At 35.7% G+C, this 104,125-nt stretch overlaps 7 protein-coding genes and 1 long non-coding RNA gene across 34 annotated transcripts; 2 read left to right on the forward strand and 6 right to left on the reverse strand.

Annotated features, from left to right (window-relative positions):
- Positions 1 to 24,180: 24,180 nt before the first annotated feature.
- Positions 24,181 to 41,741, forward strand: LOC114313379 (DNA mismatch repair protein MLH3). 12 transcript variants are annotated; one of them, XM_082867103.1, is made up of 25 exons: positions 24,181 to 24,397; positions 24,507 to 24,677; positions 28,244 to 28,295; positions 28,390 to 28,437; positions 29,719 to 29,873; positions 29,987 to 30,044; positions 31,105 to 31,162; positions 31,303 to 31,395; positions 31,478 to 31,643; positions 31,742 to 31,757; positions 31,900 to 32,120; positions 33,307 to 33,376; positions 33,476 to 33,559; positions 35,799 to 35,892; positions 35,981 to 36,078; positions 37,479 to 37,552; positions 37,684 to 37,881; positions 39,430 to 39,474; positions 39,549 to 39,602; positions 39,730 to 39,836; positions 40,168 to 40,216; positions 40,554 to 40,613; positions 40,748 to 40,820; positions 41,131 to 41,216; positions 41,343 to 41,741. In XM_082867103.1, the coding sequence occupies exons 2-25, from the start codon at positions 24,552 to 24,554 to the stop codon at positions 41,520 to 41,522; spliced, it is 2,265 nt and encodes a 754-aa protein (XP_082723229.1). In that variant the 5' UTR covers positions 24,181 to 24,397; positions 24,507 to 24,551; the 3' UTR covers positions 41,523 to 41,741. The 12 variants fall into 12 exon arrangements, 2 of the variants coding, with proteins under 2 accessions (XP_082723229.1, XP_082723230.1); XM_082867104.1 differs by lacking the exon at positions 39,549 to 39,602; XR_014328047.1 differs by lacking the exons at positions 35,981 to 36,078; positions 37,479 to 37,552; positions 37,684 to 37,881; ... (6 more) ...; positions 41,131 to 41,216; positions 41,343 to 41,741 and adding exons at positions 34,209 to 34,380; positions 34,515 to 35,714 and having other exon boundaries at positions 24,185 to 24,397; positions 33,489 to 33,559; positions 35,799 to 35,893.
- Positions 41,742 to 42,354: 613 nt separating this feature from the next.
- Positions 42,355 to 46,399, reverse strand: LOC145789386 (uncharacterized). 11 transcript variants are annotated; one of them, XR_014328067.1, is made up of 8 exons: positions 46,016 to 46,382; positions 45,506 to 45,590; positions 44,983 to 45,059; positions 44,710 to 44,809; positions 44,148 to 44,202; positions 44,030 to 44,064; positions 43,023 to 43,161; positions 42,355 to 42,699 (listed from the first exon to the last, which is right to left on the reverse strand). XR_014328067.1 is itself a non-coding variant. In XM_082867110.1 (5 exons), the coding sequence occupies exons 1-5, from the start codon at positions 46,109 to 46,111 to the stop codon at positions 42,607 to 42,609; spliced, it is 468 nt and encodes a 155-aa protein (XP_082723236.1). In that variant the 5' UTR covers positions 46,112 to 46,366; the 3' UTR covers positions 42,355 to 42,606. The 11 variants fall into 11 exon arrangements, 2 of the variants coding, with proteins under 2 accessions (XP_082723236.1, XP_082723235.1); XR_014328065.1 differs by having other exon boundaries at positions 44,148 to 44,809; positions 46,016 to 46,389; XR_014328063.1 differs by having other exon boundaries at positions 44,710 to 45,059.
- Positions 46,400 to 49,997: 3,598 nt separating this feature from the next.
- Positions 49,998 to 54,276, reverse strand: LOC145789757 (WUSCHEL-related homeobox 8-like). 2 transcript variants are annotated; one of them, XM_082867106.1, is made up of 3 exons: positions 52,439 to 54,276; positions 50,459 to 50,530; positions 49,998 to 50,228 (listed from the first exon to the last, which is right to left on the reverse strand). In XM_082867106.1, the coding sequence occupies exons 1-3, from the start codon at positions 52,932 to 52,934 to the stop codon at positions 50,143 to 50,145; spliced, it is 654 nt and encodes a 217-aa protein (XP_082723232.1). In that variant the 5' UTR covers positions 52,935 to 54,276; the 3' UTR covers positions 49,998 to 50,142. The 2 variants fall into 2 exon arrangements, with proteins under 2 accessions (XP_082723232.1, XP_082723233.1); XM_082867107.1 differs by lacking the exon at positions 50,459 to 50,530 and having other exon boundaries at positions 52,439 to 54,258.
- Positions 54,277 to 54,599: 323 nt separating this feature from the next.
- LOC114296756 (uncharacterized) lies at positions 54,600 to 59,885 on the reverse strand. Its single transcript, XM_028241082.2, has 4 exons — positions 59,006 to 59,885; positions 58,077 to 58,512; positions 57,352 to 57,431; positions 54,600 to 56,320 (listed from the first exon to the last, which is right to left on the reverse strand). The coding sequence occupies exons 1-4, from the start codon at positions 59,372 to 59,374 to the stop codon at positions 54,929 to 54,931; spliced, it is 2,277 nt and encodes a 758-aa protein (XP_028096883.2). The 5' UTR covers positions 59,375 to 59,885; the 3' UTR covers positions 54,600 to 54,928.
- A 2,688-nt stretch (positions 59,886 to 62,573) lies between these two features.
- LOC145789760 (uncharacterized) lies at positions 62,574 to 67,754 on the reverse strand. The gene is made up of 3 exons (XR_014328069.1): positions 67,240 to 67,754; positions 66,580 to 66,643; positions 62,574 to 63,159 (listed from the first exon to the last, which is right to left on the reverse strand). It is a non-coding gene; the product is annotated as an uncharacterized LOC145789760 (long non-coding RNA).
- A 12-nt stretch (positions 67,755 to 67,766) lies between these two features.
- LOC145789758 (DNA mismatch repair protein MLH3-like) lies at positions 67,767 to 73,684 on the forward strand. The gene is made up of 11 exons (XM_082867108.1): positions 67,767 to 67,832; positions 67,921 to 68,018; positions 69,442 to 69,515; positions 69,647 to 69,844; positions 71,376 to 71,420; positions 71,495 to 71,548; positions 71,676 to 72,162; positions 72,502 to 72,561; positions 72,695 to 72,767; positions 73,075 to 73,160; positions 73,286 to 73,684. Exons 7-11 carry the CDS (start codon positions 72,025 to 72,027, stop codon positions 73,463 to 73,465), a joined length of 537 nt encoding a protein of 178 aa, XP_082723234.1. The 5' UTR covers positions 67,767 to 67,832; positions 67,921 to 68,018; positions 69,442 to 69,515; positions 69,647 to 69,844; positions 71,376 to 71,420; positions 71,495 to 71,548; positions 71,676 to 72,024; the 3' UTR covers positions 73,466 to 73,684.
- Positions 73,685 to 74,165: 481 nt separating this feature from the next.
- On the reverse strand, positions 74,166 to 78,079 carry LOC114312611 (uncharacterized). Of its 4 annotated transcripts, none has more exons than XR_014328059.1 (6): positions 77,826 to 78,079; positions 76,520 to 77,400; positions 75,958 to 76,012; positions 75,840 to 75,874; positions 74,833 to 74,971; positions 74,166 to 74,510 (listed from the first exon to the last, which is right to left on the reverse strand). XR_014328059.1 is itself a non-coding variant. In XM_028258868.2 (5 exons), exons 1-5 carry the CDS (start codon positions 78,006 to 78,008, stop codon positions 74,418 to 74,420), a joined length of 555 nt encoding a protein of 184 aa, XP_028114669.1. In that variant the 5' UTR covers positions 78,009 to 78,056; the 3' UTR covers positions 74,166 to 74,417. The 4 variants fall into 4 exon arrangements, 1 of the variants encoding a protein (XP_028114669.1); XR_014328057.1 differs by having other exon boundaries at positions 77,316 to 77,400; positions 77,826 to 78,068; XR_014328058.1 differs by lacking the exon at positions 75,840 to 75,874 and having other exon boundaries at positions 77,826 to 78,077.
- A 2,079-nt stretch (positions 78,080 to 80,158) lies between these two features.
- On the reverse strand, positions 80,159 to 85,690 carry LOC114312612 (WUSCHEL-related homeobox 8). Of its 2 annotated transcripts, XM_028258870.2 has the most exons (4): positions 85,292 to 85,680; positions 82,589 to 83,119; positions 80,610 to 80,681; positions 80,159 to 80,379 (listed from the first exon to the last, which is right to left on the reverse strand). In XM_028258870.2, exons 1-4 carry the CDS (start codon positions 85,500 to 85,502, stop codon positions 80,294 to 80,296), a joined length of 900 nt encoding a protein of 299 aa, XP_028114671.2. In that variant the 5' UTR covers positions 85,503 to 85,680; the 3' UTR covers positions 80,159 to 80,293. The 2 variants fall into 2 exon arrangements, with proteins under 2 accessions (XP_028114671.2, XP_028114672.2); XM_028258871.2 differs by lacking the exon at positions 80,610 to 80,681 and having other exon boundaries at positions 85,292 to 85,690.
- Positions 85,691 to 104,125: the final 18,435 nt, after the last annotated feature.

A 104,125-nucleotide genomic window follows, 5' to 3' on the forward strand; every position in this document is an offset into this window, starting at 1 on the left:
GCTTTGTATAGCTATGGCATAGTTGGCTTTGGTAGTCTTGTGTTTTGAGACCCCTAGCATGCCTTATTTGTGATGTTTGCATGATTTGGCATCATTTAATATGTAATTTCAAAGCTTATATCTTTGCCATACTTCCACTTAAATCACTCTTTCAATGCTTTTGAGAAGTTGAGCATTATGCCTTGTTTATGAGCCAATACTTGAGCATATTGTTCTTGCCATCCATCTATGCTACAAGTCCAGCATGTTTTTGTTGCTATTTTGACCTGCCTTAGGTCTGTTTTGAATGGTTAAGGTCATTTGAGTATTGCTTAGTATGGTTGTAGTGTAAAGGGCCTTGACTAGCTTTGAGTTTTGGGGCCTTTAACATGTTGTGCAAGCAATGTTTGCATGTTTTGGCATCATTTTATACATGATTTCAGAGCATATAGTGTAGTTACACTCTCACATATTCTACTCATTTATGGCTTTGAGAGTTGTGCCTTTGTGCCTTGCTTATGAGCCAATACGTATGCCTGCTAGTCTAAGCTTTTGGGCTACCGTTTCAGCATGTTTTAGCCTTTGTCTTGGCATGCATGGGGTCTTTTTGGTGTTGGTTTAGTCCATCGAGCATTGCTTTGCATGATTCTAGTGTTGTGTCTTTCACTAGCTTTTAATGCTTAAGTGTTCTAGTATGTTGTGCATGAGTGTTTGCATGTTAGAGTCTTGCATTTCATGCCAAGATTAGCATGTTGTTTGCATGTCATGTTGCTTGATTTGCATTGTGTTCAATCGGATGTTTTGTTGAACACAAGGTGGATTAGTTCATTTCATACTTGAAGTGATGAAGTGAGCCAATCTCCCTTGGTCTCCATTGCCTTTGATCTCTCATAATAAGGAGATGGTCTAAATGTCTTGTTTGTCATGCATTTATTGAATTTGTACATGTTGGACCCTTGGCCATCATGCAATTATGCCTCCCCCTTAATGTTTTGAGATGATATGGAGGGGCATAGTACATACATATTCTTGGGAGACCCTCAATTTCCTCTGTTTTGTGCTCTATTGCAGTTTGGTGTCACAGCACACCAGTGGCCGACACCCTCTCATTGTTGGCCGGCACCCCTTCATCCTTGGCCGGCAGAATGCATCCTTGGTCGGCAGGGGGGTCGGCAGAAGCTTCTCATGGCCGGCAGGCCACTGGTGCACTCCCTAGCACTGTTTTGGTAAGTTTCAGCAGCAAGCTCTAGAAGACACCCTGCAAACAGACCCTCTAAAGAGCAAACCGGAGAGCTTTTCGAAGCGGCAACCGAGAGCATGCATCCTTCATTGATCAAGGCAGAGCTGAGGCAGCCTAACTTAGATATTTTGTATGCTTAGTTGGTTTTGTAAATTAATTTGTTAACTAGTTAAAGTGTTATAATAATTAGCGTAGTGTTTGCTAGTTATTCAATTTGGTTGTGTAATAATTAGTCTAATTAGATTATTAGATTAGTTAAGTAGCTTAGCTTAGAATAGGTTAGCTTTTATTTGGACCCTCTTGCGAGAGGGCGCAATGTTGTAATAAGGGTGCATGTGCGTGTGCATGTGCATGTCTTCCAACCCCCACTTCTTTCTCCCTTTTACTTAACCTCTTTTGATGGTTAGTTTTAGGGCATTTTCAATTAGTATACTTTATGCTCTGCATGTGTGCATCATTCATTTGTCTTGCATGCACCGGGCTCGGCGCATTATTTAAACTGTATTGTATTTCAATATTTACTTGAATACGTGTTTAACAGCATGTTATCAAGTGTTGCATTCATTTGCCATCTTAGATAGCCAAGCCTACTTAGTTGCATTTTGCATGTGTTGCATTAGGTATTGTTGACATAGCTAGGATCATGTATTGATTACTAACTAGCTTCTGTTTTGGCTCGGAGTACACTGTAAGTGTTTACACTTTAGCATCCTTGCATGAGTGTAAGTGTTGCCATGATAGCATGCTTGCCATGAGGCTATTTGCTTAAGTGCTTAACTGTTTGAATGCCTATGGGTAAAGGCTTGATTGCCTGGATTGGAACAACTCGATGATTGTGAGTTTTGAGTCCACTTTGCGAAGTGGCAAAAATCATGTTTTAAAGCCCACTTGAGGGTGGCAAATCTGCACTTTAGCCTACTTGCGAGTAGTACTTTCAAACTATTTTCGAAAAACAAGCATGAGTTATTTTGTTCCAATTCTTGTGATTGAGTCTATACTTGTATGATATGCGCATCACATAGTAAGTTAGCTTAATAACCAAATAAGAACACATGTATTTACAAAAACAACATATCATGTTAGTAGAGGCCGATCTTTGATCGGGCGAGTGGGGGTGCTCATTTCAAGACCTTCCCCTCTCGTACCCAAGTTCCCAAGCCGAAGCAACTTTGGTGATGACGGACACGTGGCCTTAGGCACGAGTCAGGGTTTCTTAAATTTCCCAAAAACAAAATATTTAGGTGGCGACTCTGAAATCTGGCAAAACAGTCCATGTTTGGCGCTTTTTAATTCAAAATCGATTTTCCAAAACGATTTGCCGAATTTGGATTCTTTGGTGATATATCAGTCTTATATTGCACTTTGTGAGATTAGATTCAGAACCATGACAAGAGTTCGAACTATAATAGCTAGAACTACAATTCGCGCCCTCTCCGAAAAGGGGGCACGCGGAGCGAGTTCGAGCGGTCTACAACCACTTGAAAAAGTGGGCTTAAAATGGAATATTAATTAAACTACCCTAACTCAAGCAAATAGCCTTCATCTACAGGCATTCAAACAATTATATCATTTAAGCACTTAGCCTCATGGAATTCATGCTTTGGACATGGCAACACAAACACTCAATGCAAGATGCTAAAACCTGAAATTACTCACCTAGTACTCCAAGCCAAAACAAAGCAAAATAATTAGAAAATATGCATGTTCCTAACTTTATGCAATTATGGCTAATGCAACACATGCGATATGCAACTAATAGGCTTTGCTACTAATTTATGACATGTGAATTAATTTGCTAACATGTGGTCTAAGCACGTATTCAAAGAATTATTTAAATGACAATGCAAGTTTGAATAATTAACCGAGCCTTGGTGCATGCAATACAAGTGGATGCAAGGCATGAGAATGCTAATGAAATGTGATGCTCTATACTAACCATCGTAAGCAAAAAAATAAAAGGAAGAAATACGTGGGGTTGGAAGACATACACATTATTACAACATTTGATCCCTCACGCAGGAGGGTGCGAATCAATGTCCGAAAGTTCAAATTAACTAACTATTACAAAACTTAGCGAATGAATAATAATTAACTTAACTAAGCTAATTAACTACTTTATTACAACAATTTAACTGGCCATACCAATAGCTAATTAACTACTTATTTATAACAATTTAACTAGCTATACCAGCTATCAATAAGCAATGGCTACAACCATACTAATTCCAATGAGATTAATTTACAGCTATGATAATTATGATAATTATAACACTAATGAAACAATTAATCGCATTTGACAAAGGCGTAAGTGCAGATGGATGAGGGTTGCATGCACAGTGCCTGAGAGCTACTATGTCTGTCCAAGCCAACTTTGTTTCACCTTCAGCCACTGCCTCTGTTTTCTGCAAAACTACACTGCTGGCCACACACTGAGGGCTGGCCGTGGATCAGTGATGGCTGGCCGGGTCTACAGATGGCCGGTCATGCCTCAATTTGGTGCAAAACTCTATTTTTGAGTTCTGAGGTGCTCTAGTGCGGATAGAGTGTTCTCAAGTTCTGTTTGTCCCATCTTTCCTTCTCTGTCATGGAGAGGGTCGAGAGAATAATGAAGTTGGTCCCAAAACCATCAACGAGCAAGTTGATTGCTTGATGATTCCGGATACAAGTTTGGACAAAAAGTCAATGAATGCAATAAATAAGACCACCACTCCCTTTTGTCATAGAGTGAGCCCAAAGAGGGAGGTTGCAACGCTTCAAGAATCATCAAAATGCCATGAATTAGCATGTGACGACTCTTGACACAAGGAACTTAGCATAACGTCCAGCCAAGTTCAAGCGATTCTAACCATTTTCTTTATATGGGTTGTTCCAAGTTTTAAGCCAATTTTATGAAGCCTTGCCATTCTTTAGTCCATTTGTCCATAGTGATGTTAAAGTCCTCTAAACAAGAAGTAATGTCAAACAAGAGGTTCTTCTAAAGCATGAGAGAGAGAGACTATACCATTGACAATGAATCTCCGAAAAGATTAAGCCATTAGGTAGAAGTCTCTCTTACATGTTTTGAGCAACCTCAATTGGTTGAAATCATTCTCAAGAATGAAAGATGGTAGATGGTTAGATGATTTGTTAGAGTGAGACTCTTAGACATGGAAAGTAAGTAAAGGAAAGCTTAGAGCAACATGCAACAAGTTATGTATGTCAATTCATGAGACAACAAAGGAACTATCCAAAGCTCAAACTAATTAAACAAGTTAGAATAACCCCAAAACAGCCATGAATAAATGAAAAACAGAGGCTAAAAAAATGCATGAAAAGAGCCTAAAAAGCTAAACAATGAGGAGAAGAATCAAGGCTAGCAAACCCACCCCTCCACTTTTGAAACCTTAAAGAATGGTTTTTAGCCTTTTTAAAACTCTGAAAATTAGTGTAGATATCAAAGAAAAAGAGTGTAAAAGAAAGGTTTGAGCTATAGGTAAAGATATAGAAAGAGTGTGAACTCTCTCTACTCTTTTGGTAGCTCTTCAAACCCAAACTTAAACACTTAGAATAAACTCAAAGCAACACAAAACAATAATAATTAGGTAGGAAATGGAAGATATGAAAGCAAGAAAGAAGATAAAAATAGCTTATACCTTGCAAATAAGTTAGCTTTTGATTATGATTCAAGCTTAGTCTCAACCCACTCTCAAGCTTGAATTATGCTTCTCAAAGATCAACCAAGGCTCTAAGATAGTGAGACAAGGTTGTATATGGTGTATGGAGATGACACAAGGGAGCTAGGTCAACTCAAAGGTTGCTTGCAATGGAAGAAGGAGGAAGAAGAAGCTCTCAAGGTGTATATAGGCTTTCTAAATTTTGTTCAACCCCCAAAACGGAGGCTTGACCTCATTTTTATAGAATTCGAACTCAAAAGGTGATAAATATCTTCAAAAATGGACAGCTGGCGGCCTCCCACCCAAAACAGTGTTTCTCGCCACCAAGGCCCGGCCGACCATTCATAGCCACGGTCGGCCATCACTGATGCACGGCTGGGCCTTGATGCCCTTCCCTATTTTTTTTGGTTCAAACTCAGCTCAAGGTGGCAAAAGGTCCAAAAATGAGACTCAAAAATTCAAACAAGGTAAATGTTGATGATTTGAGGTTATTTCGAGAGCCTGACTGAATCCGAATCACTGTGAATTCAAAGCACACAATTCAACTTTCATCATTGAGTGTATCGAACCAAGCACCTAAGTCTTGTGGGCAGTCAAAATGGGGTGTCTACAATCACCTTGGAGAGCGCCAGTTCTCTTTGTGAAGAAGAATGATGGATCGTTGCGGTTATGTATTGATTACCGCAAATTGAATTGAGTTACTGTTAAGAATAAGTATCCTCTACCCAAAATAGATTATTTATTTAACCAACTTAGAGGGTCTCGCTGCTTCTCGAAGATAGATTTAAGGTCGGGATACCATCAGTTGAGAGTCCAGGAGGAGGACATCCAGAAAATGACCTTTCGTATGTGTTATGGCCACTATGAATTTCTTGCAATGCCTTTTGGTTTGACCAACGCACCTGTTTCCTTTATGGATTTGATGAACCGAATTTTTTGAGAATTCTTGGATCGTTTCGTGGTCGTCTTTGTGGATGACATCTTAATTTATTCAGTCTCCGATGAGGAACACGAGAACCACTTGCGGTTAGTGCTTGATTTGTTGAGAGAGCACCAATTGTATGCCAAGTTTGGGAAATGTGAGTTTTGGTTAACCGAGGTGAAGTTTTTGGGACATATAATGTCGAGCGAAGGAGTAACTGTAGACTCTTCAAAGATAGATGCCATGCAGGATTAGGAACAGCCTAAAAATATTTTTGAGATCTGGAGTTTCTTGGGATTAGTCGGATATTATCGTCATTTTGTAAGGAAATTCTCTAGATTAGCTACACCTTTGACTAGGTTGACAAGGAAGAGTGTCAAATTTATGTAGAGTAAAGCTTATGAAAAGTCATTTCAAGAACTTAAGACTAGATTGACCACCGCACCGGTTTTGATAATTCCGGAAAGAGGTTTGGGTTACACCGTCTATTGTGATGCGTCCCGAGATGGTCTTGGTTGTGTCTTGATGCAAGAAAGGAAGGTTGTGGCCTACGGCTCACGACAATTAAAAACTCATGAGAAAAACTACCCCACTCATGATATAGAATTAGCGGCGGTAATTTTTGCCTTGAAAATTTGGAGACATTTCCTGTATGGTGAGAAGTTTGAGGTTTTCTCCGATCATAAGAGCCTAAAGTATTTGCTTTCCCAAAAAGACATGAATCTACGCCAACAGAGATGGATGGAATTTATGTAGGATTACAACTTCGAGTTGTACTATCATTCACTGGCTCCTTCTCATCCGTAATCAACCCCTGTTTCATGGCATCTTCGATTTGCATCCCTATCTCATGGAGCTCGGTGAATGTGAACAAGGGTAGGATGATCATCTTCTGTAACAACTTCCCATGCAGATTGCTATAGACACCCCATTTTTAACCGTCCTCAAGAATTAGACGTCATCACTCATGCACTTGATGATTGTGTGTTTGTGTTCATTTTGAGTGCTCGAAGTCCTCGACGGAATGCCCTATCTTTGAGTCTTTAAACCTTATTCTTTCTATGCCTTGTTTTGGACCAAAACTTGGTGTTTGGACCTCTTGGTGACCTATCGGCCGCCACCCAAGGCTGTCGGCCATGGGTGTGGCTGGTCGGCCACCAGTGGTGGTCGGTCGGCTATCATTGGTGGCCGACGGCCACCATTGCCTTTTTCCAGATATTTATTGACAGTTGTACCAGCTGTTGCATATTGAGCTGGATCTCCATATACGTGTATGGTGAGATGTTTCTAAGCTCAATGGGTGTTTTTCTATATATAAGGGGGTTCCTCCCCCATTTTGGAGGGTTATAAAAATGAGAGCAAAAATATCTCTCTCTAGCTTTCTCTTTCTCTCTTGATATTTTGTACACATTTGCTCACAAGTCCTTAGCTTTTGCATACCAACCCTTAACCAAATACTCTCACCTCTGGGCTAAGATTATTTGGAGTCTTGTTTGAGCTCTAGAAGGCAGTTTGAGCTTGGATTATTGGCTATTTTGTGTTTGGCTTCAAAGGTATAGGACTTACCTCATTTATACTTGTTTTGTATCTTTGTTTTGCCATCTATTTCAACTATTTTTGGGCTGATTTTGAACTGTCAAAAACTCTATTTTTGTGACTTAAAAATGGTGGTTTGAGGTCTCTTTGAGTTAGGGGGTGGTCCACCCTTCTTGCTCCTTTGTTTGTTAAGTTTTTGTACCATTTTTCATCACTTTCAAATCAACTTTTTTGGGCCTTTTAACCACTAAATTTCAGAGGTTTTTCAGTGGTAAAAACCTTATTTTGAAGTCCAAAATTGGAGGGGTTAGTCTCTTCTCCTTGTGTCTTGTTTGCATGCTTAGATAGCTTCACATGTTAGCATGTTTCTCTAGCTTAATTTAGCTTAAGTCCAACATGTTTTTGTCTCTGAAATAACCTGTTTTGGCTTTGTTTTGGGCTGGTTAGTTCATTTGAGGCTTGTTTTGCATAGTTATAGTGTTAATTCTTTCACTAGTTTAGTGTTTTAAGGCTTTAACTATCATTGTTTTGAGTTAATAGCATGTCTTAGTGTTGTTTTGCACTTCATTTCAGTACTTAAAATCTCTGCAATCTCCCTCTATTCTTCACTCTTTTGTTTGCTTTGAAAGTGGTTTCAACCCACTTGTTTGCCTAAGTGTGAAATGGGGGTGCTACTCCTAATGGTTTAATCCCTTAGGGGGTTCATTACCAACAGTGTAATGCCTCTTTCATGCTCAAAGCACCATGTGGTTTGAGCCATTTTTTCCATTAGAGGACACTCACTGATGGACAAATCCTTAAAGAATGGTTTTGGTAATTAAAATGAGTAAACAAAATTGGACAAGTAAAAGAGGCAAGATAAACATCTTTTGTGTTGCATTGCATGTGTTTAAATCGGACGTTAGTTTGAACACAAAGAAAATGAGACATTTCATTCTCAAAAGTGATGAAATGTGCCATTTTCCTTAGTCACCATTGCCCTTGATCATGCATGATAGGGTGATGGTCCTTTGGTCTCATTTTGTATTTATTGAACTTGCACAATTGGTTTCACAAGCCATCATGCAACAAAATTGCTGATTGATGGTTTGTAAATCCAAATTTTGTCCCTCCTTTGATTTCTCCATGAAAAGGAGAGGCAAAGTGTGCAAACAATCTGTGAGAATATACTATTTTGCTCTATCTGCTCTCTGTTGCAGCAAAAGAAGAGTTCATGTCATCAGTGGCCGACCGGCCACCACTAGCAGCCGACCGGCCACCATTGGTAGCCGACAAGCCCCCTGTCGGCCACCAATGAAATTTGCACAGTGTGTTCCTGAGGTGGAGCAAAGGTGTTCTGGAAGTGGACGAATTCTTTGGTGTTTAGATGTGCAAACAGAGGCTCACAGCAGCAAAACGATGGCTTTTCGGGTGGAGAAACCGAGCATGCATGCATCCCTCGTTTCCCAAGGTTGTTTAGTTAACTTGCCTAGTTAATTAGTTGTAGCTGATGCTTACAAATGTTTAAGTAGATTAGTTGATTAATTTATGTCGTAATTAATTAATTTAATTGCTTTGTAATTAGTTAGTTAAGTGTTGTTATATTTAATTAGCTTAGAGTAGTTAGTTAAATATTGTGTTATAATAGTTAGCTTAGCTTAGTGTAGCTTAGCTTATTCATTCGGACCCTCCTTTTTGAGGGCGTAATGTTGTAATAAGTGCGCGTGCGTGTGTGTATGTCTTCTAACCCCAAGTCTTTCTCCCTTTTATTTAATCGCTTTTGATGGTTAGATTAGAGTCATGTTTTGATTAGCATACCTCATGCTTATATCCATTCATTTGTCTTGCATGCACCAAGGCTCGGTGCATTATACAAATTGCATTACAATTTCAATACTTCTTTGAACACGTGTTTAAACGCATGTTGTTCAAATCGATTCATATGCCACATTAGTAGCCGAGCCTATTAACTGCATATTGCATGTGTTGCTGTGACTACCCCCACCTCTGATTAGTGCTAATCTATGATTAAGCATGATAAGTAACTAATTAGGATGAAATCCTAAATTGATTACATTTGTGCCATTGAAGTGGGCCACTTTGTTAAACCTTGTTTGGAGCTTATTGCCATACCATTTGCTCATCTTCTTGAGACCAAACCGTGAGCAAGAGAGGGAGAGTAGGAGAGCTTTGGTTCAACAAGAATTAGCTTGGAAAATTAGAAGACTTGAAGGGGAATTGCATAATTAGGCTTCTACATTGGGAATTCAAGACTTAAGGTAGGAAACTCACCCACATAATTGTGAATTTAAGTTGTATCTTGCATGGTTCATGGAAATGTTGGAGATTAGAGTTAAGTTTTAGCTCAAGGTGTTGAATTATGAGGCATTGTGTGCATGCATGTACATGTTCTTGCATTTTGAGGTTGTTTTCATGAAAATTCTTACATGCATGTCCACATTTTAGCTGTGGTCCATGGATTCATTATGTTTTTGTAGGTATTGACTCATTTGATCATGTGTTAGAAGCTTTGAATTCAAATGAACACATGTATGATATATTTACATCATATTCTTGACGTTTTAATTGAAATTGTGTTCAATTGTCTCACATTTGGGCTTGATTTTACAAAATTGATCTTCAAAATATGTTGTAATATGAGTTTACAAGTGTTTTCCAGAAAATGGGCCCAAAAGGTTGAGTTTTGATGTGTTGAATGCTTGGTTTGAGCTTTGAAGGCAAATTTGGAAAACCCAGAATTTGGCTTCCTCGCTCGAGCGAAGGATTCCACGCTCGAGCAACCGTCTTTTGTTCAGGGCTCTGCTCGAGCGAAGGAATTCTGGCTTGAGCGTAGATTGCAAGCTCTCAGGTTTTTGGTGCACGCAGACGCACGCTTGAGTGAAGAGCTGTGTCTCACGCTTGAGCGAGCATCGAGCGAAGATTTTCAACATCCAGCACTTTTTGCATTTTTATAGACCGCTCGAGCGAGGAAGTCCACACTCGAGCGACCCCTCTGTTTTGGTAAGCTCGCTCGAGCATAGAAAGCCACGCTCGAGCGAGACCCTTGTTTTCAGCAAATTTTGAAAAGTGTTTTTAAGCGCATCTTTGCATCCTCATTTCATCCTAGGCATTCTTAGGCCTATTTTAAGGCATCTTAAAGAGGATATTGTTGTAGAACCACACCGAGTCAAGATAGAGACTAAGTTGTTGTTTCCCAAGCGTGTAACTTAGTGTGTGTTCATTCTGTAACTGTGTAGGGTTGGCACCCGAGGACGCTAACTAGCCTATCCGTAGCCCAGTACTCTGTGAGTAACAATGTCGTAAAGATATGTTCAATTACAACTAGTTTTGAACGACTGATTAGACTGCTTTCTGAAATGACACTACTTACTGAATGAATGTTTGTCCTATTTGTAAACTGTAGTCGTGGTATCCATAGTAATTTACTGTTACTGTACTGTTACTGCTACTGTCACAGAGATCTCTGTTAGTTCCCATGCTCGGAACTACCACTGTTTACTGTTATGATGGCCATCATCTGACTGTTCGGTCTATTAAGACCTACTGCACTGTTTTGCTATTGGATGTACCACTTATGACTATTATGTTCTCTAAATGACTGTTATGGCATGAAATATGAGCCACTAATTGAATAACTGATTTACTGATATAATGGACTGTTTTGATTACTGAAAGGACATTCATTCTTAACCCCTTTACTCATATGTTAATCACTGGGCTTTAGCTCACTATTTATATTTATATATAGGTGTCCAAGCACCAGATCGATGCTAGGAGCGTTAAGTTAAGCTCCTGTTTTGTCAAGCCAACCTTTATGCCTCGCCTCGAGGTTCCAAGTCCGTTCAAGCCACGGCTGTTTTGGGGTGTCCTGATTCACCCTTTCATTTATGTCTTGTAATGAATGTTAAGACTTAACCGTACAGTTTTAGTTAGGGATTTGGTCCCTGGCATGGATGTTTGTATATGATGCATGTACATATGTTTTGGTTATCAATGTGGCATGTTTATAAAAAGTCTTTTTGCATCCAAATCGTCACAGCTTATTGGACATCTTTTATTTATTGTTTTGGCTTCCGCCAGCCCCTTTACTCTGTATTACTGTCATTACTGTTAAGCAGGCTTTCAGTAATCACGGATTACTAGTCAGTTGCGATGCTAAACCCATAGGGGCGGGTTTGGGTCGTGACAGTTGCATTAGACATCTTACATAGTTAAGATCATGCATCTTTGTAACAGCCCGATCCGTAATTAAGGATGTTAATTAAGTGGTTAAAATAAATTATGTGTTTATCATGTATTTTGTATGTTATTTGGCTTTCTATCTGTTACTTGTAGTAATATTTGTTGTGAATTCTGTTTTGATCTAAAAATTGAAAGCTTTACCGTCATTCGAAACTGGAATTGATTACATGGATGTGTTATTTGGGATTTTTAGAATCATTTGGAAACTTTTATGAAAAATTAATTCAGTTTGGTAAATTAAGTTGTGTTTGGATGGACCAATGTCCTAATTATTGTATAATGGCATCACAACTATATTTATGAGCTCTTAAGCTCATTCTTGAGCTCAATTTGCTCCAAGTGAGTGGAAAAATCTGAGAATTTATTTTAGAGAGAGAGAGAGTGTAATTCTAGAGAGAGAAAAGAAGAGATTGAAGAAGAATTGAAGATCATGGCTAGGATCCATCAAAATTAAGCTAGAACAAGAGTGATTCAAGACTCTAGGTAAGCCTTTGACTATTAATTCATGAAGATTATGTATTGTAGAGATGAATTCATGGAGTTATTATGATCATTTGCATGTATTTCATATATGTTTGTTAAGAAGATGAAGAATTTGATTATAATTCTAACATGCATGTATATATAAGTGTTAAATCATCACTTTGATCATGAGTTTTATCATTTGTGTTGAGTTTGGAGTGTGAGATGTACATGCATGCATATGTCAACAAGTTTTGTAAGTAAATTTCCATGTTTGAGGAGTCTTAGGAGAGAACTAAGAAGAAAATTCTACATGCATGCCAAAACATGTTGGGTTTTGCTATATCAAGTTTGATTTTGATCATTCATGTAGAAATTTTGGATCATTGACACATGCATGTTTGAACCTTGGTTTCATGTTTTGGAAAATAATTCCTTACATGCATGGAGTTTATGAACTCAAATTTTGTTAACTTCATGAGTTTTGGAGAAAAGAGCTTGAAGGTTTACATACATGAAAGTTGAACTCAATTTTGGCTAAAATCATGAGTTTTGAGCTAAAGGGTTTATAAAGGATCATGTGTTCATGTATTAGAAAAGTTTTCAAGCTTTAAAGACAAGCCTTGCACGAGTTTACCATTGAAATTGCATTTGGAAGCTCAAAACTCTGTTTTTGAAAACTCATAATTCCGCAATCAATGCGAGCTCTCAGCACTTTTGCAAACATAATCACTCTGCTCAAGCGACCAAAGTTGCGCTCGAGCGAACCTTTTGGATCTTGTTGAACCGCTCAAGCGTGGGAGTTATGGCTCGAGCGTAGATTGAGACCAACCAGTACTTTTTCAAACAAGCCGGTCCGCTCGAGCGACCAATGTTGCGCTTGAGCGACCAAGCCATTTTTAGTGCATTTTGACAAGTTGTTCTGCATTTCATTTCCATCCATTTCTGAGCATATGTAGACATGAATTATGAATTATTAAAGAGTCATGAGCTAAGAATCGATGTATGTAAAGTGAATTAGAAAATATGTGTCGAATCCAAGTATATGGGCAATATAAACAAGTTATGTGGCATGGAATGAATAAGAAGTTAAGTAAGAGAGCTAAGCCATAATGGCCACGTGAACACGTGTAATGATAAGATATGTTTGTGTTATGTACTTTTGTGTTTGTAGGTCAACGTTCGACGATCAATTGACCGTTTCTGGAAGTCCACTGTGAGTAACATTTCTGTAAAGATATGTTGATATAAATTATGTTTTAATTGTTATCGATAAGCTATGGCTTCTTGAAATGCTATCTTGATTATGTGAACGAATGTCCTATTTGTGAATCTATTATGGCATCTATAGATAGTCCCAAGTCATGGAGGACGACATATAAATGCGAGTCCATGACATATATATGATACGAGGTCTCGTTAGCCACTTCATTGTGGTGATATGTGTTTAATCGGTATCTGGAACCGATTACTTTAGTCAGAAGACGATGTATGATGTGTTCTATGGGATGTACCATTAGTATGTTCAGATATGAGAATGATTATGTTATGATTTGTCTTATGATTATGAAATGTTCAGAATTCGTTCACTAACTCCTTTACCTTAATGTTATTCACTAGGCTTTAGCTCACTGTGTGTATATATATGTATAAGTGGGCATTCTGGAGATCAAGCCTGAAGGCTTTTGTCTGGATCTGTGTTCTGTTGTCAGCCAACCACCATGCCTCACATGGAGGTTCCTGAAGTGTCACGTATTATGAGTTTGGGTTGTTTATGCATATAAGACTTTCTTTGTTTTTGTTGGCTGTACTTAAGATGCTATTATGTGTGTGGGTATAATGCAATACTGACTTTTGGATATGTATATAAAGTTTTAAATATTCTATTTTATATGAGTCTACACAGCTCATTGGACAACTATATTTATGTATTTGCTTTCGCTAGCCCCTTAATTCTGTTAATCAGTTCAGAGGCCTTCGGTAATCCAAGGATTACTGGTCGGTTATGATGCTAAACCTATAGGGGTAGGTTTGGGTCGTGACAATCTTTCTAATTAGTTTCTGTTTTGGCTTAGAGTACTCGGTGAGTTTTACGTTTTAGCATACTTGTATAAGTGTGATTGCCATGTTGCCATGATTAACACGCTTGTTATGAGGCTATGTGCTTAAATGCTAAACTGCATGAATGCCTGTGGATGAGGGCTTGTTGTTTGGATGGAACGATTCAACGAATGTATGTTTTAAGCCCACTTTGTTGAGTGGCAAATCAACAATCTTTAAGCCCACTTGAGGTGGCAAATTCAAATCATTTTCGCAAACAAACATGAGTTGAATTGTTTCAAGTCTTGCAAACTAGTCTATACTTGCTTGTGCGCATCACATAGTAAAGCTAGTTTAATAATCAAAATAAGAACACATAATGTTTATAAAACTCATATCATGATTAGTAGAGGTCGATCTTTGATCGGGCGAGCGGGGGTGCTTAATTCATGACCTTCCCCCCTCGTACCCAAGTTCCCAAGCCGAGGCAACTTTGGTGATAAAGGACACGTGGCCTTCGACACGAGTCAAGGTTTCTTAAATTTTCCAAAAATAAAATATTTAAGTGGCGACTCTGTATCTGGCAAAGCAGTCCAATTTTGGCATTATTTGATTTAAAATCGATTTTCCAAAAAGATTTGCCAGATTTGGACTATTTATCAGTTTCACATTACACTTGTGCGACTAGATTCAGAACCGCGGGAGTCCGAACTGTGAGGCCTTTCATTTCAAACCTTTCCGAAAGGCGGGGCGCGGAAAAAGGCGAGTCTACAATTGTGGACTACCATCCTTATCTAATCCTTCTCAGAAGGCCTTGTGGTCATCATAAGGCCTTAGCTCTCTACCTCGTCATAGATTCCGAAAAGTCCTCCTTTGACTCTTGGCGTGTTGCCTCGAGATCACGAATTGTGACCTCGATTTGTGTATTGTACAAATATTGTGCGATGAAGGCCTCGACCATCTCCTCTCAATTTTGCTTAACAAAATCCTCCAACTTCGCATACCAAATAATCACTATACCAGACATGGTACGGCCAAATAGAGACAGCTTTTGTAATCTAGTCAGGCTCATCGGCTGCAAGATGTCTGAAAACAACCGTAGATGAACCATAGGATCTCTGGAGCCGTCGAACCGATTAATGTACGACATTTTGAACCGATCTAGCAATGTCACTGCAGAGTTGGTATACTTATCCTCTATATCGAGAATGGAGTTAACACCCTGTGCTCTCTTGAATAGTTTCTCCAGTTTATTAACCTTAAGCATAGTCGGGTCCACCTCAAACTCAAATTGAGCCTCAGTTTGATACACAGGTGCTTTGGAGGCTTGTGCTGGGATCGGCTCTGCTGGATTGCCCTGATTTTCTTGGACATTAGCAGTATGGGCAGTGGCTCCGGGTGCAGGGATACTCGTGGGAGGTGCATGGGATGCAGAGGCCGTTACCGGCTATGGTTGTTATTGTTGTAACCTGTTTATTACCTCAGCCTGACAGGCTATGACCTCAGCCTAACAGGCAACATCTTGATGTAGGGTTTCAACTGTTTGCTGAAGATGATGTATCAATTCCTCCATACTGACTGGGGGATACTGTGTCATCGGAATAGGCGAGTAATCTTATATTGGACTAGAGGTAAAAGATTGTCCTTGAACCTGACTGGATACAGGTGAATTGAGGGGTCATTGTTGTAAAAACTAGACTAGTGAACTCTGCATGACTTTCCTTTGTCTTGTAACCAATGGGAGTGAAGTAAACACCAGTTGTCCCCGAACAAGATCTCCAGCTTTGCAAAGCCTTCTGACTCGGGTCCAGAGTACTCAGGGGATATCCTAACTTTTTGAAGCTATGGTGTTAAACTACCTAGTAAAAAGAAATAAAGCAAAAAAAATAGTAATCAGAAATTGCACAGCACCTCAGCTAATGATGTTACCAACACAGATGTAATCAAAGTTGTAGAACTGCACTCAACACTGAATTCTACCCCAAAAATAGATACCAAACTCGCAACTGATGTGCACATTTCTGTACAATTTCACTGTAAAGCACATACCAGTTAAGTGAGAACCAAAACATCCCTATGAGAGGGTAGGGTTACCCTATAGGGTTCACTATTCAAACAAAGCAGCTTCACGCAATTCTATATTCGGGTAAGCATCCTGTCCTAGTTTGGAACAGTCTCTATGACTTTTCGATATGTAACTAGGCTGAATGGTCAAAGAGTACCTCAGCAAGACTACCTAATATACCTCTCACACCTAACACCGAGAAGTGAAAGGAGGATCAAACGGTACAGCGGTAATCCAGATCCAAGGGTTGTGTTCCCATCATGGCAGAGCCCATGACTGGTCAGCCTTTTGGCAAGCTTTTAAGCAAGCCTCCGGCAAACCGTTCAGGAATAGCAGATGGCAAGCAAAGTGACTTAAGCGCACCAATGCAAATGCAATGCAAAGAAACATATAAGTGCAGATAAAATTTCACATCATGAATTTCTAGTCAAGTTCTCTAATTTCCCCAGCAGAGTTGCCAGAAACTGTAACTCGACTTTTCGTGCCCCCTTTCGGAAGATGAATAAGCCCTATAGTATCAGACTCCCGCGGTTCTGAATCTGATCTCACAAGTGCAATGTGAAATAGATAAATACCAAAGAGTCCAAATCCGACAAATCTTTTAGAAAATTGATTTTGAATCAAATTACCAAAAATTGACTGTTTTGCCAGATACAGAGTCGCCACCTAAATATTTTTAAGAAAGTTAGGAAACTCATGACTTGTGCCAAAGGCCATGTGTCCGTCATCACCAAGATTGTCTCGGCTCGAGAACTTAGGTACGAGAGGGGAAGGTCATGAATTGAGCACCCCCGCTTGCCTGATCAAAAGATCAGCCTCTACTAATCATGATGTGAATCTTATTTATATTATAAGCTCTTGTTCCGATTATTAGGCTAGCATTACTATGTGATACGCACACATACAAGTATAGACTAATTTGCAAAAATTGAAACACTTGATTTCATGTTTGTTTTGAAATATGTACCACTTGAAAAAGTGATCGCATATGAACATTTACTGAAATTATTCTAATTCAAGCAATTAGCCTTTATCCACAGGTATTCAAACGGTTTATCACTTAAGCAATTAGCCTCATGGCAAGCATGATAGACATGGCAACAATTACACTCATGCGATATGCTAAAGTACAAAAATACTCACCTAGTACTCCGAAGTGAGCCAAAACAAGCAAAAGAGTTAGAAAATATGCATGATCCTAACTAATGCAACATGACTAATGCAACACATGCGATATGCAATTACTAGGCTCAGCTTGCTAATATAGCATATGAATCAATTTGATAGCATACGGTCTAAGCACGTATCCAAAGAAGTATTTAAACGACAATGCAAGTTAGACTGATGCGCCGAGCTCAATGCATGCAATACAAGTGGATGCAAACATGGATTATGCTAAACAAAGCATGATGCTCTAATCTAACCATTGTAAATAGTTAAATAAAAGGGAGAAGGACGTAGGGTTGGAAGACATACACATTATTACAACATTTGTGCCTTCACACAGGAGGGTTCGAATGAACTAACTAGCTAACTAATTGAAGCTAAACTAATTAAGTAGTTATTACAAACCCAAATGAATAATTTAGCTAAACTACTTAATTAATTATTATAATAAATTAATTAACTATTCTAGCTAACTAACTATTACAACAAATCAAAATGAACAAATTATTTACATGAAAACAACATAAAAAAGGTGCTAAGCTAGTTATTCTAATTACTCCGCCTCGGGAAACGAGGAATCCTCATGCATGCACGAACTTTCCATCCAAAAAAGCCATTGTTTCTGCTATCAAATGCCTCTGTTGCATAGTAGAACACTTGCACTAATTTCCACCTCAGAACCAACTATGTTATTCTTCAAAAGTACACTGCTAGATTTTGCACTAGTGGCTGGCATGCTAGTAGTGATGGCCTGCCGGCCACAGAAGGTGGCCAGCAAGTGGCTTGCCAGCCACTGATGACTGGACTTTCCTGCTGCAACAGAGAGCAAACAGAGTAGAAACAGGGTATTCTCAAGGGTTTGTTTGCATAACTCACCCCTCGTTATCATCAAATAGCTCAAAAGAATAGTAAGTTTGATTCACAAACCACCAATAGATACAATTTCATTGCATGATGGCTTATGAACCAAGTGTGTAAGTTCAATGAATGCAACAAAATAAGACTCTCAAAACCACCTCCCTATCATAAAAGATCAAGGGAAGTAGTTGACAATGAATCTTGAACCGTTTTCATCACTAATGAGTATAAAATGACTCAAGACTCAAGGGTTCAATTAACGTCCGATTGAACCCTAACCAAATTACTATCTTGCACATTTTTATTCACCAATTTTATTACTCCATTTTAGTTACCTTTCAATTCTTTAATCAATTAAGTCCAAAAGTGAGTTTAAGTCCTCTAATGGAAAGAGGGCTCAAACCAAGTGTTGCTTTGGGCATAAAAGAGACATCATACCATTGGTAATGAACCTCCAAAGGGATTAAACCATTAAGCATGACACCTCAATCTCATGCTTTAAACAAGCAACTAGTTTAAACTAACTTTCAAAGCAAAGCAAAGCAAAAGCCAAGAAATGAGGGAGGTTGCAAAAGTGATTAGGGGTGAAACAAGTATGGAAAACCATAAACAAATGCTATTAACTCAAATAGGTTGGTGGCTAAAGCCTGAACCACCAAGCCTGTGAGGATAATCACACTATAAGCATGCAATACAAGGCTCAAATGCAATGAATCACTAAAAACAGTCCTAAAATAGTACTAAATAGTCCTAAAACATGCTGGAATTAACTAGAATAATAAGCTAAAACATAGATCATGCTAGGCTAGTAAGCAAAACACAAGGAGGGGTGGCTAGCCCCTCTAATTTTGGACTTCAAAACAACATTTTAACCACTGAAATAACTCTAAAAATTAGTGTTTAAAAGCTCAAAAAAGATAGTGTAAAGATGGAAAATACAAGGGTAAAGGCCTTGAGAGCAAGGTGTAAAGAAAGGTGAACCACCCCTCAACCCTTATTGGGCTTAAAACCCAAGTTTCAGCCCAAAAATACAGAGTTTATACAGCCCAAAAACAGTAGGAAAAATAGTGATTAAAGCAAGTAGAGAAGTAAGGCTTTATACATCTTGAAGAGAAGACCAATTCTAGGCAACAAATCAAAGCAAACACACCCTCGAGAGCTCAAACAAGGCTCAAAGGTACCTCAGCTTAAAGATGGAGAGGTTTGATTAAGAGTGTATAGGCAAAAGCTTGCAAAAAGATAAGAAATTGTAAGAGAGAGAGAGAGAATTTTTGCTCTAAAAATTCCAACCTTGAAAATGAAAGGGGAGGCCTCCTATTTATAGAAAATCATGCAACTCTCTCAGAAATATCAATACATACACGTGTAAGAAAGTACATACATCTGTGCCAACTGCTGGCACAGTTGACAGAAAAATATCTACAAAAACACACTTGTGGCCGGCAACCAGAAGTAGTGGCCGGCAGGCCACAAAAGGTTGCAGGTTTGAAAATCTATGGTGTTGGTCCAAAAATAAGGCAACAGGTGTGTAGGGTTTAAAAGGCTCAAAACTGTGACATTCCGCTGAGGACTTCGAGCACTTAAACGAGCATATATATTCATCATTGGGTGTACAAGCGCTGACGTCCAAGTCGCAAGGGCGGTCAAAAATTGGGTGTCTACAATTAGCAACTGCATTTTGAAGTTCAAGAAAGAAAATAAATATGAGTCATAGGAGGTGTTTGGCATAGATTATTTTGGCCAAATTATAGATTTTAGCTTTAAAAAAATTATTTTGGACTGTTTGGATAAATTTATTTCAAATAATTTCTGATTTAGCTACTTATTTTAACTCAAAAAATCTAACTCTAAGAAACTGGTCACCCCCTACTTTTGATTGTCAGTTTCTGTCGTGGACATGTTAATTTATAATTATACCTTTAGTTTTTTTTTTTTTTTTAATATAAAAGACCCAAAATGGACCATAGATTATTATTTTTTTAAATGGGAAATGTGTAATATGAGTAAATAACAAAAAATAAAAATTAATTCAATTTATAACTAATAAATGTTAATTCAATTTATAATTAACAATGGGTAAAAATGCATTTACACATCAAAAAATTATTTTACAACTTATTTACCAAACACTATTCAACAATTTAAATCTATAATTAAGCAGCTTCACCAAATAGAACAATAACTTATGACTAAAGCTATAATTTTATAGTCCGTTAAGTTATAATTTATAATTTGTTTTAACAACTATACCAAATACCCCTATAATTTAATAAGATTTACTGTAATTTATCCTAAAATAAATTATAAGCAACTGATTTAAGTTACACCAAACAGCTTCCATGATAAGAGAATTTGGGACTTACATGGTAAATTCGGAGAAACATTTTAGGAGTCTTAATTTTTTTTTTTTTTTTTTTTTGTTATTTGGGTAATTAAAATTTGGAAAAGAAAAATCAACAAATTTTAAGCAACCTTAACAACTTAGGTCACGTTGGTTTGGTTTTATAAGATGGAGGAGATTAAAAATATGGTGGAATTAACTGCGAAAATTATTAATATGGTGGTATTAGGTTAGAGATATAGGATAAAAAATGTTTATTTGTACACCACTAGATTAGTAATACTATATATAATATTAATATATAAAATTAATATTTTTTTAAGTTTTAGTATTTTTTCCCTCACTCAATTTATAATCTCAAGGCTTCCATGGCTTTGTTAGTCGTACTACATGGGGGGTTATTAGTACAAGGGAATAGTTAATCATCTCACTCATGTTCTCAACAAAACACTCTTTAAGTGAATTTCACATACTATTAATTCAATCATCTTTCTCAAATAGTCAAACAAACCTAACCTTAGGATAATTTCGTAATTGCACATTCCATTTCAATTTTTTTCAAGTGATTCTACTTATATCACTACTTTACCTCTTTACACCCTCCATATGAGATTTTTCCCCCCCTCCAATTTTACCTATGTGTGAAATTACCTTTAAGGACAAAATACTAAAATTAAATATATTTTATTATCTCTTTGCACCTCTTAGTCTTCAATGCCTACTCCTCTTCTTCCTTTCTTATTTTTTTTTTTTCTCTCTTACACATCTATTTTCAAAAAGTGAGAATCATAGTATTTTGATCATAAAAGAAAGCAATGAATGAAAAAATTGTGGTGAAGAACCATGAAAAAAGTGAAATATTGAGTTTTTTTTTATTATTTATTTGGTAGGTTTTTGTTTCATTTTTCTAGACTGTTCTTCGACTTTTGTTCGGTATTTCGAAATCGAACAAATTAAAATAGTCCAACATTACATTGCCGAACAAAAAATATATGTCTAGTAACCAATTGCCGAATAAAAGACACATTTTCAATAATCCAAGGCCGAATGTTTTTAATTTGTCCAGCTATTCATTACCATGTATTTCTAGTTTTATTTTTTATATTATTTATTTTTTTGATTGAAAGGATTATGATTATGCTTATACTCATTGTAATAATATAAGTATTGTATTATTAGTGGACTCCAGTCATAAATTCATAACAGACAAGATTTGTTAAGTTTTTTTATGAATACGATTTTTTTTCTTATTTTTAATTTGTATTGAGTTTTATTAATAATTTGACATATAAATGTATTTATTATTTTTAGATTTTTAGTAGTAGTCAAGTATTAATTAAATGGGTTTCTGATGTTGGGAATAATACTAGATTTGACATTGTTATAAAGACATCAGATGTCAAACAACTGGATTTGTTTTCATCACCCACATGCTAGTGGATGGGACAAAACTTATACTACTTGTATTCATCAATTCCGTATGCTTGTCGATCCTGATGTAGTAACTACCGAAACCATCGATATAGACGAATTGTGATAACATGTTTGATTGATAGATGCAAACAATGACAGATTTTATGGATGTTTGTACACTTGATATTTTTATGAATATTTTTATAGATACTTTTTATATATGATTTTATGGATGCGTATTTGATTTATGGATTTTTTTTATATGCTTGAGGGAAAAAGTAAACATTTCAACATATAGCGATAAGTGGTTAAACAAATCTATTATAATTTGACAATATGACACTAGAGTAATCTAATTTATATAGCAACGTATCACCGAATAGACACTTCACAAGTGATCTCGAATTAATTTATTGTTATCATCCAATCGAACGGCAACATATTGCTTGGAAAAAAAGTTTGTTTGGTAACATGACATTGGATTAATTCAAATTTATTAGCATTGTATTAGCGAACAGGCCTGACACAAATTAAAAATCATTTTTTGGAGAAAAAAAAATGGCTCTGTAAATGTATAGCAACAAAACGTTGGAGAAATCTATTTTTTCCGGCAACATAACACCTGAGGAATGTAAATTGTTTAGCACTGTGTGACCGAACAGGCACTTTGTTGTGGGCTCCACTCAGTATCTTCCCTGCATCTTTCTCTTTCCCTTTGTTGCGTCTTTCTCTGTTCTCTTATTTTCCCTTAAAAAACTATTAGTGTAAAGAGATGAAAGAGTTTTGAAGAGTCTTACTTTAGGGTTAATTTTGGTAATATAATAAGGCCTCATTTGGAATAGGTTATTTTAGTAACTTTTTTATTTTTTTTAGCTAAAATATGAGGTATAAAATTAGTATGTTCGGAATGAATTTTTGTACAGAGAAAAAAGAATCATTAACTTTTTTATATATATTGCTGATTTTTTAATTTTTTAATTTTTTGAGTGACTTTTAAATTTTTAACTTAAAATATTAAGTTGTCAAACGAAATCTAAAGTGTAATAAAAATCATATTTTGCTTTCGCCAATCACAAAACAGCAACAGAAGTGTATGTAACGTACTTGCTGAATAATACTTCGTTGCTCGAAAATGGTGGCTCGAAATTGGCTTGAATATACAAAACGACGTCGTTTTGTATTTTTATTTTTTTTTCTTTTCTTTTTCCTGGTTTCAAATACAAACAGACAGAGGGAAGAGAAGAGAAGAGAAGAGAAGAGAAGAGAAGAGGCGAGAGAGAGAAAGAAGAGATGAGGAAGAGAGAAGAGGCGATGGCGGTGATGGCGGAGGAGGAAGAGAAGGAAGATTGACGGTGATGCCGATGGGTATCGCCGATCACCTCCTCTATTTTCTCTACTTTCTTTTTTCTTTTTCTTTTTTCCCCTTTCTAGTAGATCTGAATCTGGATCTTGATCTTATTGTTGATGATGATGATGTGTTGATGAAGATGTTGTTGATGATGATGATAATGTTGATGAAGATGTTGATTCTCTCTCTCTGTATTGATGTTTGTTGAAGATGATGATGAGTTGATTATTTCCCTTTCTTGTCTCCTTTTCTTATTCTTATTCTTCTTCTCTGCTGCTGCTTCTTTCTTCACCTTCATCTTCTTCATCTTCAGTAAAACGAGAAAGAAAAGTGAAAAAATAAAAAATCACAACAATCAGTGTGTTTGGTTTGAGTTTTTTGAATTAAGTTTTTCAAAAATTGAATTTTTTGGTTTTCGTATTTTTTTATTTTTAGTGAATATTTTTAAAATTTTAAACATTTTTTTTTACTTTTTTAGATGCAACTTACTTAGATGTATCAAAAAAGTAAAAAATTAATAAATATATAAAAATATAAAAAAATGTACTGAATTTTCGTATTTATTTTTATATTTTTGGTATTTAGTGAATTTTTTAAAAAAAAATTTCAATTTTTTTTTACTTTTTAAGTATATTTATGTTAGGTATGTCTAAAAATTAAAAAAATTGCTCAAAATATTAAAAAATTCAGTAAAAACAAAAAAATACGAAAAATAATAAAGTAAAATTTTTTAAAAAGCATTTTTAAAAAGTGATAACCAAGCAATATGAATGTCATTTTGAACTCGGGGCATTCGAGCAACCCGTTTTTCGAGCTACCAACCGGAGTAGGTACTTGCTGGCCAATCAGAATCCACGTGTGACTTCAACTTTTAACTCGGTGACGTAATCATCGGTCACCCACACAAACAGTACCCCGCGTGTATCTTTAATGTTTCCCCGCAAGTTACACTACACTGTAAGCGCAACTTAGAACAGTCCGGCGCACACAATCCCGCGAGCTCTAAACCGCCTTTTTTCTTCAGGTTTCGAAATCCATGCCCACCAAAATCGAACCTCTCATTCCTCTCTGTTTTGTCTTCGAAGATCGATCAAAACCCTAACCCTAGGCGAAAATTATCGTCGTCTTCAGGTTAGCAACTAGCTATTACGAATTTCAAATTTTCGTTTTGGGTCTGTAATTGCAGGTAGTTTTTGTTTGTGGGGTTTGCCTGTAAATGTATGAATTATGGGTTTTGTAGTTCAGATATGAAATGATTGAAGAATTATTATGATTTGGGGTCAGTATGAGGGACATCAAGCATTTGCCTGAGGCTGTTCGCAGCTCGGTTCGTTCTGGCATTGTCTTGTTCAACTTGACCAGAGTCGTGGAAGAGCTGATTTTCAACAGTCTTGATGCTCGTGCAACCAAGGTAAAATTTTGAAATGTATTTTTATAAGATTGTAAAATGTATGAATTTAAAATCTGAAAACTGAAATGAATTTGGAAAAATCAGAAGTTCCAAAAAAAAAAAAAACTGAATTTAGGGTATAAATGGCCATGTAACTGCTGTAGGGATATTTTGGGAAAACCCAAAAAATGAGACATCAATACCAACGCACGCCTTCCCTTTATGATAGTATAGATAGATGTAGGTAGATAGACATAGAAGATAGAAGATAGAAGATAGATAGATATACATAGCAGAAGAAGATAGATTATATCTGTGTGCATATGTAAATAATGATTTAGCTACAATTTTGTTTGATAACTCAAACGTCTTGATCTTTTATCCCTTTTAGAGGAATAAGATTTCTGCGGCGGACGTTTATTTTATTAATGGCAAAATATTCAACACCTACCTGGACAATTGGTAGACTCTTTGATGACAAAATATGCCTAGAATAAGCAGTTTATGTTAACTTGTGTACCGATCAAGTTGGTTTTTACCCTGTGCTAGGATTGCCCATCCTTAGAGCTAATAGGTTGAATTCAGGAGAGTTATACTTATTAAGGAAAGATAGGAGTGGGGTACCTCTTTGGAACATGGATCAATGTGAAACCGAAATAATTTCCACTTCGTACTTTTTAATACTTTTGATGCCATGTGTTGCTTTAATGTCTATTCACTTTGAAACCTTTTCAATAGAATTTCTTTTTTCAAAGGGTCTGGTTTTATACTGTTATAAATAAGGACAACCGATGTAATCAAAGGATGTAGGCTATATAAAAGAATCATGTGACCTGTGAACCTAACCAACCCAATGTCTGGTTCCAACCATGGGGTTGTGTTGGGTTCATTTGATCATGGGAGAGGCTCGGCTTGGTTCTGGGTTCATTCCTTGAGTAACCTGAACAAAACCAAGATCCGCCCCTGTATGTATTTTGTTAAAAGACTTGTATGATGTACAAATGTACATGTGATATTTTCAAGTTATTAGTAAAAAATGTTATCATCACATATAAGAGAATTATTGTAAAAATAGAATTTACAAATTACAATGGACATCTATCAAGCCTTATAAAATATTTACTTATAGCTTGAATTGTGGGTTACCCCAAACGACACCAAGGTTTCTTGGTTTGGTTTAATTAAGTTCCATTTGTTTTTTGACATCCATTTGTTGTTTGGTTTAATTAAACAACTGTATAGATGAAAAAAGGGGTAATTACATTTCACTCTCATGTGGTTATGCCAAAAAACATAGCGCCCCTTGAAGTTTTAATTTGTGATATTAATTCCCCCTAGGTCAATATCAAAATGAAAAAAATGACTATTTCCATCTAAATTAACAGTACCAAGGCGTGACGTGTCAAATATTGTTTTAATTTTAAATTGAATTATTCAAATTTTGAAATGACATTTATGCCTTCTTTCCCCCAATTATTCCTTTGTTTAACCTTAAACATGCCATTCTTTAAGCTTCAATTCTGCCATTCTAAAGGGTTCAAAGCTGCATATTGGCTAGGGGTGAGGAGGGAGAACATGGTTGGGGGGAATAGGGCAATGATTGGCTTGGGGTGGGGGGGAGGGGAAGGGGTTAACGACTAGCTTAAGGTGTAGGAGGGAGTAAGGGGGCAATAATTGGTTTATGGTAGGATGAGGAAAGAAGGTGGTGGATAGAGATAAAGCATGCAGTGGATTAGGTTGGCTTAGGGAGGAGGGTGGTAGGGGACATGGCTAGCTGATTGGCCCTAGTGCAAAAGGATGATGATGGCGGGGGAGAGGATAGTTGACTATGTTGTCATGCGAGGAAGGAGGACAATGGTGGAGGAATGGTAACTGACTAAGTTGGGGTGGGAGGAGGGAGGACAGTGGTGGGTGAGGGGGAAGCCAACTGGTTGGGGTTGTAAAGAGGGAGAACAGGTGGAGAAGTTGGGAAAGGAGGCAATTGATTGGTTGGGAATAGGAAGGAGGTAGATCAAAGGTTGGGGAAAAGGGGAAGGGGCAAACAACTTACTTTGGTGGGGAGCAGGGAGATTGGGGGTGGGTGGAAAGGGAAGAGGTCAAGCGATGTGGTGGTGGTGGTGATGGGTGTAAACTACAAACTGAGTTGGCTAGTTTATAGAGCTGCTGTCAATGTTGTTAGTGGCAATGTCAAAGGTTCACTAGTAGATGACGATGGGACACCTTTGATGCTAGAATGATAGATGATGAAGTCGTTGTAAGAAGAATCAAAGGATAAGGTAAGGTGGAGGAGGGAGAATGGGGGTTAGGAGAATGGGGAAGGGGGAATGAGGTAGCCTATGTGGTTGTGGTGATTTTGGGTGGTGGTGATGAGTGGTGATAGTGGTTTTGGGTGGAGGCGATTGGTAGTGGTGGATGGTAATTGTGATTTTGGTGGTCGTGGAGGGTGTTAGTGATGCCAATGGATGGTGATGGTGGTGAGATGAGGCAAAGAAAGATAAAGAGAGGATATAAGCAAAAGAGAGGATATAAGCAAAAGAGAAGAAATAAGAGGGTTATTTTTGTCTTTTTTACTATTCTATCAACCATTCATTTTTTCAATATGGTATTGAACCTAGGAGGGTTGTGTCACAAATTAAACTTGGAGGGGGTACCCTGTTTTTTGACCATTATCCAAACATAAAATAAATTGATTTTGGTATATGTTATACAATAGTTCTTATATAAGGACGTGATTACATTGTCTAATTGTAAGCGATATAAGTACAAATCCCATCAACCATAAAAGTATTTAAAAATCATAATATATTATCCTTTGATATTCAAAAATGGACCTAAAAACCCTAAATAGCATAGAATAAGAAGAAAAAATAAGTTGAAACCTTTTATTTTAAAACTTAAAACCTTTTAAAATTGTTTATACTTATTGTTAAAAGAAAGTTAAAAAAAAAAAAAAAAAAAAGTTGTGGAATCGTTGTGTCCAATTGGCTTGTCTCATACCATATTAAACCATGTTTATTTTACCAAATTAGCAATAGATAATTCATGGGTGCAAGTTACTTTAGCTTTAATCATCTAGATGTATGTTGACATTTTTCATATTGGATCCTATTAAACCCTGTGATCACTAAAATAACTACAAATCATGATTAGATATTGATTATTTTTGTACTAAACACTTTGAGAAGTTGTATTATGACATATTTACAAAAAAAAAAAAAAAAAAAAAAAAAAGAAAAAGAAAAAAAAAAGAGGAAAATGAGGTTGCCATTTGTTGGGCCTGATAGTTTCAAGAGTCACATGAATTGAATTGTGAATGGTCATATTTTGATAAAAAAGGTTTTCGGTTTGGTTTTGGGTCCTAAAAATGATAATTGAATAGGTTGGTTCAGTTTTGGATTTGGCACTAACTCGGACCAAATCAACCCATGCACACCCCTAACAAGAATTGTGTATCCCTTTAGTTGAAATTAGACCGTTGCTAAACCACTACGTAAGTTTTACCATTATATAGTTGTTCTATGCATGATTTTTACATTTGGTTTTTTTTTTTTTTTTTTTTTCCACTAAGGACTGATTTGTTCTTTCAGGTATCTGTTGCAGTTGGTGTTGGGACCCACTACATTAAAGTAGTGGACAATGGTTAGTTGTATTTTCCCCCTTTTCAATAGTTAACTCACATTGCACCCTGAGCTCTCTAGTTTATTTTTTGCATTTTATGTCTGTTTACTTGCAGGATGTGGTATTACTTGGGATGGGTTGGTATTGTTGGGAGAAAGATATGGTAACTGAATATCTTTCTTCTTCTGAAAAACTTTTATTTTGGCTGTTGAGATTCTTGACACGATGCAAACAAGTAGATCCATACAAGCTTGTTGGATGCATGCCCAACTATACATGTCAGGCCTTTGTTCCATACCCTTACCCATGTGTTGAGTGTCCGGCATTGGTATTTTGCACATTTAGAATAGTCCATGTAACATAGGAAATAATAGTGAGGGATAAGAATTTATACTTTGTTGATCATAGGACGTGTCATAAATCTTAGAGGGAACCAATCTCGCAATTTCAGATGTAAAAATTCTCAATATGAATTGGGATTTTTAGCAAAAACCTGTTTTAAGTCATCATGGAACACCTAATAGTGCTCATTCCAATAGGGACACTTACCTTAAATTTTGAGTTTCACATACTCTTTTGTTGTCCTTGTTTATTTATTTTTTCTAGATGGAATGCGTGTGAAAATCAACTAATAAGCCAACGAGTGTGTTTTTTTTTTGGTTGTGTGTGTGTGTGTGTGTGTTTGCTTGTTGGATATGGACATGGAGGGGATACGGCAATTTTTTGTTTATTTATTTATTATATATATGAATATAAATTTAGAATGTATAGATACGAGAAGCATCGATATATATTTGGGTGTATTTTTATTTTTTATATTTTTATTTTCCATTATTTTACTTTGACCCCAAATCATCTTTCTAAAATTATAAATAAATAAATAAATCTACAAAGGTGTCTTGAGACATGTCCAAACACTGGACACATGTGTTCATGAAGAATCCCCACATGCCCTACAAAAAAAATAATAAAAAAAAAATTGACATGCCACGTGGTGCGTCGGACACAAGGACACACATCCCCGTCGTGGCACATATGAACACAGCACCAATCTTGGAGTATCTGTGCTTCTTAGCTGCCTATATATGGCTGTCTCGTATATGAATGCCAGTTGGAATAAAATTCTCTCTTCTTTTAAGAAAACTGGTCAATCCCATGTGTTGGTGAAAAGAAAGAGTATATCTATTGCACGACCCATAGCATTTCTTCTGTTGAATATGCTATTATAGAACATTGAATAAGCACAGGGAAATCTTAGACATTGGAAAGTGTGGCATTATTTTACTTTTGAAAGTATTGATGACTGATAGCCTGCTTCTTAGTTTTTGGAATGTAGGTGCTTAGTTGGACTGTTTAACCATTGCTATCATGTGGGGATAACTACAAATACAATTTATTTATTGACCATGTTATCTAATGATTTGTGTGTTTACTATGAGACCAGCAACGTCAAAAGTTGATCAGCTAGCTAATACTAATGCTATTAGTGGAAGCTTTGGCTATCGAGGAGAAGCATTGAGCTCCATTTCTGATGTTTCATTGTTAGAAGTCATTACAAAAGCTCATGGGAGGCCAAATGGATATCGTAAAGTCATGAAGGCATGGATTGTTCTTCAATGTTTCGAATTTAATTTTTCATTTGTCAATTTTGAGCGTCTTTACTGCCATTTTTCCAAGTATCCTGGTGGTTGACTTACCATCATTCTTTTCAGGGATGCAAATGGTTGTATCTTGGAATTGATGATGGTAGGCAAGATGTAGGCACAACAGGTAAAAATTGTTGTGTAGTCACTATTGGCAAGCAAGTCACTATTATTTCTCCCATTTGGAAGATCTGTTTGTGCTCTTTTTGCCTGTTGTTTTCTTCTCTTTCTTGACACTGTTAAATGTTTGATAACAAGTTTAAATAAAACAAAAATTGGATTTGTAAGTAACAAGAACCTGCACAAGTATATTATGGTGGAGAGCATTATTCTGTTTGGTAGAAGGTAAGCAAATAGATTGGAGCTGGCCTTATGTGTGCACAAGTAAAGATTGCTTCTTTAGCATTACAAGAACAACACTGGAACTTCACCTGAAAACCAAATGATAAGCCGCTTTTAATCACCGTTCCTTTTCTTTGTTTTGAATTGTTTGGAACAGGGAGTTTCTGGCTTAATTAGCTCAGTGTTGAAAATGAACAAATTCAGGATTGGATCAGCCTTCCAGAAATTCCACTTAGAAGCCTCCTCTTAATAACATCTAATTGGCGTCTTTCTAGTGTCGCATGACTGCTTTTCATCACATTATTGTTTCCAAATTTTATATAAATAACTATTTTTGTTTTAATCTGCCATAACATTGTTCTCTTCACATTACATTGAGAAATTGTCCTTTATAAAAGGTTACTTTGGTAGATTGTCTAGTGAAAAGGAGAGATGGAATTTATAAACACACTTTGTGTCAATGCCTTACAAGTTTGTTTAAACTGATCATCAAAGCATCAATGTTTGCAGTGTGAATCCATTTTTGTAGCTTATTTTGAGGAAGTCAAACAACACAAAAATCAAATCAATGGGCAAGAGTTACCAAAGTACTGTTGGATTTGTCCATTAAAATTGTAAAGTTGGATCACTTTGTGCTTCTTGTATGAACTACTCTGAGTATTTGTCCCAGTTTTCTTATATCTTTCTTTCAAATGATATTGGCTTTTAGGAATGCTAGAGTGTATGTGAATTGTAGGCTTGTAACTGCTTTATATGGTGAATAAATTTGCCTTTCCTTTTTCCTGTTGATTATGATGCAGATAAGCTTTGATTTGTTTTCTAAGAATAGTCTTGGGTCCTTGCAGTCATTGTTCGGGATTTATTTTACAACCAACCAGTTCGGAGGAAGCATATCCAATCTAGGTTCCTCTTACTTTGCACATATTTTGCTTTGGGTTTAAATTTATTAATGATAGCCAACTACCTTAGCTGATATGATCATTTTACTCGTGATGATGTGCATTAACTTGATTTGGTTGTGATTTGCATAATGAAATTGGAAGCCCGAAGAAGGTCTTGCACTCAGTCAAAAAATTTGTTCTTAGAATTGCCATTGTTCATCCAAAAGTATTCTTCGAAGTTGTTGATATTGAGAGGTGTTCCTGCTCTACATTTGTCAATATAGCACTTGGAGGTTCATATATGTGTTTGCTTACATTTTGTTTTACCTGCATGCAGTGAGGATGAGTTGTTCTGCACGACTCCTTCCTCATCTCCTTTGTCACTGTTGACGAGTGGTTTTGGAATTGAAATTTTCAGCTCTCTACATGAATTAAATGTCTCTGATGGTGTATTAAAGCTTTCTGGATATATGTCTAGTCCTCGTGATACTTCATTTGTGAAGGTATACTTCATTTGATGATATAACTATTTAACTGTTTGGATATGCTTTACTGATTCCCCACTGTCAATAGTGCTAATTGAGGGTCCTTTTTCTTGCAGGCCTGTCAATTTGTCTGTATCCGTGAAGTTGATTATCTTGTTAGTGTGCAAAGGTTATATTGCACTAGATAGATTAGCAATTAAGATACTGATAAAACAAAAAGATCGGCAATTGAGATAATTGAGAATTTTGATTTTCTTGACCTTCACTTATGTAGACATCAACTCTCTTTATATCTGCAAGGGCCCAATTCATAAACTGCTGAATGAGTTGGTCACTAGGTTCAACTCTTCGGATCTGCAGGAGGCTAACATGAAGTTACAAAATGGGAAGCGAAGTAGGTCTCAAACATATGAAACATACATTTTGAATTTAAGTTGCCCAAGATCTTGGTATGATATAACATTTGAGCCATCAAAGACTTCTGTTGAATTCAAGGTAACATTTCTTCTTGTTTGATCATGAACTGTGATATATATAATTAGCTAATTGATTGAGAATTTTCCTGGCTTATGAAGTTTGTTTGCCCTTTGTCAATTAGATTGTTTTGAGTGGAAAAGTGATTTTTGTCATTTCTCAAAAAGTTGAAATATTGGAGACTTCAGTAAAATGTGCCTAGAAACGGAAAAGGGGTTGGGGGGGTGGTGAATTATGTTTATTAGCCCTATTTTAGCCTTTTAATCAAAATTTACCACAGTAAATAGCAATCACACGATAACACAGATTTTACGTGGAAAGCCCAAAAGGGAAAAACCATGGCCACAACACCCAACAAAAATCCACCAAACGATGATAGAATACAAGACACAGTCGAGAAAACTTACAACCGTATACCTAGGTTTATCTACAACTCTGATGACTTGTAGTTACTCCACGAGCATAGCTTGACTCAGTCAGCCTTTTTGATCTTCTGGACACTACGAAGCAACAGCCTCGATCTCTATTCTTGAACGGATCCAATTACCCAATCAACCCTGTGTGCAGAACACAACAATGCAAAGATATGTAAGGTTTTTGGAAAACTATCTCGAGAAAATTCTCTCACAATGATCAAAATATTTGCTCAGAATTTTTCTAGAGTTTACAGAATTTTGACTGTGAAAAAACAATGGTTGGGATATAGAAAACCAAGTTATAGAGGTGTTTATATTGAAACTTAGCTTCCAAAGCCAATTTACGAAGGATTTGTGAAAACTAGGGTGGCAATCGATCACAACTAATAAGGGATCGATCACTTTCAAAGTGAGGGATCGATTTCACATCGATCACTGTTGATCGCATGCTTCTGTTGAAACAGGGATTGTATGGGGATTGATGCTTCTGTTGAAAAAATTTCATTTGTGCATTACACTTGATATAGCAGTATATATACATATATTTTCCTTCCTTCTATCAATTTTGGATGATTGGTGTTGTTTCTTCCTCCATGTGTGTGATTCATTTGCCTAAATGCTGTAGATGGCTTGTCTACCTCATTCTTCTCACTTACAGTGTGCTAGTATTTCCTTCAGGGCTTTAGTCTTACTAATTTAATTTGTTTGGTTATCACTCTGTTGTGAAGTAATTTAGGAATCCAATTGTTCCCTTGATCCTCTCTCTCTCTCTCTCTCTCTCTCTCTCTCAGGATTGGTCTCCCATTATTAATTTTATTGAAAAGGCCATCACACACTTGTGGACTGAAAAATTTTCTCACGGTAAACTGCTAAATTTGTGAATAATCTTTTTGCTGTCTGTTAACATTATTTTTGTTAATTCATTTCTTAAACTTGTCTTGACTTTTGATATGTTTCAAGGAAATTCCTCCAGCCGTGGTACTGTTATGTCAGAAGGAGACAATACCTGGAGGGAAGGTGATGATGTTTCATCACCAGAAAAAGGTAGGATCTATATTTTATTATTAAATGTCTTGCTTCTGATAATTCTGTATAGAGTTTGAATACCCTGATCTAGTTGTTTCAATAGTTACATTCCTCAAAACTATTTGGAGAAGAGAGAACACATTTCCAGAGTAACAAAATTTCATGAATGATGTTTATATAGCTTGCTTGTGAACTGGCAAAAAATCTGTTTGGGTAAATTATACTGTTGGTCCCTCTAGGTCCAGTGAAGTTTTCACTTCGGTCCCTGTAGTTTCAATTTCATCAATTTAAACATCATACTTTCAATTACGTTTCAATGTGGTTCCTCTGTCCATTGTGGTTAGCATTTTGGACGGAAAAAGGCAACATGTGGAAATTTTAGCAATTCCTGCACAAAAAGAAAAATGAATAGGTTACACCTGTGGTTCCTATAGTTCTTTTGAATTCTACTGTTGTCCCTCTAGTTTCGCACATGTTTTCCATCCAAAATGTTAATGACAGCTGACCACATTGGTACGGAATTGAAAGTATGAGGTTTAAATTGATGAAATTGAAGCTATAGGGACTAAACTGAAATTTGGCTCAAACAAGGAGCAAAGGTGTAATTTACCCAATCGATTTCCTTCATGTGTATCCTAAGATTTCTTTTGTTGCCAAACATTGGCAGATTTGCCAGAAAAATATGAAATTGCAAAAAGGAGGTGCAGGATGTACAATCACCGTGCTTCTTTTGGCCTTCTCTCCCCCTAGCTGGAGATGCCAACTGAAGAAAGTGACCATATGTTTCACTGGAAAGACAATAGATTTTCTTGTCAAGATGCTTCAGAACACCAGATCAGGTTGGGATCTTTGTATCAAACTGACTACTCATTCCAGTTGTGTGATGGATTGCTTGCCCCATCTAGAGTAACTGTAAACCAAAAGAGTGCTAGCTATCTGCAGGCAACTGACCATAATGTTTTCTCTTCTGAAGACCATTTCTTGGGGAATAAGTTCTTTGGGGAAAAAAGATCCAGTGAGCACACAGACTATATTTTGGGTTCTAGATTGGAGGATGCACATTTCAATGTGGATGCCAGCATAAGTAATGGATTTAATGGGAGTGCATTATCTCCTGATTGTTTTGAAATAGGTGATGATGTGGACAAGATCAGCGAGGATCTAAAGCCCTTTCTGCATAATTGCTCCTGTAGGAGAAGCCTTCCAGTTGATGGGGCATCACCTGCAAGCTCTGAAGGATTTGACTTTCGGATTAATGGTTTTGGAGCCAAAAGAAAGAGTCTTGAACCTAATGATTGGGTTTGTGTTGGAGAAATTGATGACAATAACCAGAGGTTTGATTTCCTTCCAGGGACTCTATGGCAGGATGAGGCAGCAAGTGCTTGGTCTTCCCCCGGACCCATGTCTAAGTGTGACGTGCTTACAGGTCTGGATTTTTTGTCAAGGGATTCAATAGAGTCTTCTGCAATAGGTGGAGAGTGTTTAGCTGGAGAGAATGACCTTCCACCAAACTCAATTGCACGTGTCGGAGAATTTTTCTCAAGTCGTCAGTCTCTTAAATCTGAATGGTCTTCTGTAATGTCAGATCCATTATTTAGGACCAAATCTCAGAATGTGGATAATTTCTTTGATGAGAATGCACTTGAGAGGCGTATCAAATATGACAATAGATATGACTATTTAGCGGAAAGGGTTGTTAAGGACCGTGGTTTTTATTTTGATGATTCTTTGCGAAAAAGCTCAAGCCAAGAAGACTTCTCAACAAGTTTTGCAAACATGTGCTCAGGTTTTGAAAGTTGTGTTCGTTCCAAGGAAGATAATTGTAGATTTATCCAACAACATAATCTAGATGATGTTCTCTTTTCAAAATGTCCCGATATATTTATTGATGAAACAGAGTGGTTATGTTTAGACTCGCATGGTAAATATAATGCCAACTGTTCTGCAGTAACGTCACACCATATTTCTTCAGCAATTTATGATGTTGTGGATGAAGGCCTATAGGATCCGATTATATATCAACAAGAAGGATATGTTTGTAAGAGAAGGCCAAAAAGAAGCCATTCAACTCCACCTTTTTACAGAGGCAAGAAAAAATTCTTCACCTTACCCATTTGGCCATGGAAGCAAAAAAACTCAGCCCAGGCCATCAATAATGCCCCTACTTCACAAGGTGTTGCTTTAATACAAACTGTTTGTAGGACTTGGTGGTGGTGCAAATAAGCTAGACCAGTTAAGATTTATGTGTATTGTGCAGAAACGAGTGGGTTGAAGCATCCTCAACAATCATCTAGTGAATGTCAACTATATTCTGAGCCAAATTCTGTGGAAGATCCATTGATCTACACCAGGTATAATTACTTTTAGTATTTCCATGTCAAGCTTAAAATGCTAGATCAAATCTGATAGTTGCTAACTTCACTGAGGTTTTGCTTTCAGACCAGATAAGAAGAAAGCACATGACATGAAGGACATTAAAAAATGTGATACGCAAAAATCAGAGGATCTTAACATTTACAGTAAGGATTTGGTTGAAGGTAATGCTGTTGTTATGTGTTGGCAAAAGTTACGTTTCCCATTGATCTATGGGAGAAGCTACCATGTTTTTTAGGCAGGTGTCCATCTATTATGATTATGTTAGTATTATGTAGCATCGTAAGACATAACTGACGTTCAAAAATTTAAAATGCAAAAAGTCAGAGCGCCTCCACATTTACGGCATGGATTTAGTTGAAAATAATTCTGTTATGTGTAGGCAAAAGTTATGCTTCCCATTGATCTATGGGTGAGTACCAGATTTTTTTAGGTAGATTTCCATCTGTTAAGATTATGTAGCGTTATGTAGGATTGTAGATTGAACAACCACAATATGGAAGCATTTATGAATAATGTATTATAGAATGAAGGATTAGTTACCTTTTTAGTCCCCAAAGAATGTGATGTGTCATTGTGATCCCAAATTTTAAATTGTGTCAATTAAGGCCTAGTTTGGGAACAAGCTATTTTAGTAACTTTTTTGCTTTTTACGAAAAGATGTGCAGAAAAGTAGAGGGAGTGATATGACAACTTATAGTGACTTTTTGACCAAAGTAGTTACTCCCCAAGTGAGGCCTAAGCCCTCAATGTATAAAAAGTGTTTCATTTTGGTCCCCCAACTTAACTTTGTCTGTAGACTTCATTAAATTTAGGGGTAAATGCAGAAACTCAATTAAAAAAAATACACTTTTAGCTCCCAAAGTAGTGATCCGTGTCATTTTGGACCCCCATGTTTAAATTGTGTTAATTTACTACCCAATTTATAAAAAGTGTTTCAATTTGGTCCCCTAACATAATTTTGTCTCTCTCCGTCTGAACTAGGGGTAAAGCGTTAAAATCATAATTACATATCTGCTAAAAACAAAAAAAAGAACCAACATCTTTAGAAGGAAATATTCCTGCCATCCAACATGTATATATATGTTGCTTCCGACATTTGCGAGCCCCACAGATGTGTGTATAGAGAAATTAGGGTTTAGGTTTTTATCCAAAAGAGTAATTTGTTTGAGGGACAAAACTGTAATAAAAAAATTAGAAGATGGTGTGGGCACTGAGAAAATGAGGGGTGTGCAAATAGAATTAACTGGACTAAAAATGTGTTTTTATTAATTGAGTTTCCACATTTACCCTTGACTTTAACAACACTTCCAGATAGAGTTAGGTTGGGGGACTAAAGTGAAACACTTTTTTATACATTAGGGACAAATTTTAGACATTTGTGACCAAATGACAAATTGCATACATCAGGGACTAAAAAAGTAAAAAACCCTAGAATAAATTTAACTTTGTTTTTTTTTTCTTCACCATTATTTGATTATCACTTTTGTTGCTTATCACTTTATACCTTCATCATACCCATATAAATGATATACTTCTGATTTTATGCTCTCTTAACCTTCAGACTGCACATTGAAGGAATCTCATGATCCATTAGATTCTGGGCTAAAATGGCAGAAGAGCTGTCTACGGACTGCAGTTGAGTACCTTAGCGTTTTTTCTTTTCTTTTTGAAATCACATTCTATCATGATTACCAGTTTGTTAAAAGAACTTGGGGTTGTCAAGTTATGAAATTAGTGGTTACAAAGTGATTTTGTTTTCTATACAGAGGGGAGACAAATTACATAATCTTCACAATGAGAGTAATATACTTGATGTCTCTTCTGGGATCTTGCATTTGGCTGGTGATTCATTAGTTCCTGAATCTATCAATAAGAATTGTCTGGAGGATGCCAAAGTTCTCCAACAGGTGAATAAGAAGTTCATTCCAATTGTGGGTGGTGGAGTGCTTGCTATTATTGACCAGGTTTAAGCACTGCTCTTCTTTCTTTCTTTTTTTCTTCTTGAGATCCATCTATCTCATGTTTTTAAATTTTTGAAAGACCATAGCCAAATGATATATTTAGGTGGTGTTCTATTCACTGGAATAGAATGGAATGGAATTATCATTCCATCAAAATATCCATTCCCATGTTTGATTGACTAAAAAATATATTGCAAATGGAATCATCATTCATCATTGTAATGGACTAATCATTCCATAGGGGAGCCTAAGGAATGATTATTCCATTCCATTCCATCTTATTCTAGTGAGCCAAATAGAACATTAGTTCACAAGTTAAAACATTATGCTATGGACGTTGTAATTGTGGACTATTTAGTACCTTTGTTACATGGACTCGTTGGTTTAGGGCAGAGTACCCGTGTCGACACGATACGACATGGGTGCGGGTGTGAGATATGTGTCAGATTCGGCATGGGTTTCTTGGACATGGCTGACATGAGAGGAGAAAGAAGGGTTGTTGAGAGACTTACAGTGGAGCAGTGGTAGCAACAGGGTGAAGATCTATGTCGATTTATGTCTCTGTGTTGTCTTGTCTCTGTCTTCATCTATGTCGATCTCCTCCTCTCTCTCTGTCTTCTCTTCTTTATCATCTCCTCCTCGTCTTCTTCTTCTTCTTCTTCTTCTTCTTCTTCTTCTCTCTCTCTCTCTCTCTCTCTCTCTCTCGTCGATTTGTGTTCTCTATCTCTCTCCCCTCTCGTTTTTAACATATAATAAATAATATAATTTGTTATATAATAATAAATCTAATTAAATCATCTATAATAAAAAAAATATCTATAAAAATCTATAAAATAAATCATCCAAATTTTATTTTTTATTTATTTTAACATATTTTGTTATTCTTTATTTGTTATAATTTTTTTTATTTATAATATATATATCAATTAAAAATAAAAAAAAATAAATTATATAAATAAATTAAAAATATTATCAATAAAAATAATACATAAGATAAAAATAATAAATATATTTAAAAATAACTATTTAACTCATCTTTATATAATAAATATATTTAAAAAATAAATATTTACCATATTCCCGTACTCGTATCCAAATTTGGATCCATATTTATGTATTTTCAATTTTTAATTTTGAAGTATCCGACCCCTAGATGTACCTGCACCTGCGCCCGCACCCAATATCTACACCCGAGTCCGTGTAACATAGTTTAGTACTGCTTCTCATGATTCTCAGTCGAGGCCTATTTTATCTCGGTAGAATGTTCAATGACACCAATTGTTGAGATGTACATAGCACAGGAAATCTTAGAAGTGGATTGAGGACATGGAATGGTTAACAGTTTCTCATATGAGAATCTTGTAACTGGGAAATCGTGTCAGCATTAGCCAGTAGATGCCTGGTAGTATATATACATCTACATGCAAACATGTGTGGGCTTGATTCGTGTACATACCAACACACATAATCATATTTATTGGCTTAGGGTTTTGGAGTCTACTTCCAGCATTTGGCTGCATTTCTTACTTTGCAAGTGATTGTCTTTTACAGCACGCTGCAGATGAAAGGATCCGCTTGGAAGAACTACGTCAGAAGGTAAAATGCTTTTGTAGTTCAAACTTTTGAAAATGACAAATCCAGTGTGGCTAACAGACTAGTGAAATTCGTAGGTGCTATCTGGAGAAATGAAGACAGTCACTTACCTAGATACTGAGCAAAAATTGGTATTTCCATTTCACAGTATATGTCGGGGTTCTATTACAGCCCTAGATGCGGTGCCAAGTTAAACATTTATCTGAAAATTTTTAGATCTTCACTATTGATTTTTATTGTTTTCGAAACTGTAAACAGGTCCTGCCTGAAATAGGGTATCAGTTGTTGCACAACTATGCTGATCATATTCAAAATTGGGGTTGGCTCTGCAACATTCGTTCTCTGGGTTCAAGGTCTTTTAAAAAGTAATTTTTCTGTGTTCTGTGTCTAGAAAATCTTTAATTAGTACTGTTGATCTATGTGTCAATCATGGTGTGAATGACCTTTAAAGGTATTAACCCCATACCAATGTTGGTGAACAAGTCTGTCAGATTTTTGTTTGTGCTGATGACTTTGGAGAACCTTTTGGATCTCCTGCTTCATATCTTTCGTTAAGGATTTGCTGGGATGATTTTTTTTTTCCCCGCTAAATGGATGGTGTTAGAGAATGCATGATATATTGCATTTGTCTTGTTATACAATTCATCTTTTAAATTCTGAGATTTTTTTGGTGTACACCCTTTTGTGTTCTTACAGGAATCTGAATCTTCTACACAGGCAGCCAACTGTTGTCACACTCAATGCGGTGAAGAATATTCCTGCCCCTCTCTCTCTTTCTCTCTCTCAGCCATTGAACTTCTTTTACAAGCTTAAATTTTTTTTTTTTTTTCTTGATTGTATTACTAGTTAGTCTGTCAACTACGTACATATACATGCATATATAGAGGAAAATATTATTGCCAGAGAAGTTATTGTTATTACTTCCATAGACATACACATTGACCAACCAGGTGCTTTAAATGTTTTAAGTGTCCTCAATGTTGTATATTTACTCAAGATGTATAACATTATTGACATAGTTCAGAGATCCGCAATCTCTATTTTGTCTCATTATTGAATATCACAATTACTTTAATGTGCAGGTGCCGTGTATTGTAGGAGTCAATTTGACTGTTGTAGATCTCTTGGAATTTCTTCAACAGGTAATACAGAGAAGTTTTTACAGTTCCATTTCCATGATTTTTCTGGAGTTTATTGATTCATCATTCATTATCTAAAATTTTCCCAAACTATATTTGTTGATTTTCTCACTCCAGTTTGTATTTGTGATCAACAGCTTGCTGATACAGATGGATCATCAACTATACCGCCATCCGTTCATCGGGTCCTTAACTCCAAAGCGTGTAGAGGTATAATAACCTCAATCTTTAGGAAAAATGCTAGTCTGTGTAAAAGTTGCATTAGTTACCAATCATCCACAAATTAAGTTATTTAATGCTTTATGCGAGGTGATGCTTGTCCACAAAATATTCTCATATGGACTAGTGTCATTTGCCATTTGCCATGGTTTTTCTTTCTTGCTTCCTGATACATCTCAAATTTCCAGCATGTTAGCAACTTTTTAGCTGCACCGGAGTTGTATTTCCTACTCTTAAAAGGGTGAAAGCTTCTTTCTTGGGGATTATGTTCTTAATTTTGTTTATTGGTTTTACTATTTAGGTGCAATAATGTTTGGGGACACATTGCTACCTTCAGAGTGTTCCCTAATTGTTGAAGAGCTGAAGCAAACATCATTGTGTTTCCAAGTGAGTTGACAGTACCCTAGTCTATTTGTCAATCAATACAAAAAAATTGAGAGTTTGTTTTGCTTAGCTGAGAGAGAGAGATTGCTTAGCTGCATTGTTGATAATTCTGGAGAGTTTGTTTTGCAGTGTGCTCACGGGCGACCAACAACTGTCCCTCTTGTCAACTTGGAGGCACTGCATAAGCAGATAGCTAAGCTTGGATTGTGGAATGGTGGTTCTAATGAATTGTGGCATGGGTTACATCAGCATGAACCCAGTTTAGAACGTGCAGCACAGCATTTGAGCTCTGCCAGAGGTCTGTCTTGATGAGTAACCAGTTGGTTTTCCAGATTCAGTGGTGGCTGTGGTTCTCCACCAACGCGCCTTTTTTCCTTGCCACTGTGAACCCATTCTTTCAATTTGTTATGTATAGTTCTCATTCTAACTGCTGAAGTACCAATAATATGTTGTACTAGTGTAACAGAGTCGCTTGTAGTTTGTAACGACAGTTATTTGCACACAATAAAATCACACCTTATTTTTTCACCTCTTTTTTAAAATCATTTAAGGCAAAGCTACTTGGCAGATGTGTGATCAAAACAGCTAGATATAGTTGCTTCTTCTCTTGTCCCTTTCTTTTTTTTTTTTTTGCTGTCCAGCAAATATACTAAAATTATGAGTGCTAAAATCATACATGGACTATGTCAAAATTTGAAGTAAATACCTCCAGCTAACCCCATTACTGTGAATGAAGTTGGACAACAAAAAAAATAAAAATAAAAATTCCCAATGTATATCATCCAGAACACAATAGATGTTAAATCAACAGAGCACGGCAGCTGGACAGAAGATATAATTGAATGAAAAAATTTGACAACCATCTTTCTCAAAGAAGCAGCAATTCAATCATCCAACAACCAGGTGGGCTTAATCTACCGCATGCTAATGATGTCCATGCAGGTATTCCCTATGATTTACATATTTTGAAGTGCAGTGACCAGTAAAAGGATTACAACAGACACTATATTGATTCTTCTAATGAATAGATTGGTAAAATCAATTTCTTAAAATTTCCCATCTTCCGTTTACAGAATATGTATTCCCAATGATTTACATATGAAGTGCAGTGACCAGTAAAAGGATTAAAGCAGACACTATATTGATTCTTCTAATGAATAGATTGGTAAAATCAATTTCTTAAAATTTCCCATCTTCCGTTTACAGAATATGAAATGTATATCAATTCAATCATGTACAAAACACTCAGTTGAGGGAACAAAATTTAGCACAGTCGCCAATCTCATAATGATGTTATATTGTATCATGTACCATTGACCAGGAACTGTCCGAGAAGGTAGATTGTGGTGCATCATAGCTCTTTATTCGAAACAGTTCAACACCATTGATTATTTTATCTACTTGGAACTTGAGTGACCGGGTTGTCAGTGGCAGCACATAACGCCTTCCAGATTGGGATTAACATTTTCACTGGTGGGTGAAGTTCCTGGACAAGAATTCAAGCCCTATTTGAGTCAGTACAAAAGAGGGAGAGTGGGGGCTGAATGGAAATAACAAGGGACAACATCTTTGCAAAAAATAGTTCCTTATTTATTAAACAATAAATCACCCTATTCAACTGCTTTAGCAATCAGTTGTTCTTCACAGAATGGGACATAGGATGGGTCCCACATGTGGGGTGTGAAAATCCTCTATGCACTATAATATGCACTTCAAGGCTCACTTGTTCTTTGTGACTTTTTAAGTTATAATCATCATTAGGTTTTTCCGAAAAGCATAGAAAGTACAAATGAGAAAACATCATTTTACCTTGAAAACTAACACAAGTTCTTCTTCCTCACGTACAATCAGAGACAAGTTCCAATAACAAGTGACTGGGGTCACACATTCATTCAGGACAGGTTTCAAAATCTTTTCAATGGGAATGAAGCGGTGGATTATTCTCCCACTATGTGAGGAAAAAAAGAGTAGTATTAGTGAAGCCGATGATTAGAAATGACAAAAGGAGAAAAAATACATATAACAGGCAAAACAAAATATTATTCTTCGTGATTGTTTGAACTGGTGAATAGAAGGGAGATCCTAAGCATAAACTACTCTAGTGGTGCTATTGAGCAGCTAAAGGCAAGGTTGGCCATATTCTTTTTTAGGCTAGAAAAATTGGAGAATGTTTTGGGTTATGGAGAAAAAGGAAAGAAGAGATACTCCAACCAGTGCTCTTTTGTAACTGTTGCTTCAGTTTGATAGATATGATTTTTAAGTTTAATATCACAAATATACTTATGAATGGATGAGTTCCATAGCTTTTGTTTTGTTTAAAAACAAGCATCCTAAGATATAGGCACTAGGGCTGCAAACGAGCCGAGCCGAGCCGAGCCAAGCTGAGCTTTGCTGAGCTCGAGCTTAGCTCATTTGCTTATTGAGCTCGTTTATTGAGCTCTAGCTCGGCTTGATAAGTAACTGGACTCAAGCTCGGCTCGATAAATAACTGGACTCGAGCTCAGCTCGATAAGATATTTTTTAATATTATTTATATTATTTAAATAAAAAATACTATTTATATTATTGAATATATAAATAATGTAATTATTTATATATTATTGAATATATAAATATTTATTATATAATTTAAATAAAGATAAACGAGCCGAACTTATTCGAGCTTGGCTCGTTTATTAAACGAGCTGAGCCAAGCCTATTCATGAACAGTTTGGTTCATTTGCAGTCCCAATAGGCACCAATCAATATCCATATATATTTTTTTGGACATTGCTATTCAAAGAACCAGCAGAGACATTCTAACAAACAGAGTGTACCATTGAACCAACTTTTCCTTTTTCCAGTTTGACACCTAACATATATTTGCAAATGGGAGTTAGATCCACTCTCTCAATAAATGAAAAATTCTCATACATAAAAAAAATAAGGAAGTACCTGCTGTAGCGAGTTTCAAGCTGGACTCCAAAAGCTGGCATGATTATAATGGACTCTGAAACATTAAGACATAAAACAAAGTGAACAGGTAATGAAAATACCTCCCCAAAATGAAACAAATAAACAACTAGCCTATCTTGCGGGGAAGTTAAAAAAAGGAAAAAATATAAGGGAAGCTAAGTAACAGCCGCAATCTTGCATCATAAAAAACCAGCTATCAACTGCACAAAACATAATGAAGATTTAACTTAGGACAGCAAGCATTCTTATCCTCATACTACTTGTTTGGGAATTACTCTAATTTGTTTGTAGACTATCTTTTTTTTAGGGGGGAGAGAGAGAGAGAGTGGATAAATATCAGAGAATGTTATCCAACTTGTTCTCATAACCACTTTTTAATAGTCCACATATCAAAAACATAGATACAATTCAGAAAAAATGGCCGGTGTAATAGTCTAAATTTGTGGAAAAAAATATGTAATTACCAAATGGCTTGTGTTTTCAAGAATTAGAGAACCTTATGCTGTGCAGACCGAGAGAGAGAGAGAGAGAGAGAGAGAACCTTATGCTGCAAGACAATATACATGTTCACAAATGCCCTTTCCCTTGTAGGCTTGTATGATATATGTATGCTTGTTTATGTTTGTGTTTTCTTTGTGTTGCTTAGAAGGACAATAGAGTTATCATTAGTCAATTTTAAAAATACCAGACAAATATTATAAATAATACACATGCTGCTCAGCAATGTGTTTCAATATGTCCTCAACAATTAAATACTGAAGAATATAATTTCACAAAAGTTGTGAAATAGACAGGATAATACAAATGAACTTACACACAGTTTTGAAGCAAATAAAGATAGACTAATGTGAGCGCCTAAATTGGTGATGGACAAGCCTGATTACATATGATCTGTCAATAAGTTTTAGACATGTCAATTCTTGGTAGGGAAACCATAACAAAGAACTCTGCAGTTGTAACTTTTTCAACAAAGTGCAATATGTTAATTAAAGGGATTGGTCCAGCACTTCATGTTACATGTAAAAAAATTGTTAATGTTTTTTAAACAACTCAGCTGACTCTCATATCTTGATCATATGGTCCGAATAGTGCAATAACTTTGGCGAACTAAACCATTTTCGCAAGAAAATGATGATAGACAAGGAGAATGCAGGATAAATAAACTTATGATAATGACAAAGAAATGCCCTCTGCTTTTGCAATGCCTCCAAACAAGGATAACAGTTAGTGTCATCATCCAAATTAACTTGAAGCTATTACTAATAATATAAACCAAACAAATTAAATCCTGCAAACAGAAGTTCAGAGCAAAGAAACCCTTTTTGCTAGCTTCTCACCTTTCTCAACAGGCTTCCAAATAAATTGTTTGACAAGGAATGCACTTAAAAATAAGCTCCAAAGAAGTACATGAATTGATCCATCCTGTTGTTTGTTGGATCATCAGGTCAGAGTTTATCACGCATAACTCGGGTCCCATAACAAAAACATTTTGTGATATTCTTCAAATAGTACACACACATACACACTCCACAAGTAAAATCTTGTAAATCATCATTCTGGCATTGAGATAAATTGAATATCTTTAGCAGAGTTTCCAAGATTTACATGTATGTTGATGATACCCAGAAATTTAAACACCCTTTTTACTGTTATAATTTCCCAAGATTGTTGCATTGCATCAAATAGGTACACCCATGAACACAAAAACAGTTGCTCAAACAAAGTAGCAACAAAAAAGCTTTCTTTCACTAAACCCACAAGCAGAAAGTGAAAACTTTGCACTATTAGATATGAAGAATAAAAAATCAGCAGAGAATATATATTATCAATATACTATGTATGTATACCTGTAGGAGAAAGAGAGAGAAGGCAGTTGTTGTGAGAAGAAGAGCAGAGAGGTATACAATGAATGCCTTTGCACTGCTTTTTCGAACAACAAACATGGTGTGAATCGAGGGTTTCTAGTGATCCCTTATGATTGTCATGTATATATGTATATTTTGCATTCGCAACACAGGACTCAGCTGCCATTTTAAAAATTGAAGCTCACAACTTTAGGATGCATTCGGATCAGACCATTGCTGCATATCTATACCTGCTTTCAAGGGTTCATCCCAATTGTTGAGAAATTGGATTTAGGGTTTATATTTTTAGGAAAATTATATTCTTTTGATATAACTTCTGATTGACTATCTCATCTATTCCTAATTTTTCCTTTTTTTTTTTTTAAAATCTCAAATGTTTGTTAATTTATAATTATTTTAAATTACAATTGTTACACTATTGGATGATAATGATAATGTAATCACAATTGATAAATTTTTAAACATCCATTTATGGGAAAATTAGTTTAAAGTCCCTCTCCCATTTTTAGTAATGAAAAATATCCACAATATTATTTTTTGATGTCTAAGATCCCTAAATCCACACCCATATATCATACCAGAGAAATTTGACTCTCTTCTGAAAGAACAAAGCTCTTCTTCAATATCCAACTCTTAAAATCATCAACCCTAAACTCAGATCCAAAAAAACCCTCATCTCTCTCCTCTCAAAACCATTACTAGATAAAAACTTCTTCGATACCCCCCCAATCATCAACTTCATCAGCAGGAGACAACCCTAATTCTTGGTTCAAATCTCCATTCCTACGCGGCTCCACTGTGATTTCGAAGACTCATTGCCATATGATCTGAACCCACCGCCAAGCCTAGATTGGTCGAGCACCTCGACGGTTCGCTCGCGTGGACTGGTAGGAAACAACATCAAATATACGTTGCCGCCATTGTTTCTCTCTCTCTCTCTGAAATCTCAAACTCTCTCTCTAGAATCTTTTTCTCCCTCTCTAATAGCTCTTGTTGTTTGAGCTGTGTATGTATGTCGGCCATTGGTAGTGCGAAATGTATGAATTTGAGCAATTTATTTTCAGTAACTTTTCAAATCAATAGAAGACGTATTTTCTCTGTGTTTTAGTCTCTGGTCCAGAATTTTATCTAGTTAGCACTTTACTTTGGTTGTGTACTATTAGTATATATATATATATATTAAACTTCTCATTCTTTCTTTTCTGTTCAATTGATAAAGATTTAATTGGTAAAGGATTTAAAATTTTTTCTGGTTTCAATCTTCTCTGGTATAAGATTTTGAATTTTCTCTGATAAAGGATTCTACAAAAGCAAATAATTTTGTTCAGGGAACTTTTAATTTTCTCTGGAGAGAAGGGAAATTTTTCTGGAGGGGAAGGAAGGCCAGAGAAATTCTCTAGAGAGTGGGTTAGAGAAATTTAAAAGTTTAGAGAAATTTTGTTTCTTGGTTGTACTCAGTTCTCTGGTACAAGATTTTGAATTTTCTCTAGTAAAGGATTTGAATTTTCTCTAGTTTCACAGAGAAATGATTCTATAAAAGCAAATAATTTTGTTCATAGAAATTTCAATTTTCTCTGTAGAGAAGAGAAATTTCTCTGGAGAGGAGGGAAGGTCAGAGAAATTCTCTGGAGAGTGTGTCAGAGAAATTTGAAAGTTCAAAGAAATTTTGTTTCTTTTAGTTGTACTCAGTGAAATAATTTTGTGCATGATCTGTCTGGTGTGCACATTTCTCTTTGCATCAGTGTTGATGGTGGTGTTGTTGTTTTGCCCCCCCCCTTTTTTTTTTGAGTTAAAATCCATAGCTGTTAGTTCTTTACATAATCTAAAAATTTTTCTAGAGAGAAACAGAGAATTTCTCTGAGTTTCAACTCAGAGAAATTCTCTGGTTCAGAATTTCTCTGGATATAATTTCTTTGGGAAGTCTAGAAAAATTCTCTGAATTAAATTTCTCTAGATCAAATTGAGGGACCTTAGACATTATAAAAATATTAGATGTCATTTATGCTATAAAATCTTAATACCAGGGACCCTAAAAAAAAACCCCCTTTATTTATTTTATTTTTTTACCAAATTAATATTTATTATGTGTTTAACTAATGATCATGTAATTTGCCCTTAAAAATACCTAAGCTATAGAAACCGTTAGTATAATTTACCTTTAAAAATATGTAATGAACCGAAGTGTAGGTTTCGTTTGAAAAGTGGGTTGGGTTTTTGGACTTTTTAAATATTTTAGTCTGGGGCTAAAAAACCTAATTTTGGAAGGACTTTTGGCTTTTTTAATTTTTTTGTGAGATAAAGAATGTAATGATTATGAACTGGATATGATGTTTTGTCTTATTGAGTTAAAAAACCTATTTTATTTTTTATGACTATTTTAGCAAAAAAAGTCACAAAACCTTCTTCCCAAACATAGGCTTGTAATTTTCTCCAATTGATTCATGATTAAGGAAGGTTAAGAATGCAAATACCAAATACAGATATTCAGAAAGGGTAAATTTTAGAATGCACCCCTTATGAGATATCAGTGTAGCATTTTGTGTTTGACTTACATGCACATAGTCTTATTGCTCGGGATTAGATCAATGAAAATATGGAAAAGGAAAAAGATCAAATCAAAATGAAAAATGTTAGGAACCACTTTTAGGAAGATTGAAAATATGAAAAAGGAAAAAGAATAAATGAAAATGAAGAATGTATTTGTGTAGTGAAGATTGAATTAATGAAGTGTGGAGTTCACATATGAAATGAATTTGAGCCATTCATTTATTTTTTTAAGTAAATTTTGAATTGATAAAGGTGAATTTGTAATATTATTGAATCAAAATATATTAACCATATCCAAATTTTCATCAAACACCACTTATTATATTTCTAATCTATGGTGTTTACATACATAAATTTCTTATGAGATTAAAAAAAAAAAAATACAATTACTTTCATAGTTTTAACTTAATTATATTAATTTTTTTAGTAAAATTAAATGGGTTAAATTAACACAAATAGTGAGTAGATATTAAAATATATAAAAATAAACATACATTTTAGTTTAAAAAAGATGATAATATTATTTTTTTATTCATATAAATAATAAATTATAGATTAATTTTTTTTAATTATTATGTAAATTAAAATTTCAAAGGATATTAATATAATATAATTATATCGACTAACTTTTTTTTTTTTCAAATTTGGAGTGGTGTGTGTAATTTTTTCTAAAAGAAATTATTAATTATAATATTTTCTACGAAATTAAAAAAAAAAAGTAGCTAAAAATATTTACATAAATAAATAAAAAATATATCAAGATAAAATACAATTTCATCAATCATTTGATTATATGAGAATTTGGCACGGAACTCAAATACAGGTAATTAAAGCTTTATGATTGATCCTTTTTGATATAAACTTGATTATGACACAACACAATAACACGAATAGTAAATAGATTGTGTTTAGATTGAACATACATAACTCAAATATAATATGTTTGACCCGTATAATAATTTATGTCAACATGTTGATATGAACCCACTATTAATCCGCAAGTAACCCAAATATTACTTTTATCTAGTAGTCAATGCTTTATGCTTAGCCATTAAATTAAATTTTGGTATTTCAAAAAAACACTTGTTTTGTTTTTAAAGATTTGTTGAATATTTGGATATTAATGTTCAGAATTCATATTGGGGTTAAGAAGGATGGATTTGGGTGTCAACAGTTGACTCACATTCAGAAGCAACCTCTTCAATCAAGTCATGGCTCCAATTTAAGCCATACATTCCCCACACAGGTTTGTGGCCAGCTCTTATGGGGTTTTCATTTTAGGTTAAGTGTTGATTACTAACTAACCAACCACTCCAAGTAGGCAAGTAATGCAATAGTTATATCATTCGCTCAAAAGACTCCCCAAGCATATTACTAGATTTCAATATTCAACCAAAAACACAATCTCATGATCAAGAGAAAGGAAATTTATCAAACTCATATATTCATTGGTGTGGTAAAACTATACGCATCTTTAATATATTGCGTTCATATGTTTCATCAATAAATAGTAATTTTATGTAGACCAGTAACGTTAAACCACAGTAGTTTGCATTATAGTATCAACTTGTCATGTTGTAGTCATCTTCCTGCAAATATGGATTGTAGCTCCCTGACGCTCCCATCTTTCCAATCAAGTGGTCGATTCCTGCAATCATCAATGAACAGATAATTAAAAGTTATTTACCAAACTCGGGTTATTTGAAAACTTATTTCTCACATTTATGTTGTTTTTAACTCATTTCCTAAGCCCATGTTACTTACTATTTTCAAAACACGATTTTATGAAATAACTTAGGTTTGAGAAATAAGTTAAAACCACCTAGCATTAAAAAAATAAGATACCAAACCATATTTCTTAAACAATTGAAATAGTACCAAAAATAATAAGTATCTCCATCATGCAAGATGATATCCTTGTTGTACTTGCACTCAATGTAACAAGAGTTACTGAACGTCAAAAAAGTTAAATCAGAAGCATAATATATCTCACGGTGTAAAGCAGCAAAAAGTATGGATAAAAATATAGAATCTCACTTTAGTCTATAATTTTCCAATTGAAATAGTCAACTAGCAATGTGGCCCTTCTGTCCATTTTCTGTTAAATAGGCTGACAGAATTTCCAATCTAAGGTTCACATAAGTAGCTTTGAGGGCAAATATAGAATTTCAATGAGTGAGGGACACGAAATTTTCCCAAGGCTGACAGAGAGAGGCCTAGTTGTCTACCCTCACCCTATGGATAGACCGCACCTATCTTCTCCCCCTTATCCCAGAAATTCAATCCCTTCCCTACTACCCACAGCCACACCAACATCCCTTTCTCCACCACCACGAACTTCGAACTTCCCACTTCCCCTCTGTCCCAATCCCAACCTAAGCCACCACCATTGGCCCAGCTTCAATCTCACATGGCCCAAACCACTGACCAAAAAGAACCACCGCACCATAGCCCAATGGATTGATTTTCAGGCATGACAAGTGAGCCAATGATTATTGTTTGTTGTCAACACTAATGGGTTGCAATCGGCACCAACTACTCTGATTTCTGCCGCCCCCTAGCTCTACAGTTATGCCATTGGGGTCATTGATAAGCAATCCTAGACACTGAAGTAGTTCCTATTTCGTCCATCATAGAGTAGAGGAGTAGAGAGGGGAAATGGTGGGATGGGTTGTTGGGGTGGATTGGGAGGTGCATATTAGCGAAATGGGTGTGGCATTGGGTGTGGAGTTGAATGAGACAGTGAGTTTGAATGCAAAAGGGATAAATTGTAACCATTTGTGAAATACAGAGACAAAAAATTACATTTTTACCCTTTAAAATGCACATGAGGGTCATGTGCCATTTTATGTCACACTATTTAACGGAAAAACGTACAGAAGGGCTAAATTGCTAGTTAACGAGAAGTGAAAGAAATTGACTGTTTCAACTGAAAACCGAAATACTAAAGTGGGATCCAACATAAAGTGCAACGGTGCAAAGTGTAATTTACCCATGAAAGTAATATTGAAACGAGCAAAAAAGATTTTTAATTCTCCTACCGTTCTTTTCTGAACCTATCTAAAAGCTCTCTAAATATCTCCACATGGAAGTAGTGCAGAACTTTGTCAGCACATTTCAATTTATAGTTCTAGTAACTCTCCCATTAATGATCACATCAAATTGTGCTTCTATAGCCTAAAACCTTTCAAACAGTAAAAACTATACACGCCAGGAGAGTACGTAATCTGAATATGCAAAACAAACACATTTGACATGAACCTTTGGCATGTTAATATGAATGACAACACATTAAATAAAGAAGGGACAAATTCAATTTAAGAGACAGGATATGAAGACGGAAAGATATATATAAATCAAAATTTGAGTAAAGAAGTGCTGCAGACAACAAAAGTGCCACAGCCAGAACTAGATTTAATTCAAGAATAATGTGCTACAATGACAAAACAAAAATAAATAAATACGAGAGAAACAAAGAACAAAAGGAGTGCATAGCCAGAAATAGTAATTGCGATATAGCTTGTTAAGTTGACTTGTAAAGAAAGTCAATGCAATTAGAATGTGTTGAGTGTCTATGCATGTGTGTTAGTAACTGATCACAAGTAAAAAGGATGAATCAAAATTGAACAAACTGTAATATAATCACAAACATGGAACTTAAAAAAAAAAAGAAAAAGAAAAAGAAAAAAGAGTAAAAAAAGAACTTTGAACATGAATATAACATTTTCTTAATTACTACAACTACTATATGCATCAACTTATATAAATAACAGTTCAGAGCATGAGGTCCATCAGAATCAATCTGTGTTGCATGATTGGCCAGTAAAAAGAAATCAAATGCTCAAAGGATATACATACTTGGGTTCGATAACATGCTATCATAGAAAGAAATTTGTCCCAAACTCCTTTCAGGTTTTGAACTGCCATTTGATGGAAACATGGGCTCTCCTTTATTGGACTTTGAATCTAAAGAACGCATCCCAGAGCTTATTTCAGGGTTTTGGAAGCACAAAGCCTCAGCCCTTGGAGCTGGGTTATGTTGAGACTGGAAATCCTCTGGCTTTGTCTTCTTTTCATCAGGTGATTCAACCTCTGTCTCCACTTCTGATTCTGCACTGTTTGGTGCTGCAACATGCTGCTTCCTTTTTGATCTAGCACGCCTGTTCTGAAACCAATGATAGACATTTGACTTGGAAATTTGGCCGTGTTGAGACAAATCAGAGGTTATGTCTTTGATCTTCTGCTTGCTTGGTGTCCCATTCCCTTGGTCAAATAAACATTCAAGAATTTGAAGTTGTACAGGTGTTGGAGTCCACCGTTGTCTGCCACTAATCTTGTGGCCAACAGATGTCATTAAGGGGTCACAATATAGATTTCCCAACCTGGCTCCTGAGACAGCAAGAACAAGATTTTTATAGCAAGTTTAAAAAAAATCTTAATATTTACCAAAAGAAAATCAGTCATTTTATGAAAAAAGAGGAGAAAAAAACACCATGTTAAGAGTTTCCTCCCATCTTTAAGATCTTTATGTTAAGAATAATGTTAACAAACACAACTTCTATTCAAAATTTCTATACAAGATGTGTGACTCATCGTGGTCTTCCCATTCCAGAAAAAAGACACTTCATAATTTCAAAAATGCCACTGCCACTGCCACTGCCACATTATTTTGGATGGGATTTGTGTATGAAAATTCTGTTTGAGCACCATTTTCCTTATGGTAAGGGAGAAAAGCGGGAGGAAGGATCTATAGCATTTTCTTCATTTGGTAGAAAGGAAAGAAGGGAAAAAGCAATTTTCCTCCAGCCGTGATGAAGGTTAAGCCCCTCTCTTCCTCTTCTTCTTCTTCTTCTTCTTCTTTGATATACACGGGTTCTTTCTTTCTTTTTAATGTTTTTGACATTCAAACATCATCGTTCCTTTGATATGCACGGGTGCAAATAAAATTAACCCTTTCTATCACCTTTGCTTTCCTTCCTAATCAATCAAACAAATAGAAGGAGATAAAGGCAACTTCCTTTCTCTAAGGATGCCTAGCTTTCCTCCCTTCCAATTTTTTAATCCCTTGTAATTGTAACAATCAAAGCATAAATACACAAATATCAACCAATTAACTTCTCTAACCAAAGCCTAAAGAACAAATACAAGGTGAAATCAACTAAAATCAGTTTAAAAAAAATACGATAAACAATAATACCCACTAAGGATTATATAACCAAAATATATAGTTTTTTCAAAAAAAGAAAATCCAAATAATTGGCATGAGAAAACTAATATAAACAATCGACAACACAATTAGCTTATCATCATTCAAATAATAAAAAAAAAAAAAAAATAGAATATGTAGAAAATAACATGATGCAAATTAAAAATACAAAAGATTAAATTACAATGACCTTCCTGAGATTTGGAGAAAATACACCAAACTCAAAAATTTTGGTATAATTACATTGGATTTCCTTGATATTTTAATTCAAGGAACACTAAACTCATTTTTCATCAATAACCCGTTAGTTGTATGGATGAAAAAAATAATGTTATCATCTCTATTACACTGAAATGTATATTTACTCTTATTGTCCTTGTGTCTTTCTTTGCACTATTTGCATTAATTTTGGATCAATTGGCATTACTAAAAAGGGTTGGTGTAATTTAGCATTGCTCAGTGTAATTTACCCAATCCAAAAAGTCCAACCCTAGTAATTCAAACCCAACCCAACCCAACCCAACCCAACCCACATGCAAAGTCAAGTAATTGAAATTCAAATATTACTAGAGTTTTTGGGTTTTGACCCTTGTTCTTTGTACTTGTTTTGTGTTTGAATAAAATTATATCTTACCTTCAAAAAAAAACCAAACATACTGGCTAAAAAAACCTAAAATAATAAAAATTGTACAATATTTGATGAAGAGGGGAAACAAAGAAGGCTTGAAACCCACCAAGAGGAATCACTGGATACAAAATGGCCCAATCATATAAATTCATGATATTTAAGCATAATCACCAAAGGATTCTGAATAAAAAGAAGTAAGACTTAATTACACATAACTTCCAAGACGATCACCAAAAACTCAGTTTGATCCAAACAAAATTTGACCCCATTTTTTGTTAATTGTTTGAAAATGTGTATTATTAATCAACAATCGACATCATTCCAAACCAATTTCAAGAACTAGTGAAAACAATTGTGCAATAAAAAAAATAAAAATACCAATATATTGATAAAAATATGGAATTATTAGGAAAGAGATTCCACATCGCGAGCTGAAATTTTCAGCACTTTCGGCACCCTCTACCACGGTCCCTTTGACCATCAAAATGGCCACAACACAGAAGAAGAGGCTTTTCTATGCACCGTTATGACTCTGCATATCCTTCACTATTTCTTCAATCAGATATCCGGTAATCTGGGATTCCATCTCTTTCCCCACAGCATCAATGTCATCATTCATCAACCCTGACCAAGTGGTGAACCCCAGATCTTCGGCCACCATATCATTAATGCAGTAATGAAATTTGTCTGTTGGAGGGTATAGATGTGCACGAACAATCTCCCATGCACGATCCAATAACTTCTGTCCACGTGGAGGAAGTAGTGCAGGACCAATAGCCTTTCTGAATCTAGACATGGTCACAGGTGGTCCAAGTACAACTGAAAGTGCTTCATTTAACAAATCAAGCAACAACTTGTGATCTCTTCTGGACCCTTCATTATCCTTGGTCATTTTCTTGTAAGACTCTTCTACTGCTTCAAAGATGTCGTTGGTTATAGGCTTTGCTAGTGGGTCCCATCTTGATAAAACATTGTCAGATGAACCATCGTACAGACCTGAAGCAACAAGCAAGTCTCGGATGTAAGCTTCTGCTTCATCCTCTAGCTCTGCCATTTCAGTTTCCAAGGGCTGCTCTTCGGTGACTGTCTTCTTGGGGCCATCAGCATCGAGTTCATTCAGTTGCCTCAGGATCGCTATCCTTGTTGGAGCAGAAGATATATCCAGCTTCTGGTCGGAATTAATTAGAGATGGCTGCTCAAAATCTCTAATTAGGGTTCGGTTCCTTGAAGAATATGATCCCTTCTGCTCAGATGGAAAAAGTTCCTCCCTAAATCCATGATGTTGCAACCCACTTTCACATGGGCTTGCTTTTTCTGCATGACCCATAAAATCTATAGGCTTCTCACTTGCTGTAATTCTTCTTGAATTTGAATAGAGAGCAACCTTTTCCTTGTTGAGGGCTTCTTGAGCAAGCCACTGGCTAGGAATTCTGTCAAGTTCAACAACCTTTGAGCATTCCCTGATCCTTGCTGCTTGACATGCTTCAAATTCTTTCTTAAACTTCTGTAGTTCCTCCTCTTGAGGATGTTCTCGTGACCTTGGCTTTTTCAACTTCATGTGAACATGCTGACTATCAGGATCTTTGTCCTTGTTATGTTGAAAAGAATTAAACTCCATCTGTCTAGAAGAATTTGAGTTACAATGGACATGGCCACCTGAGCCTTTTTTATTCTGTTCCTTCTTATGCAAATTGGTTCCTGGCTTTTGATTCTTTTTTCCATCCTGCCGAGCTACAGATTTTGTATCGAATGATAACATATCCATTCCCATCAGACGGGCCACAACACTCGGTAAATTTTGTCTGGTGTTTGGTCCTTTGGACATTTCTTCACTGATCAACATCTTCATTGAAGCCTCAGTTGGATAAGAGTTCTCGCACCACTCATGTTTGACTTCATAAGAGTACTGAAAAATTCGTATATAGAAATAAGAATCAAGAAAGACACCTGCAGAGAGAGAGAGAGAGAGAGAGACACACACACACACACACACAACACACATGGAGAATGATAGAACAGAGAACATTGACTATTGGAACTTGGAACTGATATTAAGAAGCACTCCTGTATCATGCTACAAGGATGAGTAATGAGTACAAAACATTTGTTCAGTGTAGAAAAAATAAAAAAAGCAAACAAGACAAAAGTTCAATAATAACAAACTGTTTTATACAAAGATTTGGATTTAAATAATGTCGCTGACAAAAAATATATACATGGGAGAAAATTAACAAACGTATCAAAACAGAAAGAATTTGAGTTCATTGAGAAAAGGGCTTCTTAATCTACCAACCAAAATAGACAACGACAACAGAAATTAACCTCTTCAAAGATGATAAATATCATCAAAATAGTGACAATTATTGATAGAAAAAAAATTTCCAAACCTGATGCGATTTATCCAGAGAGTACTATAAAAACTCAGGAATTGTTATTTTAGTATTTTTCTACTAATATAACAACATTCAATTTTACTTTAACAATAACCATTTTGGCTTGAACCCTTAATTTCTTGTTTGGAAATTTCATCCAAGTACAATTTGCACTGCACAATGGTAATTGTAAAAGTTTCAACCCCAAGTTTTATTTTATTTTATTTTTGGTGAGCCATCAAAGTGTTTGTAAAACCTCAAAACAAACTTCCTTCCAACAAGAGCTGTTGCCCAGTTCTTGTGAGCCTACACTAATAAGAATCGGGTCAAGCAATCTCTTAAAATGAACACCATGAGCTAGAGCAACAATAAATCCCTTCTTTCTAAAGAATGCAGAGAGTAAACTGCAGTTTGAACACTTCAAATACAGTTTACATCAAAAGCTAACATCCTATCCTCTCTTAGTCACAAAATAACAACAAGAAATAGTAAACCGTTCAAAGGTTCCACCCCATAAACATAGTATAAAGCTCAAATAAAATAAGGTAAGCGATGATATTATTACCGGGATATTGTCTCCAACAGCGTAATAGCTCTGCGAAGTTTCTACTGGAAGCTCCAGGCTGTTTCGAGGAGCCTCTAAGCCTGTATAGTTGTATCAGCATCATTACCCTACTAATTTAAAAAGCACAAAAGAGATTCAAATGGAAAAATGTGTTTCAACTTATTCTCTCTTGCCATAACCAGGTGAGATGAGGTTTTCTTGTGGTGGTAATCATTTTCTTACGAGTGCTTCAAAGTGCATCATCTAATATGACAATATTGTGAGTCAAATTAGTAGTTAAATCGTGGTTCTCCCTGAGAAGCAAAGAGATTTGCACATCCTTTTTATGCAAAGAGTCTATAATCACCTTTACCTTGGTTAAGTGTTATAGGTATCAGAATGATGTCAACTTGAGTTTGACCTATGCCAATTGCAATTAGTTTATGAGGGAAGGCACTTGTGACATATCAAATAGTCTATAATCACCTTGATATGTCACAAGTGCCTTCCCTCATAAACTAATTGCAATTGGCATAGGTCAAACTCAAGCTGACATCATTCTGATACCTATAACACTTAACCAAGGTAAAGCCATAGCTATTGTTCTATAATCACTGTCAAAATCAATTAGCTACCTTTCATGGTTTCTAGAAATTCAGAATTGAGAAGTAGTCAATTGACTGAATTTATCAAAGTACATTAACAAAAGTTTTGATTAAAATCAATTGTCAAAATCAATTAGCTACCTTTCATGGTTCCAAGTTCAACAACCTTTGAGCATTCCCTGATCCTTGCTGCTTGACATGCTTCGAATTCTTTCTTAAACTTCTGTAGTTCCTCCTCTTGAGGATGTTTTTGTGACCTTGGCTTTTTCAACTTCATGTGAACATGCTGACTATCAGGATCATTGTCCTTGTTATGTTGAAAAGAATTAAACTCCATCCGTCTAGAAGAATTTGAGTTGCAATGGACATGGCCACCTGAGCCTTGTTTATTCTGTTCCTTCTTATGCAAATTGGTTCCTGGCTTTTGATTCTTTTTTCCTTCCTGCCGAGCTACAGATTTTGTATCGAATGATAACATATCCATTCCCATCAGACGGGCCACAACACTCAGTACATTTCGTCTAGTTTTTGGTTCTTTCTTCTTCTTGTCTTTCTTTCCTAGCTCTTTCTCTTTGTTCTGTTTTCAAGAAAATGTAGGAAGATTTAGTTTTTAGATAAGATAGTGGTCAACAATTTACTTAAAAAGATAGTTCTGAAACCGGTTTAAGTTTGACTTTGAATGTGTTCAAAAATTTGTTATTTATTTATTTATTTATTAACTCTTTTTCGTAAATAAAAAAAAAAAGTTAAGGGGACATTTAGGGTATGTTTGGTTTGGATTTGTAAAGTAATTTGGGAAAATTTTTTAAAAAAATTTGTTTGGTTTTAACAAAATATCAAATCATTTCAAACCCTCAAATTCCAAAATTACTTTCAAAATATACAACCAAACAAACCAAAAAAAATTTTAAACTCTCACCCAAAAACAATTTTTAAAGAGAACCAAACCAAACATACCCATCAACTCTGAACCATTAATCTGGGTTCAGTCTCTGAGAATATGTAGGAAAATTACCAAATTTTCTCAGCAACCAAACATCGTATTGAAGAGGGAAAAAAAAAAAACGAACCATGGTGGGTTTGAACTCTTTCATTTTCTGCAACTTCTTCAGCTCCGTCTGAAGCTTTTCTCGTTCTTTCCCCCTTGCTTCAAGCTCCTCCTCCTTCATCTTCAAAGTCTCCTCTCTTGCCTTCAATAGCTCCTCAGTTTGCTCCTTCTCGATCCTCAACTGTTGAAGCTTTTCTTGCAACTCCTCAAAAGATTGATTTTGTTGTTGTTGTTTCGCTTTCGTCCCTGCTTTCTTAGCTTTCTTGGCGGATTGAGGCTGTGACAGGCTCTCATGGTTTTCGAAAGTGGTGGTGGTAGTGGTTGGGATGGTGGTGGTGCAGAAGAGGGGGAGGATGCCGGAGTACCAAAAGGCGGCAAAAACCTTATTCATTTTTGAGAGAGAGAGAGAGAGAGGGACTGTGTAATGGCGTCAAACACTGATGTGTGTTATGAAAGAGAATAGGTAGAAGGTAGTAGTGGTGTCACCAAAGGCAACCGAATATGAATGTAGTGGTGTAATATGGAGGGAGAGTGATCCGCGGGCTGTCCTAATTTCTTTGAAACAAATATCCTAATTTATCATAATTTCCATTATTTGGATCATTCTTATTTTAAAACTTATTACTTATTAGGTAAAATTATTAGGTAAGATATTTATATAAAAAATTAGGGTATATTAGACTGACACTCCTGAAATTTATGTTTATTACAATTCTCCCTTTACATTTGAAAAATTATGCTAACTCCCATTTTAATTTAATTTTATATATGATGATCATTACGGTAAGGGTGGAACTCTTATGTAACTTTAAACCTCAGGGAGCAATCTATAATGAAACTTTAAACTTTAGGGAAGTGGTGTAATTTTCAAAAGGTGAGAGGGAACTATAATAAATATAAATCTCAAGGGGTGTCAATGTAATTTACTCAAAAAATTAAGGGTAAATTACACTGACACCTCCTAAGGTTTATATTTATTACAGTTCTCCCTCACCTTTAGGAAATTACATCTCCCCTCCTGAGATTTAAAGTTTCATTACAGATTCTCTCCTTCAGTAATTTAATTTTTTTAAATACCAATTTTGCCCTCACTGGGTAAATTACATTGACACCCCTCACATTTTAGAAATTACAATCCATTTCTTAAGGTTTAAAGTAGCATTACCAATTGCCCCCTCGGTTAGTATTAGTTGGAAAAAAAAAAGTCATTGAAAAAAAATTTTAATTGGAAAAAAAATTAATTGAAAAAAATTTTTGTTAGTAAAATTTTTAAATTTTTGTTTAAAAATCAACGTAAACTCATTTTTTGAATTTACGTTTTTTTCTCAAATTTACAAACTGAGACAACCATTTACAAACTAAACAAAATTATCAAACAAGTTTTTTTTGATAGTTTTTAAATTTTTGTAAATATAAATTGAAAATTGAAAACGAAATGATTACCAAACAAGTCTCGGATGGTAAAAATGTCATAAAATTAACAAATAACTAAATAAGTTACCAACGTAAGAAATGACTTATCAAAAGATTCTTAGACTATGTATAGTTTGATTTTTAGAATTTTTTTTTTTTAAAATTAAAAACTAATTTGGTTAAGAAATAAAAAATAAAAAATAATTATCATTTAAGGATAAAAAATAATTATCATTTTAACTTTTGAGCAGGTTATATACATACGTATGATGGTTTCAATTTAATTTGTAAAAAATTATTTCTAATCACTTGACAGATAAAAATTGTATAAAAATGATAATTATTTTTTATTTTTTATTTCTTAACCAAATTAATTTTTAATTCTTAAAAAAAATTCTAAAAATCAAGCAATACATAGTTTAAGAATCTTTTGATAAATCATTTCTTACGTTGGTAACTTATTTAATTATTTGTTAATTTTATGATATTTTTACCATTTGAAGCCTGTTTGGTAACCATTCCATTTTCAGTTTTCAGTTTATATTTACAAAAACTTTAAAAACTGTCATAAAAATTTGTTTGATAATTTTTTTGGTTTATAGATGGTTGTCTCAGTTTATAAATTTGAGGAAAAAATATAAACTCAAAAAATGAGTTTACGTTTTCAGTTTTCAATTTTTTTTTTTTCAATTAATTTTTTTTCAAATAATTTGTTTTCCAAATAATTTTTTTTCAATTATTTTTTCCAAAAAAAATATTTCCAAATAATTTTTTTTTCAAATAATTTTTTCCCAATTAATTTTTTTTAATTAATTTTTTTCCAATTATTTTTTTAATTAATTTTTTTCAATTATAATGTGTATGATTCCATTATCATAAATAATAAAAATAAATATAAATTAGTTTATGCTTTTAAAATTTTTTAAACATTTTATTCAAACCAAACGCGTTTGTAATTTATGTTTTTCTTAAAATAAACAAAAACCAATTTTTAAAAATTTTGTAAACATAAACCAAAAACGTAAACGTTATCAAACGCTACCTAAACATTTCGTATTCAGTTTTCAATTTATATTTATAAAAATTTTAAAAACTGTCATAAAAATTTGTTTGATAATTTTTTTGATTTATAAATGGTTGTCACAGTTTGTAAATTTGAGGAAAAAACGTAAATTCAAAAATGAGTTTACGTTGGTTTTTAAACAGAAATTTAAAAATTTTACTAACAATTTTTTTTTCAATTAATTTTTTTTCCAATTAATTTTTTTTTCAATGATTTTTTTTTCCAACTAATGCTAACCAAGGAGGCAATTGGTAATTCTACTTTAAACCTTAAAGAGGGGATTGTAATTTCCAAAATGTGAGGGGTGTCAATGTAATTCACCCAGTGATGGCAAAATTGGTATTTAAAAAAATTAAATTGCTGAAGGGAAAAATCTGTAATGAAACTTTAAATCTCAAGGAGAGTGATGTAATTTCCAAAAGGTGAGGGGGAAACTGTAATAAATATAAACCCTAGGGGGTGTCAATGTAATTTATTAAAAAATTAAAATGATTAGATATTAGGGTAAATCCCAAATCACAAGTAAATAATCTCATCACTCAATCTTACCGTACTCACTAACCCAATCTACCTAGTAAGGAAAACAAACATGACCTTAGTTCCAATGATAGAAATTTGGAGGGAAAATGAGAATGTGAATCCAAATTTCTATAATTTTACTGTTTGTAACTAATTAGAATGGGATTATACCTACTAACACTGTAATCATTTTTCTTAACTAAGCAAAAATTTAATCCCACACTACCCCTAATAATCTCATGTTTGTAGATAACCTGAATCATTTAAGAGTAAAAATAATAATAACCCCAAGAAATTCTATTATAGAAAATTTATTATTAAACAACTGCTTAAATAATAATAGCACAATAATTTTATTACTAATAACATAATTTTTTATAATGAGTTTTTCATTCTCTCTCCTTAATTCTTACCATTCAAAGGACACAAGCCCTCTAGTGTGATTGCCTTCCAAGAACATGTTAAGCTGACCAATTTGAGCAAGTGCATATTCAAAAAGAAATTTGATACTTGGCATTTCATAATGCACAAGCATTACTGTGTTCTATGAAATATGTTAGAACACACAAGACACATTAATGAAGCAAATAGAGTATAAAATGAACCACCAGCTTAAACAAAACAAATGGAATGTGCGAATGCCTTGGCAGCGTGCGATTATGAATGCCCCAGCAGTCTAAACTCGTACATTCATCAGTCTCTGAGGAACTCTACTATCTTATAAATAAACACCGACACTGTACAAAAACAAGATTGTAATGACACAGTTCGGATAAAGAACATAGCTCATTGCATAGAAGAACAAAGCTAAGGTTTAAAGGAATGCATAATTAGGTCAAAGCCAGTTTCTACTTATTGCTATTTTCTTCATAATCTTGTGACCACAAGATTGGGAATTTTACTTGGGTCGACTACGGTACGGATATAGAATGTCATCAAGACGTCGTTTCATGTGATTGCTTACTCTACGCAGGTTCTTGGCCACCCCCGTTGCAACCACGCTTGCATTTCTAGAAAATCTGCAGTTATAAACATAATACAAATTTTAAACCTTGTGAGAATTAACATGGAATTCTAACCGATTGAAAAAGTAATCATATAATTGGCTTGCCTGCTCAAGAAATCATCCCCTACGGAGTAAGCAGGTTTTTGTATTCGAGGCTGAGGAAATCCACGAGCATCTTCAAGAAAGAAATACCATATATTAGAGTCACAGTAATTATACCGAAACATAAGCCACATAACATTCCAGGTAATGAATTCAAATCATTAAAAAAAATGCCAGTAAATGGAGAAATTTCCATATGATACAAAATTAGGAGCACAAATAAGAAATAGTCGATAGATAGAACTAGAGGAAAACTTTTCATAACCAGTAAATGCCACGAGGAAAAACAAGATGATATCTTCATTGTTAACATAGCCACTAAAAAGCTTGCAATAATTTTTTTGAAGGAAAGATTTACCAAGAAAATGAAGTCCAAAACCTAGGGAGCATGGATTCAGAGAAATGTTCATGCCCAACAAACATTGGATACCAACACTCATCAAACATGTCCTGTTATTGTTATAGTTAGTTTTTTTTTTTTTTAACCCCCATCCAAAATCAGCATTACTTTGGACACATGCAGAACGTGCATGTCTATGGTCTAAACACAGATAAAGCTCATCTTGAATCTTGATGCAGGTTTGAAGAAAATAAAATGGGGGCCAAAGATCAAAATCAAAATTACGAATTTGTACATATTAACCCCTCCTTAAGGTTATATAATTTTTGAAACCAGTGGGTACCTGGTCCCACCATGCCACATGCCATTGCCACATCATCTCCAAGATCCCTCCATGTCAATCTCATGAGGTGATATGTGGACCACTCAAATGTGTCATACTAGCTCCTCCCTTGGTCAAGCTATGTTGTTCCTAAATGAGGTTAACGCACATAGCACCTTAGTCTCAACTCTCAAGACAAGTTACATGAACTTAGATGTAAGTACAGAGTGCAAGATGTGTCTCAACATCAATTCATCTAATTCCGAAGTCTAAGGACACCATGGCATGGCTACATATTTCTATTATATTAACATTCTTTTTCATTTTCTAGGGTAAAATATGTTTATAAAATAACGTAGAGCAGTGTATCTATAGCATGGAAGTTCTACCAGAGTTTTACAGTAAAATTCTGCAAGTGAAAATATTTGTCGGGTGCCCTCCAACTAAACATGTTGAACATATATTCATATCATTAACCAAGTGTTGAGTGCCCACTGTCAATACTTCACACATTTAAAAAGTCTATGTAACATGCTTGGGGCCCTTCAGCTCAACCAAGCAAGCTTCCACTTGAGCATGTCCTTTCTACTCTAAGTGATGAAATGCTCAGACCCTCCTTGGCTCAACAAACAAACAACTCTTCACCTTAATGTATCCATCCTATGACGCATAGTCATTTCACTCCAATGGCACCTTAATGTTCTCACACAACATATGTTAGAAATGTTAGACTTAGGGATCCCTCAGGGTAGGTGTTGTGATTTTGACCTACGAGACTTCTAGGGATACGTGATGTGGTGGCTAGAATTCATCCAGTTACTCATCCATGTTCCCAAGGAACCTACTTACTGACCACTCTCAGAGAGAGAAATAGAGATCTCCATATAGGTACATCTATATAGCCTCACCAAGTGGTTATGCCAAGTTTGAGACAGGAACCCCACCATATCACCTGTGGTAAGAGCACGTTCAACCCTAACCACGTTCAACCCTAACCAAGGGCCTAAGAAGCACAGAAATTTCTATGACACGTCAATTTTTGACAAAAATATGCCCACTCTTTTCTTGCTTATGAGATATAAATTCAATGTATAGTTGCATCTTTCAAATTTTAGTTCAAAAAAGTAACCAAGATCGAAGGCACAAAATAGGCAATCGCACACCCTCCAAGTGATCAAGCCGTGTACATATGTATGTGTGTGTATTTAAACAAGACCACAACAGTACAAAATCCCAGAGCTGACTTGATGCATTAGTGCACAAGCACTACCACAAGCTATGCCAAAGGCAGTCTGCTGTGAATTACATCAAAGAAAAGGAAGATATTATACAAGATTGTTTAACAGAATTGCTACTACTATGGGCTTGTGTAAATGTAAAATCATAAGGCTCCAATTTGTAGGGAAAATAGAGTATTGTGAGAAGTTAAAAGATACGAGGGATGGAGAAGATACCCAAGGAACGGACATTGTCTTTCCTGCAATTAGTTTGGTTGAGCAGGAAGAAGAAAAAAGCAGTAATTTTGTTTTATTTTAACATTCTGTAAGAAGGGCTAAGATTAAAAAGGTTCCTTCTTTCCTTCCTCCTCTCCATCCACATTTGGGCAAAAAGAAAATAGTAGGCTAGTGGAATTAACACCTCTTTATGTTTCCTTCTGTTCTATTTATTTTTACTACTAAACATGGAAATTATCTGCATCCCCTCCTTCCTTTCCTCCCAGTATCTCAACCTACCAAATAGAGCTTAAACTATTAATAAAAGCAATCCACTCCAAAGATTAGTGCCACCTCGTCAACCTACGAAAATTGTACCCTGCTATGTCCAATGCCTTCGAAATACAATGAAGAACAAGCCTACCAATTCAGAACTCAAAGATTAAAAAGCCAAAACCACACATTAAAAAAAAAAATAAAAAAAAAAATTATAACATGTGCACAAGGTAAAAGAATTATGCCTCACCGCAGTAATAACATTATTTCAACACTGTAATTTAGAATTCGATGACACTTTGGCCATCTAAGTTAATTGCAAGCAGTGTTGTCAGTATTCACAATACATATCTTACGATTAAATAGTTTTAGAGAGAAATCGATACATATCGTAATGTAATATACAATACATGATACATGATACGATACAAAAATACTTAAATTTTTTTAGCAATTTAAAAAATAATAATAATAATAATAATTGAACTTTTTTATGACAATTAATATTATTACAAATTTTCATTAACTTATTACAAAGAATATTTTTGGTACTTATCTTTTATTTTTCTCTACCGTTTTGACAAATATCTACTTATTTGATCTGGTAAGGTATTAAGCATATTGTGTTGTTGATTTAGACCTACTGACACCGGTTGAAGTTCAAAGTTGTCTACTATGGACAAGTACCTTGAGAACTTAAAAGGTGTAAATTAAATATTAAAACCTAAATGGTTAGTTAAGACCGTATTTTATACATGTTTTAAGTCCACTCTTTATTTTATATTATATGCATGAATTATTGAGAATAATACATTGTATATGCATTTATCTTTAAAATTACTTTTGCAATTTTAAATATTATACATTGTTTGGTGTCTTGTTCTTATAGGATATTTATTTTTCTACCTATTCTTAAAGATGCTAAAGTATCTTAGACACACGATACGATACACGATTTAGAGAAAAAACATGATACTCAATTTGTATTCCGATTTAACAACTCGGATTGCAAGTCAAACTGTTCAAAACTACAAATAATTATATATGACTTCTTGTTACTATAATTGTTCTAAACTAAGCTTCTTACCTTTGATTTCGCATTTCTAAATCTAAATAAATTACCTTCTCTGCTATGAACATGAGCAGGAACAGAGTCAGCAGCATTAACTTTTTTGTCATACAAAACCTGCAGCAAGGGTTAATTATGTCAGTGAAACATAATGAAACATGCGCATGTAAGCCATACACCAACATCACCCTCCTATTTACACCAAAAATTCAAAATTTATATGCTTTATTTAATAAAGCAAATATGCACACTGTTGGTTTAAGTCAAACCTTAACTAACAGGAGCTAGCTCACCGGTCAGAACCCTTACAATCTCACTAGGAGGTCAGGGGTGCAAATCGCAGCACCTGTGTACAGTGTATGGGGTCTTAATCCCCATGTATTTGTTCGGGGTTCCCTCCCCCAAACTTTGGGAGTTTCTTTATATTAATTATACGTTTTATTTGATCTTCACTGTGATTATGATTCATTGAGATTCACTATAATATAACACATCAATCAAAAAAGAAATTCCCAAATGATCAAAAGGCATTAAGCATCACATGTCTCTAATAATCATATCAAGAACTAAGAGGAGTAACATGATGCAAAATGACATAACAACATTGAAAAGTGTATACTTTCATTAGTTTTTGATATATCCTCTAATAAAAATATGCAAATTAAGAGAACCAAAATAGCATGAAAAAAAAGAAGGAAACTCAAGATGATAACCTCTAGGCCAACACAGACCGGCAATTCTGCTTGTGTTTCTTGCACATCTGCTGTAGGATCTTTTCCATTTGAGTACACAAAGTAACCAACACAAGCATATTTGAATTCTGCAAGGCTTCTACCTTCTCTAGAGGCGTCCACCTCAGATTCTCCAACAATGTGGCGTGGTACTAGTCATCACACTTGGAAATCAGTATCCATCTGTAGTTGCAGTGAAAAAATTCCAACCAGAAAACATATGTATGAAGTAAACTAATAAGAAATGCATTGTGCAATCCCTAGGGTGTACAACATTCCAAGATCCATACTGTAAAACACATCCTTCAAATAGTTAGTGCAGAAAAAATAGAACTTTCTGAATTTCTACTGGAAAAGGTGACATCATTTCAGTCTAAAAGGTACATTCATACAGGTGTAGAGGCAAAAACTTTTTCCCTCCACAAGTTAAGCAAATCCAAAGCCTCTTAAGTAACTGGCAGTCAATGAAGTACACTGGTAAGGGCTCAAGCACTAAGAACCACCAAACAATAATCTGGTGAATGTCAACTATATTCTGAGCCAAATTCTGTGGAAGATCCATTGATCTACACCAGGTATAATTACTTTTAGTATTTCCATGTCAAGCTTAAAATGCTAGATCAAATCTGATAGTTGCTAACTTCACTGAGGTTTTGCTTTCAGACCAGATAAGAAGAAAGCACATGACATGAAGGACATTAAAAAATGTGATACGCAAAAATCAGAGGATCTTAACATTTACAGTAAGGATTTGGTTGAAGGTAATGCTGTTGTTATGTGTTGGCAAAAGTTACGTTTCCCATTGATCTATGGGAGAAGCTACCATGTTTGTTAGGCAGGAGTCCATCTATTATGATTATGTTAGTATTATGTAGCATCGTAAGACATAGTTGACGTTCAAAAATTTAAAATGCAAAAAGTCAAAGCGCCTCCACATTTACGGCATGGATTCAGTTGAAAATAATTCTGTTATGTGTAGGCAAAAGTTATGCTTCCCATTGATCTATGGGTGAGTACCAGATTTTTTTAGGTAGATTTCCATCTGTTAAGATTATGTAGCGTTATGTAGGATTGTAGATTGAACAGTTAATATTATTTTGCCTATTCTCCCACAATATGGAAGCATTTATGAATAATGTATTATAGAATGAAGGATTAGTTACCTTTTTAGTCCCCAAAGAATGTGATGTGTCATTGTGATCCCAAATTTTAAATTGTGTCAATTAAGGCCTAGTTTGGGAACAAGCTATTTTAGTAACTTTTTTGCTTTTTACGGAAAGATATGCAGAAAAGTAGAGGGAGTGATATGACAACTTATAGTGACTTTTTGACCAAAATAGTTACTCTCCAAGTGAGGCCTAAGCCCTCAATGTATAAAAAGTGTTTCATTTTGGTCCCCCAACTTAACTTTGTCTGTAGACTTCATTAAATTTAGGGGTAAATGCAGAAACTCAATTAAAAAAAATACACTTTTAGCTCCCAAAGTAGTGATCCGTGTCATTTTGGACCCCCATGTTTAAATTGTGTTAATTTACTACCCAATTTATAAAAAGTGTTTCAATTTGGTCCCCTAACATAATTTTGTCTCTCTCCGTCTGAACTAGGGGTAAAGCGTTAAAATCATAATTACATATCTGCTAAAAACAAAAAAAAGAACCAACATCTTTAGAAGGAAATATTCCTGCCATCCAACATGTATATATATGTTGCTTCCGACATTTGCGAGCCCCACAGATGTGTGTATAGAGAAATTAGGGTTTAGGTTTTTATCCAAAAGAGTAATTTGTTTGAGGGACAAAACTGTAATAAAAAAATTAGAAGATGGTATGGGCACTGAGAAAATGAGGGGTGTGCAAATAGAATTAACTGGACTAAAAATGTGTTTTTATTAATTGAGTTTCCACATTTACCCTTGACTTTAACAACACTTCCACATAGAGTTAGGTTGGGGGACTAAAGTGAAACACTTTTTTATACGTTAGGGACAAATTTTAGACATTTGTGACCAAATGACAAATTGCATACTTCAGGGACTAAAAAAGTAAAAAACCCTAGAATAAATTTAACTTTGTTTTTTTTTTCTTCACCATTATTTGATTATCACTTTTGTTGTTTATCACTTTATACCTTCATCATACCCATATAAATGATACACTTCTGATTTTATGCTCTCTTAACCTTCAGACTGCACATTGAATGAATCTCATGATCCATTAGATTCTGGGCTAAAATGGCAGAAGAGCTGTCTACGGACTGCAGTTGAGTACCTTAGCGTTTTTTCTTTTCTTTTTGAAATCACATTCTATCATGATTACCAGTTTGTTAAAAGAACTTGGGGTTGTCAAGTTATGAAATTAGTGGTTACAAAGTGATTTTGTTTTCTATACAGAGGGGAGACAAATTACATAATCTTCACAATGAGAGTAATATACTTGATGTCTCTTCTGGGATCTTGCATCTGGCTGGTGATTCATTAGTTCCTGAATCTATCAATAAGAATTGTCTGGAGGATGCCAAAGTTCTCTAACAGGTGGATAAGAAGTTCATTCCAATTGTGGGTGGTGGAGTGCTTGCTATTATTGACCAGGTTTAAGCACTGCTCTTCTTTCTTTCTTTTTTTCTTCTTGAGATCTATCTCATGTTTTTAAATTTTTGAAAGACCGTAGCCAAATGATATATTTAGGTAGTGTTCTATTCACTGGAATAGAATGGAATGGAATTATCATTCCATCAAAATATCCATTCCCATGTTTGATTGACTAAAAAATATATTGCAAATGGAATCATCATTCATCATTGTAATGGACTGATCATTCCATAGGGGAGCCTAAGGAATGATTATTCCATTCCATTCCATCTTATTCTAGTGAGCCAAATAGAACATTAGTTCACAAGTTAAAACATTATGCTATGGACGTTGTAATTGTGGACTATTTAGTACCTCTGTTGCATGGACTCGCTGGATTAGGGCAGAGTACCCGTGTCGACACGATACGACATGGGTGCGGGTGTGAGATATGTGTCAGATTCGGCATGGGTTTCTTGGACATGGCTGACATGAGAGGAGAAAGAAGGGTTGTTGAGAGAAACTTATAGTGGAGCAGTGGTAGCAACAGGGTGAAGATCTATGTCGATTTGTGTCTTTGTGTCGTCTTGTCTCTGTCTTCATCTATGTCGATCTCCTCTTCTCTCTCTCTGTCTTCTCTTCTTCATCATCTCCTCCTCGTCTTCTTCTTCTTCTTCTTCTTCTTCTTCTTCTCTCTCTCTCTCTCTCTCGTCGATTTGTGTTCTCTATCTCTCCCCCTCCCGTTTTTAACATATAATAAATAATATAATTTGTTATATAATAATAAATCTAATTAAATCATATATAATAAAAAAAAATCTATAAAAATCTATAAAATAAATCATCCAACTTTTATTTTTTATTTATTTTAACATATTTTGTTATTCTTTATTTGTTATTTTTTTTTATTTATAATATATATATCAATTAAAAATAAAAAAAAATAAATTATATAAATAAATTTAAAATATTATCAATAAAAATAATACATAAGATAAAAATAATAAATATATTTAAAAATAACTATTTAACTCATCTTTATATAATAAATATATTTAAAAAATAACTATTTACCGTATTCCCGTACTCGTATCCAAATTTGGATCCATATTTATGTATTTTCAATTTTTAATTTTGAAGTATCCGACCCCTAGTTGTACCTGCACCTGCGCCCGCACCCAATATCTACACCCGAGTCTGTGTAACATAGTTTAGTACTGCTTCTCATGATTCTCAGTCGAGGCTTATTTTATCTCGGCAGAATGTTCAATGACACCAATTGTTGAGATGTACATAGCACAGGAAATCTTAGAAGTGGATTGAGGACATGGAATGGTTAACAGTTTCTCATATGAGAATCTTGTAACTGGGAAATCGTGTCAGCATTAGCCAGTAGATGCCTGGTAGTATATATACATCTACATGCAAACATGTGTGGGCTTGATTCATGTACATACCAACACACATAATCATATTTATTGGCTTAGGGTTTTGGAGTCTGCTTCCAGCATTTGGCTGCATTTCTTACTTTGCAAGTGATTGTCTTTTACAGCACGCTGCAGATGAAAGGATCCACTTGGAAGAACTACGTCAGAAGGTAAAATGCTTTTGTAGTTCAGACTTTTTAAAATGACAAATCCAGTGTGGCTAATAGACTAGTGAAATTCGTAGGTGCTATCTGGAGAAATGAAGACAGTCACTTACCTAGATACTGAGCAAAAATTGGTATTTCCATTTCACAGTATATGTCGGGGTTCTATTACAGCCCTAGATGCTGTGCCAAGTTAAACATTTATCTGAAAATTTTTAGATCTTCACTATTGATTTTTATTGTTTTCGAAACTGTAAACAGGTCCTGCCTGAAATAGGGTATCAGTTGTTGCACAACTATGCTGATCAGATTCAAAATTGGGGTTGGCTTTGCAACATTTGTTCTCTGGGTTCAAGGTCTTTTAAAAAATAATTTTTCTGTGTTCTGTGTCTAGAAAATCTTTAATTAGTACTGTTGATCTATGTGTCAATCATTGTGTGAATGACCTTCAAAGATATTAACCCCATACCAATGTTGGTGAACAAGTCTGTCAGATTTTTGTTTGTGCTGATGACTTTGGAGAACCTTTTGGATCTCCTGCTTCATATCTTTCGTTAAGGATTTGCTGGGATGATTTTTTTTTTCCCCGCTAAATGGATGGTGTTAGAGAATGCATGATATATTGCATTTGTCTTGTTATACAATTCATCTTTTAAATTCTGAGATTTTTTTGGTGTACACCCTTTTGTGTTTTTACAAGAATCTGAATCTTCTACACAGGCAGCCAACTGTTGTCACACTTAATGCGGTGAAGAACATTCCTGCCCCTCTCTCTCTTTCTCTCTCTCAGCCATTGAACTTCTTTTACAAGCTTAAATTTTTTTTTTTTTTTTTTTCTTGATTGTATTACTAGTTAGTCTGTCAACTACGTACATATACATGCATATATAGAGGAAAATATTATTGCCAGAGAAGTTATTGTTATTACTTCCATAGACATGCACATTGACCAACCAGGTGCTTTAAATGTTTAAGTGTCCTCAATGTTGTATATTTACTTAAGATGTATAACATTATTGACATAGTTCAGAGATCCGCAATCTCTATTTTGTCTCATTATTGATATCACAATTACTTTAATGTGCAGGTGCCGTGTATTGTAGGAGTCAATTTGACTGATGTAGATCTCTTGGAATTTCTTCAACAGGTAATACAGAGAACTTTTACAATTCCATTTCCATGATTTTTCTGGAGTTTATTGATTCATCATTCATTATCTAAAATTTTCCCAAACTATATTTGTTGATTTTCTCACTCCAGTTTGTATTTGTGATCAACAGCTTGCTGATACAGATGGATCATCAACTATACCGCCATCCGTTCATCGGGTCCTTAACTCCAAAGCATGTAGAGGTATAATAACCTCAATCTTTAGGAAAAATGCTAGTCTGTGTAAAAGTTGCATTAGTTACCAATCCACAAATTAAGTTATTTAATGCTTTATGCGAGGTGATGCTTGTCCACAAAATATTCTCATATGGACTAGTGTCATTTGCCATTTGCCGTGGTTTTTCTTTCTTGCTTCTTGATACATCTCAAATTTCCGGCATGTTAGCAACTTTTTAGCTGCACCGGAGTTGTATTTCCTACTCTTAAAAGGGTGAAAGCTTCTTTCTTGGGGATTATGTTCTTAATTTTGCTTATTGGTTTTACTATTTAGGTGCAATAATGTTTGGGGACACATTGCTACCTTCAGAGTGTTCCCTAATTGTTGAAGAGCTGAAGCAAACATCATTGTGTTTCCAAGTGAGTTGACAGTATCCTAGTCTATTTGTCAATCAATACAAAAAATTGAGAGTTTGTTTTGCTTAGCTGAGAGAGAGAGATTGCTTAGCTGCATTGTTGATAATTCTGGAGAGTTTGTTTTGCAGTGTGCTCACGGGCGACCAACAACTGTCCCTCTTGTCAACTTGGAGGCACTGCATAAGCAGATAGCTAAGCTTGGATTGTGGAATGGTGGTTCTAATGAATTGTGGCATGGGTTACATCAGCATGAACCCAGTTTAGAACGTGCAGCACAGCATTTGAGCTCTGCCAGAGGTCTGTCTTGATGAGTAACCAGTTGGTTTTCCAGATTCAGTGGTGGCTGTGGTTCTCCACCAACGCGCCTTTTTTCCTTGCCACTGTGAACCCATTCTTTCAATTTGTTATGTATAGTTCTCATTCTGACCGCTGAAGTACCAATAATATGTTGTACCAGTGTAACAGAGTCGCTTGTAGTTTGTAACGACAGTTATTTGCACACAATAAAATCACACCTTATTTTTTCACCTCTTTTTTAAAATCATTTAAGGCAAAGCTACTTGGCAGATGTGTGATCAAAACAGCTAGATATAGTTGCTTCTTCTCTTGTCCCTTTCTTTTTTTTTTTTTTTGCTGTCTAGCAAATATACTAAAATTATGAGTGCTAAAATCATACATGGACTATGTCAAAATTTGAAGTAAATACCTCCAGATAACCCCACTACTGTGAATGAAGTTGGACAACAAAAAAAATAAAAATAAAAATTCCCAATGTATATCATCCAGAACACAATAGGCGTTAAATCAACACAGCACGGCAGCTGGACAGAAGATATAATTGAATGAAAAAATTTGACAACCATCTTTCTCAAAGAGGCAGCAATTCAATCATCCAACAACCAGGTGGGCTTAATCTACTGCATGCTAATGATGTCCATGCAGGTATTCCCTATGATTTACATATTTTGAAGTGCAGTGACCAGTAAAAGAATTAAAGCAGACACTATATTGATTCTTCTAATGAATAGATTGGTAAAATCAATTTCTTAAAATTTCCCATCTTTCGTTTGCAGAATATGAAATGTATATCAATTCAATCATATACAAAACACTCAGTTGAGGGAACAAAATTTAGCACAGTCGCCAATCTCATAATGATGTTATATTATATCAGGTACCATTGACCAAGAACTGTCCGAGAAGGTAGATTGTGGTGCATCATAGCTCTTTATTCGAAACAGTTCAACACCATTGATTATTTTATCTACTTGGAACTTGAGTGACCGGGTTGTCAGTGGCAGCACATAACGCCTTCCAGATTGGGATTAACATTTTCACTGGTGGGTGAAGTTCCTGGACAAGAATTCAAGCCCTATTTGAGTCGGTACAAAGAGGGAGAGTGGGGGATGAATGGAAATAACAAGGGGCAACATCTTTGCAAAAAATAGTTCCTTATTTATTAAACAATAAATCACCCTATTCAACTGCTTTAGCAATCAGCTGTTCTTCACAGAATGGGACATAGGATGGGTCCCACATGTGGGGTGTGAAAATCCTCTATGCACTATAATATGCACTTCAAGGCTCACTTGTTCTTTGTGACTTTTTAAGTTATAATCATCATTAGGTTTTTCCGAAAAGCATAGAAAGTACAAATGAGAAAACATCATTTTACCTTGAAAACTAACACAAGTTCTTCTTCCTCACGTACAATCAGAGACAAGTTCCAATAACAAGTGACTGGGGTCACACATTCATTCAGGACAGGTTTCAAAATCTTTTCAATGGGAATGAAGCGGTGGATTATTCTCCCACTATGTGAGGAAAAAAAGAGTAGTATTAGTGAAGCCGATGATTAGAAATGACAAAAGGAGAAAAAATACATATAACAGGCAAAACAAAATATTATTCTTCGTGATTGTTTGAACTGGTGAATAGAAGGGAGATCCTAAGCATAAACTACTCTAGTGGTGCTATTGAGCAGCTAAAGGCAAGGTTGGCCATATTCTTTTTTAGGCTAGAAAAACTGGAGAATGTTTTGGGTTATGGAAAAAAAGGAAAGAAGAGATACTCCAACCAGTGCTCTTTTGTAACTGTTGCTTCAGTTTGATAGATATGATTTTTAAGTTTAATATCACAAATATACTTATGAATGGATGAGTTCCATAGCTTTTGTTTTGTTTAAAAACAAGCATCCTAAGATATAGGCACTAGGGCTGCAAACGAGCCGAACCGAGCCGAGACAAGCTGAGCTTTGCTGAGCTCAGCTCAGCTCATTTGCTTATTGAGCTCGTTTATTGAGCTCTAGCTCGGCTTGATAAGTAACTGGACTCAAAGCTTGGCTCAATAAATAACTGGGCTCGAGCTCAGCTCGATAAGATATTTTTTAATATTATTTATATTATTTAAATAAAAAATACTATTTATATTATTGAATATATAAATAATGTAATTATTTATATATTATTGAATATATAAATATTTATTATATAATTTAAATAAAGATAAACGAGCCGAACTTATTAGAGCTTGGCTCGTTTATTAAACGAGCTAAGCCGAGCCTATTCATGAACAGTTTGGTTCATTTGCAGTCCCAATAGGCACCAATCAATATCCATATATTTTTTTTTGGACATTGCTATTCAAAGAACCAGCAGAGACATTCTAATAAACAGAGTGTACCATTGAACCAACTTTTCCTTTTTCCAGTTTGACACCTAACATATATTTGCAAATGGGAGTTAGATCCACTCTCTCAATAAATGAAAAATTCTCATACAAAAAAAAAATAAGGAAGTACCTGCTGTAGTGAGTTTCAAGCTGGACTCCAAAAGCTGGCATGATTATGATGGACTCTGAAACATTAAGACATAAAACAAAGTGAACAGGTAATGAAAATACCTCCCCAAAATGAAACAAATAAACAGCTAGCTTATCTTGCGGGGAAGTTAAAAAAAGGAAAAAATATAAGGGAAGCTAAGTAACAGCCGCAATCTTGCATCATAAAAAACCAGCTATCAACTGCACATAACATAATGAAGATTTAATTTAGGACAGCAAGCATTCTTATCCTCATACTACTTGTTTGGGAATTACTCTAATTTGTTTGTAGACTATCTTTTTTTTAGGGGGGAGAGAGAGAGAGAGTGGATAAATATCAGAGAATGTTATCCAACTTGTTCTCATAACCACTTTTTAATAGTCCACATATCAAAAACATAGATACAATTCAGAAAAAATGGCCGGTGTAATAGTCTAAATTTGTGGAAAAAAATATGTAATTACCAAATGGCTTGTGTTTTCAAGAATTAGAGAACCTTATGCTGTGCAGACCGAGAGAGAGAGAGAGAGAGAGAGAGAACCTTATGCTGCAAGACAATATACATGTTCACAAATGCCCTTTCCCTTGTAGGCTTGTATGATATATGTATGCTTGTTTATGTTTGTGTTTTCTTTGTGTTGCTTAGAAGGACAATAGAGTTATCATTAGTCAATTTTAAAAATACCAGACAAATATTATAAATAATACACATGCTGCTCAGCAATGTGTTTCAATATGTCCTCAACAATTAAATACTGAAGAATATAATTTCACAAAAGTTGTGAAATAGACAGGATAATACAAATGAACTTACACACAGTTTTGAAGCAAATAAAGATAGACTAATGTGAGCGCCTAAATTGGTGATGGACAAGCCTGATTACATATGATCTGTCAATAAGTTTTAGACATGTCAATTCTTGGTAGGGAAACCATAACAAAGAACTCTGCAGTTGTAACTTTTTCAACAAAGTGCAATATGTTAATTAAAGGGATTGGTCCAGCACTTCATGTTACATGTAAAAAAATTGTTAATGTTTTTTAAACAACTCAGCTGACTCTCATATCTTGATCATATGGTCCGAATAGTGCAATAACTTTGGCGAACTAAACCATTTTCACAAGAAAATGATGATAGACAAGGAGAATGCAGGATAAATAAACTTATGATAATGACAAAGAAATGCCCTCTGCTTTTGCAATGCCTCCAAACAAGGATAACAGTTAGTGTCATCATCCAAATTAACTTGAAGCTATTACTAATAATATAAACCAAACAAATTAAATCCTGCAAACAGAAGTTCAGAGCAAAGAAACCCTTTTTGCTAGCTTCTCACCTTTCTCAACAGGCTTCCAAATAAATTGTTTGACAAGGAATGCACTTAAAAATAAGCTCCAAAGAAGTACATGAATTGATCCATCCTGTTGTTTGTTGGATCATCAGGTCAGAGTTTATCACGCATAACTCGGGTCCCATAACAAAAACATTTTGTGATATTCTTCAAATAGTACACACACATACACACTCCACAAGTAAAATCTTGTAAATCATCATTCTGGCATTGAGATAAATTGAATATCTTTAGCAGAGTTTCCAAGATTTACATGTATGTTGATGATACCCAGAAATTTAAACACCCTTTTTACTGTTATAATTTCCCAAGATTGTTGCATTGCATCAAATAGGTACACCCATGAACACAAAAACAGTTGCTCAAACAAAGTAGCAACAAAAAAGCTTTCTTTCACTAAACCCACAAGCAGAAAGTGAAAACTTTGCACTATTAGATATGAAGAATAAAAAATCAGCAGAGAATATATATTATCAATATACTATGTATGTATACCTGTAGGAGAAAGAGAGAGAAGGCAGTTGTTGTGAGAAGAAGAGCAGAGAGGTATACAATGAATGCCTTTGCACTGCTTTTTCGAACAACAACATGGTGTGAATCGAGGGTTTCTAGTGATCCCTTATGATTGTCATGTATATATGTATATTTTGCATTCGCAACACAGGACTCAGCTGCCATTTTTAAAAATTGAAGCTCACAACTTCAAGGGTTCATCCCAATTGTTGAGAAATTGGATTTAGGGTTTATATTTTTAGGAAAATTATATTCTTTTGATATAACTTCTGATTGACTATCTCATCTATTTCTAATTTTTCCCTTTTTTTTTTTTTTTAAATCTCAAATGGTTGTTAATTTATAATTATTTTAAATTACAATTTTTACACTATTGGATGATAATGATAATGTAATCACAATTGATAAATTTTTAGATATCCATTTATGGAAAAATTATCCCTCTCCCATTTTTAGTAATGAAAAATATCTACAATATTATTTTTTTGATGTCTAAGATCCCTAAACCCACACGCATATATCATATCAGAGAAATTTGACTCTCTTCTGAAAAAACAAAGCTCTTCTTCGATACCCAACTCTTAAAATCATCAACCCTAAACTCAGATCCAAAAAAACTCTCTCCTCTATCTCTCCTCTATCTCTCCTCTCAAAGCCATTACTAGATAAAAACTTCTTCGATACCCCCCAATCGTCAACCTCATCAGCAGGAGACGACCCTAATTCTTGGTTCGAATCTCCATTCCTACGCGGCTCCACTGTGATTTCGAAGACTCATCGCCATATGATCTGAACCCACCGTCAAGCCTAGATTGGTCGAGCACCTCGGTGGTTCGCTCACGTGGACTGGTAGGAAACAACATCAAATATACGTTGCCGCCATTGTTTCTCTCTCTCTCTCTGAAATCTCAAACTCTCTCTCTAGAATCTCTTTCTCCCTCTCTAATAGCTCTTGTTGTTTGAGCTGCGTATGTATGTCGGCCATTGGTAGTGCGAAATGTATGAATTTGAGCAATTTATTTTTAGTAACTTTTCAAATCAATAGAAGACGTATTTTCTCTGTGTTTTAGTCTCTGGTCCAGAATTTTATCTAGTCAGCACTTTACTTTGGTTGTGTACTATTAGTATATATATATATATTACACTTCTCATTCTTTCTTTTCTATTCAATTGATAAAGATTTAATTGGTAAAGGATTTAGAATTTTTTCTAGTTTCAATCTTCTCTGGTATAAGATTTTGAATTTTCTCTGATAAAGGATTCTACAAAAGCAAATAATTTTGTTCAGGGAACTTTTAATTTTCTCTGAAGAGAAGGGAAATTTTTCTGGAGGGGAAGGAAGGCCAGAGAAATTCAATAGAGAGTGGGTTAGAGAAATTTGAAAATTTAGAGAAATTTTGTTTCTTGATTATACTCAGTTTAGAGAAATTAATTTTTTTTAATTATTATGTAAATTAAAATTTCAAAGGATATTAATATAATATAATTATATCGACTAACTATTTTTTTTTTTCAAATTTGGAGTGGTGTGTGTAATTTTTTCTAAAAGAAATTATCAATTATAATATTTTCTACGAAATTAAAAAAAAAGTAGCTAAAAATATTTACATAAATAAATAAAAAATATATCAAGATAAAATACAATTTCATCAATCATTTGATTATATCATTTAGGTAGGGTTGAGAATTTGGCACGGAACTCAAATATAGGTAATTAAAGCTTTATGATTGATCCTTTTTGATATAAACTTGATTGTGACACAACACAATAACACGAATAGTAAATAGATTGCGTTTAGATTGAACATACATAACTCAAATATAATACGTTTGACCCGTATAATAATTTATGTCAACATGTTGATATGAACCCACTATTAATCCGCAAGTAACCCAAATACTACTTTAATCTAGTAGTCAATGCTTTATGCTTAGCCATTAAATTAAATTTCGGTATTTCAAAAAAACACTTGTTTTGTTTTTAAAGATTTGTTGAATATTTGGATATTAATGTTCAGAATTCATATTGGGGTTAAGAAGGATGGATTTGGGTGTCAACAGTTGACTCACATTCAGAAGCAACCTCTTCAATCAAGTCATGGCTCCAATTTAAGCCATACATTCCCCACACAGGTTTGTGGCCAGCTCTTATGGGGTTTTCATTTTAGGTTAAGTGTTGATTACTAACTAACCAACCACTCCAAGTAGGCAAGTAATGCAATAGTTATATCATTCACTCAAAAGACTCCCCAAAGCATATTACTAGATTTCAATATTAAACCAAAAACACAATCTCATGATCAAGAGAAAGGAAATTTATCAAACTCATATATTCATTGGCGTGGTAAAACTATACGCATCTTTAATATATTGCGTTCATATGTTTCATCAACAAATAGTAATTTTATGTAGACCAGTAATGTTAAACCACAGTAGTTTGCATTATAGTATCAACTTGTCATGTTGTAGTCATCTTTCTGCAAATATGGATTGTAGCTCCCTGACGCTCCCATCTTTCCAATCAAGTGGTCGATTCCTGCAATCATCAATGAACAGGTAATTAAAAGTTATTTACCAAACTCGGGTTATTTGAAAACTTATTTCTCACATTTATGTTGTTTTTAACTCATTTCCTAAGCCCATGTTACTTACTATTTTCAAAACACGATTTTATGAAATAACTTAGGTTTGAGAAATAAGTTAAAACCACCTAGCATTTAAAAAATAAGATACCAAACCATATTTCTTAAACAATTGAAATAGTACCAAAAATAATAAGTATCTCCATCATGCAAGATGATACCCTTGTTGTACTTGCACTCAATGTAACAAGAGTTACTGAACGTCAAAAAAGTTAAATCAGAAGCATAATATATCTCACGGTGTAAAGCAGCAAAAAGTATGGATAAAAATATAGAATCTCACTTTAGTCTATAATTTTCCAATTGAAATAGTCAACTAGCAATGTGGCCCTTCTGTCCATTTTCTGTTAAATAGGCTGACAGAACTTCCAATCTAAGGTTCACATAAGTAGCTTTGAGGGCAAATATAGAATTTCAACGAGTGAGGGACACGAAATTTTCCCAAGGCTGACAGAGAGAGGCCTACTTGTCTACCCTCACCCTATGGATAGACCGCACCCATCTTCTCCCCCTTATCCCAGAAATTCAATCCCTTCCCTACTACCCACAGCCACACCAACATCCCTTTCTCCACCACCACGAACTTCGAACTTCCCACTTCCCCTCTGTCCCAATCCCAACCTAAGCCACCACCATTGGCCCAGCTTCAATCTCACATGGCCCAAACCACTGACCAAAAAGAACCACCGCACCATAGCCCAATGGATTGATTTTCAGGCATGACAAGTGAGCCAATGATTATTGTTTGTTGTCAACACTAATGGGTTGCAATTGGCACCAACTACTCTGATTTCTGCCGCCCCCTAGCTCTACAGTTATGCCATTGGGGTCATTGATAAGCAATCCTAGACACTGAAGTAGTTCCTATTTCGTCCATCATAGAGTAGAGGAGTAGAGAGGGGAAATGGTGGGATGGGTTGTTGGGGTGGATTGGGAGGTGCATATTAGCGAAATGGGTGTGGCATTGGGTGTGGAGTTGAATGAGACAGTGAGTTTGAATGCAAAAGGGATAAATTGTAACCATTTGTGAAATATAGAGACAAAAAATTACATTTTTACCCTTTAAAATGCACATGAGGGTCATGTGCCATTTTATGTCACACTATTTAACGGAAAAACGTACAGAAGGGCTAAATTGCTAGTTAACGAGAAGTGAAAGAAATTGACTGTTTCAACTGAAAACCGAAATACTAAAGTGGGATCTAGCATAAAGTGCAACGGTGCAAAGTGTAATTTACCCATGAAAGTAATATTGAAACGAGCAAAAAAGATTTTTAATTCTCCTACCGTTCTTTTCTGAACCTATCTAAAAGCTCTCTAAATATCTCCACATGGAAGTAGTGCAGAACTTTGTCAGCACATTTCAATTTATAGTTCTAGTAACTCTCCCATTAATGATCACATCAAATTGTGCTTCTATAGCCTAAAACCTTTCAAACAGTAAAACTATACACGCCAGGAGAGTACGTAATCTGAATATGCAAAACAAACACATTTGACATGAACCTTTGGCATGCTAATATGAATGACAACACATTAAATAAAGAAGGGACAAATTCAATTTAAGAGACAGGATATGAAGACGGAAAGATATATATAAATCAAAATTTGAGTAAAGAAGTGCTGCAGACAACAAAAGTGCCACAGCCAGAACTAGATTTAATTCAAGAATAATGTGCTACAATGACAAAACAAAAATAAATAAATACGAGAGAAACAAAGAACAAAAGAAGTGCATAGCCAGAAATAGTAATTGCGATATAGCTTGTTAAGTTGACTTGTAAAGAAAGTCAATGCAATTAGAATGTGTTGAGTGTCTATGCATGTGTGTTAGTAACTGATCACAAGTAAAAAGGATGAATCAAAATTGAACAAACTGTAATATAATCACAAACATGGAACTTAAAAAAAAAAAGAAAAAGAAAAAGAAAAAAGAGTAAAAAAAGAACTTTGAACATGAATATAACATTTTCTTAATTACTACAACTACTATATGCATCAACTTATATAAATAACAGTTCAGAGCATGAGGTCCATCAGAATCAATCTGTGGTGCATGATTGGCCAGTAAAAAGAAATCAAATGCTCAAAGGATATACATACTTGGGTTCGATAACATGCTATCATAGAAAGAACTTTGTCCCAAACTCCTTTCAGGTTTTGAACTGCCATTTGATTGAAACATGGGCTCTCCTTTATTGGACTTTGAATCTAAAGAACGCATCCCAGAGCTTATTTCAGGGTTTTGGAAGCACAAATCCTCAGCCCTTGGAGCTGGGTTATGTTGAGACTGGAAATCCTCTGGCTTTGTCTTCTTTTCATCAGGTGATTCAACCTCTGTCTCCACTTCTGATTCTGCACTGTTTGGTGCTGCAACATGCTGCTTCCTTTTTGATCTAGCACGCCTGTTCTGAAACCAATGATAGACATTTGACTTGGAAATTTGGCCGTGTTGAGACAAATCAGAGGTTATGTCTTTGATCTTCTGCTTGCTTGGTGTCCCATTCCCTTGGTCAAATAAACGTTCAAGAATTTGAAGTTGTACAGGTGTTGGAGTCCACCGTTGTCTGCCACTAATCTTGTGGCCAACAGATGTCATTAAGGGGTCACAATATAGATTTCCCAACCTGGCTCCTGAGAGAGCAAGAACAAGATTTTTGTAGCAAGTTTAAAAAAAAATCTTAATATTTACCAAAAGAAAATCAGTCATTTTATGAAAAAAGAGGAGAAAAAAACACCATGTTAAGAGTTTCCTCCCATCTTTAAGATCTTTATGTTAAGAATAATGTTAACAAACACAACTTCTATTCAAAATTTCTATACAAGATGTGTGACTCATCGTGGTCTTCCCATTCCAGAAAAAAGACACTTCATAATTTCAAAAATGCCACTGCCACTGCCACATTATTTTGGATGGGATTTGTGTATGAAAATTCTGTTTGAGCACCATTTTCCTTATGGTAAGGGAGAAAAGCGGGAGGAAGGATCTATAGCATTTTCTTCATTTGGTAGAAAGGAAAGAAGGGAAAAAGCAATTTTCCTCCAGCCGTGATGAAGGTTAAGCCCCTCTCTTCCTCCTCTTCTTCTTCTTCTTCTTCTTTGATATACACGGGTTCTTTCTTTCTTTTTAATGTTTTTGACATTCAAACATCATCGTTCCTTTGATATGCACGGGTGCAAATAAAATTAACCCTTTCTATCACCTTTGCTTTCCTTCCTAATCAATCAAACAAATAGAAGGAGATAAAGGCAACTTCCTTTCTCTAAGGATGCCTAGCTTTCCTCCCTTCCAATTTTTTAATCCCTTGTAATTGTAACAATCAAAGCATAAATACACAAATATCAACCAATTAACTTCTCTAACCAAAGCCTAAAGAACAAATGCAAGGTGAAATCAACTAAAATGAGTTTAAAAAAAATACGATAAACAATAATACCCACTAAGGATTATATAACCAAAATATATAGTTTTTTCAAAAAAAGAAAATCCAAATAATTGGCATGAGAAAACTAATATAAACAATCGACAACACAATTAGCTTATCATCATTCAAATAATAAAAAATAATAAAAAATAGAATATGTAGAAAATAACATGATGCAAATTAAAAATACAAAAGATTAAATTACAATGACCTTCCTGAGATTTGGAGAAAATACACCAAACTCAAAAATTTTGGTATAATTACATTGGATTTCCTTGATATTTTAATTCAAGGAACACTAAACTCATTTTTCATCAATAACTCGTTAGTTGTATGGATGAAAAAAATAATGTTATCATCTCTATTACATTGAAATGTATATTTACTCTTATTGTCCTTGTGTCTTTCTTTGCACTATTTGCATTAATTTTGGATCAATTGGCATTACTAAAAAGGGTTGGTGTAATTTAGCATTGCTCAGTGTAATTTACCCAATCCAAAAAGTCCAACCCTAGTAATTCAAACCCAACCCAACCCAACCCACATGCAAAGTCAAGTAATTGAAATTCAAATATTACTAGAGTTTTTGGGTTTTGACCCTTGTTCTTTGTACTTGTTTTGTGTTTGAATAAAATTATACCTTACCTTCAAAAAAAAACCAAACATACTGGCTAAAAAAACCTAAAATAATAAAAATTGTACAATATTTGACGAAGAGGGGAAACAAAGAAGGCTTGAAACCCACCAAGAGGAATCATTGGATACAAAATGGCCCAATCATATAAATTCACGATATTTAAGCATAATCACCAAAGGATTCTGAATAAAAAGAAGTAAAGACTTAATTACACATAACTCCCAAGACGATCACCAAAAACTCAGTTTGATCCAACCAAATTTGACCCCATTTTTTGTTAATTGTTTGAAAATGTGTATTATTAATCAACAATCGACATCATTCCAAACAAATTTCAAGAACTAGTGAAAACAATTGTGCAATAAAAAAAATAAAAATACCAATATATTGATAAAAATATGGAATTATTAGGAAATTATTAAAATGGAAAGGAAGGGAATGAAAAGAGGTAACTGACAGGAACAGATTAGGTAAGAACTCAAATTCTTTGACCAATAAAAAGATACATTTAAAAAAATGAGAATATTTTATATTACATAATAAAAGAAAAGGTAAAAATTCCAAATAATTTATTCAATTCATAATTTTTTTTTAATTATTGAAAAATAAAAATAGGGTTATGTTATGTTATGTTGTTCATATTATTGTAGAGAAATGGAAAAGCAGGAGAAACACGAACAGCACAGAATTATAGTTATCCTTGAGACATTTTTAAGAGAGACACAGAGAGAGAGAGAGAGGTACCAGTGAGATCGGAGTGAGAAGAGAGGGATTTGTGCATTTGGACGAGCTGGTCACAAATGGTGGCGTAAGTAGCGATTTGCTTGCGGAGGATCTCCAATTGCTCGTTAGTCATCACCTTCACAAGTACCCCGTTGTTGTTGTTGGTGTTGCTGCTGCTATTCATCACTTCATCTTGACGTTGTTGTTGGTTTTGTTGCTTTTCCCAATCCATGATCTTGCTTTTTTGCTTCGTTTCATAGCTCGCTCGCTCCTCTTCTCTCTCTCTCTCTCTCTCTCTATCTCTGTGTGTGCGTGATAAGTAAACAGAGTCTCTCTGTCTCTATCTCTCTGTCAGAGTACCAAGAGTAACGAGAAAGTAAAGAGATGGAGACGGTAATAAAGACGCGGACAAAACCGGATAATAATTCATAGGAAAATGTCTCGTAACTTAAATTTTGTGGTTTAAAAGTGATTTAAATGGCCAAAACGACGTCGTTTTGACCATTTTTATGTTGTTCTGTACTCAAAGCAACGTCATTTTGGCCATTTGAACCACTTTTAAGCCACAAAATTTGAGTTACGTAGCATTGTCGTAATTCATAATAATAATAATCAGTTTATTTGGTTTTTCTGAAAACAGTTTTTAGTAAATTTTATTTTTTTTATTTTTATTAGATTTTTTTAATATTTTACGTAATTTTTTTAATTTTTAGACATACTTAACATAAATATATTTAGAAAGTAAAAAAATTATAATTTTTTTTTTAAAATTCACTAAATACCAAAAATACAAAAAAAAATATTAAAATTCAGTATATTTTTTATATTTTTATGTATTTATTAATTTTTTAAAATATTTTTTTACAAATTTTTTATTTTTTAGATACATATAAGTAAAGTGCATCTAAAAAAGTTTTAAAAATACTTAAAATTTTAAAAATATTCACTAAAAATAAAAAAATACGAAAAATAAAAAATTTAATTTTTAAAAAACTTAATCTAAAAAACTCAAATCAAACTCACTGAATCTTGACCATAAAGCGTCGTGCCGTATGTGCCAAAAAATGATTTAGGATGGCTGTGGAAACAAAAATGCTTGGGACCTCTAATTAGAGGTGTGTTTAGAGCCTCTAAATTAGAGGTCTCTAACATCACTGTTGTGGAAATGAGGTTAAAAATTAATTTTTTATTTTTATTTTTATTTTTTAAAAAATAGAGAATGGCATATTTAAAATAAAATAAAATTAAAAAAATTAGTTTTTGGATTTTTAACTTAATTGTCAAAATGATCGTTAGTTTTGTTTTGGCCAGAATAAAGTTATACGATTTAATTGATATATTAATTAATGTATTAATAGATAATATAGGATAATTTTAAAATTTTTGAATCTTTATAATTTATATAATAGGTGGAGTTCATAATTTTGGAGTGATAATATTATAACATATACTGACACACTAATTGATAAAAAAACAGGCCTTAATAAATAAATTTGATATGAGCAATGTTATGTTTACTTAAATTCTTATTAGTAATAATTTATTAAAAATATACATGCTTAAATATCATTAGACTTTAAATATCATTAGTTTAAGGTTAGTTTGAAATTTGTTTATTTTAAGTAATTTTTTAACTTTTTACAAAAATAATTTCAAAAAATAAAGAGAATAGTTAGCTTTTAGTAATAACTTTTTGATTATTTTTTCATTTTCCAAACAACCCCTAGCCCTCGTTTGGAATGAACTAATTTGCCATAAATTTTTGACTAATTTTGCTTGGCTAAAAAAATTGTGTTTTGAATAAATTTTGATTTTTTTTACAGTTGATTTGATGAATGTGAGAAAAAAATAAAATATTTATGGTTTGAATGTAATACTTTGTCTTATTAATTAAATTAGTCTGTTTTGTTTTTATTGACTAAATCAAGATAGCTTATGTCAAAGCCAACTTTTCAAATGAGGTCTTAGTATACGAAGCATTATACTTTTAATATTTGAGTTAGAAATCTCAAAAATTAATATTTTTTAAAAAAATATCTAGATAAAACTATTCATAAATATATCTCGTGAAATTTGTACAAAATACAAATTGCTTCTCATAGTTTTGAAAATTACAACTATTACCTTATCATAATTTTTATTTAATACAATGAATATAAAAAATAAATTTTCTAAATACTCTCTGTACAACAATAAAATTATCTGAATTTTTAATAAAAGTATATTTCTTATATCATTAAAAACAGTTAATTGATTTGATAATTTCTTAACAAAATAGACCATTTGTTATGTAATTAAAAATTTAAAGGGACAGAATATAATATCTAAAGCTACAACAAACAATTTATATTTTAAACAAATCTCAAAAAGTGTACTTATATTTTATCCTTTTTTTTTTTTTTTTTTTTTTTTTAAGATTCTTAGCTTTACTCATTTTATAATTAACCACCACTTATATTTTAAAATTATTAGATTTAAAAATAAGGGTCTGTTCTGTTGTATTTTTTTTGTTTGTTTGTTTGTTTTTTTTTTTTTTTTTGTGTTTTTTAAAATAAAAATAATAAAATTTTGAAAACACTTTTTTTAATCGTGAAAATAGTTTTTTCTTTTTTTAATTTGAAAATGACTTTTGGATATTTCTTAAAATGTGAGTTGTTTTTTTTAATTTTTTAAAAATATATATAATTTTAGAAACAGTATAAATTTTATATTTGGGTAAATTATACTAATCATCTGTAAACTCAACATAATTGTATGTGAAGGTTCAAGAATGTTATTGGAAAATTCGAAAGCTTGCTAGAAAATTCAAAAATCTTCAAAGATTACTAGAAAACTCGAATTCTCTAGAAATCATGAAAAGTTTAGATTTTTTAACGGTCGTAACTAGAAACACAATAGCAAAGAGATGATAGAGATAGGATATTGGATGAAAAATAAGGCAAAGCACTTAAAGAGAGAATAATAACAACTCTCTCCCATGGATCTCCCACTTTCACTCTCAAGATAGATAATGGAAACGGGAAATTAGTTATCTCCCAAGAATTGTTTCTCCAAAAATCCATCCCTCGTAAAGTTATGGGTGGGTGCTATTTATAGGCATCTCATAATGTAGGATAGAGCCCATGTGCAAGGCACATGGGGAATATTTCCTCTAAATACCTTGTTCAAGGAGGTGACCTCTCCGAAGATGAGGAAAACCCCAAAGAGGAGATCAACCTGACGAATCCTTCTTCTTAGCCACATTTAACCAATGATCCTCAATCATCCCAAAGGATCAACGGTAGCCCCAGAGGACGCCCTGCCACAGAAGGGTCAGGGGTAGTTCAAGAGAATACCCTGCCGTAAATATTGCAGAGTCTCATGGACTTCCTAAATCGTGCCACCTCAACCCAGGTATAGGCTAGTTTAACCGAAGAGTGAATTTATCTCCACTCATCATTCTCAAGATTGAGTCCTTTGTTCGAACTCCATCACGCCTATGGTTCTGGTGCGTAATCTCGAAAAGCTCCGAGCTCACAAGTGTTCAGGGACTCATTAAAGGAGTGGCTTATGGATTGTGTCAAAATCCGTTCAAAGCCAAGCGCTTGGAATCTCTAGGTTTGTGGATCTTAACCCTTTTGAGTCTGAACTCAAATAAGTCTCTAGGTTCAAGGTTCTAAACGTCTTCGAGTCCAAATTAACTCAAATAGGTCTCTAGGTTCGTGGTTCTGAACCCTTTCAAGACTAGAGCAATCTGGCCCATTCGATAATGTCTGGACCCACTAATTTTATACTTTTTGACTGGGCTCCGATTGAGCTTAATTAGTTAGATGGGTTTGAGTTAACCCTTCTTACAATAATTATATTGATTTCTCTTAAAGTTATGAAAATATAATTAATATTAATTTTTGTAATTAATTTTATGTCCAAAAAGTTATGAAAATATATAATTCAGTGTAAATTTTAAAAAGAAAATTACAAATTAATGGTAAAAATTATAAATATTAATAATTAAAATCCTCCCACCAATCTTGTTAGATTGTTGTGAAAAATGATTCCAAGCACATAGCCTCAAGATATAACGAAGTCTACTAATGTCTAACTGCATCTTACATTATCACATAAAAACCTGCTTAAACATAGGCATGCCACTTGTTGTGATAAACAGAATGACTACAATATCTTGAATGTGAGAGCTTTAATTATTGCAAGAAAGAGAACTCTCCAATTCTAAGTAGAAGAAAGAATTGAAAAGCCCAGCCTAGCCCACACCAAACCAAACCAAGCCTTAAATCTCATCAAATGGGGTCGGCTACATGAATCCTTCTTCTCTACGTGGCCCTATCAAAGGCCATTTCGTTAGTCAAATTAAGTAGATCTATATCTATATTTACAACACCAACTAACATTAATCTAGGCCTATCCCCTCCCCTAACATTTCCATCTACTGTTACAGTATCGCATCTCTTCACTATTACCTCTGTTGGTCTCCGTTGAATATGACCAAACTATCTCAATCGATTCTCTCTCAACTTATCTTATATCAGTACTACTTCTACCCATTCCCGAATACACTCATTTCTAATTCTATCTTGTATAGTCTTGTCACACATCCACTTTAGTATCATCATCTCAGCCACACTCTTGTTGTTTCTTGGTTGCAGCCTAGCCCACATTTCTTCTTAAAACCCAGGTGTTAAAGAGAGAAACTAGAGCCTTATAATTAGCACAGATGGGGCAACTCTAGATGATGTGGAACACATTCCAACACACCCTCCTGGACCACAACATATAGTAGCCGAACAAACGGCACACCAATCACAGGCCCAACCAAGCTCTGATACCAAATTGAAAAGCTCAGTCCACACTTCTCCCTAAAACACAGGTGTTAAAGAGAGAGAAATTGAAGCCTTATAATCAGCACAGATGGGACAACTCCAGGTGATGTAGGACACATTCCAACAAAAGGCACTAAAGTTTAGACTGGAGTAGATGGAACTAATCACAAGGGCAAACGAGCAAGAGAAGCAAGAAACAATTGGGAGCACAACTATGATTTCTTTTTTCGCATGCAAGTAGTGTTGGGAGCACAAATCTAAAATGTTTTAGCTCCTAACTGATTGTTGTGAAACTAGTTGAGAGCAATGTTGACCGCAAAAACAATCGGGAGCATAACACAATTCTAAAATGTTGAGAACACAAATTCCATTTCTAAAATGTTGACCGCAAAAACAAACAAATTCCATTTATCATGAGAGGGAAATGTTTCAGCTTGTCGTTCATTTGACAGACGATTGTGTCATCCTCAAACCTAAGAAGCATGGATATGGATACAAGTATCATAATTAATCAAAATCTAAGAAATTAGGATATAGGTACAATAAGGATACATCAATAATAAAATATATTTTTATTATTATAGAATTAAAATAGGGCAAATTACAACCCCGAGGGGTTGGGGCTAGTGGGAGCAGCTTGGGGCCTGGGGATATACTCCCTCCAGGTCTCAGGTTTAACTCTTACTAGGTGCTATCAACTCTTCGAGGCTACGCTCGCAGGTGTAGACGTCCCCCCGAACGCCCCGGGAGGGTTAAGCTCCGTTCTGTTCATTTGGGGTCACTACAGCTCGGACTCTTAAAATGTCACGGTTCCTAATCTGAACCAAAGAGTCCAAATCCGGCAATTGTTTTGAAAAAAACTAATTTTTGAAAAAGTAGCGCCAAATATGGACTGCTTTGCCAGATACAGAGTCGCCACCTAAATATTTTATTTTGGGAAATTTAGGAAACCCTGACTCGGTGCCAAAAAGGCCACACGTCCGTCATTACCAAAGTTGCTTCGGCTCGGGAACTTAGGTACGATTGGGGAAGGTCACTTCGTGAGCACCCCCGCTCGCCTGGTCATAAACCGGCCTCTACTAACCATGATATCAGATTTTGAAAACATTGTGAGTTCTTATTCCGGTTTATTAGCCTAGGTTACTATGTGATGCGCACAGCATATAAGTATAGACCGGATCGTCCGAATTGGAACAAAACATTTCATGTTTGCCTTTTTTCGAAAGAGGTTTTGCTACCCGCAGGTAGGCTTGAAACATTTGATGATTTACTCCAATTCAGATAACCCAACCTTCACCCACAGGCATTCAGGCAGTTATATCAGGTAAGCAAATAACCTCATGGTAAACATGCTATTCATGGCAATCACTCACACGCATGCAAGGATGCTAAAGCATAAAAACTTACCGAGTACTCCAAGCCAAAATAGACACTTATTAGAAATCATGCATGAATCCTAAGTATACAGAAATGTCTAATGCAACGCATGCAAAATGCAACTATAGCAGGCTCGGCTATTCTAAGATGGTATATGAAATGCTACAACTACCATGTATTCAACTTGGAATTGAAAGTACGATGTAGTTAGTATGGTGCGCCGAGCCCGGTGCATGCAATACAGATGAATGATGCAAACATGCTGTCATACTGTATGCTAATTTAAACATGCCCTAATCTAACCATCATAAGCGGATAAATAAAAGGGAGAAAGACGTGGGGTTGGAAGACATACATCACACTCACCCACACTTATTACAGTTATGCCCTCGTAGAGAGGGTCCGAATAAATATACAGTCCAAATATTACAGTCCCGAATAAAAGAATATTACAGTCCAAAATATTACAAAATCCTAATTAATTAATGAATTAACTAAGAAAGCAAATAAAACTGGCGTGCAAACCAGGGACTGTCTTGCTTCTGATGGATGATGCATGTCCGGGTTGTCTTGCGCGGAAATCCACCGGAATGCCCCAATTAGCCTCTGTTTACACCTGTTCTTGAAATGCGTGCCAAGCCCCAAAAGGTTGCTGATTCTTCGTTTTGCTGCAACAGAGAGCAGGAAAGGGGCATAGCAATGTATTTGCACAGATATATGCATGTCTCGATCCTTGTGCCACCAATCACGCATACCGAGGCATGATGGCCGAGGAATCGAAATGCACAACTCAATATAGGATGAATGCACATGAAACTACAGCTAAAACCTAACTCCACCATGGATAATCCGGAGTGTCGGTGACTGGGGAATTGAGACACATTCCGTCACTCGGAGTACGAAATATACTTCGTTTCCCCTGCCCGGGCTAACTCCTATTCCGGACACGACGCAATATGCATGATATGTATGAAATGCAACTAAGATGCAATCCTAACATATACAATGCTATGGGAATGAGATGCCTCGAAATGCGTGCACACATGCACGCAAACCGAGGCGATGACAGAATGTAATGAAAATGAGGTGCCTCAAAGTGCGTGCACACAGGCACGCAAACCGAGGCGATGACAGAAACAATGCGAATGAGGTGTCTCGAAGTGCTTGCACACGGGCACGCAAACCGAGGCGATGACAAGAACAATGCGAATGAGGTGTCTCGAAGTGCGTGCGCACGGGCACGTAAACCGAGGCGATGACAGAAACAATGCGAATGAGGTGTCTCGAAGTACGTGCGCACGGGCACGCAAACCGAGGCGATGACAGAAACAATGCGAATGAGGTGCCTCGAAATGCGTGCACACGGGCACGCAAACCGAGGCGATGACAGAATGTGATGAAATGAGATGAAATGACACAGAAATGACAAATGGGCTTATACCAACATGAGTGAGCCTCAGCCACACTCACATCGGATGCCGTCGGATAAAAATGAAGTGCCTCGAAATGCGTGCACACGGGCACACAAACCGAGGTGATGATAAATGCGATGAAATGACATGGAAATGACAAATGGGCTTATACCAACATGAGTGAGCCTCAGCCACACTCACATCGGATGTCAGCGGATAAAAAAGAGGTGCCTCGAAATGCGTGCACACGGGCACGCAAACCGAGGCAATGGCAGAATGCGATGAAATGACATGGAAATGACAAATGGGCTTATACCAACATGAGTGAGCCTCAGCCACACTCACATCGGATGCCGGCGGATAAAAAAGAGGTGCCTCGAAATGCGTGCACACGGGCACGCAAACCGAGGCAATGGCAGAATGCGATGAAATGACATGAAAATGACAAATGGGCTTATACCAACATGAGTGAGCCTCAGCCACACTCACATCGGATGCCGTCGGATAAAAATGAAGTGCCTCGAAATGCGTGCACACGGGCACGCAAACCGAGGCGATGATAAAATGTGATGAAATGACATGGAATGGATGGAAATCATTCTAACAGAATTTCAGCAAAAAAATATGGGGGAAAACAGTCCCGAAATGAGGCGAAATGACATGAAATGCATGGAATTAACCCGAAATGCGAATTTAGGCACCCGAAATGGCCTATAGCTATGCCAAACATGCACAACATGGACATGCAATGCAAAGACAGAAGCTAGACAGTCCAAAAAAATGCACTTTCACAGTTATAAACATGGCCAAACAGCAAGCATAGGTGGGGGAAAAATAGCATGCAAGAATAGGGGCCAAAAGAGGGGTAATGAAGCAAGCGATATAAGCAAAACCCAAACTGAAAAATTTCCTTCTACAACACTGAAGAGGGACCAAAAATATGAATTTTTACAGTATATGGCAGCCTCAAAATCAGTATACAAACATGATAAAAATGTGATGCAAAATAAGGCTCAAAAATGGCTATAACATGAAGTATACAAAATAATCACCATACAGAAAAAAAATGTTAATGAAACATGAATTATGGGCCAAAATAAGGTCACTTTCAGTTCGGACCAAGGTCCAAAAACAGAAGTAAAGGGGGTTGCCAATTTATGCAAAAATGGAGCCAAATAAGGGGTATAACTACAAGTGACACATGGAGGCACCAAACAATATTGAGCCCTTCTCCAATGTTGAAGAGGGGCTCAAAATAAGCCTAATATCAGTTTACAACATGCTCGAAAATAAATTTCTCATGGACCAAAAATAGCATGCAAAGTTATGACATATAAGAGGATCAATGAAGCAAGTGTATTATGGAGGGCTCAAACAGGGTTGAGCCCTTAATGAAAAGTGAAGATGAGCTCAAAAGAGGGCCCTTTTCAGTTAGGGCCGGAGCTTGAAACAAAAATCAAGTGGGGCTTAGAAATAGATCAAGAAAAAGGGTCAAAAGGGTAAAAGTATTACTTACCCTTGAAGATTCAAACTTTTGTTGCTTCTTGGATGAATTTGCAGCTTCTTTAGCCTTTGAGAAACCTTCCTTGTTGCTGGAAATGAGATGGTGGTGGTAGAGCTTGGTGGTGTAGAAGGAATGATGGTTAGGGACTTAGGGTTTTTCAAAGAATTGAGAGCTATGGAAATGGAGTTGGCTATGGAAGCTTGAAGGAGAGTTTTTCTAACCTCTAAAATGCATGCTTGCAGCTGGTTATATGGACAAAAAGAGGGTGTAAAGGTGGGGCAAAAAGGAGGTAAGCTTTCCCCCACAAGATATTTCCCCCGGGTACAGATATTTTGGGGGAAAAAAGTGCATAGTTGTAATGCACACAACCTGAGGATCATGGCCGGCCACTTTTGGAGCTGCAGGTGGCCGGCCGGCCACCTATTTTGGCTGGCCGGCCAAGGGTCAAAAGGGTCAATGAGAATTAGTAGCCGACCACCAACTTTTAGGATTCTCCTATGTGTGTACATCACAAATATGTGGTTAAAAGTTTAAGAAAATGGCCTAAGGGTGTTCAACATTGGCTCGGAAGGAGGGGTTCAAAAGGGTCAAGCAACATTAGTAGCCGACCACCAACTTTTAGGGTCCTCCCATGTGTGTACATCACAAATATGTGGTTGAAAGTTGGCAACACTAACCCTAGGGTGTTCAACATTAGCCTCAAAGAGGAGGGGCAAAAATGGAAAGAACAATTAGTGGCCGACCATGACTTTTTTGGGTTCTCCAAGGTGTGTAGATCACAGGTATGTGGTTGAAAGTTGGCAACACTAACCCTAGGGTGTTCAACATTAGCCCGGAAGTTGGAAAAACGGGCGCCGGGAGGCTCTGGAGGAGAGATAACTGGTTGCTGCAATAATTACTAGCCTTCCACCCTTCCATGACCTTCCTAGTGATGAAACAGAGGTACCTGCCAAAAATGAGCAAAAACCGATGCAAAACGAATGTTCGGGGGCCAAAATACGCAGTTCGGGATCCCGAAAATGGGCTGTTAAGCACCGAAAGTGGCGTTCAGCCACGAAGTGGGTTTCCGGGACCCCAGTGTCCCTCAAAAGGGAGCAAATAGGAAGTATGCCAAAAATCAGAGCAAACGGAGATGGTTAGGCGGTCCCGAACTGAGGCACACGGCCTGACGGTCCTGGAAAACCGGAAACCGGGCTCCGAAATGGGCAAAATGGCCTACGGCCACCAAATGTAGCCTACGGACATTGAGAGATGGTCTACTAGACCTCTCCCTCCCCTCAGGAAAAGAAACCGAGAAAACCGAGCCTGGTTCGCAAATCGAGGCAAGGCACAGAAGAGGGTTCGGAAGTTCGGAGGCAGGGCGCACGGCCGTGACTCTGAAACTTCTGAACGAGCACATTATACAACATCACCAAGCGCTCAATCAGTGACGTCTGAGTCTTAAGGTCGGTCAAAAATGAGGTGTCTACAGCAGGCTTTGCCCAAAATTTATTTGTTATTCGATTAGAAATTTTAAGAGTAGGATATAATTTCCAAAACTACCACAAGCAATTAGTATTTTAAGCAAACTTCAAAGAAAGTATTTGTAATTTTCTCATTAAAATAGCAATAATTTTGAATTATTATTTAATATTAATATATATATTTTTTAAATTAATAAAATAGCTTGAATTTTCTTTTAGCTAAAAATATTATTACCAAAATGATTCCAAAAATATCAAAACATCCATCACATGGCAACATAAAAAGGCAAGCTGAAAAGCACTCATGATAGCACCAAAGGCTAAGAAGCACAGATACAGACATGTGACACGACATTGACAGGCTGACACAAAATTTTCAAAAAATGTACGCATGACATGTGGGGGCCACGTGCAAAATATATAATTTTAGATATTTATTATATATCATATATAAGGATACAGAATTATTGTATGTCACATATAAGAATATTTAAGTAAAATATAATAATGTTTGAAGTCACAAAAAGAAAATTAGATTTAAATTTATATTGTTTTATTTTATCATTGGATTCCAAATTATTTTATTTTAACTTGTAATGTGTTTCATGTGTATCTAAGAGTTAGAAAGTGTCTGACGACTATTGTGTCGTGTCGGTGACACGTTACCTTCTTAGAAATGCTTGTGCTTCTTAGAAATATTGAATTGCCTTCAATTTTCATCATGCAGACAAAAACAAATGTTTCACGTAACTTGGGTTGTCTTTCTCCCCCTTCGTATCTCTCACTCATGGAGGCATTTTTCTATGTAACAACCGGAACTGAGTCTTTCAAGCACATGCTAAATGAGGTAAATTAAATTGAGGATACATATCCATGTATATCCGACATGTACAACCTATTTCATGCATTCGTACTTTCAATCCTCAAACTAAGATGATGCACTCGGTCTTATGATGGATTGTTAAATTATTATCAAATTTATCCAATCCAAGTAAATGGGCCCATATGTAAGAATCACAACATTTCAAATGGAACCACAAGAAGTTTGTTTTCCTTTTTTCACTAAAAATTACAGTTCCAACATAAATAGTAGATCTTGCAGGCTAATAGATAGCCTTCATAGTCTCATGACTTTGACATGGAGAAATAAGATCACTATTAAGGACTATCATCTTGAACCAAGTTCTTTAAGCAACCCACTCAACTTGGCAAAATCATTTGTGGGCCTACAAATTAGAAGCTTGATAACCAAATCAATACAACACTCTTAAACCAACATTTATTTGAACACGCAATTATCATCTTAAAAATATTGCTGTTGGCTACATATTTTGTAAAAGCCAGTTACAGTTCGACACGTGACATAGTAAGGGTAATAAAGGAAGGTTATTCAAGCCCTTAATCCTGGTCGTACACGTGGCAATAAATATTGGTCCTCACCTGATCTGAGTAACACTAGATCAAATAACGGGATGCAAGATGACGTGTCCTCAACGGTTACTCATATTCAAATCTAAGTACAAGAGGGAAGCTCAACTGCCAGTAATGGCGTAATGGAGCTACTTGTAAGGAAGCATGATCAGCGATCATGGAGGAGCAGTTCGACGGTTCGAAGTGCAGTTCGAAGGTCATCACTGACGAGTATAAATAGCAGGACAGCCCCCAGAAAAAAGGACGGACTCAGATCATACAAATCAGTCATTTACTTCATATATTTTCTTTCCAGTCATTTACATTTTCCGTCCTTAAATACCTGTTCTTTAAATACCTGCACTTTAAATACTCGCACTGCACTTCAATTCATAGGAGTAGCTTCAAGTAGATTCAAGTAGATTGCTGTTGTAAACCTCTCCGAGGCTGAGTTCGGACCATTGTAAGTGTTCATTTTTATGAAATACTTCAATTGTTCTTCATATTACTGTTATTTCTCTTAATTTCTCTTAATTCAAGCCACCAGTAAAAGTCCTCTTCATTGAGGCTGAAAAGAACTAAAACACAATCGTCTGATAATTGGTTGGCAATCATAATTTCTGTAAGGACTGATTGATCCTTGGTGGCACGCTCATATTTACAAAACTACCCTTCGAAAAGCCAAAAAGCCAACATATATTTTTGGCACGCCCAGTGGGACTTAATTAAAAATGGCTAGAAGAAGACGACAAGGAGAAAATGAACGCTTCGAAGAAGGCGTGGAAGGAGAGGTAGAAATACCAAATCCAGAGGATAATGTGGTAACACATCCTGTGGAAACTCCTATATTGTCAGAACCCATGGTCGAACAGACCAGTACTTCTGGACAAGAACCATATGTTCATATTATTGGACAAAACCAAGGAATTGGACCGTCCACTATGCCATTTATTCAACCAACAAATCCATGGGATGGTTTAGTGAATGCCATGGGACAACAACTAATGAACACAATGGAAAGGTGGGCAACATCCTTTTTGGATCGAATGAACAACCACCAACCAACAAACACAAGACAAACGGAGGAAGTTGTAAATGTCCCCCAACAAAGATTGGCTAGAGAAAAACAGCCTATGCAAGTTAATGGACATACTAATGGTCAAACTAGTACCCAAAACTTTGAAAGACCATCACCTCAGTCTTGGTATGAACCCATTTCAAGGCCTATAGCAGGCCAAAATGCCTCAGTACTTAATAATGAAGCCACACAAGTTGGTGGATCTGGCCAAGTACAAGAAACTGGTGTAAGAATGGTTACAAATCCCATGTTCGAAGCCATACCTGGCACAAGGGGGTACACTAATCCCTTATTCGAATTTACACCCGGGGGGTTGGAGGGTTTTCCTACAAATGGTAGAGACACAACACCTGTTCCAGCACCTTTTGCAGGTCCTTTCGCAGGTCAAGCTCAAAGGGGTTACCCATACCCTCAACAGCAACCTGCACCGCAAGGACAACCAGCCCCAAATTTACCACCTTATGGACCAAGAGGACCACAAGCACAAGTTTGTCCACCAAATCCTATGTTTGCTCCTCCAGTAGTGGTTTAGCAGGCACAAAATATGGTCCCTAGAGACCAGATTGTTGATATTGTTAGGGAGATATGTGGACCAATGGCTCGGGGGGTCCAGACTCCTATATACAGAAAACCATACCCGGAATGGGTAGATAGGGTACATGAATACCCAAGGGGATTTAGGATACCAGATTTTACCCTTTTTTATGGGACTGGAAATCAATCAACGATAGAACATATTGCCAGGTTTGCTGCTCAATGCGGTGAATTTACTAACCATGACTATATGAAACTGAGATTATTTCCGAATTCCCTAACAGGGGGAGCATTTGTATGGTACATCAACCTTACACCTGGCTCCATTCAAAATTGGCAACAAATGGAAGAGGCATTTCATGCCCAATTCTTCCAATCAGAGCCAGAAGTATCTATGGCAGATTTGGCTAGGTTGAGTCAAAGGCCTGAAGAAAAGGCTACTCAGTTTATTGCCAGATTTAAAAGGGCTCGAAATAAATGTAGAGTCATCCTGCCAGAGCCAGAATTCGTCAGATTGGCTCAAAATGGTTTAGAATTCAGGCTTCGAAAGAAGTTTGATTCAACTGAATTCAGAGATTTGGTCGAACTGACCTATAAGGTGTCTCGATATGAAACATTATTAGAAGAGGAACAAGATCGAAATAATGCATCATATAAGACATATTATAGAGATCCTAATTATGAAATAGATGCAGCAGAGATTGTAGGCAAAGAACCTGTAATCTGTGAAGCATTAATTCGTAAGGATACAACTATAGACCAGCAGTTTAAAAAGAAAGACTTTCACAGAAAATACTCTTTCGATTTAACAAAAGCAGATGACATCTTTGATCATTTGCTCGCGGCTAATTTCCTTAAGTTACCTAAAGGAGTAAAACTACCATCTCCAGATGAACTGAAAGGAAAAGTATACTGTAAATGGCATAATTCTTGGTCTCACTCGACTAAAAACTGCATTGTTTTTCGAGACAGGATCCAAGAACAGATTCGGAAAGGAAGTTTGAAGTTCTCGGCTAAAACAGAAAAAGCCATGGGAATTGACAGTGATCCCTTTCCAGAAGTTGGAGAGGCAGCAGCCAATGTCATTACATCAGATTTCCAGAACTTGTCCTTGACAGAATTGGAGGAAGTCAATGTGCAGATGCATGTTGCTAATCAAACCAACGTCAAGAAGAATACTAGAAGACCACCAGTTATTGAACAGGGTTCCTCACACCAGATGGAACGTTCTGATGAAGAATCACTGGATGATGATTCTTTAGAAGCAGCGGTGATGCAGAGAATGTGCCCCAGGTGCAGACTCAGTTACAAGTGGTTGAAGGGGCTTCCAACTGATGGGAAGCAATACTACAGGGATGTTCAGAGACGTCCTAAATCAACCAATGCTTACAACAAAAGGCCGTATCCGGCTAGTGATAGGCAGAGACCACCAGTGGTTGAGCCTGTGGTAAACAGAATGCATGACAAAGGCAAGAAGCTCTTACATGAATCCAGGCCACATAACTATTATAGAATGGAGAGTAGCCATTCTGAAAGAAAGCTGGAGAGAAGTTCAGTTCATGGAATCAAAGCCAGAGATTGGCTCCCTAGACCAGTTTCACGCAGGACAGAAAATGGTCACCCTTATCGAAGGTCTGAATCAGATTCAAAATATGAGGACAAAACCAAGCACTTACCTTCACGGCCAGTTTCGAAGATGGCTTCGAAGGTGGAAAAAGGCAGGTCAGCATCTGAATCAGTAAGCTCATGGGTACCTGGGGTCCCGGATTGGTTTGTAATGCAAAACAAACCTAGGGAGGTGCTTGCTTATGGAGACACTGTAAACCAAGGCAGGATGATCAAGCCTCCTATGGTGGCTCCGAACAACTGGGTGCTGCTTAAACACCCAAAGACGAGGGAACCAGACATGATCCCAGTCATCTCAAGGTCACAGAGAAGGAAAATTCAGCACAGATACACCCAATACCAGAAAGATCTGAAGGAAAGTGGAGAAAATTCTTCACCAGTCAAAATGGAAGGAAGGAAGAACCCAAAGTCAGACCATGCTCCAAAGCCAGTTCCGCAGAACAAAGTGGTCTGTAGCCGAGAACAGTTGGCCAAGGTTCATTCTGAACTGAAAACCAGAGAAAAGGCTAGTTTGGTAGGGTTGGAGAAGGCTCTGATGGAGACAGACAGCGAGACTGAAGAAGAGAGTAGCGTAAGCCAGAAGAAAGAGGTCGTGGAGGAAGAGATGTTCGAAGCCTTCATGGCTGAGCAAACGTTTCTGACTGAAGAACCAGTTGAGAAAGATCCTGCGAAGGGATCAGTTAGCGATGAAATACCAGAATGCATCATGCAGGATGTTTCTGAGGGAGTCGACTAAAGTAACCAAGAGGGGAAACAAGTACAGCCAGCCATCCAGTTTGGCTCGTTTCCCCCAGTATCAGTGAACATGGTACACATACTACCACAAGAATTTCAAGCTGGAGATGAGAATCAAGAGGGGCAGGAAGCTGACCCAGTTCAGATCTCTAGTGAAGACTCACAAGCAAGTATGGTGCAAGATAACTTCGAAATGGTCATCCCGATGGAAGATGGATATGAGAGCGAAGAGGTGGTAAGCATCAACCTATCGTATCCATTTGAGTACCCTTCGGATTCGATGACGCAGCACGTCAAGCCTTTGTACATCAAGGCTTTCTTTAATGGAATACAGCTGAACCGAGTCCTGATAGACAATGGGGCAGCAGTAAACCTACTCCCTAAATCTTCTTTGAAGAAACTAGGAAAAAAGAATCCCAGGTTGATACCAACCAGCACAACCATTGCTGGTTTTGCTGGAGATAAGCAAATGGCTCAGGGGATTCTACCCATTAATTTAAGTGTGGGAACCAGGGATTGTATGACAGCATTCTTCGTAATTGACAGTAATGCTAAATACAATGCTTTGCTTGGAAGGGACTGGATCCACACTAACAAGTGTGTGCCTTCTTCTTTACATCAGAAAATCATGATGGCCTTAGGCAATGGAGAGACAGAGGAGATCGATGCAGATCCTCAACCCTTCATAGCCTGTGCAGACTTTGCGGAGGCTAAATTGTATATTGAAGGAGTAACACCTCTCAGTATACTGATGAAAGATGACAGCTCAGCTGAAGTGACGGCTGATGAGGAGGTGACACACCTGAAGCACTTAGTCCAAAAAGGTGCTGATGAAGAGGTTGTCCTTAGAGATGACAATGATGCCTGGTTATAGGCAAAGAGAGGAACCGCAAGAAGCCAAGTCCTTGGCTTTGATTAAATTTTCAACATTGGACATAAAAGCAATAGTCCAGAAAGTTCAGGAGCAAGAGAGAGAGGCCATGATAATTGGCTGCAAACAGCAGCAGCAACAGGCTAGAGTCTTGACTCTTGGTAAGTACTGTGCCTTGGACATTGAAACAAAAGTCCAAGAAATACAGGAAGAGGAAGCCTTGTGGACAGATTTTGTCTATGAGGAGGAGGGCAGAGATATTGAACTGAAGAACCTGAAGGCAGAACCAAGCTCGAAGATCACTTCAAAGGTAGCAGAAACCAGGGGGAGTTCTCATGCACAGGACCCTTTAGAAGAAGTAAATCTAGGGGAAGGTTCTGTACAACAGCCCACTTATGTAAGTGCTTGTTTGAATGCTCTGGACAGAAACCAGTTATTGGTTGTTCTGAAGAAATACAAAGATTGCTTTGCATGGTCTTATAATGAACTACCAGGATTGGACAGGTCATTAGTGGAACATAGGCTTCCTATGAAGCCTAGCTTCAAGCCATATAAGCAGAAACCAAGAAGGATGAGTCCAGAAGTAATTCAGAAGGTCAAGGAAGAGATCCTCAGACTACTCAAGGCAGGTTTTATTAGGACAGCCAGGTATGTTGAGTGGCTATCTAATATTGTGCCTGTAGTCAAGAAGAATGGCAAAATGAGGGTATGTATCGATTTCAGAAATTTAAATCTGGCAACTCCCAAAGATGAGTACCCTATGCCTATAGTGGACTTGCTGGTGGACAGTTCAGCAGGTCACCAAGTCTTGTCAATGATGGATGGGCATTCCGGCTATAACCAAATTTGCATTGCAGAGGAAGATATCCACAAGACAGCATTCAGATGTCCTGGGAATATTGGCACCTTTGAATGGGTTAAAATGCCATTTGGTCTAAAGAATGCTGGAGCTACATATCAAAGAGCCATGAACACTATCTTTCATGATCTTATTGGAGGATATTTGGAATGTTATATTGATGACATTGTGGTTAAGTCCCAGTCCATGGAGGATCACCTGCTTCACTTAGAAGCAGCTTTTGAAAGGATGATGAAGTTCAAATTAAAGCTTAATCCTCTTAAATGTGCTTTTGGTGTATCATCTGGAAATTTCTTGGGCTATGTTGTTCACAAGAAAGGAATACAGATTGATCAGAATAAAGCCAAAGCAATCATCGAAGCCAAACCCCCATCAAGTAAGAAAGAATTACAAAGGTTCCTTGGGCAGGTCAACTTTCTTCGAAGGTTCATTTCTAACACTGCAGGGAAAACTAAAGTATTTTCTTCCTTGTTAAGGCTGAAAGATGAAGAGGAATTTGTGTGGACAGCAGAACATCAATTTGCTTTCGAAGGTATCAAGGCCTACTTGGCTAACCCTCCAGTGCTGATGCCACCAAAGGGGAACAAGCCCTTGAAGTTATACATAGCTGCAGCAGAGGATTCATTGGGAGCTTTCTTAGCCCAAGACAATGAAGAAGGCAAGGAGCAAGCTATTTATTACCTTAGTAGGTTTTTAAATTCTTGTGAATGTAAATATTCAGCTGTTGAAAAGCTGTGTCTTGCTTTGTATTTTGCTGCAATGAAATTAAGATATTATCTTTTGCCTACAACTGTCTTGGTAATTGCAACCACAGATTTGGTTAAATATATGTTATCTAGACCAATGTTGAGGGGAAGAATTGGCAAATGGATACTTGCCTTATCAGAATTTCATCTAGAATATGTCCCTCAAAGGGCAGTAAAAGGGCAGGTTTTAGCCAACTTCTTGGCAGATCATCCATCTCAAACTGAGAGCCAGGAGATAATGGAACTTGGTATGACCAGTGTTGAGCCATGGCAAATGTGGTTCGATGGGTCGAAAGCAAATGGGTTAATTGGAATTGGTATTGTAATCAAGTCTCCACAGGGGACAGAAACTACCCATGGTTTTAGAGTGGATGAAGCTACCTGTTCCAATAATCAGGCTGAATATGAAGCCTTAATTGTGGG

The sequence above is a fragment of the Camellia sinensis genome, chromosome 4, assembly GCF_055761805.1.
Source record: "Camellia sinensis isolate YWXY chromosome 4, ASM5576180v1, whole genome shotgun sequence".
Classification (NCBI taxonomy): Eukaryota; Viridiplantae; Streptophyta; class Magnoliopsida; order Ericales; family Theaceae; genus Camellia; species Camellia sinensis.

What these genes read in the sequence shown, in the direction of transcription:
- LOC114313379 (XM_082867103.1), top strand. Translation starts at nt 24,552, where the DNA reads ATGAGGGACATCAAGCATTTGCCTGAGGCTGTTCGCAGCTCGGTTCGT. An exon ending in GACTGAAAAATTTTCTCACG is followed by an intron (nt 33,377 to 33,475) that starts GTAAACTGCTAA and finishes ATATGTTTCAAG; the next exon opens with GAAATTCCTCCAGCCGTGGT. An exon ending in TGCTTGCTATTATTGACCAG is followed by an intron (nt 37,882 to 39,429) that starts GTTTAAGCACTG and finishes TGTCTTTTACAG; the next exon opens with CACGCTGCAGATGAAAGGAT.
- LOC145789386 (XM_082867109.1), bottom strand. Translation starts at nt 46,199, where the DNA reads ATGGCAGCTGAGTCCTGTGTTGCGAATGCAAAATATACATATATACAT. An exon ending in TCTCTCTCTTTCTCCTACAG is followed by an intron (nt 44,203 to 46,015) that starts GTATACATACAT and finishes TTAATGTTTCAG; the next exon opens with AGTCCATTATAATCATGCCA. An exon ending in AACTTGTGTTAGTTTTCAAG is followed by an intron (nt 42,700 to 43,022) that starts GTAAAATGATGT and finishes ATTCTTGTCCAG; the next exon opens with GAACTTCACCCACCAGTGAA.
- LOC145789757 (XM_082867106.1), bottom strand. Translation starts at nt 52,934, where the DNA reads ATGACATCTGTTGGCCACAAGATTAGTGGCAGACAACGGTGGACTCCA. An exon ending in TAGCATGTTATCGAACCCAA is followed by an intron (nt 50,531 to 52,438) that starts GTATGTATATCC and finishes TTTGACGTTCAG; the next exon opens with TAACTCTTGTTACATTGAGT. An exon ending in GGAGATACTTATTATTTTTG is followed by an intron (nt 50,229 to 50,458) that starts GTACTATTTCAA and finishes TGATGATTGCAG; the next exon opens with GAATCGACCACTTGATTGGA.
- LOC114296756 (XM_028241082.2), bottom strand. Translation starts at nt 59,374, where the DNA reads ATGAATAAGGTTTTTGCCGCCTTTTGGTACTCCGGCATCCTCCCCCTC. An exon ending in AAGAGTTCAAACCCACCATG is followed by an intron (nt 58,513 to 59,005) that starts GTTCGTTTTTTT and finishes TCTTGAAAACAG; the next exon opens with AACAAAGAGAAAGAGCTAGG. An exon ending in CTGTTGGAGACAATATCCCG is followed by an intron (nt 56,321 to 57,351) that starts GTAATAATATCA and finishes CGAATTTTTCAG; the next exon opens with TACTCTTATGAAGTCAAACA.
- LOC145789758 (XM_082867108.1), top strand. Translation starts at nt 72,025, where the DNA reads ATGCATGATATATTGCATTTGTCTTGTTATACAATTCATCTTTTAAAT. An exon ending in CTGTTGTCACACTTAATGCG is followed by an intron (nt 72,163 to 72,501) that starts GTGAAGAACATT and finishes TTTAATGTGCAG; the next exon opens with GTGCCGTGTATTGTAGGAGT. An exon ending in TCTTGGAATTTCTTCAACAG is followed by an intron (nt 72,562 to 72,694) that starts GTAATACAGAGA and finishes TGTGATCAACAG; the next exon opens with CTTGCTGATACAGATGGATC.
- LOC114312611 (XM_028258868.2), bottom strand. Translation starts at nt 78,008, where the DNA reads ATGGCAGCTGAGTCCTGTGTTGCGAATGCAAAATATACATATATACAT. An exon ending in TTGGAAGCCTGTTGAGAAAG is followed by an intron (nt 76,013 to 77,315) that starts GTGAGAAGCTAG and finishes TTAATGTTTCAG; the next exon opens with AGTCCATCATAATCATGCCA. An exon ending in CTTGAAACTCACTACAGCAG is followed by an intron (nt 74,972 to 75,957) that starts GTACTTCCTTAT and finishes TTCCTCACATAG; the next exon opens with TGGGAGAATAATCCACCGCT.
- LOC114312612 (XM_028258870.2), bottom strand. Translation starts at nt 85,502, where the DNA reads ATGGATTGGGAAAAGCAACAAAACCAACAACAACGTCAAGATGAAGTG. An exon ending in TTCTCACTCCGATCTCACTG is followed by an intron (nt 83,120 to 85,291) that starts GTACCTCTCTCT and finishes TTGCTCTCTCAG; the next exon opens with GAGCCAGGTTGGGAAATCTA. An exon ending in TAGCATGTTATCGAACCCAA is followed by an intron (nt 80,682 to 82,588) that starts GTATGTATATCC and finishes TTTGACGTTCAG; the next exon opens with TAACTCTTGTTACATTGAGT.